At 42.7% G+C, this 144,179-nt stretch overlaps 1 protein-coding gene across 5 annotated transcripts; it reads left to right on the forward strand.

Annotated features, from left to right (window-relative positions):
• The first annotated feature begins 23,329 nt into the window (after window positions 1–23,329).
• Window positions 23,330–115,608, forward strand: dock4b (dedicator of cytokinesis 4b). Of its 5 annotated transcripts, none has more exons than XM_072377105.1 (53): window positions 23,331–23,593; window positions 49,920–50,003; window positions 52,851–52,891; window positions 53,545–53,600; window positions 53,708–53,804; window positions 54,262–54,410; window positions 56,025–56,109; window positions 60,407–60,558; window positions 65,271–65,352; window positions 65,508–65,568; window positions 65,683–65,815; window positions 66,515–66,603; window positions 72,493–72,618; window positions 75,040–75,164; window positions 75,574–75,736; window positions 76,855–76,961; window positions 78,113–78,266; window positions 79,698–79,795; window positions 79,948–80,031; window positions 80,654–80,754; window positions 81,558–81,639; window positions 82,164–82,334; window positions 83,500–83,692; window positions 84,095–84,231; window positions 85,254–85,388; window positions 85,969–86,067; window positions 86,458–86,552; window positions 86,864–86,939; window positions 87,147–87,247; window positions 87,389–87,447; window positions 88,089–88,237; window positions 89,066–89,151; window positions 90,317–90,343; window positions 90,754–90,849; window positions 90,952–91,012; window positions 92,281–92,374; window positions 92,532–92,680; window positions 93,975–94,061; window positions 94,214–94,318; window positions 94,584–94,725; window positions 95,937–96,103; window positions 98,309–98,395; window positions 100,435–100,611; window positions 103,117–103,200; window positions 103,330–103,449; window positions 103,681–103,802; window positions 104,643–104,763; window positions 105,508–105,589; window positions 106,716–106,825; window positions 108,748–108,820; window positions 110,552–110,668; window positions 111,296–111,357; window positions 113,452–115,608. In XM_072377105.1, the coding sequence occupies exons 1-53, from the start codon at window positions 23,557–23,559 to the stop codon at window positions 113,905–113,907; spliced, it is 5,946 nt and encodes a 1,981-aa protein (XP_072233206.1). In that variant the 5' UTR covers window positions 23,331–23,556; the 3' UTR covers window positions 113,908–115,608. The 5 variants fall into 5 exon arrangements, with proteins under 5 accessions (XP_072233209.1, XP_072233206.1, XP_072233210.1 ...); XM_072377106.1 differs by having other exon boundaries at window positions 23,332–23,593; window positions 104,652–104,763; XM_072377108.1 differs by lacking the exon at window positions 110,552–110,668 and having other exon boundaries at window positions 23,330–23,593; window positions 111,293–111,357.
• Window positions 115,609–144,179: the final 28,571 nt, after the last annotated feature.

The following is a 144,179-nucleotide window of genomic DNA, read 5'->3' on the forward strand; positions in this document are numbered from 1 at the left end:
AACAAAATGAAATAAATAAAATAGTAAGATATAAGATAAATAAGATATAAAAGAGTCATATATAGACGTACTATGTGAGGACAAACATACCTCTGTCTTAAAGGGGCATTACACAAAAACACAGATAACTGTTGTGAGACACATGCAAAAGTTTTCACCCATAGATTGTGCTATATCATCAAAAGGGTTCCGTGTATGGAGAATCACATTCGTGCAATGAATAAAGCCAAGTCATGGTGTTACTCATCAGCTTTTTTGAGCATCTGTGATGTAAACTTTATTACAGTCAACGAGTCCCTCCCCATTGTACGTGACGTCACTTTCCTCACCCTCAACAGTTTGTGAGGTTCCATAGAGTCCGTCTGCAGCTCTGCAGCCCAAATATTTGTAGCTGTGTGGGCTGAGCAACATGTTGCCTGTTATAAGGAAAGAAAATCACTGCTATCCACACTGCTTTAATATATTGTAGAGTCCTTATATGCCCACACTTGGGAAACGTCTGCACAGCTGACCCAAAAGGTAGTTTGTCCTGTAAAATGACTGATGTTGAATTGGCTTTGCATCAGTCAGTAAGGGAGCTCAGTCTGATCGGCTGTTCTGTGTAGAAAAGTAGTACAGCAGTGACAACAAAAAGCAAAAGGCTAACTGAACACATCCCACACAATCTTATCTTGTTTGTCAGTTGGAAGTTGTCTTCGCAGTGTGTCCATGTGCTGTTTTGATAACCCATAAGCAGGCCTGGCAGGGGACCTCTTCTCACCGCTGGTTTTAAATCAGTTTACTGTATAACTGACAGCATACGAACAGGAAGCACTAGGTCTGTGGTGCCCCAGTTGTCAGTGTGACCTGTGTGGAACATTAGAGACAAGCTTTGCCAGATTAGTCATTCACATTTGTATATTTCATCAGATATCCAGCCTCGTTGGGTAATAGAACCCACCTTGTGGTTGATAGAGATAAAAGTGGAGCATCCAGCTCCTGATTACAGACTGAAGCCCATATTATTCCCTCATTTTCTTGTTTTGAGAGGATTTAACACTTCATCAGACAGCTTGTCTCGACAGTAAGGCTACGCTTCTGTCATCGTAATTACCTCTTCTTCCTCACGTAAATTTGCCTTACTGGCTATGTTTTGCAACTTCATTCTCAATCCATTAACCTTTTAATGGGGCTCCAGTGAGACAGAAGCAAAGGGCTTTGTTGTGTTCTTTGCTGAGGTGCGCCGCACCCTTACTAGAATCCATAAATTGGATTTTAATTTATCAAAGAGACTAAAAGAGAATAGAGAATAGGATACGCTTCAGTGGAAGGTCAAGATTTTAAAAAAATCCTGAATGGCAAGCTGTGGCTTTTCATCTTAACTTCAAACCTTATCACACGCAGAGCAGAGAAAGCGTGTCACAGTCCATATTTGAATGTCTGTTTACGAGTCAGTCATTTAATGACAAACTGCTGAATCAAATTTAAAATGGCCCCGTCTGAATGGGTCTGCTGCAACTGTGAGTTAGCAGCAATATTTCTACCAGCCCCCAAACCCCAAAAAAGCTACAGTTTTAATACTGAACGTGAAGAGTAATCTGCATGAAAGCATTTAGTACTCCACACAAGGCTTATCTCAGTCCTGAAAAATTAAATCCATTTAGGAGTGCACGCACGCACACACTCACATAGATGATAAGGTAATGTCATTATCATGTGGCTATCTGATTTTGTAGATTAAAAACACATTAAGTGCCTGGCTGTAACATGGGGGTTAATGGTACCCTCACAACACTTTGTTCCGTCTCCATTATCTGCTACCAGCCATTTTCCACCTAAGGTTGTGATACACTGATGTCATAGTTTTGTGTTTTTGCTATGGGCTGCATTTAAAAAAGTGAGATACACCCAATCGTCCTGCTGTGTCTTACTTTTGTGCAACCTGTACCCAACCATCCAATCAGGCATCTCCATATATTCATTTATTGCTTGTCATTTCTAATTTGCCAGATTGTCTATGTAATTAGGCTTGCTTCCCATCCATACCGCTTGCTCCCTTGCCTGCCTTCACATGTGCAGCAAATCCACAAACATTTTGGTGAGACCGTTCCCTTCATTGTGATCATCCAGGCATATTTTCACCTGTTGTAAACACAACCAACCGTGTTTGATTGTTCCTTTGGCCAAGTTAAAGAAAAGAACAACTGGGTGAACGTGAGGTCCATTTTAGCAGGTTTCCATGTGCAGATAGCTCAAAAGCCTCAGGCAATGAATGCAATCAGCTACGAGACAGCTTGTTCAACTCCATTTCCTCAGAAAAAACCCTCTCCTATTATGGGAATTTCCTCTTTATTGTCCATTTCTTCAATGTGGGAGAGTGTGCGGAAAAGGTTGGCTGGTTATTGCCTGAAATAAGCTCAGACATCCTGCAATAAAGACTTAGTGCAACAATCCAAAGGTGCTAACTGACCCCATAGTTTGAACTTTGATGACTTTTAGCTTTACCATGTCAATCAGTTTCATGCCAGCTCTTACTTAAATTACGAGTGTTAACAATTCAGTGCAGACAATACGAGATGTAAAACGATTCTAAAACATGACCTTCTTCATTTACAATACACATTCTGTCGACAGTCGGGAATGATGCTGGATCCTGTGTGTCTGTACAGGCAGCTGCCTTTTACACAATTGAATCGCATCTAAAGGATGCCCAAAGGCTATTAAAATAGGCATATCTATTGGGAAATATATTTGGTTTGGCACACTGAAAGACTAAGCCTAATTGTTATGTATAATTCCCTCTGTACCTGTCTATCTTTTTCATCCTTTCTTTCCAATCACATGTGCATACACTCACAGATCCACAACTTTTTGACTGTGAGGAGCACTAATAGTCTAATATCTGTTGATCGACCCATGTGGTACTGCTGCTCCTTTAAAGGTGGGAAAAAAGACCCATCTAGATTTGTTTTTGGGGGGAAATAGCACGAAAAGGCAGGATTTTGTTTGAAATTTGCAATAAGGCACAGAACTCCTCTGTGCATCCTGTAAACCATCCCCACAGCTTTGGTTATGTAGAGATTATATTTCTTACAAGATATTCTGAAGAGAACATTTATTTCTCCGCGTTAGCATCAAAGACAATACAGAAATTTGGCCTATAAAGAGTGATAGTGGTGTTACATATCAGTTAGGAAGCCATCTGTAGGATTAGCAGTTAATCTGGAGTTGATTTAAAGTCAGTTGTTTTCACTCACAGGAATTATAATCGTGTGTAAGTGATGCCCTCTTGTGTTTCTAGAGGAGGAATCTATCAAAGTCTGATCTTCACACCACGTTTGTGTAAGCGCATCAGAGATTTTGGATGCCACTAATCAACCTTCAATCAGAGACAGGAGTGATTGACCAACAAAGACCACTTCACGAACAAGACAATTAATAGTTCACAGGGTCCCATTGTAACCCTGAGTAACTTAAAAGCCTCTCTTGCGCTGGCTAATGCTGATGTTCACAAGTCTGATCATGAAAATAATTAACCACAACAGTGGATATGTGACGGCCGTAAGGAGTAAGCTGCTGCTTTCTAACGAGCGTTGCTGCCTCTCTGCAGTTTCTTTGAGAAAACCGGAGGGCTTGAAAAGCGGTTTTAGGAATGGATGATACCTAAATCTTATGTATTTTTCCCAAAATAAGAATAAGAATAAGAATAAATATCCACTTAAGGTGGCGTAAGGCCTCCATATTTATATAGATGCAAAAATAAAATGCCAAAAAACATCATTTTAATTCATCAACTGCATTCTGTGCTTGTTGATACTGAGGGATTCACGATGGTTGACATTTATAAGATCAGACACTGGACGAGGCCTCAAAGCTTCATGCAAAGTCTGCACATTCAGCAACATGATATTGCACAATGTTTTAGTTTTGGTTTTTCCGGCCCATTGTCACTCATTTTCCCATCACAATTCATCAAAGTCTGCAGCAACTAAATACAAAATCTACGTAGACCACATGTGTTTTTAGAAGCTGACTTCTCAGACTCTGTCTACAGAAATGTTGGCAGAGACAAGAAAAGATGGCTTCAAAGAGACGACGCTTCGATATGGGTCCAAGTTCCACTGGCAGACCTTTGTCCAGGAAGTAAGTTGGGGAAACTCCACACTGTCATCTGGTGTCCAGAAAAGTTTCAGTTCTCATTTCAGACTTCTCCTTTTGGCATTGCCATTGACATATATAAAGACAGATAACAAAGCAGTGTAACCTCATCTACCTTTGGGGTGGAGACACCGAAGAGCAGGTGAGGATGGGATCATTTGATTGTGTGCACACACGTGTGAACGGATAAGTCGACCAAAAAAAGCTTGCAGGGATGCAGGCATACAGAGTTTTTTCGGGGTTGCCTGGCAGCCATCTATTCACAAAGAGAGGGGAAGTGTTGTGCTGGTTTTGCAGCCTTATGTAACCTGAGGGATGTTTGAGAAGGATGAACGAGACAGCCCTTTCTTCTCTTTATTACATCTTGGAAAACAAAATTGACACAGAGTGAGTATTAAGAGGTACCCATTCAAAATGGAGTGAACAACTAAGAACATAACATTCCCTGAAAACTCATAGAAAGTTTTCCTCTCCACAAACGCTTCTTTTTTACAATCCCATATAAAGACGCTGTCTTTCATCCGAGCTGATGTTCTCTTTTCTGTAGGTCAACACCCTCTGTGCACTGCAGGGTAGCATGCCGTGCATCCACGAGAAAATCCGGTGAACCTGCTGTGGGGAGATTCTTCTCTCCTCCACATGCCTGAAACCTCGAATAGACACAGCCCCTGGGTACGCTGATCTAGGTTTACCTGCAGCTTTATGGAAGCTTAGTATACAGATGTAGAATGGGAATAAAAGGGGGGAAATGGGGAAAGAGGAGGGACAAAACAAACAAGAGAAATGAGAAGAGAGCGGGCAGCAGCTGGAGAAGATTACCCTATGGCTCCCAGGTTACATCCACGCTCCAATTCCTCCACTTACTTGCTCTCTTGTTCAGTCCCTGCATAACCTCTGCAGATGTACACCAGCAGTGCACTGAGATAAACATTACTCACTCCATTAAAACAAACAGCATATTGGGAAAGTCTTTTTCACAAATAAATATAATGAAACAAAGTCCCAGCATGTTACTAAAATATGTCTGCATTTCTCAGTATAGTCTCAGATATTCCACAATATGTATATTCTGCCTCTTCTCCACTGTGATACAGCTCCTGGCACACTTCTGATGACGTTTCCACATGATCACGTCAGCAATATGATGATGTTGACAGTTGCTGCCCTTGACAAGGACAAAAAAAATCCCTTAAGTCTCTGACCTTCAAGCAAGAGACATTGCTCCCACTTGCTTATGGTTATAGATAGGAGTTAAAATACACGGTTAGCATTAGAATGAATGCACACGTTAAGGGTTGGAAAAAATACTTTTGCCTTAAAAACATTGTCATAGATTGTCACAGTTTTGAAGCCTGAATTATGAAACTACTCAATATTAAATGTGGTCATATGTTCATATTTTGCCATTTCTGGTGGGACAGGGCTGCCATGATCATCTCCAAGTCAACTTTAAGCCAATCAGCATCATTACCGAGGGGTGTACACTGTTGGCTAGCATGTTGGATGACTGCGCGCAAGATAACCTCTGCTGGTCAGGTTTCCATTGCCTGGATGGGGTGAAAGTTAACTGATATGACATTTCACCATCAGTCCAGCTTTACACACAGACTCTTTGTATGTTAGATGCACTAACAGCAAGTTTAACCATCATTTCAATGATAAAAATCTCACTGGGACTATCATAACCTGTTCTGCAAGCAAATGGCATCCTCAAAAAATTCTAGAAAGTACCTAAAGACACAAAAAACAGTGTTTCATTTGCACCACTATATCTTCAGTTGGAAACCAACATCACAGTGCAGTTTATTATGGGGGAGGACTGCCATACTCACACAGATTTCTTGATTTCTTTGGAGTGGTGTAAGAGTAAGAACCTGTGTTGCTGCATAGCTTTGCAGCAAGCCACAGATCCTCCTTTTTCCCTTTGTTATAAGACACGCAGTGAAGTCTGCCTTTTTGTGGGGAAATGATTAGTAGGAGTGGTCCACACATGCTGTAAATTCACAGTCTAAAGTAATCAAACTAAAGGGCACTTGCATCACACTATAGCACCCCACACCCGGCTTGCATGCTGAGACGTATATGTATATGTAAAGACTTTGAAACTTCAAGTACAGTATTGCTCCATACATACTGAAGGATGGTATGGAAACAGCAGAGCCCTGGAGGACTTGCAAAGTGTACAAAAGACACTAGACTACACCACCAGACATGTATTATACATGTCACTCTGCACGCGCTCATTCAGTATTCAGGCTGTATGCCGATCCAAGAATCTTAATGGCATAGCTGCTGATTTACACTGACACAGCCATTGCTGTGCTCTGTCTGAACTCTCACATCATTGCCAGCGGCGAGAAAGAAAGATAAGTAAATCACAGCTTCCCTGCATCCCGACCCCGAGCTCTGAGGATTGGACGAACTGATACTGTAAACAGTGTAAACGGGCATGAGGGCTGGGTGTGAGACATGAAAGAAGCGAGATCGATTTACTATTTGAAGATGAAGGAGTGATGTGATGAATACACAAATGAGAGACGGGGCAAGAAAAAATGTTGAAACAGACACGGGAGGAGGGATCGGGAGGTCAAGTGAGTCAAACGGGGGAGAGATAGGGATAATGATAGAGACAGAGAAATATAGTAATGGCTGTGGGCAGTATTCAAATGAGCCTGTGTGGCGGTCCAGTGCACAGATTGACTGAATTATTATCACTGTGGGCTCTCTGGAGCTGCCAGTCCAGTGGGTTCTCTGTAATTCAGGCAGACAGAAACAAAGAAAGAACAGCAGAGAATTAGAAAATCCCTGAAAGACAAGGATGTAACATGTTCAATTATATTTTCCCAGTTTTTCTTAAAGGTGATGAATTCCTTTGCAATTTGTACTTATCACTTTGCAGGCAGTCCCCTGTCATTACAAGTCACATTTAGCTGTATAGAAACATTCGGCCTGAATCAGCTACAGTTGCAGAAGGAGCAAAAGCGTAGAACTTAAACAGGACCCAACATAAATCATTTTATTAGTTTAATTAGTATAAAAACACAAACTACGTCCAGTGAAAATATCTAAAACATGATTATTCCACCCACATTATCTCTCCTTGCTGTACGTTGTTCTTTCCCCTTCCTCTGCAGTATTCTTACCCATAGTGGAAGATGGTATGCTGTGAGTCTGTGATTGAGGTTGTGAATGAGCATCTGGGGAAAAGGAATTTAGAGCTATTGTAGACCACATCAGATGCAGGACTTCCAAAACCATCCCCAACAACGCTGCAGCCCACAGCTACTGAAACACAACAATATGCACAAATAGTTTGAGTATCAACTCTGGTCTTTGCATTACAAATATGTTGATAAAGTTCCTTTTCATTGGGACATTATGGCACTGAGGTGGAGACAAGGGGCTGTATAGATGACTGCATACGCAAGATGTGGAATATGAGTATAAATATGTGCAGCAAAATCTGTTAATAATCGTGAAGTCGTGAAGACTCAGCGATGCCAAAATGGTGGCATAGAGCAAAGGATGTGTTTTAACCACGATGACCTTATAACCAACCTCAGTTTGGAATTCTAACCCTAACCAAGTGATGGCTAAATCCAACCAGGAAATGACAGAAGTGTCATTGTCAGTCGTAAAAAAAAAGCATTTGTCATATCCGAGGTTGCACTCTTGTTTCATGGTTGAAAGCGCTGTCATAATCCCCTCGTTTAGACTTGAGGAAGACCTTTCAGGTCGTATTGAAGAGGTTATTAGGTCTTTTTTCTTGTAGGACTTGTTGCCCGGTAACCACCACTTCATTGATTGCATCAAACATTTATTGTTTCCCTGCAGTGTGCTACTCAGATTTTCTGCCATATAATTTTCCAGAAGGGTTTCTATAATGTGTGGATCATCGAAATGTAAATTCCATTGTGTAGAATATCATGTAAAAAACATACACAGATATAGATACATACATGCATATTTAACAAACAATCATCAGCAGACTCTGAGCACATTTGCTGACAGGTGAGCTTAGTTAAAAGCTACTCAGGAGGGCCATCTTTTGCAATCTAAAGCATCTCAACCTCAAAGTCTTTCGGAGCAATTCAAATGAACGTTGTACTGTGGATTTTTGCACTATCCCAGCCATCTTGCCACATGGCCTTGCATCACAGAAGTTTTGAGGTAAAGCGGTTAATCTGCTGCAGAGGTGTTGAGGAAGTCCACAATATAGTTCTTCCTGAATATGAGCTGGTTCACACTTCTGAGTAAGGATTCTTGACTGCAGCTGACTCTTCACCCACCTCAGCAAAAAATCCCTTATCCCCACTATGTGTTGCCACTGAGTGATCAAAATACACTTCTGTATTTCTCATATTGTCTTCAGGATATATAACAGACGCTTATATTTTCGTTGGGAAGCAAATATCTTTCTCCGTTCCCACCTGAATACTTGGCTGGCTGTCTGGCTGCCATCACTTGAAGGAAACTCCATAAAGCAGTGCTGGCACTGAATCAGTGTGGCTGCCCTGCAAAAAGCTTAGTTATGTGTACATCTATTTTCACCCCTCCTTGTCTGCGTCTGTGTCGACATGCACAATCTGTTTCTGTCTTTATTTATATCCCTAAATCTGCTGTCTCTGTCTTGCTCTCACAGTTTTTGTCTCTCCTCGTTGTGTTTTTCCTCCCCCACTTATTGTATTGAGTGTGACTTCAACACTACAAGGGAGTGTTACCTCCAGCTCAAGCAGCTGCATGGTTGTTTTCCTGCATGTGTTTTATCCCATATGTGTTTGCATACTTGAAGACCCCCCCCCCATGTCCCTGCTTGATATAAGTGCTTGTGTTTTCTCGACACAGTACTGGAAAATCTGTCAGATTACGTATGTCAGCCCTTATAAAACATTTATTTAAAAAAATCTGTGGAATTATTTACATTTCTGTTTTTAATGTAGACTTTTTTTTTATTCATATCCAATCCAATCCAGCCCCCGAACTGCCTCATGTATAAAAAAGCCTTCCCTCTCTCCAGAGACTTACTGAAGAATTCATAATTTTCCAGCTTTCTCCGCCCCCAAGGTGGTTTTTACCACAATTCCACCCTGGTAATGTACGCAGCCAGCACAAAGATCAAAGATGTATAGATAATATTTATGTGTGTGTATTTGCACATGTATCTAAGCTGCTAACAGCCATGAACCTTCAAAAGCACCACGGCAATGCCTGAGGCTACAGGGGGAATGATACAGGCCCGGATGTCAGATACCTTCACAGAATCAGCAGCCTTCACCTTATACGGCCCCAGCATGAAGGAGAATCACCAAATTCGATGCCTCAAAGCTCTGTCAGTCTGTACTGACCTCCTACTACTGACCTTAGCTCACTTCAACCCTCCAGAGAAGGCTAAATGTCTTTCAAACACAACACTTACATCGTTTAGTGTAGAGTGTGTGTAAATAAGGGTTCTTCAGATTGAACCTCCGCTACCTCATGACATTTATTGCATTATGGTTTATTCTGTATATAGCACATGGCTAATATGTAGAGAATAAACCCAGCTAATTGTCCTCACAAATCATTATGCAACGTGTCTGACTCATATATATATATATATATATATAAAGTAATAATAATACAGTAATAACTACCTGTTTTCACACCGCAACTCGTCACATATTTGGCAATTGGTCAGGAGCTCACTGAGTTAGTTTAAACCTAATTTCAATCATGGACATGCAGGACTTGCAGAGCTACTCACGTTATTATATAATGTTCAAACACGATGATTTCTAAACCTTAACTGAGTACTTCTTGTTTGTAACAAGCTAATACAGTAACGAAAATATGAAGAGGCAGTATCAGAGTTGGACTCATGAGCACCTTGCTTGGTGCAGACCTCACTCCTTGGGTCAGATTTGAGATTTAAGATTTCCCCTTAACCTTTCTCTGAAACTCAGTTAGACTTGAGGGGAGAAGTAAGCAGTGGAGCCACTTCATTTTTGCTCATATTTGACCTATTTTTGACAGTGATTTCACTCCTTCCAAAGCTACTGGACTGAAAACAGTATTATATGTTCAAGTTTGATGGCAAAATATGATTATTCAAATGTATTCAAATTCAAATGAATAGAAACAGATAGCAGAGTGTTCTTCCAATACGCGTGTGACTCACTGGTGAGCAAACGTCCTGACCTGCTTCTTCCACGCCCCCGTCGCCTGATCTTTGAGGGGACTAACAGGGACATCATCATGACTTGAGAGAAAACTGAATTTCCTTCTTATCTAATGAGAGAAGTTGAGAGTTTTTGATGAAAAGTTAGAGATTTTTAGCACCAGAAGCAAGAGGCCATCAGTGGTCTTACAGTTTAAAGCACTTTGCTTTGCTACTGAGAGCAGATTACTGGTTACCCACTGCAACCAAAACCAGTCCACAGACTAGTTTTGGTTGCAGTGGGTTTTTTATTTGTTTTTTATTTTAAAAATGCAAGCATTGTACTTTAAATAGCTTATATTACCCACTGATCACAGGATTAAACATTGCATTAAAGTCTTATTCACATTAATCATTTTTACTAAACTATCATTCCCTGGCACTGGACAGCATCACTATTGATTTTGTGCGGCATTTTATCTTTGCTTCCTAATAAAGTGGACGGAGCATTGACTGACAAATTGCTGCAATCATGATAGCTGGATTGTTTGGAAGTACAGCAGACTGACTGTATGAAACCAAACCAAAGGGCTTCTTAAAGGTTATGCCATCATTTGTGGCAGTTAGAAGAGAAAGGAGCATCCTCTGGGAATCTGTTCCGTCTGTCAGGCCACAGATGAGGGAGGGAGATAGTGAGAGAAGGAGGCAATTGTGTTTGAGTGAAATATGAAGGTCTAATAATGGCAGTGATGGCAAGAGAAAGAATTTGATCTCCTCAATTAAAGGTTGGACTGTCATCCACATTTGCACAAACTGTGCAAACACCCATGCACAGAAATAAATCAAAGCCCTTCTTTTTAAACAAAGCTGTTGTACAGAATAAGGGCCACATCTGTTAACTTTCTTTATTATAGGATATGCGAAGGTGAGAACAAAAGGTTTGATCGGTTTGTGTGGATTTAACATGCACCACAGGAGGTGATAAATCATGATTATGGGAACAGAGCCACTGCTTCCTTCCCACTGTACACTTTTCCTGTATGTTCCCCAATCACTCATCCCCTCCAATACCTCAGTCAGACACTAACACTCTTCACCAGTACATATTTGTCTTGTTGCTGCAGACATATTGAAAATATGAAGCTTTAAAGACAGGCTGTGCATGCTCTGGTTGCCAAAGACAGCTGACAGTCGTGGTTTAAGGGCGTCAAATCAAATCAGGAGGGTGCACAGAAGCAGAGGCAGACCTCATATCCAGCTGCCCTGACATTTGTAGGGCAGGATGGAGCTGTATTTCTATATTTTCTTTATTTTCTATTGGTGACAACATCTCTCTCTTGCCGCTCCTCTCCATGAAGTCTTTTTTCCTGATTTTCCCTCTTCCTCATCCATCCTGTGTTATTACGTCTCTGTATGCTTGAGATAGTCCCTCGCTGGGTCTGTCTGTGTGTGTGTTGCAGTTGCATTTACGTTGATATCTCTGAACTGCACTGCTCTCTGCAGCGGTGAGTGGAGCCACAGTTCACAGAACCCTTCACCTCGCTGTCAGACTGTTATCAGAGCAAAGCCCAGTGCATCTCCTGCTGAGCCAGGAGGCACAAGCCTTCCCTCCTCCTGCTTTGATCTGCTGTTTAATGCATTTGCACTCAAACAGCCGAACACACCCGTTATTTGGGTTTTCAACCTCCTCCCCGTGCACCTCAGTTTTACAAGAGCATATGTTGCAAAGGAAAACCACGTGTACCAACTATTTTAGTGTTTATGAAGCTTAATAATCATAAGGCTCATTGATTAAATGAATTTACACTAATTGTTTTACTTGTTACTACATGGGAAGAATAAAGCCCTCTGAAACAAGAAAAACACATGCTGTATGGTGGGTTAAAGTCATAGTTTCTCTTTATGTCGCTTTATTATTTATGACTATCCAACACAAAGGCTTGCTAATGATATACGTTTGTGAGATGGCATGCTTTATTGTGCGCTGCTCTGCGGTAAATCTCTGCTGTTTTATATCCTGTTGTGATTGGTAATGCTGTTGCCTTATCTTTCCAGATCAGTCTTCCTGTCTCTGGTTTTGCTGACAAGCCAAAGCAGCTCTATTGTAATCAACTACACACTCTCTTTTACACAATATCTGTCACACAAGCCTTTGATTTTTGCAGTGTTTTCAAAGCTGTTTTGCTCTTAGTCACTAATCAAGTGTCTAAAAGTTGCTGTTGACCAGTTATACCATAAGGATATCGCCTCTGTTACAATTATTGACCAGTTATCTTTTATTTTCTTGATCTAAGAGACAGTCAGACTGCTCTGGTATATGAGCTCAGCATAATAACAATATTAGGATAATGACGGAAGTGTAAGATCTTGATTACCACCTAAATTTAATTAACTGAGCCACTGACCTCAGGTTATCTCTCCATCAAATTTCACTTCAATAAAATCAGAGATTAGAAATGTAAGAAAGCACAGTTTATTAATTCACTCAAGTAATACTTTTTAAATCCCTAAATGGAGATTATGAATGGATTGTGGTGTTGTTTTCGTAGCTCGACAACAACTTAGCTAATGATTTCACATGCATCATCGCATTTTGGTGGACAACATGGGGCAGCTTCCTGGATTCAGAGATGTCCCTTCTCTGTGACACATTCAGGATTCCTCCTTTATTTTCACTTCCCTGTCTGCAGTCTTTGTCTGTCCGTACAGTTGGCCCGGTTAGAACTGCAGCCCTGTCTCACTGAAACCAATAATATTGTCTTCCTGAAACTCCCCCTGCATCTTCGTCAGAGCTCTGAGCACATCCACAGTCCATGATCTCACATTTCTCTGTTTGACTTCCTCCTCTTTTCTCTCCATTTTTCCCCCTTACTCTGCATCTTAGTCTCCTTTTTAACTTGTGTGGAATTAAGGTCTAATCTCTGGCATAACTTGAACTTTGGCCAACTCAATCAGATACTTCCACAGTATAAAAAAAAAGCAGTGTTTAAAGGGGAACTCCGGTAGTTTTAAACCTAGACCTTATTTCTGGCATGAAATACGTTTGTCTACTCACCGAGAACATTTTGGCGAAAGTCGACGTCCTTCAGAAGCTGTTTAGATAACTCACGATCCATATAACGAAGTGAACGGGGCAAAAACGATGCAGCCTCTAAATAAGGCATTATGTGTCTTTATTTCACCAATACTGTAAGAAGAATGAATGAACAAACGTGTGCTATAGCTCTGTTAGCTCATAGCTGCTGTTATGTGGCTACTTGCAGCTATAGGAGAGCTAACAGAGGGAATTCTACACAGGCACTCTACTGGGATGTATTTCATGCCAGAAACAAGGTCTAGGTTTAAAAATACCGGAGTTCCCCTTTAAATTAGACAATCATTAGACAATCTGAAGAGGATACAAAGACAGACACCCATTGTCTAGAGCTAATGTAGCAGGTTGCTGCTTGTTCAGCACCAGCCTAGAACTACAAACATACAAAGTAAATTGAAAAAAGATAATCTTACAGGATCTGATAGCTGGTACTAACACTTTGGTTTTAAATCTGATTCTCATGCACGCATTTTCCCACATTGGGTTTTTCACACTACATACTGTACATATTTAATGTGATCGCACATGGCATAATCTCTCTAAGCAGTGACAGTGAGAGGTGAATATTTTATTATCTTTGTTTTAACTCTGCTTGATTTGCTTTTGGATAGAAAGTCTTTTTCCCCAAAGATAACCTAAGTGCTTATTTATAACTAAATGTTCACAATTACATAATGTTATCATGGCTCATCGTGCTGATACCACTGAATGTCAATGCACATGCCAGAGGCTGCAGTTAAACATGCTTCTCTGTTATTAGACCATGTAAGCATGCAGCCAGTGTAATCATACCTCTTGTGACATTTTTATGCGCTGTGGATCAAATGCATGAGAAAAGCAGAAATTATCAGCTCACCTCAGCTAGAGAATCTTATGCACCACCTCTTTATGAGGATTAGAAGATGTAGGTGTTGCAGCTACGCTCGGTACAGCACAGACTGCTCCTCACATCAACACCCACAGACCAACCGACTGTTAGAATAGTTTAACACCAACCAGAAAAGAGCAAACAGCACTTAGCCTGGAGCTGCTCAGGCCATTATCAGCCTGTGATTTCTGTGAGAGACAGATTAGTGTGCAGAGGAGCTCAAGATTATATGTGGGTGCACTGCTAAACGTGGAATATTGACATGTTATTTAATGTGATGAACACAGAGTTCTGCTTCTGTTGGTAAATATAAATGGTGGATTTGGGGCACTTTTGTTTTCACCTGGTCAAAAGGGACATTTCTGTGTTCTAAGTATTGTATTTCGGTGGAAGGCTTCAGTTGTGCCTCAAGTATGTTTCGTGTTTTTTGTCCATTCAGTCTCGCGACTTGTCATTGTTCGAAACTGATTATTTTAATTTTTTCATGCTACTGAACACAGGCGGGTGAGTGACGCCATTTGATTAACAGTCTGTTAACCATATTTGTTTTATTTAATTTAATCATTGTAGCTACATATTAGTCAGTGGTCAGTAGACACAAACTATCCCGGGTTTGCTTGTATTCTGCTTTCTGTTTGATTTTAGCTAAAATACATCAAACATCTGTTAAATTAAGACGCTCCAGTATCCATTTATTTAACTCTCTTTATTGTTTAAAACTGTTTAATTACTTAGTTTCATGTACTCATCATGTGTTTCCGGGTTAAAAGGACGAATCGCAGAATCACTGTGTTTATAGCGTTTGACTTAATTTTTGACATCACTGGAAGAGACCAAGTGTGAGGGAAGATATTTGGTTTCATTCAGTTATAAAAATTGTTTTTCTATTCTGTTTGTTTTAGGGCTGAAAGACTGTGCACACACCAGTTTACATAAGGTATATCGGAGATATTCATTGTACTGTGTAAACCTGCAGAGAACTGACTTACCTGTCTCGGTGGAAGAGTCCAAGGAAGCCAATTTATAATGAGGATCCTGAGGGTATTTAAGACCTGACCTTTTGTCTGAGCAAGGGAGAGGATCGTGACCATGTAACTGGGTGCATGTAGCTTATTTTTGGCTTGTTTGAGTTCATTTATGTTTAGTTGAACTAGTTGACTGTTAGTCATGTAGTTTTTGTTTGTACATTTTTGCACTCTGTGAATAAACAGGAGGGTTTGCTGGAAGCCATTCGCCATCTGCCACTTATTCAGCCACTCGGGCTTCGCAGCTATCTCACATATTAACAAAAGGACTGTTGCATCTCATTTTGGAGGCAATGCGGTCTATATTTAGAGGTCAGGTTGGTTGGGGAATCGTTTAATTCGCAGCCCAACTGCAAACCTTTTAAGTTACATTTAGCTTGCTGTAACAGTTTTACACAGTACAAACTACAAGGTTAAGGTTAGGCATTAAAAACTACTTGGTTATGGTTTGGAAAACCTGTAATGTGGCAGAACATGGACAGATGAACCCGATGTCCCACAAAGAGATGTTAAAAAAAAGTTCAAGATTTGTGTCCATCCCAAATGTTTCATCACTATTTCACTTGAAAGTCCTCCACCAAACCCCTCAAACCTCTGAAAGCAGATATTTTGCCTGGAGCACAAATCAGTAGATTTAAAGTCTAACAGTTGTGATATTTGATTTCACCGTGAATCATTCTAGTTTTTACCCAGCTGCTTCTGTCAAATAACACCAACCTACTTAGGAATGGGAACGTCTGTTACTTATTTCCTAAATGATTAAGCTGCTATCACTAAACCAGTTAAGGCTTCCATTCTTGCATGGTTCACTTTTCATTTCAAAGCAATTTTTAAAAAGATTAATAAAACAATGGCACTTCTGAGAGGAATAGCTCATTCTTGGTCTTACTTCAGGACACATTGACTTTAAAGTTCCTAACAGATGTTGTTAGCATCAAATCATTTTCTATTCAGGCTAAACCACTGTTTGTATGTGTGTGTAAATGAGATGACATGTGATGTATGCCGCATGTTGGTTGGTGGGTGTGTGAAAGGGACACATTGCCAAGCAGTGCTTTCAACCTGCTAACAGATACAGCCATTTATGACAGCCATCTGTCCAATATGAATGCGCGTGTATGCACATGTGTGCGTTCCCAGACACAGTAATACTGTCACTTGTGGGTGTTGGGGTCCAGGTGGCTGTATACTGTAATATTGCACCCTCGATGTGCAACAGCATGAGGGATGTGGGAGCCCCGCAGAACATGGTGGTCATAAAAACACAGCAATTAATGCCCTGCTGTTACCATGAACCAAGAACTGTAACCTGAGGAGATGTTGTGCCGTTTTTGGGGAGTGTTACAAGTTGTACCGATATCCATCACAGGACAGTCAAAGCCGTTGTAGCGCTCTTTATGTCTTTATTCTGAATTTGGGAATCAGATATTGGTAATAAAAACTGTCCAAGCCATAAACTACATTTCACATTCATTACTTTTTGGCACTACGGACACTCCTTTCAGGAGAACATATAAGAAAAAGATTAAGCTTTTCAAATAATAATCTTATTTTAAATATTCTAGTCGTAGTTAAATCACTTGTATAGTTTCTAGCGGCTTTTTCCAACATCTGGTCATGACTCAAACCACAATACCTGAATCATCATGGACTGCAGGTGCACTTACAGTCACTTACAGCTTCAGTTTGAAATAAAAATCATCGATGATTGTCATGGTGGCCAAGAATTGTTGGTTAGGACTCATCTGCTCTGTTGTACACAGCTTGTTCCTCTCTGGAAACAATATTAGAGTCCACGTGCCTCAAAGATTCTTCATTTCAAAGCTGAAAAGCTGCTGGGAAGAAATTATCCAATATGAGAAATAATTGGATCATGGTTGTCCGCTGGGCCTCATGAGCTTTTTGATTGTAAATGTTTTGAGAGAAGCAGTTAAAGTTGATTGGATGTGGAAAACGAGAGGAACATTTCATCACCACGGTGAACACTTGCAGGGAACAGGATCCTTTTCTGTGCAGAGTGGGATTCGTCAGCTGTGACTGTGGGCAATTTTTGCATTTCAAAACAACAACGACACATCATCTGTGGTGCATTCTGCTTTGATGGAAAGGAGAAAGACGAAGGTCTATTTTTAAATTCAGCCGAATCACAGTTTGAAGGAGCAGCTTTATCATTCATGCTGTTAAGATAAAGAATGTTATGTAACAGTGCACAACTTTATGCTGCAACAATGGTGTCGTTTAGGGGATGGCAACTGCTGGCCAGTCCAACACCCCAACTGAATATCTCAGAGGTGATGACGTTTTCTGAACTTAGTTGTGGTCCAAAGGACAGAAATCTACATCTGATACTTTAATCATAAAACATCCAACAACTGTCATTTCAAAATGGATGAGCATTCACACAGATGTCAACAAATAGGGGGAATCAAAAGTGATAGATAAATATATTTTGCTTGTCGTCCCAGTCTGGCAGAGAGGCAAAGGCGGTATTTAGTAAAAGACATGACATTTGCATCCATCCATCTTCTTAACCGCTTAGTCCACATGGGGTCATGGTGGCAATATGGAGAGTACAGAAGCCCAGACACCCCTGTGCCCCGCTACTTCCTTCAGCTCATCCTGGGTGACCCCGAGCCAGTCCCAGGCCAACCTCGGGGCCGTGTCCCAGTTGGTTGTTCCAGGTACACCTCCAAAGGAAGGCGACCAGGATTCATCCTGATCAGGTGACCGAACCGCCTCAACTGGCTCCTCTCAAGCCGCCTCTCCCGGACGGCTGAACTCCTCACCCTATCTTGAAGCGTGACCTCATTCTTTTAGTCACGATCCAGAGTTCATGACCATAGGTGAGGGTAGGGCTGTAAAGTGCCTGGAAAATCACCACAACAGTCCGGTACAACGACCGCATCACTGCTGCCGCTTGTCCCAGTCTGCGGCTGACCTCACCATCCCTCCTCCAAGACTCCAAGACATTTGAACTCCTCCACCTGGGGTAGTTTCTCTCCCCCTACCTGGAGAGGGCATGCCATCATTTTCCATGAAACGTGACGCACATTCCATTAAAATGCACATGTAGCCCACAATTTACAAAACAAAGCCTTAAATCTGCATCCCATCTGATGGCCAGGAAAAGGTCAGCGAGTTTCATGCGTACGAGAAGGACAGACACCAGGATGTCACCCATCCGCTTGTCAACTGCCGTTTTCAGGCCTTGAGTTTTGTATTCGGCGGATGACAGCTCAGTCTGTTTGGAGCCACAGGTGTCCATGTTCAAACAAGAGGGTTTGACAGTCAAATTTTATCACCAGCACACTGATAAGAAAGAGTAAATTCAGCAACAAATGCAACAATTATCGATTATTGTCCAGCTCTGTTGTGTCTGTCAGTGACCATCAGAACTCAGTCAGATCCACTGCTGACTCGTAGTTTCAGGTTTGACAGTGAGAGCCAAAAAAATGCTGAAATTGAGGATTGATGGCGCTGTAGTTGGTCCACAGAGATGTATCCTTCTATTAAGAGATGGTACCCAGCCTTTCCTGCTGTGTTTGAAATGAGGGGACAACGACCTGTCTGGAGTCTGTTGCTATGCATGCAGGTAATAAAAGTGCAATAATAAACGTATCTGAAATGAGGCATATTGTCAGTCTTGCTTTCTTATCCTCTGTTTAAAGCTCAAGGTTGGGTTTTTCATTTAATTGTTTCTAATGCTTCTATGGAAATAAAATAACTTCATTGGCTGTTACAGAAGATTTAAACATCTAACAATAGCTTTTTGTGTGATGTGTGTGAATAATTCACATGTTTATGTGATGCTTGGGCTTTTATGAGCAGATTATAACAGCACAAGATCAGCAAAGAGAACTAAACAGTGTAAATGGGAAGCAATTAAGGTCACCTCTTCTACATGAAGATTCTTCATCAGAGGTATTCAGGTGTAAAATCCAGTCTTCACATGGTAGAATGTACAGCGAGGGTTGTTTTTTCACGTAAGGCGCAGCCTATTTTCATGGCTATATTTAGAGGCCTGTTTCTACTAGAGGTGAGGATATGGCCTGCTGTGTGTGAGCTGAGGGAGGCATATGTTCACCCCCCCTCTCTCATCTGACCCACACTTCCTGGTGTGAATTAAATCAAAGCTGAGAAGTGCTGAGAGGAGCTGATAGGCAGTGGTCCCTCGAGATAAGCCGGTGTCATTTTTGCACCATTCGTCCAGCAAAGTAAATCAGCCTTACTGTATGCTGTTCCACTTTTGGATGTTACAAGTCAGCACGTCGTATTTGGATGACAAGCAAGAAATAAGAGCCAACCTGAAAGCTTTTACTCTTTACTCTCCTTTATGTGCTACAACTTGTTCCAAAAGCTATGAAGTCAAAAGCATTTCTTTTCTGTTTCCTCCCCTAACCATGATGCTTTACGTTTCACAGATGTTACTTATATTCATGGCCACGGGCCAAAGTGGAAAAGAGCCTGGTGACTGAGTGTAGGAAATGCTCAGCAATCTTAATGGCCCATCTGGACTAGCAGAACTTTCTGTGACAACGGCCGACTCCACCATCCCTTTGTTATCCTCCGATGCCCTGCAAGGAACATTTGGGTTTTCCTGATGAAATTCAGGGCAAAGATGATGAAATGTATGGTCGCTGGGAGGGAACAAAGCAAAAGAAGACGAAGGAAAGGAGAAAATACATATAGCACTTGAACAGAAAGCTGGGTGACTCAACATGCCCTCAGTCCGACAGGATAATCCTCTCACAGTGTGGCCAGTAAGCAGATATGCCACCTCTGATCCCTCTCACTCTTTTTCTTTTCCCAATCCTCAGCCTTGTATTTGTTACTTCATCACTCTTTGTCAGCATGTGGACTCACAGCTGGGTTACTGTGCGCCATCTCACCCAACCTCCTCAGTTCACGTGGTGAATTCATAAGAAAACTTTGATCAAGTTCTTTTGACTTTGCAAAATCCCAAAGATTCACTTTTTTTTTTGGCTTAATGCTAAATGTCATCACTCAGCTCTAAGCCTCACAGATCAAAAGTTTTTCATTGAACTTGGTTGGAATCATCAATATCTATGAATGCTGAAGGTGAATCTTATCTAAAAGTCACCTGGTTGAGTGTCATATTGCTCCTTTATTCAGTTATTTTACCTTACTGGCTGTGATGTTACAGATGTGATGTCACTTTATAAGATCGTCCAGGAAAACACACCAAAAAATCAATGGTTACGGGCTAAAAACAACCATAAAAACAACCTTACAGATATTACAATTTACAGTCGTGGATTGTGACACTTCTACGTTTTGGATAACTGGACAAAAGTACCCATTTCTAGTGAAACCGGGCGACTGTATCACACAGAATACAATCTGTTCCATTTATGAAAATCAGCTGTAAGACTGCAAGTCGACAGCAGGGTTTTTCTAGGTGTTCGGGGCAAATTTCAAGAAAATCCATTGAAAAATAGGCAGCTGGTGAGAAGTGAGGGGCAAACTTAAACTATTCAAAACAATGTTTTTGGAGTGCAGCTGTAGGATTGTGCATTATACAGTGAAAATCACAACTTTCACAACCAATTTTCATTAAAATCACTTGTGAAAACTGAACTGAGAGGAAATGATAAACTGGCAGGAAATAACCTGGCGCCCTATACGTTAACATTAGACACTAAAGGGATTGTATTTACATATAGGTAAGATTAACTCAGTGTTAAAACTAACACAATTTACCCAATGAGCTGTTTCAGTTACATTAAATGTACTTTAAGTGGACCAATGATTACTATGTGGTGGTGGAGAAATAAAGAATATCTCTTAAAAGTGGACTTGATGTATGATGTAAATGGAAAACAGGCAAGTAGAGCAGCCTACATAGTGACTACTCTCATTATAGTGGAAGTAAGGTTTTTTTTCCTTTATATCTGGATTTACCTGCCAGCAGGTCATATCATTATCTCGTCTCATCTCTAATGTTTTTAGGCTTTCTTTGGCACATTCTCATCTCCTCCCCTTTATCACGACATTAAATGTGAAGGCAGCTCAAGTTGACCCGGTGATGTAGGAGAAAGTCTTGCTTTCTCTATATAGAACAAAAGTGCAGACTGGCTCCAATCTCCTGTCCTCTCTGGGGTGTATCCATGGGGTTTCTGTCTTACTTTACGCTCTGGTTCATGATTTATTCATGTGTGGAGTGGAGCATTCCATCAGTCCTCCACACCTCAACTATACGTGCAATCCTGACCGCTCCGAGAAACATCACAGGATGAGGATGAAGCAGTGCAACCACGATACCCATTGTTGAACTAATATGAAGAAAAAGAATAAAAACTAGATGGTGAAGCATGGACGGTGGTGCCCTGAGAGTGTGTTACACACTTCAACCTGCAAAGCCAGCAGCATCCCTCGGGATGCTTGCTTTTTCATGGCACATCCATTCATAATTCACCATATAAACTACAAAGCTGGATGGGTAAGTGGACATGCAAGCTGGTGATGAGACAGAGAGAAAAGAGTCACCTTTGACACTTCAAAGCCTTCTAATGTGCCGTTTGCAGAATGAGAGGTGAACATGCATCAGAATGGGTCTTTGCAAAAATCCTTTGTACTCGAATACAACGCCGACTACACCAGCAAGGCAGGTGGTGGTAAGTGTGAGTACAGAGAGAAAAAATGATTTGTTGCATGAACATATGAAGAGCAGCCAGCTTATATGAGAAGTGTGATGTTTGCTGCATGTGCGCTCACTGAAAAACAGAGACGGGCATGCACAAACTCAGTCAGTGTCTTCCTGTGTGTTGAGGTCTTTAATTTTCACTGTGGATACCCCCCCCCAAGTTTTCTGCTTCCTCCTCCCAGAGTCTCATGTATTTTTCATACACTAGCTGTCCCACAAGAAGGCTTCTGCCCCAAAAGACTCTCCACTGTTCCAAGGTCATGTTCTGCAGCCGTATCCTGACAATAAAGGCCTGTAATAAGTCTCTGTAGCTTAATTTGGATGTTTGTTTTTTTAATATCGTCTTTGGTTTGTGGCTCTAGAATATATCTCAAATATAATTAAATAAAAATATTTGATTCTGGAGTTAACCAAAAAGACCCAAAAACGAACAATAAACACCCCAAATGTGCAAAGAGGACGGGATAAAGGGACCTACGTTGCGTACTACTACAAGTCCCATAATGCATTGCTCCAGTTTATCAGTGTGTTGTGTGATGACGCTGCGTTCAAGTACCACTCAGAGATTCCTAAGTTAAAGCGCCTCTTGCATATTCAATTAACCGTGATATTACATGATATAACTCGACATGTTGCTGAATCCTCGGTTTGAGAAAGGGCATTTTGGGTGTATAAGGATCCTTTTAAAGGGCGAATGACTAATTATAGTTCTCAATTAATAAAACATTAACTTTTTACATACATAGCTTTTCATTAGTTTGCCATTAGTTTAGGCAACTCAGGGTTGCATGTTAAATGGAAAAAAAGATTGCGGTTTCCTTCAAATTAATTATCTGCTAATCTTTTTCTCTCAGAAAAAGGCTAATACGGCTGTAGCTATTTATATGTTAGTGATATTTGTACATGTTTTTATTCTAACTCAAAAGCAAGAGAAGCAGGTGGCGGGACAAAGCTTGGCTTCGCAGACACAAATCTATGAATGTATGACTTTTTACTGTAGCCTACATTTGTGATAACTGTGAGATGTCTTCACACCTACAAGGTGCTATGAATAGACATTACGTAAGCATAAAGTTGTTAAAACGTTGTTGCTTTTGTCATACATCACTGGGCAGCCTATCGACCTGTGACACTGCGTTATGGCTTTATACCCAATAACTACTACTATGGTAATTTGTGACGTATAACTTTTGGCATTATACACGACTCGGGTTTTTTCCAAGGGATGACAACGGTTTTCCGCGATTAAACGAAGTTATTATTCAATATTTTGGACGGATTTTGGAATGAAAACTAAACGTTTAAATAGGCTAAACCAAATAAAAACATCGCTCAACTTTCATTCTCTTCAATCTCGTCACAAGTGAGCGATTTTAGGCATTTGAATCTGGGCTCTCCAAGTGAGCCGGCCCTCTTTGTTTTCGTATTTCCCACAGATCCTAAAGGCAGCACGTCTCCGTACCACTACCAGCAGCAGCAGCGGCGGCGGCGGCGGAGGCGACGCTTTCTCCTTCTTTAACCTAAACAATGACTCCTACTACGGACCGGAGGAAAGCACACCAATAGAATGCGTTACGCAGACCCCAGATCCTGCATTTCGCTGCTAATAACTTAAATGCGCCGATCGCAACCATGTGGATACCTACAGAAAAAGAAAAATACGGCGTCGGTAAGTTTATTACATTTTTGTTGTTGGAAAACTGCTGCGCTCCGCTTCCAGTTGCAGGGCATGTGCGTTATTGTGCGGATGGAGGTGTATGATTGATTGTTTTTATTTGTGGCAGCATCAACGCTCCTCCAAACAGCCCGTGATGGGAGCTTGGATCTCAGCTGAGTGCCACATTGCAAAGCACGGGGATCGTCGCTCTGACCTCCTCTAGTTTCCCAGTTGCCACAGCTACATTTTTATTATTTTTTCTATTCTCTTATTTGTGCGTGTGCGTGTGTTTTGCCCTTTCATCCCTTTGCATTGCCACGTTACAAACCAGAGAGCTGTATTTTCGCTCCTCTTACTGCTCTGCTTGTTTGAATGGGGGGGAAACAGCTTGGCACAGTCCGTCGCTGCATCTCAGCCTCTTTTTTGTTATTTTGGTATTTGTTTCTTGCCAAACAGCTGCCATTTATTCGAAATAGATGCATATCTACGAAAAAAGAAGACAATTAAAAAATAAAGTAATCCCCATTAACCCTGTTGTATCTGGGTCTGAGATCGCCTTGGACCTGCAGAGGTCCTGGAAATGTCTGCATCCTACAGCGCATTGTTCCAGACAGTCGGGGGTTCAGGATCAAACGCTCAAGTGAGACAAACAACGCAACCAGAGCCAAATGTTGCGAGAAACCTCACACAGACTCATGTCCTGTTGGCGTGGTTGGAATTTCCTCTCTGCCCGTCTTATAAAATGGGGCTCATTGAGATAGGGCCGCAGAGAGGAGGCTTAAATATCTCATAATATCATTCCCCTGAGATACCGTATGCTCTGTGTGACGCCGTGTACCCCTACACGCCTCAGCAGTTTCGATGAAAACCAATCGTGATTTTTAGATGTTAGGAAGTGCCTTTAAAAACTAATAAAAAACTAATAAACCTCCCATTTTATGGCCTCAGGATACCCCCTCCCTTCTATGTAAACTCTGTAGTTGCATTTTAAAAGCTATAAATGCTGCCAAATGTCCAACAATTCACCAGGCAAACCTTGCCACAGTGCTCTGAAATCAGTTCAACGAACCACACACTCGCCTTGTCATTTGACTGCTTTACACAATTTTCCCCTTGTGTTGTCTGTTTCCCTTCCTCATCCATATAAGTGCTCATCTTCTCACCAAAGTCACATTGCATTACAGTGTATTTAATCCTGTGCCGCACACAGTTCTCTAGAGCCTGTTGCGTCCATGTTTTAATAGGACCAAATAGCTTTATTTCACTTAGCTACTTAAACCCACACCCCGCTGTCAAAGTTCACTTGGCTGGATAAGAGAAGCACATTTATTTTGAAAGCTAAATACTCGCCATTGTCCCCACATTGCTAGAGGGAGCCCAGTTAATGGGATTTAGGTTCTTTATCCTTTTCCCCTCCACAATAACAACAATAAGACTCTTTTAATTGGCTGTGATTTATTCTTTAAGACATGTGTTGGCAGCGGCACACTTCTTCCTTGGTCCGTGTCTTTTTGAGGAAGGAGTCTGTGTTCCTGTTTTGAAATTCTGCTCACATTGTCCACGCATATGTGCACTCACATGCACAAATAGGAGACGCATGGAGAAAAAGATCGGATGGGGAGTTTTTCTGTGGCTCACGTTAGTTTCAGCTGTGATGACGGCAGCTTGAAGACTTGAGCTTCAGCAGGGTGATTGGCCTGGAGGATTTTATTCATTCTTTCGGATCAAACGAATCAGTGCAGACTTTCGAGGCGCTGTAGTGTGCTTTAAGGAGTGTCTTAAGGGTCTGGAAGTTTGTATGATGTTGCCTCGCCACATCAAAAGACAAAAACATTTTTGTTTGTGTCACATTTGAAGGCTGGGTGAACAGCCTGCTCTCATTGGGGATGGTTGGAGAGAAAATAAATTGAAGGTTTGCCTTTTTTTCACTTGGTCAGCTATGGCACGGACTAAATATGAATGTAGGACAGACAGTTTTTGCCTAATTCTTTGGTGAAACCTTGCTTCATTCTGATATTAGAAAGGTGTTTAAGGGTAAGTTTTCTAAAGTCTTCTGACTTGGTGTACAGCAGCCAGTGTCATCAGATTAGCTGGTTTTCAAATAGTTCGCTTGATTGGCACGGAAACACATCCTTGTGACATCATAGCCTCGTTCCAGCAGTGATCGTTGATCCCAACCCGGAATCAGAAGGAATAGCCATCTCTCTGCAACTTGAGCTAATTCAGTAATTTGCACCTGAGTTGGGTGTTTTCTCTTTCCACCCTTTTAAGATGATCCTTGCTGTAGAATCGGTTTGATATCTAAATATTGGAGCAAACAAGTCCCCGCCTTAGTCATTTTAAATGTAATCTCCTCCAGGTGCTTTCAGCAAACTATTTGTCCCCTTTTGACAGGGAGACTGGGTCATTAAGAGGGCTTGGAACTCCCTGAATCCTGGCAGAAGCATTTGATGTCTGGCTAAAATCGGGATGAGATGAGAACATCTTTCTCTCTAATTGGAAGGTTGCAGTGTTTGATGTAGATTCGCCTTAAGAGCGGAACGGGGGCTCAGGGACGACGGGAGCCACTGCCTCTCATGAAATATGAATGGACTCTCGGCGAGTTGGTATTACGACGCCCATTAGCCCACCAGTGGAATGATTACTGGTTTTTAAGCTCAAACAAGAACGTTGGAAGATTAATGAGATGATGGTGTCATCTGATTTAGAAACAAACGTGCTGGGATTCGGACAAAGAAGGAGCATCTTAGTGTGGAGATGGTCCGCGTTGCCAGTATGCAGGATGAAGGAGATAGGAAGAGACATGAGGTCATGATAATAATTTGAAATACTGAATCTCTGATGATGGACATACCCAAAGATGTCTGTTCAGTGCTCGATAGATACTCACAAATGCCAGGGAAGACAAACATGCTTTGACTCATTCACTGGCTACAGAAAACACTTGAGGCTGAATTGTGTCGTGTTTACGGAGGGTAGATGTTAGACAGGGCGAAGCCCTTCTCCTTATTAAGGCCCTTTGATACAACCAATCAAGCGTGTCATTGCTCCTCACGATTTAGACAAGTAATTAAACCATTTTAACGAGCTGCTTCGGATCTGTTTTGGTGCAAGTTGAATTCTTTGCTAGTGGTTGACTGGAAAAGCTCCTTCCCTCTTCCTCAGAGTGCTGTAGAAACAGAGGCTAGCAGCATGAGATAGAGGCAGAGTGGCGCAGCGGTCTGACTCAGTGCTTCTGCTCGGGGCCTTGAACGAGATGGAGGGCAAACATCAGGCCTGGGGCTTTCCTGTTCTCCCATGGCTGACATCGCCGGTCCCCTTGGAAGGATGTCGCTGTGGTTGATGGGATGCTGGGGGGGTGGTGATGGGTTGGTGAGGGTGCTGGCGCGTGTCAGGGGTGGACTCATTGTCGGGGCGGCCGCCTTGCCCTGTTACCCTTAAATTCAACACCCCCCACCCTTATCCCCTACTCCACGGGGGATTAGCAGGTTGTTTTGAAAGGGGCCCCGAGGCCCATTCCACCATTATACCCATGATTTCTTAATGCAGCAAGCCCCAGGGCGATGTAGGAGCGATGGTGGGGGGAGGGGGCGTGGCCAGGCGAAGCCTACCAGCTTGTAATTGCTTCGTCTCCATCAGAAGAGATAGAGCCCTTTTTCCTGTCTAGCTGCACACAAATCTACACATTGAGTAGTCGAAAACCATTACTCAGTACAGAAGGAGACTGTCAGAGGCTCACTTGTGCATAAAGAAACACACAATATAGCAAAGTAGAAAGATAGCCATGCAACCCTCTGCTATAGCCAAGCTGTTGTGTAAAGGTTAAATAAGTCCACATGGACATGTGACTTATGACGGGATCAGTGTGCGTTTACTCATCGCTGATTCACCGTGACAACAATAGCCACTGTCGTACAAACATGGATTGCATTGAAGAAATGCCCTTGCTGGTTTGTTTATTATTCAATTAAATCATGCTCCATTTATTACGGAGCCCTCATTTAGAAAAAAATAAAGCTTCAAAATCATTGTCTGTCTGTTCCTATTCAGCAGCACCCAACACAGGAAGTGGAGATGGCCGTGTGATATTGGTCATGTCTCTCTTTAATGCTTTGTGCACTTATCACACTGTGGGATATTCCAGTGAATCACAGACAAACCAGTATGCTGTAACTGCCTGTCCACATTGAGATGGGCAGCTTGGGGGGAGCTTTGCTGCATTTCCTCTGCTCTGGCAGTCATGCACGCTCACTGTAAGGGGCATTGAGCGTCTAACACAAATGCATATGGTATTTTTAATGGATATTTGAATACATGAATTATTGTTCTGCCTGGTGACAATAATATCCTGCGCAGGTACAGACAATGGATTAGTTTATCTACTGACCAGTTCACTGCTGGGTCTTTTAAGAAATGTGCTGTCATTTTTATTTATGAACAGATGCTGTGCTAATGGGGTGTAATGGCAGACATCTTGAAGTTATTTCAAATGCAAATACTTGCAATTATATTTAAGCTGTATGAAAGTAAAATGACGATTAAATATATTAGAGCTGTTTTCCTTTGGTTAGCATCACTGTTATGAAATACTTTGAGCTGTTGCAGAGCGGTTCTGTTTCCTTTCCTTGATATCAGTCCACGATTCCTGTGTGAGAGAGGTTGATGGAATATATCTTATTAGGAATTCAGCAGCTTAACTGATCAGCAGCGCAGCCTGCAGTGGAGGCAACGGATGGGTTTGCTGCATGTGTGTGTGTTTGGTGTTCGTCTGTGTGGGCTGATGGGGGAAAAATGACTGACATGCCATTTTCATAAACTAAGGGCGTCCGCTGCTGACAATAACTGTGACTGGCAGGTGAGAAGAGATGTTTATGCATCAAGAGACACTTGTCTTTATGGTCTTTCATGGCAGGAAACTGATTGCCTGGGCTGGCATCAGTTATCTGTGGCCTGCGGCTGTGATATGAGCTTGCGAGTATTGACCATAAAGGAAGTGATCATTGATTTGTGTGACCCACAGCATCAGAGTGACTCCAAAGCTTCCGTACACCCATAAACCTCCCTACCTCTGCCCACCCTCAAGTGTCGAAAACCAGTGTGCTCACTTAATTATAGATATGGCAATAAAGAGGAGATGTGATGGTCTGTTGAGTTTAAATCTTATTCCATTAATGTATTATTGATGGATAATAATGTGTCACGACTTGCTTAAGGAACATGTGCATAATTTAATAATGTGAAGAGCTAATCGTTGGGGTTGTCTTTGTCTTAAATTACCCTGGTGCTTCTTGAGTGTGGAGGTGACTTTTTCATACAATCACACTTGAGATGAGGAGCAGAAAAGCTTTGGTCCAGTTCTTGTTTTGATCTGGAATATCATTTATTCTTTTTCTTGTTTGAACTTCTGGCTTGCAGAAAACTTACCACACCCGTTCTTCTTTTGGTCTTTTATTTAATTTAGGATTTGGTAAAGGCAGTCTGGTTAAGCTGTTAGATGTTTTTGATACCTAACATAGCTCAGTCCTGTGCTTTTTATTGATAGCAAAGTATATAGGTGCTGTGACCAAGACACGCACAGCTTCATTCCTCACATGTGTAATAAACCAGTTTTGATATAAGTACATATATTGTGAGAGCATCTAAGCCTGATGGGAGCATCTAAGTTTTGCTGGTAGGTGAATATGTACAATCAACCCAAACAGTTCCTTGTGGCTCTTTGAGGCCCTTATAATGTAATGGTAGGTTCTGCTGTTGCATTTGTACATTAAACCAGTTACTGTGCACTGATGTCGCCTCACCAGACAGTTGCATTCAGTTACCATCCAGCAGCCTCATAGACTTTATCCTCATGCTAGGAAAGACCCTTAAAAAAGCAGCTCTATCTACTACAATCAGCCGCAGTTCCTGCAGTGTGGACACACAAATGAAGGGGTTTGCAGATGTTCCTGCCATGCAAAGGCACCGTATTTTGTTTTCGATGGAACTGTTTCACATATTAGACCCTTTTGACAGGCTTTTTGAATCTTTAAGTTGATGTGACACAAAATAACAGGCGAGAAACCTCCTTTTGACCAAAAGTGCAGATAAAACATCATTGAGTAAAAAGAGGTAGACCAAGCAACAGACCAATATTTCCTACTGCCACTATGACTAAAGAAAGCACTTACTGTACACCACAATGTGATTTCTAGTTGTATACTTTTTGTGGTTCAATGAGACATTTATTAACATGGCCTGAATTCACCCATGTTAAAGGGTTCAGGTCTCACGTGCAGCTCAAGTTTGTTCAGCTCTTCTTAAAAGCATCACCGTCCAGCTCAGGTCACTTAGCACGCTGTTAGGAGTTATCAGCAGAGCGAACGTCAGGATAAGTGCAGGCGAGAGAGACGGAGACAGAGGAAGGGAGGTGGAAGGTTCCTAGGCTGAAAGCTGGTGACGCCACTGCTCGACCTTGGCTGGGGCGTTCATCGAGCGGTGGTGCCCAAACTTTACTGCCTTCACCTAAGTCTCCATGTCTGCTCCTTTGTGCCTTAATTAAAACAAAATGCTTTTGTCTTTCTGTTGCGGTCATCGGCTTCCTGTTGTTTGCCCTCTTTTTTGTCCGTTTGCTCTCCACCTCCACTCACCTTCCATTCTAGTGAGATGATTCCACAGTCACACAGCGGTGACCCTTATCTTATTATCTGCTTTCTACTCGCTCATTTAGTTTCTGTCTGGCTTTTCTTTCTTTCTCTCGACAGCCCACTTCTTTCTGTCTGTCTGGAGCCTGTTTCAACGTTGTTTCTCTTCCACATGCATCATTTTCTCCCCCTCTCTCTGCTCTCAATCCATACTCACCTGTCCCCAATATGCCCACATACAGTGTGAGTCCCTCTGATGATACCTGTGTGCATGTTTGTGTGTTCACAGCAGCCTCTGTGGACTGCACATCTGAAGATGACTGAGCACCACAAACACTCCTCTGGCTTTGGGGTAGAGCCTCTCCTGCAGTAGACATTCTAGATCGCTTTGTTGTGCAACATACTCGGCTCCAAATCAATTGGCTTTGTTTGATCTAGATCGTTAAGTCATTCAGTTAGAGTGATAGTACAGAGCTTTAAGCACAGCAGCAGCCAGAAACATCATTGGACTGTTTGCTTAATCTCCTCGCAGAACAGTGATTGTCTCGCTTAGCAACTGAAACTAGTCAGCCGTGGACTTCTTAATATGTATCTAAAGAGTCTGGTGGGTGGCTTTTTCTTTTCAAATGGGGATGGATGAATAAAATGTCTTTATTCTCTCCAATGTAAGACACAGTCTTCAGGATATATGGTAAACTATCTTCGGTTGTAATGACAACATACTCATTTTGATGGTTAAATCTGCTGACACTGTGGCTGCCAAACCAAAGCATCCATGGATTGATTTGTTCATTCTCCAAATTTCACCATTCTACAAGATAATTGTGGGATTTATTCGCAGGGCAACATATTCACAATGTCAGGCCTACAACCCTGGAACGGTTTCATTCATTCAAAACAAGATTAGATAGTGGACCTAAGCTGTTTAGTTTAAGTGGATCCACCCAACCATGCAAGCTTTTTAGTGGGTGGCTGAGAGTAGGAAGTTTTCCATTATGTGCTTCTTACTGTCAGGTGATGAATGTTTTACTGGATAATCAGCACTTCAGCACATTTTCAAGCATGTTCCAACAATCAGTCTGTAATCTGGACCAGTCATGCTGGATCAGTCAGTTCATCTTTGAGCTTAATAATATAATAGAGCTTAGATATTTTGGGTTGAACCTTGGAATAAAGAATCTTGGGGCATGTGAGACTTACATTAAACTGTTAAAAGTTATTGTGAAATATCCCTTTGATACACTTTAGGCATGACAAGTCGACCAAACTTCATGTAAAAGCTGAACGTGTATCAATGTCGAAGCAAAGACTGAGAAATCCATCTCCTTTTTACTGGAATGTGTGAGCAGGTGGACAGATGGCGCACTCATGTTTCCCTGGGTTTGGTTCAGGTCCAGTTAAGTGTGTGTCCTTGGTGTCTGTTTTATCATTGAGGTATATGACACTGTTGCTTATATAACAGAGGAATGATTTATCTTCTTTGTTTTGTTCCGTCTTTTGCTTAGTGTACAGTTAATTAAATCAAAGCATGTTTGAATGTCAGCATTGACCATCAAAATCTTCTCTGCAAATACTGCTACGAGCACATCCACACCGCAGGCATGTCATATTAGTGTATATTGACTGTGGTGAAATTGATCGGTTCAGATCCTGAGCTTCAGCTGCTTTCCACACCTCCGTCACTCTCTCTGTGTCTCTTTGTTAAGATCACTGTGGGAGGATCAGCTGCAACTTGGCTGATTTCTCTCTGACCTTGGCTGCTGTGATCTGTCTTATTACCTGCTCGCTGTGTACATAAGTGTGCATGTGTGTACACCTCCGCTGCGGCTGAACCAGTGTGTGTATGGCCTCTACATTTGCACTTTATCCCCTTTGAGGTTTGTGTGTGCGAGCGATGTGTTTCCGGCTCTCACTTTGCCGTTGAAACGATGATTCTCAGTCTCCTCTGCATGTGATATGCTGGCTCGCTGCCTGTCATCCACCCCACTCCTCCGTCAGCTCCCCTTACTTCCTCTCTCTGCACACAGACAGGAAAGCCAGCTTAATGTCAGGTTAACTTTCTAAAGGGTGTTGCTCGCCCCTCGTGCTGACTGCTTTCCTCAGCCAGATTAGGAGACTCATGTATTCAGGCTGATTGCAATTGATTTTCCTTTCTCTAAATGCAGCTGATTGAAGCAACTTTATTCTAGAGAGGAGATAAATATTGTTTTGAATTGGGGTGTTTGTTGTCTTCATTTAGACGTAAATGCCAAGAGAACCAATGAGTTTCAACTTTGATATGAGATTCTTTCCAATATCGGTGACAGAGCTCCAAGTTCTGATTACTTGGAAACTGTCTGGCTCCCCCCAGTTGAGGGATTCTTATGAATTCCTAAATTAGTTGTGTGGGTGTTCTCAGTTTAGTTAATCAGATTGACTAAACGTCCAACTGCGACCCATTTCACTTCTTACATCTCCTTTTTTCAACCCACTCCAGGCAGCGTTGCTGTTTGAAATGTTTACTCTGTTAAGAGGAAAGCAGTATGTGTTTTCCTTGAATTAATAAAAATGGATACGAACGCATAACATCTGAGCCACGGGATAATTTGAAGACCAACTATCTTCCTCCTTCTTCCCTCTCATAGTTGATTGAATGGGGCCTTTTCACTATTCTTCCAGCAACTCCAAAGGTTGGCACTGTGGCGCATTGTAGGGCTGATTCGCTTTGTTTGTGTTCTTTTTTAGGAACTTGCACAGAGGATTTCTTCTGTTGATTCAGAAGGCTAGGGTTTTCTTCTCCTGGTATTTAACCCTTTAAGTCTCTTCCACAAGAAAAACATCCTCAAAATCAGCAATCGTTAACAACTGTGATGCCAAACCGAGGATCCGTTAGTTGCAACCGAAATAATGGGCAGCATTTTAAATCTGATTGTGTCAACCTGTGTAGTATGCATTTTGTTGCATTCTCATAATAGACACAAGCAGACTTAAGCAGAGTTAAGTGATTTTCAGGGAGGAAGTGGTTAAGAAGGAACCGCAGAGAGTTGCAGTTGGTATTCAGTGCGATTTCATGTTAAAGTAACAGCTTGACCTTTTATGAAATACTCACATCTGACTCTTCTGGAGAAAACAAGACAAGTAGACGAAACCTTAAAGCTTGGAAATGAGTAGTAGGTGGATGTTTAAACACCTGTACCCATATAGGAATATGGGGAATGCACTTAATTAATCTTTTATTGTGAATCAAATGAGAAGATTGATGTAATTCCAATGACAGTGGGCTGAAAATGGCATGGAACTTACCTGGCTCTGTCCAATGGTACAAAAATCTGCCAAAAAGAATATCTAAAGCTCACTAATTAGCAGGTTATGCAGTATCTTGTTTCCTCCTTCTTTCAGTCATTCTCCCTTTGGTTGATTAGGGGATTAGTGAGTAAGCTCAGCCACAGACATGGTTGTGTTGATTTTCTCAGAACAGAAGAGAGGCTTATTTTTGCTTATATGTTTTATGTTTACCACGATTAGCGTGCTGGCCCACAACTCACTGGAGCTAAACCAGGAATCGGGCACGCCCCAGGCACTGGTATCAGTTTCCTTACCTCCAGACAAGCTTCCAAAAAAAAAACCCATCCAGCTGTGGTGGGATTAACTTGAAGTGCCCCCTGTTTGCCACAAGCCTAACCTTTCTCCAAACATCCACCTGGTGCCTTTATTTTCCTCCCTCCTGTTAAACCCTCAGGGGAGGGAGTGTGAAGAACTATAAGCGGAAAGTGGTCCTGCTAAAAGCAGCTGAAATGGATCCCCTTTGTGTGGGTGCAGGAGGGGAAATGCAAAGGAAAACCCCCACTGTGGAAGCCTTTGTGCATGGAGCAAGAGCACTTGGACTGGGTGATGAGGGCGGATGGACACCTCAGGCAGCTGGTTCTGCACATCAGAGGAGTTGACAGGAGGCAAGAGTTATTGTTTGGTTCTATACTGGAAATGTGCACAAACTGTGATCCTATAGCAGCTTCCCTGCCAGTGGATGGTTTTGTACCTTTATGAGGCCCCTGGATATTTTTGTATAATAAAATATACAGATGCTGTATAAAATGGTACAAAAGCTGGGCTGCCTGTTAGAGACTGGCCACATTCATGCATGTGTGTTGCTAATTTCATAGTTTTGTCACTGTTTCACTCCCAAGGACATTTGGATTTAAAAATAGCATCCCAGGCATTCAAGAAGTATTTTCCTACAGTGTAATCTCTCCTGTTAACGGATCAATAGTGGAAATCTCCTCTTGGATCATGTTTCATCCTGTCTATTTATCTACAGCCTAATGACCTCCCAGTGGTCCCATTTTGTCTGCGATGGTCATCACAGAGCCCAGTATCATCTTCCTGTCTTGGAGCACTTTGAGCTTTTTGAAGAAAGATGCTTTCATGTTGTTTCATTAGTTTAACATGAAAGAATAGTGTGAAGGATATCTTAAGATCAGTGAGTTGTGTCTCCTGTTTCCGACCCTTAAAGAGCTTCTCTGCCCATCTACGGCAGAGAAACAGGTTGTGTATTTCAGTCCATCACCCTCAGATGTAAACTTAATTCAAGTATTGAGGAGCAAAGCACATTCCTCATGGCCAGGATCCACGTGAGTGGATTGCATGCCTGAGCGGATGCCCATGTTTCAGCAGAACTAAACATTGTCTTCCTTCCTGTCTTTTTCTCACTTCGCTCAGACCAACCCGGGCCGTCTGCTGTGCTGTGCTGACATAATGACTCTGGGAATGCTAAAAATACTGACGCACAAATGGAGCACGTGTGACTGCACACATCTATGATATATGTTCAGGATGGCTGTGGATGCTGCTGTTGTCTGCTGACACTTCAGCTCATATCCAGCATTTTTTAAATTACTTTTTAATTAATCCATTGATTAAAATATCTACAGGTAGAGGGATTTGACATTTTGCAACATGCAGCTGCTGCACCTCTGCAGCTTGTATTTAGGTCAGAGGTGATGGTGGTGATTGAATGGGCTTGTGCCATGCCATCGATTGGTAGGGGAATGTTTCCAGACATCATCAGTGCTGATGCGTCACCCGTAAGCTCCCCCTGGACCCCCATCTGGACGGCAGCCATAATCCTCTTTGCACAGGCTGTCCTAATGCACCAGTAACCTCCCCATCACCACCTAGGATCACTGACTGGGTAGCAGTGGCTGGCTGTGTTAGGAATAGAGCTGCGATGTGACACATTTAAACAAAAAAACACACAGACACATGAACTATATGCAGTTTGAAAGATGATATTCTTTACTCTGAAACTAACTTGTGTCATCATTTGGAGCCTTAGTGCATCCTGGACACAAATCCCTTCTGCATCACTGGGATTTGCATCCACCCCCCACCTCCCAACCTCCAGCCTAACCTTTAATCATATGTACATTAAGCGCAATCATTCAATTGGTAGTGGTTCTTTGTGGTGGGACAGCGTCTGGATAGAAGTGATCTCTGGCACACATTGGCTGCTGTCAGGGGCTGGAGAACGTTTGGCTTGAGTGGAATTTTTCTGTTATGTGATCCTACAGCATTTTTTACTCTTTTATCAGAGTCTGTTGTTCGTCTGAAACTCACAAGCAACAACAAGAGACAGAAGCCATGCTTAGAGCTCACTGTTAGATAACACAAAACAGGTGCTGTCAGGACTGTAGCAGGAAAACTTTTAGTTTGCAGCTTGTGCTAACAGCTCTTGTATTGATGACAGAACACTGTTCACACGATATGTCGATGTCTGATTCATTCAATGCATTCCCAAGGTCAGTGTGACAGGAACCCGGTAGCTATCGACAGTTGTCATCACAACCTGACTGATGCTCTTTGGCTGGGGTAATATGTAATATTTGTAGTCTGTTGCAATGGCCCTCATTTCTCCTGGCTCCTTTGCTGGACCAGGCAGCAGGAAGTGAGAAGATGATAAAGGGAGAGGGAAAGTTGTTGGTCTACATGGAGTTCCTCGTCAGAGCTGAGCTGCCAAGCTGGCAGCGCACCATCCCAGTGTGTCTCGATCTATTCTTTTGCGTTAAAGTCTCTTTGTAGCTCATTAGAATCTATATACTTTCTCCCCCTGTGGGAGCAGCAGGCATTGAAGGGGTACGTAAATGAGGCTACCTTTCTGCTTGTGTAATGGTGTTCCCCTGCAACCGTGGGAGGAGGAAAACAAAGATGAAATTAATCACTGCAGCTTCGTCCCTCCCTGTTCTCTCATCCCTCCTCTCCCTCTGAGTTCTGAGCTCCTGCTGACTTTTTAACTGGTTATGTTTAATTACACTCAGCTTTAGAGGGTGCACACATGTGCTGTTGACCTAAATCAGGAAACTGGGACACCCCCCCCAACTTTCTTACTCCACTTTATTGATTTTGTCTGTGTGGACGCGAGCGCAGGCAAATTAGCCGAGCCCGGCCATCCGTTTGACACGCTCACTCTCAAACTTCCTCTGTCCTCATGCTACATCTGAATTTGGCCACAGTTTCTCTTACTTTTTAAACTTGTTTGTGACAGTTGGGGATTGGTTAATTATTTTTACGGCATGGGGGAGTCTCTCAAACTATTCCCCCTCTCTGTCTTTCAAACAGTGCAGCTCTTGGCTTCCTACGTGGTTTGCTTTGACAGGCACGCTCCGATCTGCACCCCCTTTCGCCTGCGTTTCATTCCTGAAAGGCGCCCGTCCAAACCACGGTGGTTCTGTCCCTTTTTCTTCTCTTTTCTTTTCTTTTTTTTCCCCCTCCTGTCTATTCGAGCCCAGTAGTTCCACGACCCCGGGAGTAATCCTCCTTGATCCACCGATGGCATGCGGTGCACAGGAAAATAGTCCTGATGACAGCTGAACCTCTTAGTCCCGCTGGAATGTGCGACCACGTGCACACACAAACATACGTACACAGGCCATACATTCACAAACGCACATCACAGATCTGGACAGGGCAGTTCGTTCTAATGGTCCAGCAGTCAGTTGCAAGCAGCCCTCCACTTTTAGCAGCTAATTTTCTCATGTTTATGTCGACTCTGGATGCACATGAAAGCAAATATGAAGAGTCAGTAAACTGAGGCCCACATTTCCTGAAAACAAGCGCCATGCGAGGTGACTAAAGCACTTAAGAGGAAGGAAATGCATTTCCTACAAAAGCCCGTCTGACATTGTGACGCCAACGATTTGCTTTATACTGATGTTTAACCCTCTGTTTGTATGTGAGAGGGAAGTTTGAGCGTCAGGTTTAATAGATTTTGTCACAGGTTGTAGAGAATCTGTCTCATTCGTCCCACAGGATGTAACAACTTTCTGCTTTGCTGTGCCCCATCACATTTTTTTAAATTGGTGTCTATTTGTGTGAGTGAGGCATCCGTTATTGATCCATCTGTAATACAGCAGATGTCGGGATGACTGGCATGCCAACAAGCCGTGGAATCCAACCCTCATTTTTCAGTTTTCAGTGTGAGCCTCTCCTCATAGGAAAGAATGAGAAGCAGTGCCAATATAGAAGTGGGCGCTCTCATTCTTCTTGCTTATATTGTGGCTCATGGAAAACAGAATGCATATCACATGAAGATGTTTTATTTTTACTCTGAGGCTTGGGTTAGATGACAGATTCCGTACTCGCCGTATTTCTTGGTTCAGTCGTGCCTCACTGCTGCCGCTGTCTTGTCATTGTTAGTTCAGCTCCATTGTGGTCTTCACCTCAGATGGCTGCCTCTGCTCTTTCTGCCCTGCTGAACTCGGAGGGTCTCGTGGCAGAGCTTTCGAACTCGGTGTTGTTTACTGCCTGTGAAAGTCAGTGGTGCACACTGTCAGGATTTCAGGATTGGAAACTGTTCTTTGTTGTCCAAATCACACTGTAAGCCAAGACTCTGCCACTTAGGCTAATGAAAAACTTTATTCAGATTAACCTCCTGGTTGTTCCTCATAAAATCCCCTTTTTCATGCAGCATTATATGTTTTTGTGCAGCAGTGAATCACTGGAGGACTTGTTTCTCTGTCATTAAACCATCCATCTGTCACTCTTTCTTCATTTCCTGGGTCTATGTTTGATTGCTTGATGACCTGCTTCACAGGATTCCCTCTAAGCCTCTATCTGAGCTGCTCTTTTCACCACATTAAGACAATCTGACACATTCAGAGCCATAGAGTGGTTCTTATTGAGAAGCAGTGACAAGATGGCAGGCTTAGCTGATAATAAGGTACACTGCGGTGGCTTGTACTCGTGTAGCACCTGCCATCTGTGTGTCCTTGAGTGGGGCAGGAAATGTGCGTCACTTCTAGTGATGTGTCTTCAATCGCCCCGTCCTGTGCTGCGAGGCTATGACCGTCTGGCAGTGCGCATGTTACTTCTTTCCGCAAGTGCTTTATTCACGCATGAAAGTGTCGCTCATGCCACTTCTTCCTGTGTCTCGACCTCACACGGTGAGTCTGAGCACACATCTGATGTCCGAACCTGCGCCAGGTGGCCCCTTCAGCTCAGCACAGATATCCAACGCGGTAGTCTTGTGCTTTTTCTGCACTCCCCACTGACATGAACCACTCTCTGTTGCTTCACTTCACTCTTTTCTCTTATACAGTCTCTCTGTCTCTACTTGTCACTGAGCCCTTTGTTTCATTTTCTTGGGGAGAGGGTTGAATGAAGGCTGCTCGGCCCAGATTTGAAGTAACTATGCACCACTTTGGATTCTGGTCCAGTGGGCTTTTCTTTGTTTGCAGAGTTTCTTTTATTTTCTGTTTTGGACTAAAAAAGAATCTCAGCTGCTGGGTAGGCATTTGAACTAGTAACATAAATAGTTTCAATTGCCTCCAGCTCTATAATTAGCTTCTGCTCTGTTGTGAATATTGTCATATTTTTCACTTTGTCTTTCTCTTTTTGCTCTTCAGTCACTACATCCTCTAAGAAACTTAACATTTACTTGTCGCACTTTCGGGTTATTTGTCAGTGACTGAAATTGCGCCTTTAAAGGACTTTTTTGTTTCGCCTCATCACTAATGGAAGACTCATGATTGGTGCTGTAATGAGATCAAAGTGGCGGCTGAGGTTGAAGTCAATATTAACCCATTTATCCCAGCCCTCCCTCGGTCAGTCTAACCCCTGATGCTATCTTTGAGTTTTACCTTTGCATGGGAGTTTAACCATTGAGTTGAAGCGTTGCTGAAACCGTCCTGCCTTTGGGCATTTTGGTTAGAGCAGCCGTTTGAGCGAATACGCTTTGTAGGCACATGTAGGTGCCATGTAGGTTGTGGTTTTTCACAGAAATTATGCCATTACTCTTGTTTTCATTTCATCACTGTCCTCACTACCATAGCTCAAGCTCATTGAGAGTTAGAAAGCATTACGGAACCATCCTTTTGGTGCATCATCTGTCCACTGCATCGATGTGAGTGGGACTTTTTGTACCTGGAAAGATGGGAATATCTCCCTCTGCAGTGAGGAATTGTGCTTGCGTGCACTATCAATCTGCTGGAAGTTCATTCGACATCTGTGGACATTCCTACCCTACAATTTAGAGCGCTGGTGGTGATGTTGTGGCGGCATGTTGCCTTAACAACCAATCAGCGTTCAAAACAGGCTGAGCCTGCACGGAATAATTAAAGTGTGCTCCTGGACTACCAGTTGTGCAACAGTCCAGCAACTTTAACAGAGAAAGCAAAAGAAAATCTTCGCTTACAACACTAATATGCACATGGATTGGATTGTTTCTGCCAACATGGCCTCCTTTTGTTGTAGAGTTTCATAAACGTGTGCATGCTGAGATAATGCATGTATGTGGAACAACATGATTTTCATCAAAGTGTGGCGGGGAAATGTTTTCTAATGAACAGATAAGCACCATCTGTCCAGTATGACACGAGACAATCAAACGGTGTGATAGCAGCACATTAATGCTCTATTGCATGCTGAGTGTACAAATGATAACCATTACGTGCACTGAGCTTCACAGAGTGGGCACTTTTCCAGCGAAATCTCACTTTAAGGATGATTCAAGGCCCAATTATCAATTAAAGGAGGCATGAAAGTTGGTGTTTTTGTGCACTCGTCTGTACGATATGACTAACGAAGAGGAACATTACATGATCTCAGATGCTTGTTTGTAAGTAATTTCTGAACTCAAAACACCCAGAAAGGGAACAATAGAATTTGCTGAAGTCACAACCTTGATGCACCAACATTTTAAAGCAGAAGTCACGTATGTATGAGTTCCAGGCATCAAAAATCCTCCTATTCTTTGACTTTGAATGGAGGAGTCGTGCGTTGATTATGCATTAGATGAATTTGACTTCTGCCTAAAGCTAAGTTTATGACCACCATTTGCTACAAAGATATCAAACATCCATTTTAGATGGATGCTTCTGTGGAGTTAATGCGGACAAAGACAACCCACTGCTTCTCTATTAGTTGCTTGATCTGGAGTCCTCTCAAACGCTGATCGTCATATTCAGGAAATGAGATCATTAGATCGCCCACACCTGCCTGGAGGTTAGACTGAAGGCGGTGAAAGTTTATTAGAACACACTGAATCTGAATCTTACCCATCTGTATGTGAAACTTGGCTTTGAGAATCCTTTTACAGCCAAACAATGTTCCTCATATGTAACTGCTCTCCACTGTTATCTTAAAATTACAAACTTTGTTCCCTTTATGTGATACTTTAGCAATTTGTGCCTTTTATTATCATCAAGTTCCCTGTGTGATTACATTTAGTCTACATCGTGTGACTGAGGCTGTCAACACGATAAACATTTTTATCACAAAGAAGCTGTGTCTCTACCTCCAGCAGGTTGAGGCACATTGGAACTGATAGTAAGTACGATGCTGCCCGAGAAATACATGAGATTTTTCTTTTATTTTCATTTCTTAAACACCGTATTTTTTCTCTGCATCACACAGTCTTGTCTCATTCTCTCTCCTCTCTGTGATTGATTGGAACGTGCTTTAGTCCCCAGCTCTTCTCACTGGCCCCACGGTCAGCATGCACAAGGACTCTTCTTTCCCCTCAAGCTGACACACAGCTACTTATCGTTTCTTGTAGTTGTAGTTGAGTTTCTACCCATTCCCACATCTCTCCTGTCTTTTTTCCCCTATACAGCGCTTTATTTGTCACTCTTACCTTTATGCATCCACTCCTTCTGTCTTTGTCTCCGTCTGTTTTCACCCAATCTGCCTCCTCTTCCTTCCCGCTCAACACAAATCCCACCAGTGTCTTCATCACCTGGCCTGAGGCTGCAGGCTACATTGCACCTTCTGGGGGATTGCACCGGTTCTGCTCACAAAATAAAATTGATTTTGCTTCGCCATCAGGGCAGCACCTCTCTTTCTTTAATAAATGCCACACCTACAGTTGCATTTATGTTTGGCCCAGCAGCAAAGCTGGTTGCAACCACTGATGCTGGATTTGTTTCATCACTTTTTCATGGTAGTTTCATCATCCTCAATAGTTGACAGACTGCTGTTTTCATTGTGATACCCTTATGCAATAAAAACATGTTAGTGTGTTGTTTTTTTCTGTTTTGGAGAGGTAGTCGAGGCCCTTTCGCTGATGCCATGTTAGTTAGAGGTGATGGCGAACCCTGTTTGATAGTGCTGCTGACAGCAAGGCACACAATGCATTATATTAATCTATTTGGGCTGAAATAGATGAACAGGTTCACAAAGGTCACACTCTGCTGTGTGTTTTGTTGAGGCTGCATACTTTTTTGTTCCCTCTGCTGATTTCCTGCCAGCCTTGTATGTGCACGTGTGTGCGCGCATGTGTACCGCTGCAGCACAAGTGAATAATTTGTTGTAATTAGATTCAAGAGTGCCTGAAATGCAGATAGAGGTCGGTCACACCTCCTCTTCCCTGAAAGACGGTGGGGATGGTAGAGAAAGGAAGTCGAGAGGTTTCAGTTGAGTCAGAAAGAGGCGGACTGAGGTGGTAGGTTTCGTGTGCCACTCCCGCTTTTAACGGTTACACCTGAGGGAGCAAAAGCAGATGTTTCTCAGCTCATCTCTCTCATTCTTCCATCTGTTAGGTGGAGCTGCAGCAGACACTTCCCATATCCAAATCTGCCCCTTGGACGACCCTCCTCCGTCATTCTTCTTCTTCTTAAACATTTTGCTTCCATTTCTTCCCCATTAACAACACCCACAGCCCTCATTCCCATGGTCTCTGCTAATTTATTTGAGCATTTTCTTTGTCCTCGCTATCTTTTCTATCCGCAAGGTAGGAGGATGTGTGCAGTGGGCTGTGGTGTTGGTTTGAGCTGCAAATTGACTCTATCTGAAGCTGCAGCTTCATGGATTCACATGTAGGATGTTAAGGGAACCAGACAGAATAGATCATGTGCTCATGTTCACTTTTACCTCCTGTTCTCAGTACAGCTTTGGGCTCATTATCTCAGCTGTACTGACAATCCTTCAGACATCTACCTCCAGTTCCTGTGACCTTTGGGAGAGTTTTGTGCGTTATTGAACTTTACTTGCTGACTACACTCTCCCTGCTCACGTCAGCCTCTGTCAGCTTCTTACTCAGAAGCGGTTTTCTGTGGAAAAGCTCTGCACTAATGGTGTGTTCAATGACAAACGGGAAGTCATAAATTCTAACTTCCAGCTGCTAAAAGAGTAAAGCTGATTAGAAGTAAGGTTCAATTGTCAGGAAGAGCATTATTTGCAAATGTTTAATTTTTATTTTCACTTACCGGAACTATACAACTAACGATGAGATCCAATTGCAATATCAAAGCAAAAAGCTGGAGGAAAAGAGTTTCAACTTCCCACTTTTGAGATACAGCAGCTGCAAAAGAGGCAATACTGTACAGTGTCTTCATTGTAAAACCTAGATAGCTTACCACAATTGCACCACGTTAATGCTACAGCATCTCAGCAGAAAGCAGCCGGTTCACATATCGAGTCCACTGAGCGGAACAAACTCAAGGGAACATTTCACGTAATGGAAATCAGTCGGCTTGTTAGCTGAGAAGGATGCTAGATAGATAGATAGATAGATAGATAGATAGATAGATAGATAGATAGATGGGAGGAATGATTTCCTGTATCGTTCCTTAGAGCAGCGGGGTGGAATGAGTCTGTTGCTGAAGCTGCTCCTCAGTTTGTCCAGTGTTTTGTGGGGGGGTGTGAAAGGGATTGTCCATGATCGCCATCAGTTTTGCCAGCATCCTGTCCTCCACCAACTCCTCCAGGGTGACGAGCTTAGAGCCAACAACAGACTCTACTTTCCTGATCAGTTTATTCAGTCTGTTGGCGTCCTTTGCCTTGATGCCTGCACCCCAGGATGACAGACTGATAAAACATCGGCAGCATCTTGTTGCAGATGTTAAAGGACCTGAGCCTCCTCAGGAAGTAAATCCGGCTCAGGCTTTACTTCACGCCATCACGGTGTCAGTGTATGGGTTAGGGTACCATCTCCACATCCGTTCCACCCAACGCGGTTTTATTGTGTTGGAGAAAAAGTGGCTAATTTACGTTGAAATGTCATCAGGAGTGTTTTTATCGGCACTTAGATGCACTTCTTGGTTTTATTCTGTTACTTAAATGCAGGTCAATACTTAAATTTGTTGCATTTTCCGAACATTAAACCAATGAACGGTTCATATTAAGACACTTGTCTTTTTTTCTTTTCTTTAAATAGTAATAATTGCAAAAGTATTTCTCATCCTACGACTCGATTAATCGATGGATTAATCAATACATTACTCAGTTACTTAAATAATCATTTGCTGCAGCCCTATTTCAGACCAAATATATGTTCGCAAGTACAGAACAAATGATTTTTTCCCTAATATCTCCCCTTTAAATCATACACTGCACAATAATTCACACTTTGCACATCATGTCGTATTATAGAAGATCTGCAATTAGAGACTGAGACCCTAACTCCAAAAGGAGAATGTTTAGACGCTCAAATACGGAGCCATTAGGATGACAACAGGAGCAAATGTTGTGCGTACATGAGTAACAAAGGCTTAAATACGACTCTCAATTAGTCCTGATGTTGCTCAACGTCTGCTTAATGTTACCTGATGAAGATGATGTATTTGCTCTTGTTCGCATCCTGAAGCATGTTTGTTTGCAGACATTAAAAAGTTCAGATCTGTGGCCGCACCACGGGATACACGTGTGCTGGCAGCAGCTCTTCTCCCAGTAGAATCCAACCTGGTTTGTTTTTGGCGTAACTGCCATTCAACGCAGTCACAGGAAGGACGCCTTATGTTACGGTGCACCTCACCGGCTGTGATCCCAAGGTACAGAAGAGACCAGCTAAAATATTCACTAACATCACACTGATTTAAAAAAAAGACCCATAATATGTCGCAATCTGATGATAAATCGTACAGAAGACAGTAAAAGCTACAGATTCATTCAGATGCTGTACATAAGAACTCTCAGGAGGATTATAATAAGCACTTCATCTCTTCATATCCAATGCATGCACTTAGCTAGCTCCAAAGCAACCAACACACACACACCTACACACATAAACACAGTCAGATTAATGTCTGGGTACAAGGTGAGGGCTTTAGTGCACTGACCTATATTTCTGCCTAATCTGAGTTATTTATGATTTTCCCTGCTCAGGCCAACAGGACAGACTCTTTAGTTGTTCTCCTGCTCCTAATGACCTGGGGTGGAGGGGGGAGCTGGCGTCACCTTAGCTGGCGATGCCGTTTCTCCCTTTTCTATTTGGAGCCAATTCTATGAGTTTTTTGCATCCTCCGTGCTAATTATCCTTGAGAACAACAAGGATTTCCTTCAGGTTTGCACTCACCTTCTCTCTTTCATAAAATGCTGCCTGTTTCACCCACTTGACTTGTGTTTACTTTGAAGCACTTGAATATCGGAGGATTTTCTATTTGCAGTCCGACACGGTAACAGTCTTGAAATGTTATCGAGCCCGGAGCTGCACTTTTTGTCATGCAGCCATTTCAGAAAGCGTAATAACGTTCCTCAGACGGCTCGGCTTTGAAAGCCTCTGCTCTTGCGGTGTGATTGAGCGACGAGTTATTGTTGCTCGTGAGCAGTTTTGTGATTGTGGTTGGGTCGCTATCTCTCGGCATACAATGGCAGCAGGAGGAAACTGGCGGCTGGCTATGGAGAGGGCTAAATAAGAGCCGTTCCTCCTGGGTGATTCTGCTACCCTGGTTTTTGTCTGGGCCACCTATCAGACCTCTGCGTCTGTGCATGTGTGTTTTTGTCTGTTTGTGTGTGAGCATCTGCCAAGTTGAGTCCTGTTCAAGGCCCCCTTGCTGCTTTCAAACGCCTGCCTGCTCTCTTGTCCTCTCCCGCCAACCTCCACAGGTTGCGCCTTCTTTGAAATGCATAATGCCGCTTTCCAGCACTCCTCAGGCTCAACCGGAGAAATCACTTCTTTTTGCTGATGCACACATACCGACTTAATCTGCCTCCCGCTCATGCAGAAGCTGTCAGATACTTCTTTAGCTCTTTCACACTGATGTGGGTTTGTGCAAGTGTGCTTCTTATACAGAAGGCATGAATTCTTCTTTTCTTTTTAAAATCCCTGAGTAAGTCCCTGTGTGCTGTTAACCACAGTCACTCTTTTGCTCCCCGTATGTCATGCATATGCGGAGCTTTTTGGTTTGAAGGAGACACATTAGTAGCCTCTTGACTGCTTGACCGCATAAAGAGAGATGCCTGAAGCCTCTAAGCAGGAACACAATGTGCACTGGACTTGGCTTCAACAAAACATAACTGAGCTAGTTTTGGTCTGAGTTGGAATTTTTCGTCACATTGCTGGAATAAAAGACACTTTTGGTTTGGCAGATGGAGTTTTGACCGTGTTGTGCTTTTGGATAGTGGATGTGCTTGCCTACCGCAGAATCTTCCGCATGAGGAAGGAAAGATGTTTATTGCTGTAGTTAATTTTCAGTTCTGTATTCGAGACATTTTTATTTTAAGCCTTCGCCTCTTAAATGTCTCAGGACTGGAAGAGGAAGAGCATCGCTTCTTCATTTGTGCTTTTACTCCCATTTCCTTGATCAGAATCAACCCACTAACCTTATCTGTTGTATCACTGCACATTCCGACAGGTGTGCACGTGTGTTTTGTAATACTCGCAGATATAGTCCAATCATGCACCTTGTATTTGGTAGCAGTGAAGGACGGTTGAGTGCCACCAGTTTTTGCTCTGTCAAAAGAGCATATTAATGATATAAATGCTCTGTAATTAACATGTGGGAGTGGATCGTGTGTGTTAATCATTGTCGGATCAGTCAGAGAGAAGAAAGGGTCAGGCTAATTGGATTAAAAAGCACATTAAGGAGTGCTCTGAGTGAAATTTGCCATGTGATTTTTTTTTTTGCATAATGCTGGTAAACACTTTGAAATCAAGGTTTCCTCATGTTTTTCTCTGCATAGAAAAGCATGGAGCCTTGACCACTGAGGGTCCACCTTTATTTCAGTTGTCCTGCTTCTTTTTAAGAAGCTCTGTTGCTCAGAGCTTGTGGCGGTGTTTGTTCTTCTAAGCAGCTTAGACGAGGCGACGGGCAAATCGAATGTAAAGCGGTTTGACAGGCCTCGACTCCAAGTGGCAGCCTAAAACACATGTAAACTTAATCTGAGCCAGCAGGCTTTTATGCAGGGATCTCGACTTGCTAAGCAGACTGCACGTGCAAACCGGCAAACAGATACTTATAATCCTGCTGGATTAACACCAGTATTAAAGTGATCGAAATGCGACCTCTGACTTCACAGCCACGCGCGTCACGGCCCCAGTCAGTTAATGAAGAGATTATTTGCAATCAGTGCGGCTTTGTCTGTCCGATTTCTGGGTCAAGGCTGCAAGGAGTGATTATGTATCGCAATGACTGATACAGCTGCCAGTGACTCTTAATAATTAATTATCAAATAATTATCTTGTCTGTAAATGTGCCCCCCTTCAGCTTATTGCACTCCCTCTGTATGGGCGCTAGATTGATTACTGGACATTCAAATGGGCTGATGCAAACCTCTACTTTTACATTAAGGGATCTGATACTAAACTGCGTTTCAGGGTAATCTGTAGGTGGGTCTGACTCTCTTCAGAGGTGCCATTAACCAGTAGCAGAACATGGGGTCACATCAACGTGACGGTATTAAATGGCCTAACCTTAAAATAACTTAGAATAAAATAGAATAAAAAAATAAAATAATAAGATGAAATACAGTATTTACAGTTGGGGTGAATTCTAAATAAACCCTCAAATCATTTTTATAGATGTGTAAAGCACTGGTGTGTGTGATTTCACATTGAAGTTATAATTCAGAATGATGTATGGACTCTCTAAGAAGCTTTTTAGCATTCGAAGATTATCATTTCCACATGAGCTAAGATTTCTAAAGCCATGTTCTCGCTCTGTGAGATTTGATTTCAGTTTCTATATCTGGTGCCATTTCCCGTGTTTCTAATTCGTGACTCCAACCCCTCTCTTATTTTCGTTTGAGATGACCGGCAGCGTGTTACAGTTTGTTTATCCCTGTGCACATGGCTCCTCTGGGCTGCCATTTTTATTCAGTGTTTAGGTCTGGCCAAGAATAGCCCTGTCCTCACCATTGCCCAGTGGACCAGTGTCACACAGAATTAAATTGTGTTTGAGCGTGTGTCAGAGAGCACCAGAGTTTGCCTTTTCGTGGCCGAAATACTGGTCAGACTGGGCCATCTGGAGACTGGTTCTAACAGGTTCAATGGATGGACAGTGTTTATGTGTTCCTAACATATATCGGCATCAGCAGGTCTGCTTCTGCCCAGTTTCTGCATCATGCTTCAGTGGCATCCACTCGGACGTGCTTTGTTTGTGTGTGTTTGTCAGTTTAGAGGAATTTTTTTTTCCGCCGCTGTGCCTGTTTTTGTGCTCTGCGGCAGCTGTGTGGTTAAACAGCCATGAATGGTATCCTTCTCCCCGTTTGAACTCACTGTGCTCATTTTTCTGGCAAGATAGTGCACATCTCACGATTCCAGCAAATGGGACAAAACAACAACAAATCCATTCTCTCGAGAGTCAACACCTTTCCCGTGTCCTCGGTGCATCAGTTGTTGGTCAGCCAGCCCACACGGCCCACAGACAGACAGTTAGATGGATGACAGGCGGCTGGAGATAATCGGACAGACAGCAGCTGGCTCATGGATCGACAGGCGCTAAGCTTCCATTTCACAGCAGGAAAAAGAAAGCACAGACTTGAAACTGAATAATTTAGCTCAATGCAGTTGAGGCAATAAGTTGGGTAATTCATGCATTGGGCACACTGAGTGTGAATGTGTTTGCTGTGATTAGTTTCTTTGTGAATGTGTGAGTGACTTGACTGTCAGTGAATTACAAAGTATCGAACTTCTCTGGATGTTGGCGTGTGCACTCGGCTGCTCTCTGACCGAATTACAAAGTCAGATGTGTACGTGTGCCAAATCCCTTGTAAAGATAGCGTTTTACAGATCGAGGGATAACGCGGAGCTTCGCTGTCAAATGCAAAGGACACAGACGCTCAGGCACATCCACGAGTTAGAGACGGCGCAGAGTGGTGATTTCATCCTTGCAGCAACATGAGAAAGACAAAAAATGTGTCATTTTGCTGAATCCTTAAAGTGAAAATGCCAGAGAGAGAGGGAGTGAAACTACAAACTAGTGATATATTTAGGCTATATGTAATTTGAAATATCAAGAAGTCTTACAAAAATAAAATTCTACTGCTACAATACTTCTGGAAAACACTCGATATGGTTTAAAACCCCACTAAGAACCTCTCTGAATACCCTCAAATTAGGCATCTGAAAATGCAGTTTGTAAAGGTGTTAACTGGTAATGGGTTCACTGAAGTTGTGACCAGACATCCATGACACTTCACTACTGTGTCTCTGCCCTGCAGGTCTCTGGGTACGCCCATTTTTTTCTTTTAAATTGTCCCGGATTACGGTAGCTATAATCCCCCCTCCAGCGAGACACATTCTGTCTTGGACGTTGCATTCAGGTAAAGTGGATCACTTCTGGCCGTAGCAGGATCCCTTCTCCATAGCGGGGACTCTTGTTGTATGTTTCCACCCCAAATCCCACTTCCTTTGCATGTGTGTGTCCATGTGTGAATGGGTATCTGTGTGAGCCCGCGTTTGAATGGGGGTCTTGTATGAATTCGCTGCCTGTGTAGTTGCAGTGAGAGCATTTGTGGACATTTGTCCAGCTTATGCATTGATGGATTTGTATTTGCATTTCTGTATTTTCACGAACATCGGTGTCCTGTGGTATCTGTTTGGACATGCAGGCTTGAAAGCATGGGTAAATTCATCTTGTGGTTGCAGCAAGCAAGTCAGCAGTACATAGCTCTGTTTTTAAGAGAGCCGATGGCTTCCTGCCACCCTACCTGGTTTGGTTACGTTTCTGTGAAAGAGAATAAAAATCACCTATGTCCTGTATTAGTTCTACATACACTTACTGCCTCTTCAAATAATAGAAACGCATGACCAGAAAGGATATTGCATTCTTACTCCAAGCTGTCAGTATATTAAGGTTTAATGGGTTTAAGCAAGAAGCCATGTGTTAGTAGAGATTTTGTTTCACAGCCTATATAGGTAAGGTCCAGTACAGGCTTCTCTCATCATGCAAAATGCTCCATATGCTTTCATCCTCATTTTATGTTTTCTTTCATATAACTCTGTTGCTGCTTGGACCTCTTTCCAACTCTGCGCAACCAATCTCAAACATAAAATAATCTCATGTGAATGGCTTGTGCCTCTTTCGTTGCAGTTCTGGCCAGTTTCCGGGGGACCGTCCAGCATGGCCTCCCACTCGAAATTGGAGACACGGTGCAGATTCTGGAGAAATGTGAAGGTACGGTGCACACAACGCAGTGCACGTTAGCGTACAATTAGCTGCTGTCTCTGAGGAAATGAAAATAGAAATGAAACAGACTAGTACATGTGAGGAAATAATTTGCTTTCGCTTGAGTAGTGGAGTGAGGGCATGCAGATCACATATGCTTTTCATAAGGTAGACATATTAATAGGTGCAATGGCGTATATTCTGTTAAAAAAATAAATATTTGGTAGAATGTGTTAATGCACTCTTTCAAAAAGGCAGGTGTAGACACAGATAAATGATTTAGCTTCCACAAACACATGCAAATGTTTCCCTGACCGTGTGTTTCTTGAACTGAAAGTTCACCTCAGGTACGTCACCTGGCTGTAACTTCACCTCTCTCATATCTGCACGAGAGATATCGATACAGTGCAATGTGTGCACAAAATGAGCAGCATCTTGTTTGTGTTGAGTGCCTGAGGAAAGTATTATTTGATGCTTTTTCCTGCAGCACAGGCTGCTCCCAGCCTCCTGCCCACACTCAGTCTGTTTTTCTCCTCCACTTGCTTGTTGTTACCCTCTTCTTCTTGGTTTTAATCGCTTTCTTTCTCGCTGCCTTCTCTCTCTGTCCAAGGGCTGTTTTTAAGTTTCAGAACAGTGTGAGACTATTTCACAGCGGAGCCACGCTCTTTTTTGCACCTCAACATAAACAAGCAAGCAGGCACAAATACACACAAAGTTCAGTTTTCCGGACTTCTTGCCTCACTTCCTTTTGGGAGAAACAGACACACACATTCTCAGAGACAGGCAGCGAGCAAGTGATTGCCAGTCAGAGGGATGTGATATTGTGGTTAAAGACCCAGAGGAAGTAGACAATAGCATAGCCAGCTGAATGCAAGACTCAGAAGGGAAGAACTGAATCAAATCCTGCCAGCAGTGAAAGGGCTGACAGTCAGGCTGCTGACAGCAGAGGAGACAGACTAATGGCTTTGCTTTGTGTTGATACTATTGACACTTCAAAACACAGGAGCTCAGAGAGTGAACTTCTCTTTGCTGTCATGTGGCTCCTGCCTTAAAATGCACTGCCCCAGCAATTGATTTTTCACCAGACCCTCAACTTGCTCTTCCGTTAACTTTTGTTCTCGTAAGTTACTGCAGGCAGTGACTGCATTAGGCTGTCTCTACGATATATAAACTGTGGTTTTAAATAGCTCCTCAGTCTAGGAATTCATAGGAATTCATTTAGACAGAACATGCGACCGAACAGGCAACAGTAGGTCAGTTAATTCACGTTTGCTACTTTCCGATCTTTGAATATCTCCCGGAAATGTAGTCGTGGTTTGGAATCATAGATGCAAAAACGCTGGTCAGATTTCACTCCCTATTGTCCTTTTGCAGATGTATTTCTAACTTTGTGGAGAGCCATCAGCGTTGCATACGTGCCACTGAAAAAATGACTCATCTGTGGAAACACTGAGCATGTGTTCCACTGTGCAGACCAAGACAAATCACTCAATGCTATTCTGACCGTGCATGCCCAAAACAGATCACAGAGAAAATACTACCTAAGTCATCAATGCTATGGTGAAACCCAACAGTGATTAGAATAATCCAATACATTTACATTTGAGCTATTTAGCTAATGCTCTTATCTGGAGGGACTTAACGGTGGCTGCAACAGTAGAATGAGCTTAAATACTCAGTTTGGGAACGAGTGTCAGCTCAAAGCTTCAGCAAATGTAAATGCTTTTGTTTCTGTCAGTGTCTGAATTTGCAAAAGTGTTGTGTATATCTGGCCAAAGGACAGGTTGGAACGCAGTACGATGTGTTATTGCACCTCTTTTGTTTCGTTACTGCCTGAGCCACATGTGTTCGGACGAGTCACAATCATTCTTACAGGGTTGCTTTGTGGCCTTGTTTGTGGCAGGTTGCTTCCCCTCTCTCTGCTGTGCGTTCACAGATTGTTAAAAGCAAGCTCAGTGCTAATGAGAACTGCTATGTGATACAAATTCAAACTAACCCTTAGCAAAAAGTAGTTTATTCAAGTGTACTACGAGAGTACTTATTTTATACTAAAACTGAGGCAGTATACTTGAAGTTTACTTTTTATGTACTATATTTTATGTTCTTAGAATAGTATACTGACATTTGACTTATCCTGAAAAGTATAAAGAAAAGTCTGAGACTAAGAACTTTAATACTAAACCTTATACTTGTACCCCCCCCCCATTACCGTATCTGCCTGCCAGTATAAGTCACTTTGGATCAAAGCATCTCCCAAATGCCTAAACATAAATAGCATGCTAAGCAAACTTACAAGTATACTTCAGTTATAAAGTAGTATTGTTTTAGTAATTCATAAAAGTGTTCTTAAATAAACTAAAATGGGGCCAGGATGAATATACCTAGAACACTAGCAGTAGATGAGTGTACGTGTTGTATACTTTTATAAACTTAAAAATGTTCCAATTTAGTCTAAAGAAGTATTGAATTAGTACTTTCTAGTATACCACAAGTACATGGTTCGTAGTATACTTGTACTCAAGCATTCTTAATAGAATGAACTTCAAGTATACTACTTTTTGCTAACAGCAGTGAAGGTTACCCAGTCGGCTGTAAGATGCTTACAGATCAGATGGAAGTGTTCAAGTCAGCTTTTCACATGAGGCCAAGCTGGAATAAATCTGAAATTCTGGTGGATTTCTCATGAAACTCTTTGTAGATGCTGCTGTTAACAGATTGGGTGCATTTTCAAACACAAAGACTCACACTCGTGCATCTCCTTCCCGATTCTTCTTTTGCTTTCTGTCTCCCAAAAAATGATAAATGCCTAGTGAAATGTGAAATGCAGGAAACTGAAATGGTGCTGTGTCTCTGCAGGATGGTTCCGGGGATTCATCCTAAAGAATCCGAATGTTAAGGTGAGCAAACTTCTCTTCTTACAGTATATACACCTGTGCCTCTTCTCCTGCAATATGTCGAAATGTCTGCTGCTTGAAAAGGTTAACTTATACTCGCATTGTCTTAAAAACTCGCCCTAGTAAAACTGAGGCTCATGGAAGCTGTTACAAACGTGACACATTTCGCTCCAAACCAACCAATTAAATCAGATTAAATCATTGCTTGGAATTAAGCTCCACATCTCACATGAAAAACACACTGCGCAGCGGAGAAAAAGAGCACGAGCTGAGCTAATGCATGTGGATTTTATAAGCTGTTGAATGACATATATAATCCAACTGAAGAGTTAAGTGCTCTGTGTTGCATTCATCCGCACATACTTCGACATACGTTCTGCTTTGATGTTTCCTGTTAAATGGGGAGCAACTTTCAGGTTATTAGCGCCAAACAGTGCACACAAGCACACTTTTTTTATATCTTAATTTGCCGGCTGAAACCCACGGCTGATTGCTTTTATCTTTTCCTGTCCCCCTTTCCTTCCAATCTGCCTCTTTTAACCCACAAGTACCATTAGCTCTGTATTGATTAGTTGCATCATTTTCACACTGAAAAGCAGTGAAATGCTGATGACTTAGGAAGCGTTCTCATTAACCTGTTTATCTTCTATCCAAAGGGGATTTTCCCATCCAGCTATATCCACGTGAAGAATGCCCATGTCAAGAACAAAGGGTAAGTACTGTCACTTTGTTTTCTGTTTCCATTCCTGCTTGTGTGCGGCTTGTGGTTTAGGCTTAAGTTATGTTTTTGTTCTCAAGCGTGTGTGCGTGTGTTTGTAGGCAATTTGAGACGGTCATACCCGTTGAAGACTCGGTCATCACAGAGATGACGTCAACGCTGAGAGAATGGGGCGCCATGTGGAAGCAGCTTTATGTGGTGAGAAGCGCACACTTTGCATTGATTTAAATTTCACTGCTGCTCGGGTGAAGCTGCCTTTTATGTTTCTCATGCAGGGAGTTTATTTAGCGCCTGGTAATTGAAACGCAGTCTAACCTCTTTTGTAGTCATTCAGTTTGTTGTATTGGCTCTGTTTGTGGCCCATTAAGCTACCTGCGGTGCTGATTAAGTTGAACTGATGAATATCAGCAGATCGAAGACTATACATTTTTAGCAAGAAACAGCAGGATCCTGAAGCTAATTTGTGCCAATCCATTTGAAGAACTTCTGTCTGCTTCTCTCTCTGGGTCACCCTCTTCCTTCCGAGTGTCACTAACACTTATCATTTCGATATTGTGACAGTGTTGATGCATCTTTGCATTTACATCGTCTTGTACTCATCATCCACTTTGCCTACTTACTACTTTTTCCTCCTCATCATTTTCACCTCCTGCAGAAGAACGAGGGGGATTTGTTCCACCGGCTTTGGCACGTGATGAATGAAATCCTGGACCTGAGGAGGCAGGTGCTGGTCGGCCACCTCACTCATGACCGTATGAAGGATGTCAAGCAGCACATCACAGCCCGACTGGACTGGGGCAATGAGTGAGTAGAAGAAGTGCAGATGTTGGATATGTCTTCCCAGGCGTTTGTTGTTAAGTACACTGGTTTTGTTTCCCCATGTAAGCTGTTCCACTGACTGATCATTCATCACTTTCCTTCTACCTCTAACAACGTTTTGGGATTGATTGTCTCCCTGGTGGTCAACCGCAAAGATGAAGTTGCAGTGACTTGAAACTCGCTTCAGACAATTCATCAAAAGAACGTTCTTTCAGCATATTTTCTGTGTAATGCTGTTGTGAACTAGCAGCTTTCTCAGGCTTTGCTTCTGGTGCAGTCATTACAAATCCAAAATCGCAGAAACAAAATGCAGGGCTCGTGTTTCCATGTCGTCTGCTTTTAGCCAGTTTATAAGGAGCCCAGCAGTGTGGTGAAACAAGACACTGAGAATTAAATTTGCATGGTTACTTGTGTTGTGAATCTCTGAGGGTACCGTGACTTTCTCCTGTGGAGCACATACCAGAACAACATACCTTCCGTGGCTTTATATCTACGTGTATTTGCACCATCGTTATACCGGCCGACAGAGGTTACTCCTGGGACTTCACTGCCTGACCATTTCTCCATCAGAGCTTATATGAAAAGCTAGTTTTAACACAGCTCATCTTCACTGAGTTATCAAAAGGCTGTGTGAGGATGGCGTGCATGAAACACAACTATCGCGTGCAAAGGTGTCATCTGATATGATGCGGTGCAGGAAAAAGTGTCACTAAAGAAAAAGTCATATATGACTTTCCTTCTTTTGGTAAAAATTAGTTTATTTGAATGTTTTCAGAGTCTGTTCACAGATTTAAAACCACGTTCATGGTACGTCTCCCACAAAGTAGATAGATTAGATTCAACCTGATGTTGATTAACCAGCAGAGAGTTTTGAGTTATATTTTCCTGACAGGAAGTTGGTAAATTGCCTTCAGTAACGAAACCAACCAAAATGTCCCTGTTCTTTCAGCACGATAGTGTGACTCATTGATTATCTAACATTAGCGATTCAGTTCAACTTATCTTTAAAGCAAAGAAAAGAAAAGGTCTCATCTCAGATTTCTGGCTCAGTTTCTTCCGTAAAAATTTTTTGCAGCTCTCTAACTTCCCCCTGATTGCTTCTTCTCTCCTTGCTTTTCTGCCTTTTGTTGTCACCTACTTCCTCTCTGCAGACAAATCAAGCCTCTCTCCCTCTCACACTTGCAGCACCCTCCACTTCTCCTGCTACTTTCACACCTTTTACCACTCCACGCCGCTGGGTTGAAATGAAAAGAAAAATACTTGTCACATTCTCACCCTCCTTACCCTTCACTCTCTTTTGTTTTCCTGTTGTGGTGAGCCATCCTCAAACAGGCGTACATCTCTTTCCAGTGAGGAGCTGGTTTGAGAAGAGACTCTTTCACTTGATGACACTTTCTAGTGGATCATTTCAGTGGAGCCCTGTGGTTGAAAGATGGAGAAGAAAATAAATGGATGGGAGTATCTGCTGGACAAAAGATAAAGAGGGCAGCAGTACAGTTTGCTCTCTTTGTTGCTCAGTCCTACCACAGACTAGGACAGGAATTATCTCAGTATTCTGTAATTTGTGGATCATTTGTCTTATGTGGTTTTGTGTTTCAGACAACTTGGCTTGGACCTGGTACCCAGGCGAGAGTTTAGCATGGTGGACCCCGATGAGATCAGCGCCACAGAGCTGTACAAACTGGTGAGCTGCCTAACAATTCTTTGCTCTTCACCGCATTTATGGTGCAGGTAATGAGATGGGCTCATGTCTGAGTTTAGCAAGTACCTGCTCCTCTTTAAGATGCTAAATCCAGCACAGCTCGTAAAGAAGCTACGCTTGGCTGGGAATGCATTTCAGAGTAAACAGGTGGCTTTACAGGTGCCAGCCTTTCTGTTTCAGTGTGTATATTTAATTATTTAGGCCTGGAAAAGTTACTGCTCATGCTTTCTGCCATTTATATTAATTGATGCTAAAGCCATGCTTATGAAAAATATATATAAACCCACATTTTAAAGTGGATTCATATAGAATAGAGATAGCAGTGCTCTGCATATTTTAGCATTGGATATGTGGCTGCATATGATACAGCGATATAATGGAATATTTCTTACATTTACCATCTCATTCTGATAAAAGTTAATGGCTGTAAGTCACACTGAAAGCTGCTTCGGGGAAGTTTTTATGCTCAGAGGAGGGGAAAAAATGTGTGTATTGATATAAAGAACATGTGACTAAGTGCAATGTAAACAGATTGAGTTAACAAATAAGGAAAAAACCTGAATGCTTGGAGCCTTTTAGCACTTCTGGAACAATCTGCACATTTCTCGGACAAGACCAGCTTCCTGTGTACAACGCATTCCTCCCCCGGTTACATGTAACAGGAAGATCTAGTGATTCACTTTTCACTTGATTATGTGGAAAGCTGTTCTTCATTGTCAACAGTCTTTGAAGGGTCTGTCAGAGTTGATTCTATGAAGCGATGCACCACAGCATTCCTCGATAACTGATTTATCCACAGTATGATCAGGAGCTGAGTGGAAAGTGGTGAATGAATTGTAAGAGTCCCAGGCTATTGCAGCAAAGTTTACTCTCTATCTTTTGAGCTCTTTGACACGTGACAGCCACAGTTGACTGAATTGTAATACATTTCAGCTGTAACTGAGAACTTTAAAGACGTCCCCTCATTTGCTTTCTGTTAGGACTGAGATCTTGACCAATCTTGACCTTGGCAGCATCAGTTATATAAATAAACGAGGTGTCTGGCGCTGACCTCAGTCTTTGTCTTCACATACAGTATCACTGATGGACTGAAGTGACCCCCCCCTTCCATCTGTTTCCATGTTTGCCTCCATTTCTTTCCCTACTGTTTCCTCCCTGATCGTCCTTCCCGCTTTCCCCAACTCCCAGCCGCTGTTACCCTGGCAACCACTTCTCTGCCCTGATAAAGAAGGGGGGTGGGGGGATTATATCGCGCACACTCACATGCAGTGTCTGCTTTCCCTTCAGAGGGGTAATTGAAGCTCTTAATCCATGTGTTTCTGTTTTTGTTTGTCAAAACAAAAGCAGGCGTAGCAGGATGAAAGCCCACCTCTATTAAATGGCGTACAAAATGAGAAAATGACGGCCGCTCTCCTATAGTAGGGCAACACGGAGAGACAGGCATTCCTCGCGGCTTTCCAGTCACAACAACACACAGTGACGCACTATGTAAATGAGCCTGGATGACATGAATATTATCCAGTGATATCTTTAGTTATGAGAGGAGCTTCTTTGTCTGTTTTGTCCTGCACTGCTGCTGTGGTGTAATTAAATTGAGATGGGGATTACCTAGTGACTGTGTGTGTGTTTGTGCCTGTGTGCGGTGAATAATGGGAAAATGTGGCCTTGCTGCTGCATTGTGCCAGCAAATTATGTCATCTGTCAAGTGAGAAGACAGCGAATGATACAGTGCACCTATGCTTTTCCACTTGAACGGCATCTAATCCTGCATTTGTGCGTTAACCTGTTTGAAAAACAGACATTTTTCTTATGTTTGCTTTATTGAAAATCCAAAGATGATTATTTGGTAACGAGTTTTATGTCTTAGTGGGTTTTAGGTGCTTAGATTAATATGCTTTGACCTCTTAAAGAAGACAGTCATTGAGTATAGTTGTAGTAGCAATTTAAGTTTACATATCAAATCCTTAATTGGTTCCCCAGTCTCATGCCAAGTCTGCTCAGATGGGGCAGGATTTTGTATCATCAAAGCAGGTGAACTTTAAACTTCCTGTTTTTTTTTCCTTGGAGACTGAGATCAGTCCGGATCTCGAGCAGAGCAGACCGGATTTCAGATCCCTCTGCGATTAATTCATTAACTGAGGTGGATCGCACGACTGTGATGGATGACCCATTCTTGGCCCTGGACATGTGGTTGTGAAATTTCCTCTTCAGCTTTGCAGAAGAGATACACTCATGTTACCAAATTTCACATGCATCTTCTGCTTTCTGCAAATCTCCATCTCCCACAAGCTTAAAGGGGGGATGAAAAGAGGCTTAAATAGTAATGTAGAAGTGAGCAACAGTCGATCTACTTGGTGCACCACATGCTGTTTAGAAAAATATTCCTCAATAAACCAGAGGACAGACACGTTCCCTCAGTGTTCAGCGATCCCTCGGCCTCCTCTGGTTGTCTATAGCATCACGTGCTGCCAGTAGGGATGCCAAGCCGTCATACAACCCTTTGTGTCGAGTCATGCTGAAGCTGCCATATAACCACACACTGTTCCCGGCGGGCAGCTTAACTGATACGCTGAAAATAACCTCATCATAAAATCCCACAGCATAAATTAGGCCTTCCCCAGACCTAGTCATTTTACGTCAAAACCAGGAGCTCAGCCCTGTTTTCAGTCGAGTCACTGATCTGTTAAAGACGCTGTGCCTTGTTGTTGGATCATCCCAACAATGCTCGTTTATTTCTGGGTTCTGAGTCAGACAGAGAAATCACGACAAAACAAAAACAAAGACAGCTTATTGTCACTGTAAAATGACTGGCATTTTTGGGCATGCTAATGTGCATGTCAGTGGTTCTTTCGCTTTATATTTATAGCACATCAATCGATTTTCTAAAGCATGTAATTTCTGCTTTGTTGATTTCTGACCAATGAACTATGTTGCCTTTGATTTTTCATTAAAGCAAAATTGCCTATTGTTTAACAGAGCATTCTAAAGTGGGTTCAAGCACAACATCAGTGCCTTTATTGCCTGCTTCTAGACTTTTCCAGATAATTTTTAGTTCAATTTAAAATTAATTATTTAACTGCTAGTTTGAATCTAAATGTTTTAGCCACAAAAAGTGGAAAATCCGAGTTCAATATTTTAGAAAGGCGCAGTTGGGTTAGATTTCCTCTTTGAAATTACCAAGAATTGGAGTTTAAAAACAAGGAATGTTGATTTTCACTACTTGTTTATTGTTGCCAAAAGCATCTGTCCATCCATAAATCATCTATACCCACTTTTTGAAATTCAGGGTCCCTATCTGTGGCCTATCCCTACTGCCACGGGCTGAGATTCGAACCAAGAACCTTCTCGCCATAAGACAACAGCGCTTTACGATAACAATATTAATGCAATATCAAAAGCAACTGAATCACACTCAGAATCAAAGGCAAGGGACATTTATTAGCTTAGACCATTTGGTAGCAACATGCTACTTAGCTTAGCTTAGCATAAAGTGAAGGCTAGAAAATGGCTTTTGAGCAGCTAAATATAGAGTCTGTGATATATTGCTGTTATGGTTAAATTGTCATTTTAAATGACAAAAACAACACAAGGTGTGGCATGTTCATTATTTTTGCTTTAGAGATGTTGGGTGAGTCCTTGTCATTATGCTATGCTAAGCTAAGCTAAGCTAACCGGCTGCTGAATTATATTCACGTTTCAATGCAGAATTCATCCTCTCATTCAACTTTCACCTTCATCCCCCATCTCTTGCCCCCACCCCCTGGTAATGGGTTTTACCATGGCTGCTAATACAAGGCAAAATTTGGCAATGGGTTTCCCGACCATCTGTCGCTATTTCTGTGTGTTTTGTATTTTTGGATGTTCACAGCCGAGTAGAATGACCTCTCACGCTGTAAACAGAGCTGTAACGTACATGTTGATCTGGTTGGTATTTACAATGCTGTGCAATGCTCTGTGAGGCCTCAATGACCTTTTTCATTTACGCTGACCTAATATAGCTTCGCCAGTGGACGACCACCCTGATATGTGACAGTTGTATTTGGTGTGAATCTGCTTGTGTTCCTGTTTCAAAGCTTATGCAGCCAAAAAAGGCTTTATTGAAGCAAAGTGGTTAACAAGCTTGTTGCTTCTATCAGAATTGAGATAATATGTTAAATGTGTTTCTGTGAGTAAAGAGACAATAATACCCACTTCTTCATACTTCAAACACAGCTGTATTTGTTTGATCATTTAAAGTCACATAAATCTGTTATTGCTGATATCCCCCTCTGTGCTGCAGATGGAGCATCGGCATCGTAAGAAGGAGACTAATGCACCTGCTAGCACCCATCACTTGTTTGTGCATGTGAAAAGTCTGATGAGTGCCAACCTGGGGGAGGAGCTGGAAGTCTTCTTTCACATTTATGATGGACGGGAGAACCGGCCACTCAGGTAGAAATCTCAGAGGAAATAACCTCCTCCTGATTTAACAGGTTATAATGAAATCTGCATTTTTTTTATTATTGGGCATGTTTTCATGACTGTGGGCAAGTTTTTAAACCACACAACAGTATTTAAAGATTACGAGTGTATCCTGTTTACTATTATTTAGTAAAATGCGTTTATATTTGCATGCCATATCCTTTGAGTGTAATTCACAGACTGCTGTAATCACTTCCCTTCTGATGTCAAAAAGACTGCTCCACTGACGATGCATTAGATAAAGCATGATGGTAAAGTGTATTTATAAAAAAGAGGGCAATGCCATGTTATTTCCTCATAAAAACTGTCCACATGCAAGAGTGTCGCACCCACTGGGTCTGCACATGCATCTTGAACGTCCACTCACACACCAAACACCACATCCTCCTGACACCCAAATAGGAGACTGTGTTTAAGCTCTCTGGCTTCATAGTTCAAAGGAAATAAATTCCTTTTCATGTCACAAACAAGAGCCTTTGTCATGAAAAGGAAAACGAGTGGGTTGAAACTTCTTTTAATAAGTCATGTTGTAGTGACAATTCTCTTCCGCTGTGCAGTATCTCAGCAGAATAATGTATGTGTCATTGATGGAACCTGGTGTTTTATTAATTTATGGAGCTTACTGTAACTCCAATTCTGTTTAAATTGTAATCAAATCGGCTGGGAAGTGGATATGATTCTCATGACTATTGTTTAAAGTTCTGTGCTGTACAAAAGTCTTGGGCCACCCTTAATTTCTTTTTGCATTGCCAGGAAAATGGGAATGATCACCTTATTTTAGTAGTCTTCAGGAATAGTTCTCCAGGCTTCTTGAAGGACATCCCAAAGCTCTTCTTTGGATGTTGGCTGCCTTTTGTTCCGTTCTCTGTCAGATGATCCCACACTGCTTCAATAATGTTGAGGTCCAGGCTCTGGGGAGGATTCATCCCTCCATAAGACCTGTTGCCACTGATTTTCAGTCCACTTCTTGTGTCATTTGGCATAGCTCAGCCTTTTCTTCCTGTTTCCCTTCCTTAAGAATGGCTTCTTGACAGCCACCCTTCCATGGAGACCACTTCTGATGAGGCTTGGGCCAACAGTAGATGGATCAACTGAAGGTCCAGATGCATCTTTTAGTTCCTGTGTCAGGTCTTTGCTGGATTTATTTTCCCTATTTTCACTTTCAGATGCTTTTCATCTGCTGTAGATAGTTTTTTGGGTGAAAAATGACTTTTTTTTCTGTCTGTCAGACGCGTTAAATTTGGTATTTTTCATCGGTAGTGGATGTGTAATTGTGACATGCTGCTGACAAAGTGCTGAAAGATCCCATTTAAAATTGGTTCTAGTTACAACACTAGCTCAACTCTTGACTTTGTGCCTTTTCATGCTTAAATAACTCCTTGGTCGGTGTTAAGCAGCTTATATTTCACACATTTTTTGAAAATGTTCAGGTACAAGGGCTGGACTAAAAGTAAATTAAAAAGCAGCCAGTGTCCAAAGAAAATCTTTGAAAGACCATCTGAAAGCCTGGAGAACTATTGCTCAAGACAACTTTAAAAGATTATAAGGCTCTTGGAAGCAAAATGGGATGAAATGAGGGAAGGCTCAAGACTCTTGCACAGTACTCAGCTCTCAAGAAACTAATTTGTCATTGTGTTATATAAAGCTGCAGTATTTAAATAAGTAATTTATCTTTGTCTTTCTCCACCTTGTCATTATGTCATTATCCTTTTTTCTCTTAATCTGCCAGTTTCTTTAGTTCTCTTTCCATCTCCTCGCTACTTTGAAAAATTGAGTATCTTAGCCAGGAATGGGTAATAGCGCTTTCTTGAGCTCTGTTATGCAATTGCAGTGGAACGACATGCTTGCTGCCACAGAATGAAGTCCACTCTGGTTCTGCTAAAATACGTGACACTGAACAGCAGAAAATTGAGAAATTCAGCGTAAAACTAAAACAGATATAGCTGTTTTTCTGTCAATTTTTGGAGGAAAGGCAGTCAAAAGGCTCTAAGAACTGTGCTTTAATGATTCGGTTTTCTGTGTGTGTGTGTGTTTGCATCAGTTGTCTTTGTGGAAAATCTCACAATGGCAGCTCGCCAATGTTGTCTCTCACTGTCTGGTCACATACATAAACACAGGGACACACACATTTACACGATCTGCCTGGCAGAAAGCCATGTCGCTGCTTCACTCTGTGCTGCTAGTTTTGGTGGATGTGTGTGTGTGTGTGTGAGACCAGATGGGGGTCTGACCCGTTGTCTCAGTACCATGCCAACACGAGCAGCCTCTGTGCACCATGGCAGCTTCTTTGTGTTCAATACAGAGTCCTTGTCAAGCTCTTCAGCAGGAGCCACAGCCACACACACAGTGTCTTACTGTACAACGCTTACATCGACACAACCATTGACACGCTTACATTGCCCTCCGAAAAGGACACCATGGCTAACAGCATGCATGTCTTCTGATTGTGCTTCTGTTTATTTGTTATCATTCCGTGTGGGCTTTAGGTAGCATTAAGTGTTGGTTAGGGTGGCAGGAAGCATCAGTGGTAGTTAATTTATCCAACATTTAACATGTCACTCGCTCGCCATCCCACTGCCGCTCATCAGGGAGCTTATGGTTCCTAATGCAATCATCGATATCAGGAGTGGGAATAGCAAGCACCGTGGGGGCCCAGAGGGGAGGGAAATTCGGCCATTCATGTTATGTTAATACGAGCAGTGATAGAAGCTGATAAGGTCCCGCTTGGGGACATTGGTCTCCTTCGCTGTGGTGATCAACACGCTGCAGCTGTGCGGCGGAGGAGTCGGCGGCAGGGGAGGGCGCGTTAAAGCAGGAGAGACTAGTGTGCCTGGGCATGCAGGAGTGGCTGTTAATTAGCAGTTGGGGTTTCAACAATAGAGCGCTAATTAGGGTTCGAGAAAGGCATGTGCAAAGTCTCATGTCTGATGCAGAGGAATCTGTCTAAATATGGTTGGATAAATGGTGGGGAAAGTTAGAGGGAGCCGCTAATGAGGAACAGCAGCCTTTAAATCAAGCTGGTTCGTTCCTCTACAGTTTATAAAAGGAAACCTCCACTGGAGGAATACATGGATGAAAAATCATAAGCATTTGTTTAATTAATAATTAAGAACCTAATTAATTCAGACATGGGCACCCACTGCCCTACATATACAAAACACTAGATTACGGTGCACTTAGCCTCCTCTTATTTACATCAACTAAAAGCTTTTGAGTTTGTATTTGGAGTTTTTAATAGCTCAGACCATTATAAAACATCCTATTTTTTGTGGATGCGTGCAGCGTTCAACAGTGTTATACCAGATCTGTTAGAGTTCATTCTGCTCCTGTAAAGTGGGCCGAATGTAGCTCACACAGCTACTAGCGCTTGGAACTTGGCTCATTGTTAGGCGCTGCCGCATTACAAGGTTTTCTCTCTGCCTATCTGTCGACTGTGAAAGTCACCTAACTGGATTAGCCCTCAGCTCGCCAGCCAGGACGAGAAGGGCCCAGCAGGACGCCTCTGCTGCCTCGCTTAGGACATGCGATAGACAGAGAGAGGACGAAGTACAAAGAGAATGGAATTCTGTTTTTCTGCTAATTTGACTTTCTGCGAAAGGGAGTGGAAGGCAAACCATTGATTTTACTTTATTTAGCCACTATGTATCAGTATGTCCACCATGTACAGAATTCAGGCCAATACAAGAAAGACGAGACGTCAGTCCTGGATTTAAATTCAAAGTATTCCAACCACATTTTATGACTCTCACAGTTTCGCTTCGGTTCATCCTGCTTCTGTTAGCTGTCCATGAGATGCCTCTGCCATTGAAATGAAATTTATCAGATGTAATTAGGAAAGGTAAGCACCTGTCGGGGTGAAAGCTGAGCCGTTGGCAGAGAGGCGTGGATCTGGAGAAAGACACAGAAAAACATTGAAAGTGTCAAAAGCACATCTACCAAACGCCTGAATGACTCTCACACCATGAGAAAGTGAAAAATCACCTCGATATTTCCCTTCCTGCAGCCAAACATGGTGATGGCAGCATCATGCTGTGGGGATTTTCTTTGCTTTAGATATCCAGCTTATCTGGGCTTTAACATTTCTACCTAGAAAAAGGAGAGTTGCTTCCAAATTAAAAGGTATGGCAAGCCTCTAGGATCATTCCCAAACGTTTGCCAAGACAGAACAGCTCATTAGTGACTGAATTGCTCTTTTTCATGTTCACCAACAAAGCAGTTCACACACAGTTGCTCTTTCCTTGCATTTTATTTTATTTATCACAAACCTAGCACAGTATTTGCCAACACTTTGTGATTTTTCTTCTCAATCCAGCTCAGTATCTTCAATCAAACACTTTTAGTCGGCAGAAGTCCCCCGAACGCAGCTGTTTTCAGATGTGGGGATTTGGTTCAAGCTTTGCACATCTTCTTTCCCTCGATTCGTCGCTGCTCCCTCTCTGCCTGCCTTATATTCTGTTTCAAGCTTTCAGACTGCTTAAGTGTGCAGTTTGAACTTTGAAGTGATTCCACCAACGCCCACTGACAGCACTTGACATCTCTGACATTGCTTCTAATCTCGGACTCTTCTGTCCTGTTAGCAGTGACTTGGACACAGTTGTTTACTTTTGTCTGACACCGAGCCATCACTCCCGACCTCATTCATCTCTGTATGTGCTCCCTCTCCCTGTGTCTCTCTTGTACAGTGAAAGGTTCTTTGTCAGGCTGAATAAGAGCGGATTGCCCAAGTCGCCGGAGAAGACAGAAAGACAATGCACGCTCTTTGTTGTGAGTAGTGAACATGACTTTGCATTTAAATAGACTGACAAGGAACAACTTAAAGCTTTTTAAAAGCTGCCTAAACCATCATGCTGTAAACTAAAAGCTGCATCAGTAATAATTAGAGCTGATGCTGAAGTAATTTCTCCTGTATTGTGCGCCAGGATTTGGGAAGCAGTGATCTACGGAAAGACGTCTACATTGTTGTGCACATCATAAGAATAGGTGGGGGTTAAGATTATTCTTGCTGATTCTCTCAAGCATCACATGTTTTTTTTAATCTTCTGGGCTTTAATGATAGCACTGTTCTTACTGGGAGTACGTTTTGTGTGTGTGCAGGGAGGATGGGAGCAGGAGAGAAGAAGAATCTGTGCAGCGTGCAGTACAGGCGGCCGTTTGGCTGTGCTGTTGTCAGCATTGCTGATCTCCTCACTGCTGACTCCAAGGATGACCACCTGCTCAAGGTTTATGCGTAAGTCCCTGCAAAGAATCATTATTTCATAGCTGAATCCTTCTTTAAAATACCAAACCAATGCTATCCTGCTCTCAAATGTTAAGTTAAAACAATACCATCACATCTAAACTTACATTAAGATAAGCCAGTGCTAAGTGTTTCGTGAAATAAGCAGCGAGCTCAATTTTAATATATTCATGCCAGAATTTCTCAGCAAAGTTGCACCTTTCCTGCTGTGCTTCAGAGGCTTGGTGCCTTATTGACTGCAGCAAATGCAGTGACATTTTCTTATGATCCCCTGAAGGTTAGAAAAGGCTTTTGTTGAGTAGTAGTGGTACTTTGTCCAAAATTATTGCTAGATCAGATCTTCTGGACAAATGGAACTCACAAATAAAGGTAGCCACATTATTTTTTTATACACATAAAGGTAAAAAAAAAAGGTTTGGATTGGATTAGTGCTGAGTGTTTTCCAAATTTTAAGCTTAGATTTAATCTAGCAAATCCTGAATATGCTTCAGCTGTCAATAAATGCTAATTCTTGTTTTTAATGAGGTTCAGTCCATCATGTGCATTAGATTTGAACAATAAAGCCACTCTGGGAGATGGAGGGTTCAGCAGTTTTGGTTTAAATGTTTGCAGAGGCAGCATTAACCTTGACTGTCCTCTCATCCATAATTCTATATCTGTATAGCTGCAATCTCTTTCTTTCTGCCTAAGGTGTAACACAGAGAGCGAATGGTACCAAATCCATGAGAACATCATCAAAAAGGCCAATTCCAGGTACAACTTGTCTGGATCCAACACTGGTAAGAACGACTTCTTCTTATTTTAACTGTCCTGTTTCCTCATGCTTGTTTTAGACACTGAACATGATGCCGTCGTGCATTTGGTCTCATTCATTTTAATTGGATCGTTGGTTCTCCTTTTTTGCTTTGTTTTACACAGTTGATATTAGAAAAAAACTTTCAAAGCGGTCATAAAGTGTAGTCTGAAGAAATCTTGGGTACATTTCACAACTCATATGCGCCGCTGACAAACTCAGCAGCTCAGTTCCATCATCAACGTCTTGCCATGTGACGGTCAGTTTCCGGTCAGTACCGTTTCTGCAGCATTCCTCTTATGGGGAAGTGGTCGGTTTTCTCATGTTTATGTCTGCAGGAAATGTGCTATTGCATATGTATTCACAGGGCTTGTATAAATAGCTGCATCCACATCATTCTGAACAACAGCATCAGCAGTTTCCCCTGGCAACAGGTTGGTGGTAGATCAGAACATTCAGTTCCTCAGATGTCAAAGAAAAATCCAATGTTGTATGAAGAGGTTCACTCTGCACTCAGATCCATGTTTCTCTGCACTAAAGAATGATATATATGATTGATTCAATGTGGTTCAGCTCTCAGTACTGAATTTAGAAAGAACATATAGAAAATAGAGACTTGTAAGCAGAAAGTTTGAGCGGCAGAAGTCATCCAAGTCATTTTAGAATAATATTTCTGTATGATTCATCATCCATGTGAAAAAGAAGAGCTTGTGGGATTTAAAAATTAGATTGTGAACATGAAACAGTGGGATAGGAGGTCACTTAAACAGTGGAAACACAGTTAGAGAAGTAAGCAGAAGTCACAGAGTGGACAGTGTGCCTCTTGTGCAATTGTTCCCAAGAAAACAGACAAACCAGTGCTTCACACGAAGCAGAAAGATTTTAATTAGAAATGTGACTTTCTGATACAACGGCAGCTAGAAGCACAGTGCATTAGAGCAGATTCTAAGAACATAATCCAAGGAGGGGGAAAAATAGCTTGCCCATCAGAGAATGTGAAAAAGAAAAGACCCAGATGAGGTCCAGTGTGTTTTAAACTGACCAGGACAGCGACAATTAATGCAGCTTCTATCGTGACGCACTTCAGTAGGAGTGTGATTGAGTGTGAAAGCTGCTGTGTTGAGGACGTGACATTTACAGATGGCACCGCGAATGCCTATTAATATATGAAAATACTGTCTCCCAGATGACTGCCACTCTACTGAAGCCCACAGCCAAAATCATGCAAAAGTAAAACCTATAACCTGCCTCAACGTTGAGTCTGATTTAATGAGAAGAGCGGTGCAACACAACCCCTCCTGCAAAGAAAAGCACATCCTCTTTACTTTACAAGGTTTTACTTATGAGGACAAACGAAAAGAAGAGAAGAAAAGCTCAGATGTTCTGATACATTAAAAAGAAATGAATCAGGGTGTCATTTTGATGTCACAGCTGTCTAAAAGTTGCCCCTGTGGGGCTTTTATTCTAATATATTAAATACATAGTGTTATTTATTAGTTCTACATCAAAAGTAACGCAATGAAGCCTTTCTAAATACTTAGCAAGTTGGAAGCACTGCAGTCGAGAAGTGATGCAGTTTTTACTCGCTTTACATTTAAAATGCATTGGCCTCTCTCCTGTTGTATGATTTAGATGCAGTTGAGTCCATTTCTTGGAACTCATGCGGCAGTGGGCACATTTTGTGAAGTGAGAGGTCATTCATTTATCAGTGTTGACTGTTGTGCATCAGGGGTAAAATGCTTAAAGCTTGTTTACATAGATGTTTCTGCAGAAATGGAGCCGCAAACTTTGTTTTCTTAGCAGAAACACTCATGTTGCATTTTAGCCCAGTTCACGTACACAGGCGTAAACAGGGAAAAGCAGCATAGCTTGCTCTTTAAAGGAGGACGAGCTGGGGAATTGGGGGGGGGGGGGGGGGATTACAAGAATGTCGAGAATCTCTGAGAATGATCCACTGAGTCAGCTCCTCTTTACACCTGGCCTCAGAGGACCAATAATTACTTGAGGAGAAGTCATGCGTGTCTGGGATCTTAAATTATCGAGAACGAGCACAAGCATGGAGCGATGCTGTGATTAAGCTGTACAACATGAGGCCATGAAACGCAGTCTGCATTATCTGAGCAGCGCCTTCTGCGCCATGTCGGTTCATAACATTCCCATATAATGGGTGGAGAAGCAAGGAGCTTTGCATTTTCAGATAAGCACGACAAAAGCATGAATTAATCTCAGATAAAGCCGAGGATTGTAAGAAAAATAGGTTTATTAGGCGACCACTTTCTCATTTTCTCTCTTATCTCACGTGGAACTCCAGCTAACTCTTAATCGGGTCGGGAAGCAGCTTTATGTGCTACTGTCCATATCATGGTAGATAACACACAGCTCGACTCGTGGGATCAGATTTATGAGAGATAACGCACACAGACAATGCGCCGTGTTGTTGCTGTTGAACTTCCGAAACGTTTGGCAGATGACAGCACAGATACCGTCTATGCTTCTTAGCCGTGTTTGATGCCCGCTGGCTAACAGTGACGTTCTCATCTTTTAAGATTTTGCAGTCAAAAGCAATTATCCACACTGATTGTTAAAAAAACGGCATTAGTGGCAGAAGGCAGCGTGTCGCCAAAGTATTTTCTGAAAATGCATCCGTCATGTAAGCGCTTCTGGCAGGCTTTTTGTTCCATGGCATTGTGGGCACTCTCACATAATAAACACATGATAAGTGAATTATTGTAAGAGGTTTACTCCCCTCTTTGGCTGCAGTTTGCAGTTTATCACAAACACTTGGATGTTCGCTATTGAGTAGCTGTCAGCTGAAGACATTGATCCAGCCGGTGCTTTCAAAGTCCATTAGAGGGGAGCTACGGGTCTTTGGTCACTATGTGCTGGCTCGCATCATTCGACTGCGTTTGGTTTAAATTCACATCTTATGCCACTTAATTGAATTTGACATTTACCTCATAAAGTCAAAGTAAATCAAAAGTTTAGGTATTTCTCTCACTCTGGATATTAAGTTTCAATCACACAGATTAATCAGTTACGCATTTATTAGCTTCAACGGTTTCACTTTGCAGGGATTTAATGTCTGTCTCCTTATAATTACATGTGTCTCATTTACTCACATCCCTGCTGTTACACTAAAAGCTCTGGAGACATTATCACCACAGCCTGATATCGATTCCTTATAAATGAAGACTGCTGTAGCATTTTTGCTATGTTAGTGTAAGTTCACATCTCTTCTTAGATATTCTTTATTTGTTCCATGCTCATTTTTACATCTAGAGGAGCTGCACTCAACATCACTGGCGGCGTATTTTTAGTGCGTATGTGCTCATCTCAAATAGTCAGTTCCTCCCAAAAGGCAATTATTCTACTGGAGAGCAGCTCTACAGAATAGATAACACTTAAGTTACCTGCCAAACTGCAACAAAAGTGTTTACCAGCTGTGATAGCAAAGCTTGTGTTTGTGTGTGTCTCATCATGGCAAAGTGGGCTCTGTGTGACACCTCCTGTAACAGGAACAACCACAACAATGGTGCTGAGTGCTTGGGTTGGTGTTTAGCTGTGGAATTATTTGAACTTATCTCAGCTTTCACTCTAGCTGTGAATCAAAATGTGTCCGACTTACAGTAAAAGGCTGTGATTTGAACTCTTTAATAGGTAGATGCATCTTTTTCAAGAAGGAAAAAAATGGAATCTATGTAAAAAATGGCATCAGTACGATTACATTTGAAGATTAATTAGATTTGTAAAATAAATGCAAACTTGTTAGTTTGTCTGAAATTTTACTTTATCCAGTTTCAAACACTGACACGGATGTTGCAACTGGTCACGAAGCTTCTCCTGCATGTACAGAGTACATTTAATTGGTCCCGGAGTAGCTTGGATGCTCTGAGCGTGCTCCACACCAAGCTTTGACCCAGAAGAAACAGAAGAGGCTGGTACACGGAGTAGAACTAAAGCCATGTAAAGTGTACAGAGCTATAAAGATGTCCGATTGTTACTGATTTGTTGCCATCTTAATTGTTTCTTTAGTCCAACTGGAAAACAAGCCCAAGGAGTGTTTGCAGGAGAACTTGTTACCCCAGTGACTGCATGATCCCACCACAAAGTGGTCTGCAGCTCTTCATTAGCAAACAGCTCGGTGTCTACTTTGTAGTTTGTCCCTGTGAAACGCCCACGTTATGGAGCACGATGCATCATTTAGGGGCCACAGTTTATTACACTTAGCGTGTGCCTAAAGTATCTGAAGCCGTCTCACTGTGCGGTTCTTCTAACTGACTTGACTGTGAGCCAGCAGTTGCAGAACTAATTAGCAGGGGAGAGATGACTACTCTGCCCTAAATATACACAACTCACAGGCTGCGTTTTATAATGAAGCAGAAGAGAGACAGCATAGAGAGTTCTTTTATGCCCATGTAGCCCAGTGAGAGTCTTGACACCTGTTCATGTCAGGGTAGCTGCTGCTTTTTGGGGTTAATTGAATTTAACTGACGAAAGAAAGTGTTGATGAGTTGACATGGTAACTCTGTTTACATGTAAGGGATTTCATAAGAATCGTGCTTCTGTATGAGCCAGCTCAGGTAATTCAGCTCCCACCTCCAGATGCAGGCGTAGGCAGCGACAGAGGAGGCTGCGACAGCTCACTCTGTTTTGTTATTGAGTTTATTCTTTTTTAAGTTTGTGAAGAGGCTGTTTGGGTGGGCTGAGAACATTCTTCTTATCAACTTTACCTACGTCCACAAAGCACAATAGTAACAAAACTGGTTGTGTAATTACTGCCAAAGGCTTCGTCCACATTCAGGGTCTCACTTCAACATAAAGGAACTATGGAACTCCCCCATTCAGTGTTTAGTTGTTGCAACCAAAAATGCATGTGAGCACGGAGCCGATTAGAGACCACAGGATAAGATGCACATTTATCAGGAAACTGAGCTGTCATTAAAAGCATCTGTTCCCACGATCGTGCAGCATTTTGATATAATCCAATTTCAATGTGAAAACAACCTCAAGAGGCCTGTTTATGTCATGGTAACTACTTGTCAGTTGTGCAGCTACTGCCTTTTAGCTTCATATTGCTCCGAGGTATCTACTAATTACCACTATCGACATGAAAGCTGCTCAGATGGTTTTCATGCAACAGACTGATCAGTTAAATTGAACTCTTTTTACCTCGGCTTCTCTACTTCGGACTGCTCTGTGTCTTCGTGCTGTAGTCTGTTTGAGCAGATTGCAGGTCTGCAACCGAGTCACATCTCCGTGTTGACTCTCAGTGACTGAAACCTCTCACAGCTAATGAAACATTTCACTCCTGCCTCTCAACTTCTCCAAAAACAGATCCACAGCAATGATTATTATCGACAGTTATAATCTTATTTCTCACACATGGCTTTGCTGTTTATATAACTGCCCCATCTCACCCTTAACACGGATGGGGCACACACTCACACACACACAGAGACATCAAGGAGATACATTTTGAGCTCTTATCACGAGCCGGTGCTTTAATTTAGCTCCGCTGACATTTGAAGTTATTGCATAAGGATATTGATTCGAGATGGCTGCCTTCATGTAGGTTTTCCTCCCAATAAAAAGAGCTGGTGATGACTCACAGCCTGCTTGCATTCCTTTTTTTTTTCTCCCATGTATGTGTCAGCTTCCTTTCCATACAGTAAATGCTCCTTTTGGCATATAACAACTGTCTGGTTTTCCAGCCCGAGCAGCTGTAATAAAACCTGAAATGTGCCCTTGTGAGTGCACAAAAAGTGCTTGTTTATCAAGTTGGTATGCTGTAATGAAGAAAAATCAAAGCCATGGTGTAGCTGTGTATGAAAATCACATTTCAGGTTGTGAAAGTTAGTGTTATCTTATATTCTAGGCCTTGCAGTAGCTCTCCAGCTCCTCCACGGGGACATAGAGCAGCTAAGGCGGGAGTACATGGTCCTCTTCACCCGGGGCGTGTCCATCACCAGGAAACTGGGCTTCTCCGATGTCATCATGCCAGGTAGGACGCCACATCCGATTTCTTTCCACCACTCTGCCCTTAAATTAGCTTCTACAAGTCTTTATTTAATCATCCAGCAGTTTTATACGCAAAAGCAAACAGATAATGAGCTACTTTGATTTGTAGGTTAAAAAAATTATTACAAGGTCCCATTATCTATCAAATTACTTATTTTCTTCTCTAACCAATGGTCCATTTGTTTACAGTTAAAATTGCTCCCTCCCTGTGAAATATACTGCCCCAAGATCCTGGTTCAACAGGAAATTACACATTATGGAAGATGTCATTACATAGTACATTTAACAAGACACTCTTGTAGCACCACGGCTTATTTATCACTCAATTAATCCTCTAAGCAGTTCAGCATTTTCAACATATTTTTCAACAAGGGGTTTTTTTTTTTTTGGATCACATTGTACTTCCAGGGATCACTTGCAGAATTGTTACATTTGCATGTTTTCATGCTGGTTTTGCTTTTTCGGATCAAAAATGAGTGCCTGGTTTATAATTTTCTTCCTTGTATCCATCCATACTTGTTATGTTGTGGCTCCAAAGGCCAGCAAACATGGAGGTAGGTGTCTTGCACGCCCTTTTCCAGGTCAGGACACCGTCGGGGAGCAAAAACAGAGAGATAGATAAAAACAGTCACAATCATCATATTTTGGAATGTGAGAGAAAATGAGACCATCTGCAAAGAGGCAGCTCCCAGCAGGGAAGTCAGGCTTGACATAGAAACGCAAGAAAAAGACAAATTAGGACCTTATTTTAATGCTGCTACTGCTGATGAGAACTTACCACTTTTATTCATTACATCGGGTTCTTTAAGGATTGGGCAGGCAGCAGGTGTGAGAGGAGGGATCATAAAATGAGCCGGGAAGCACAGTAAAACGATCAATGTCAGTATTTATAGTTTGACATTTCAGATGACAACTTTTGAGGCCATAAAGTCGCTGATGTCTGTTCTGTTCTATTTTCTGCCGTACAAGTTGGTCTGCCCTTTAAAGTCATCATGTTGGCACCTTTCATATCTGCCTCATGCATAAGTTGAGAAGGATTTTAATTCCACCTTAAAGCCCTTCTGAAAGATGTAATATTTAGGCGGCCCTCTGATAGCTGCCTATCTAAATGATGCAAACCCCTGCGGAGCGCCTCAGGCTCAGCTGGATGGAGCCTTGTTGTCAAGGAAACAAATGCACAACTGCTTGAATGTAAGATGAAGCAGGGGACTAAACATGTACATGCTCATACTTACATATGCAGGAGAAAAGGCAGTGAGGGAAAGTACTGTTTTAATAAGCTTTCTCACTCATTTATGAGATCAGGACATGATGGGTGCTTTCATTCATATAGAGAGCTGGTCTTCTACATGAGACAGGAATGCTGGCTGGCCACAGATAAAGAAGAACCACAGCCTGCCTCCCCCCCCATTCCCCCCAGCGCCTCACTAACACAGATTTATGTTCACCGTCTCTTTCTTTGTCTTTGTCTGGCTGCAAACCCTTAACGCTGAGTGCTCTCACTCTTTCTGCTTTTGTAATTCTCCCCTTGGGCAAAGGAAACTGCCTCTCCTCCTTCCTCACGGACTCCAGATTCGTATTTGAGTGTGCACGGTTGCACGTTTTTCTCCCTGTCCAGCTTCGTAAATGTGCTGTACATTAAATAGCTGCTCCTGTGTGTTTCAGCCTCTTTTTATACGTTTGTGTGTAAAACATGCATACAGTAGCGGTTTCTGTTGTTAGCTGCAGAAAATAGATGCTGACAGATATATGATGTGTACACACTTTGAGGTTTTATAGGCCCCAAGTTTCAGAATGTGGTAAAGAGAGAAAAAGCTATTCCTGTTCTTTACCAAGCATGCTTTGCACTGATTTTACTTCACCTACAGATATATAAATATATGTATATATATGTGTACATTCAGCTGCAAGCATGAAGAAGCTAAAAATTACATCAAAATATGATGTTATCAGGATATGAACAGAAAAATGACAAAATTGACTGCTATTCTGCTTTATTCTTGTTTTTTTGGCTTTAATCTGTGATAGTATGTATGCTTTCAGTCTTTTAAACATTTCTTTTGCGGATAACGAACAAAAAAGGTCCTCAGTATTTCTTTCCATTGTGGTTTCTTTTGACCTTTTTCCCTCCTTGACAGAGCCTCATTCGAGGCCTGAGGTGACATGAGCAAATGTCCTCGCTGTGACTTTTTCTTGTTTATTAAAACTGACTTTGGTCTCGCTAAAGCTGCTCGCAGCTACTCTCAAATGTCGGTTTCGTGCCGGCACAAAGTAAAATCATTCAATATCTCATGCAAATTATGTCCACACCTGCAGAGAAAAAATCTGCAGAGTGCTCATTAATAATGCTTGCTCATGTGCATAATCAATGTGTTGTTGCCTCTTTCCTTTGCTGTTCCTGCAGGAGAGATGAGGAATGACCTTTACATCACACTGGAGAAGGGAGAGTTTGAGAAGGGTGGGAAGAGCGTGGCTCGGAACGTAGAGATCACAGTCTATGTGCTGGATATTGACGGACAGATCCTCAAGGTAAACTCAAATTGATCTCTTTTTGAATCACAGGTTTAATAACACCTAATAAGTTACATTATTCGTGATTCTTGTGTTAAAGCGCTTCATTTAAACATGGCTGACCCAGATGAGAGCTAAGCGTCTCTCCTGTGTGTTGCCCATTTCTGGTTCAGCAATGTGACAGTCTGCCTCTGTGGTTTCCTGCTCTGCCGTGGCCTTGGAGAGAAAATAGAGTCAAATATAACCCTGCTGCCACTACTGCTGCCACCACATGGCACACAACCCCCTGACACACATAAGCTCACACGGAAACCTCGTCTTCCTCACTTTGTTGGGTGCAGATGTTTACGCTCCTTTCAGGTCCTTTCTCTCTGACATATTTCCTCTCTTTATGTGTTGTTCTTTATTTTCTCCGTCGGTCTTTCAGAGTCACGTGGCTGCTGGCTCGGGTGAGCCCGGTGGGGATGAGTACCACTCCTTGGTGCTGTACCACAACAACAGTCCTCGCTGGGCAGAGCAGATCAAGCTGCCCATCCCAGTTGACATGTTTCGAGGATCTCACGTCCGCTTTGAGTTTCGACATTGCTCCAGTGAGTGAGAATGGGATTTGGGAAAACCTTTGTGTCTTGGAACAGCTAAGTGAACACATTTTCCACACATAAGATGGGATGGCTCAGAGACGCGCTGCATTTTATATGCGGTTGATAAACCGGGGAAGTCTTTCTGCACATAACAGATAACCCCTGGAGTTGCACTGAATGACATGAATTTTATTAGCTGGTTTTGTCCCTTCCACACATCACAGTGGTCTGCCTGGAAGCCACTCCTCCAGCATTAGTCCCTCAGATTGATTTCTCCACTGAATATGTCCAAATGTAGTGTGAGCTTGTACAGGAATTTTCATAATTACTCTAGTTTGTCCGGTTTCGAATTTCCAAATGAAACAGAACTTTAATGGTGACCAAAATGTCGCTCTCACTCTGAGCCTTTTTATCTGGGCTACAGGGAGAAAGCAGTGTCTCTCCGCTAATAACGAGCTGATATTATTATTGCCAAGCCAGGACATTGTGCAGCTGTGTGCAGTAGGTATAGTAGCCTTATTACTGCTGGCAGTGCTGGTATTGCCACCCAGGGGGTGCCTGTTAAGGGTCCAATTTAGACCTGTGGTGACACCAAACTGAAGAGACGATATAACAAGCACTAAAGCTCCAACCCTCTTGGGCAAACTTCCTGTTGAAACATGATTAGCGTGAACTCGTTTTCAATTAAGACAAAGTTCATATTTCTCTGAATTAGTTTTTAAATGTTTGGACCCATTAGGCATTCATTTGTTATGGGAACTATTGTGTTGTTCTAAACGCTACTAAAGGGAATGTCAGGATGTGTCAACATTAGCAGTGGAATGCTTCCTTTTCTCTGGTTGTTTGTTGGGAGGTTTTGTAATTTCAGGCCTCCTCGGGGGTCAGTGCGTGCACACCCCATACACCCCGTGATTGAGGAGCTTCTAAACGACCTTTAGCCGCAACAAGTTAAAGTGATTGTATTTATGTATTTTTTAACATCCAGCCAGAAGAAGTCAGTCTAACGTAGAGCTGTTCTTCATTAAAAAGGATTCATTTCTGCTGTTTTGCTGTTTGTTTACTTGCAGCCTGTGTTTTTTCTTTAAATTTTGGACTCAGTATCAGGTCTGTGTGTTGTTGTTTGACAGCTAAAGACAAAGGAGAGAGGAAACTGTTTGGCTACTCCTTTGTTCCTCTGATGCAGGAGGATGGCAGGACTCTGCCAGATGGCACCCATGAGCTCATTATCCATAAGGTAAGAACTGAATGCCCCTCGCCAGCAAGACTTTGCACGAGCAACATGAAATCAAATGGATTGTGTCCTTGGCAGGATATTTGTTTGCACATGTAGTGTTCTGACTTTGTACTGCAGAGATCAGCTCCAGGTTTATTCCGTTAATTCGTAAACTGCAGCTTTGAGATTCTCTAAACTGAACCCACTCGCTGTTTTGAATTGCACAGGTGTTGTCATGGATACTTTAAAGGGGATTACACCCGCTATATGATTATGTGACTGTTTAGTGCCACTGGCTGACAAACAGTTCGCATCACTCTATTATAAGCTGACGGGCCAATGACTAATGCCCTCTTATGCAACCTTCTGAGGTTGAATTTGACCATGAGAGAGAGCCAGTCTGGTTGTCGCCAGCTCCATCTTGACTAAAATGTCCAGGATCTGCATTTCTCGCATTTCAAAAGACCCATCTTCCCCAAATTTAGGGTTTGATACATTAAGAAAGTCAGTAAATAAAGTGACCATTATCCTCAGTTAAATGCTACTGCAGCACAGGCCAGCGTGCAATTCAGAATAATTGCAGACTTGCTTTTCCTCAGCTGCAGGCAAAGGGTGTGTACACGAACCTCCAGTTTTGTGGAAAACGGAAAAACGGGCAATCATACATGTCATTGGCTGGGAGTGATTTCAGCAGTGTATGAAAACAAAAACTCCAGTTTTAATTGTTTGTCTATCAGTGGCAAACCTGTGCCTGCCTCTTTTAGAGGATAACTTTCTTAGATTAGTCTGTTCCCATCGTTAAGGGGGTGAACGCCCGTTGTAATGCCAGATGGAGAGTTGCTGACAAGCTCAATGAAGCTGGCATGGCCTAGTTTCTCCCCAGACCCGAAATAGACTCTCAAGAATCAGTCCAAACTGTGTGGTAGTTTTGGATCTCAGGCAGCCTCAGCTGTGCAGGATATCAAGGCTGTTAAATCCCCACAAACATTTCATAATTGGCTTCTGTACTTTAACCAAATATTCTTCTAAGAACAAGGTTTTAAGCTGAAGTTGGTTCAGGTTTCTCACATGAAATCCACTCAAATCCATAATATTTGCCATTTTCACAGCCTGGCATTCAAAAACATACAAACCGTGGTTTTATTCATTCTTCTTCTTTCTGTGCTCTTTAGTGTGAGGAGAATACCAACTTGGCTGACTGTTTGCGTTATCTGAAGCTGCCGTTCTCCAAGTCCAATCTCCCGTCCAACAATCAGACGCTGAAAGGCACGAAGGAGTCTTTCTGGATCACCAGCTTCCTCTGCTCCACCAAGCTCACGCAAAATGGTAAACCAGACCCAGGCATTAACAGCCTGGCCTCTTGCCCGTTGAGGTGTTTTGGTGGCCACACAGAAAGCATCATCCAGGTCATGGTAATCCTAAGAGCTTAAGACGTTTCACCTCTCATCCAAAAGGCTTCTTCACTCCTAAACTATCTAAATACGTTATAAGCCGATACTCCCCACCAGCGAGCTTAGAACCGAAAAGCCTTTTGCATGAGAGTTAAAATGTCTTCAAGAACCAAGACAAAGAAGTTCAGTTGGCCTTATTCCACCCCCTAGGATCAATCTTGCCTAAAATGGTTCAGAATCATTAAAACAAATGCTAAAATGCCCTATGTCCATGCAGGAGAAAGTAGAAGCTTCAAACCTGCATTGAAGGCCCATTCTCTCTGGGCAAAAACCCATTAAAAACGTAGTAATATGAGGCTTTTATTCTCTTTGGGAAAAGGGACAATCTGCACTCAGTCCCAGATCAAATGACTCAGCCGTCAGTTTTTAATCTAAGGTTCTAATCAGCCGCAGCTCAGATGATGATGGTGGGAGTGCCGCATAATAATTAAGTCCGTAAGTAAAGAATAAGAAAATGAAGAAGCTGAGATAGAGAAGAACTGATAAAATAGTAGATATGAGAAAATATAAACAAGGGAAACTGTTGCTTTTGTGCTATCCTTACAGCTTGTAGTACTCCTGAATAATTAAGATGTAATTCCCAGATATTGGTCTTAAACCTGCATACTTTAATTATCAAATCAGTGTGGCTATCCACCAGATTATGTCTGCCTCGTTTGCTCATTTGGCTCAGGTTGTAATATTGTGTTGCATCTATTTGTCGGTGCTTCTAAACTCTTGCCAGAGGAAATAAGTATTTGTGTGCACAGGGATTTAACGCGCTTGTTTTGGCCTGTTGACCAAGGGGCAGGTATGACTTAGTGTTTAGCTTCAGTGAGGTTCAAGAACAGGGGATGACACCTGCACTTCGCTCCTTCCTGTTGTCACAATAAACCAACAAATCAATGGGATTCGTTTGGCACTGTTAAAGCAGTGTGTTGAGCAGGTGCTTTATAATGTGCATTGCAGTCTTAAATTGATTATGGATATTATTCTGAGCTTTTAACAGAAAATAGATGTATTAGAGACATGCTTTTAGACAAACAAACACAGTAATGTCTCCGCACAAACAAATTGAAGAGACTTTTTACTTGCGGCTTATGTTTTATTCATGTGTTTGTCTGGGGATTCAGGCTTAGGAAAATGGCTTTCTATCTCTCTTATCCCACAGCACTTGAAAATGTCGTTATTTGTTTGGATTCAGTGGCATTCTGGGGCTGTAATTGAGTTTGCTTTGTGATGCGGGCTGCATTTTCTTCTCTGTTGAGATGTGTGGCAGTTTTCCTTCCCTTTTTTTAAGCTTCTTCTTCTCGCTGTCTTCCTCCAGGTGATATGTTGGACCTGCTGAAGTGGCGAGCACACCCTGAAAGGATCAACGACAGTCTCTCAAAGCTGAAAGAGATCGATGGCTCAGAGATTGTGAAAGTAGGCCCGCAATCAGATTCTCTGCCTTGATTTGCTTGTGCTTATCTGAGAATTTAGTGTTGCTCATTTGATTTCAGTCCTTGAGTATTTTGACTTTGTCCAAATACGGAAGCTCTGCAGCTAACTCCCTTTTGTTCTGCTCCTTTTATAAGTTTCTCCAAGACACCTTGGACACCCTCTTTGGTATTTTGGATGAAAGCTCCCAGAGATATGGGCTCAAAGTGTTTGATTCACTGGTAAGAACTTCTCCATGGATCTTTTTTCTATTCTCTTTTTTCCGCACATATGGCGAGTGCTGTCTGATTGTGTCGGAGGATCAAGTGATGTAACGCTTCACAGCTTGCTGAACCAGTCCCGTCCTGGTCATGCTGCACTGAGCCGAGGCCCGAGATCGATCTTTTTCCCTCTCTCCTCTTTCTTTGTGTCTCCACTTGTGTCTGTCTCTACATCGGCCTCACGCTGATACACAAGCACACTTTCTCCTCTGTTGAGCACACGCTCTTATCAAGTTTGGTTTTGTGGCTGCGAGATCACTAGAAAGTAACTGGACAAGTGGACTTTTCTTCTGTGGTTTGAACTAATTCAGTTCTCTGTGCAACGGTTTGCAGACCAGGGAGACTCCCCAGTCCCCCCATCCAAAAAAAACCACCTCAGATAAGCTTAAAAACCATGTGTACATGGTGCTGATTACCTAATATGGATGTCACTCAGCATTCAGATCACTGAGCATTAATGAAAGCTGGGTGTCACACAGTGGGGAAGAGATTATTTTTACAGCTAAATGTATTTTAAGGAACTGATCTCTTTCATGTTGAGAAACACTCTTTTTTTAAATACATCTTTTCTGTTTAATTCCAGGTTCATATCATCAACCTCCTCCAGGACAGTAAATTCCAACACTTCAAACCAGTCATGGACACATACATTGAGAGCCACTTTGCTGGAGCTTTGTCCTACAGGTGTGTAAAGTTTCACCCTTTATTTCTCACACAAGCGGCTGTTCAAGGCTACACGAGCGTCATGGCCTTGCCCACATATTGTGTTTTGATAAGGTATGGCATGAGCAGGCTTGTTAAAGGAGGTTAGTCAAAGGAGTCAATGAAATGCTTATGGCTCCCCCTGGTGGATGAAAAGAGAACACAAAATTGTCTCAAACTGTCTAATTTTTCCTCCGATCCTTAACATATTCACACTTATACACATATTCACAACATGCTGCTCTTACTGGCTGTCTTCTTCACACTTCTACACCTGTGAAGATAAAAGTGCTCTTCTTCTTCTTGTTCTTTTTTTCTCTCTCTACTGCCACCTCCATCTGTTGTATTTTAATTAGTTGTCTCATTTTAATTAGATGGCACACAAATTGCACTGATTAGAATTTGAAAATCTCCTAATTTATTACCACTGTCTTCATCATGTGTCATCGTGGAGATATCTTTAACCTCTCACTTCAATTTAAAATGTGGCGAAAAACCAAAAGCAGTAAAAAGGTGAAACAAGCGGCAAGACTTTATATTGCGCTCATCATTCATCAATGTTGGAATTCCCGAGATCTTTGCTCTCACCTGCAGCATTTAGTTCAGCTCTGTTGATGAAATAAGTGCAATAGTGTCATCTGAACTTGATGTGCACATGCTGGGAAGGAGGGTTGCATTTTAAAACACAGTATTGCCTCATCGACTGTATTTTTGTCCGCTATAGCTAGAGAGGTGATGCAGCTAGAGGTGTTGATACTATGTATGTGTGTCTGTGTCTGCTCTAGGGACCTGATCAAAGTACTGAAGTGGTACGTGGACCGCATTGTTGATGCAGAGCATCAGGATCACATACAGCAGGTGCTCAAGGTGAGGCCCCCACACGAAGACGGTCGTGCACGCCCTCGCACAAACTCAGCTGCATTTACACTCATACGCAGATATACCGTCCAGAAATATAAGATTATTTCTCCCCACCAGAAGTGAGTGCCACCGTTCTATATTCCCCTCCTCCATCTATAATACCACATGCAGTTTTAATCAGTGGAAACACACTGCCTCTGGTGATGGGAATCCTCATCACTTTATTCGAGTAATAAATGCAGAAACATTCTGCAGCAGAATTAAATGCTAGTCTGTCAGAGATTAATAAATAATGCATACTCTGCGGACATGTTTGCAGTTTCCATTTATAAGTCATTTAAAGAGCGGCCAATTCTTTAACATTTAAGGTTCTGGCTTTAGACGAGCAGGTCACGGTGAAAATTCTACGCTGTGACAGTTAAGCTCAAGTATATTTCAATCTAACTGTCTCCTGTAGTGCTTTTTATTCAGAACAGACAAGCTTTGCCATTAACTCATGCACTAATAAATCATTGATCTTTATCCTCCAGGCAAGCGAGTACATCTTCAAGTACATTATCCAGTCTCGCCGGCTCTTCTCATTGGCCACAGGAGGCCAGAATGAGGAGGAGTTCAGAGTCTGCATCCACGAGCTCTTCATGTCCATCCGTTTCTTCCTCTCGCAGGAGAACAAAGGCATCAGTCCCGTCGCACAGACGCAGGTGTGTGTAGGCGTGTCTGCGTTTGTGTGGAGAAATCTGCGCCGAGCGCAAACACGTCCTGGAACCTCTCATCATGAGCGTTCGTCTCTGTCTGGGCGTAAATGTGTGAATCTGGTGTGCCTCTTGGTGGTTGTGTACCACAGCGTGTTTTCTTTCTGGAGGAACTGTTAATGCAGTTGTGATGGGGGAGAAATTGGCTGTAATTGAATTTCACGCTGCCAGAGGCCCTGGAGTCGGAGTAGGAGTTTCTGTGACAGCTTTTCCTTTTCCGGTGGGAGGTCTGCACGGCGGGGCGGCCGCCTTCACTGATTTCAAACAAGACCAAAACAAACAAGCTAAAGATGCCAAAGATAATCCTAATTACACACCAGGAACAGATGCTTGTGCGGTTGTGTCGTAGCGTACTCTTGTCAGCAAACACCGTCTGTGTTTGGCTGTCCATGTTTTTTTGTTTTTTTTTATCTTTTTGAACTCGTATAACACTCGGCAGCAGTTAACAGCCTGTCAGAAAGAGTTATTGAAACAGTTGAAGTAATCCTGTTAGAATCACAGCGAGGCTGCTGGAGTCACTATCATTAGATATTCCAGCTGTGCCCTGTCCATGCTGGTCTGAAAAGCTCCATTTCATTCCTCCACTGACTTCTGATCTGGATTAATCTGTATCCTCAACACAACAATAACTGTGGGAGGATGCAGGGCAGGCTACTGTTAATCCCAGTTAAGACCTTACATGCAGCACATGAACAGCAAAGCTATATAATTACACAATTCATCAACACAGGGAATTTGGCCTGACGGTCATATAATTAACATGCCAGAGTTGTTTTGTGCTGTACTATATAGAGCAATAAGTATACTGTGTCTGTTAGTACAAACAACCTTTAATATCTGCACCAGTTCTTCACCATTTTTTGTTCTTTCTGTGTTGCTGCGAAACATGATCAAATCTGGGTTAAAGGGATGAAAAACACGACTCTGGATTTCCATCATCTTCATTTTGCCTCCATGTGTCACTGCTCAGGTTTGCCCGTTTGAGCTTGACATTGAGTTTCCGTTATAGGATTAGATATACATTACACAAAAGACCTACAAGGCTTTGACTGTAATCGATGGTATCTGTTAGATTTAGCCACCATATGGCTAAATATGCCCTCTCTCTGTCCAGGCGGTGTTCCTGCGGACATTCCCGGCAATCTATGGCGAGTTGCTGAAGATCTTCACGGTGCGAGAGGTGGCCGGTTTCATCAGGGAGACGCTTGCCAGCCTTCCCACAGCTGTCCACCCTGACAGTCCCCTCGAGGCCGTCAAGCTGCAGTGCATTGCCAAGACAGTGGAGAGCCAGCTGTACATTAACCCAGGTAAAGACTTGGATTGGTATGTGTACAAAAACACAGAACCAGTAACTTCATGCACAAAATGCAGAAGATCAGGCTTTCTCTGTCCTGCAGTTTGCAAACACATGCTGTTTGATTGTGTGCTCCCCATGTGCAGACATTTAATGGCACATGTTAGCTAACTGGTACCCTTCAGTGAATGCAAATCCATAAAATTGCTCTTAATAATGGCTTTGCAATTATTCAGATTACTATGTCAGTGTTTCATTTCCCACATGCTCCCAGAGGCTACAAGTAGCAAGAAAAACATCCCTCATGCCAGCCACATTAACGTTACACAAGAGTTACATTAGTGATGTTAATTAAGCGTGACAGCGAAGCCAAAAAAGCACTTCTGTAATGTCTGATGACTCTTTTGCGTTGCAGAGTCACGATGCATCCTGCTGCCCGTGGTGCTCCGGGTCCTCCAGACCCACATGCAGGAGCAGAGAGACCTGGTCATGTGTGCCCGCATCCTCACCAGCATGCTCTCCCTCGTAAAGAAGGAGGAAAACAGCCCTGTGGTGAGTATTTCACTGGTAACTGGGAGCCATTACACTGTGCGAGCTCCCCATCCTTCAAGAAATAGTTCATTGTTTTGACTGAATAACACGAGTTGCTGATGTGTGTCCTGTGCAGCTGCAGTGGATTCAGTCTTCTATTTCCCAGGCTGTATGTTATAATTCCTACCATTATAACTTTGAAGAGTGTCAAAGATGCAGAAATGAGTCTCACTGGTTTTCTTGGCAAAACATTGCACCAGCAGATTGCTTTCTTTTCTGCATACAGTCAATTAGTCTTGGTAACAAGGACACAGGCAGGTGTGCAGTTCACTAATGAGACCCATCAATTTAGCAGTGGGAATGGTCCAAGTGACTTTGAGTCGTGCGTCTGTCTGATTTATGCGTGTGTGTTGCAGCTGACGTTGTCTGGCTTGTTTGCTGCCAGACGGGCTGCTTGTGGAAAAGGCTTTTGGAAAGACACAAACACACAGCAAGCACAGAGTGGCACCGTATTTAAAGGGAGGTGACAGCAGTGGTAGCCAATGTGCCAGTGAGACTCCTTCTTATTATCACTCCTTCCAAGAACTGTCTGTTTTGCCAGTGGTAGAGACTACAGGGAGATGGACACACATTTGCACGCACACGGTTTTCCCGTCACCCTCTTTGAGTTACTATTCATCTTTAGCCGTCCCTTTCGCCTTTGTATTCCGTCTTCTTTTATTCTTTTCCATTCTCAGTTCCTTCGTAGTCTCAGAACGTACCGCAAAGACCTGAAACGTAGTTCCCTCTCCTGTTCAAGACTATTTAAAACTAGATAAAAAATGAATGACAAGGAGGCAGTTTCAGACTTGGATCTTAGGTTGAATGAAATTGACCCTTAACTGTGGTTCAAGCTTGTGCTGGCAGTATGCACAACTGCCATTTAACATTGTGAAATATTAAAGTATTGAAGGGTTTCTGTTTATCTTGTTGACTGAATGTTAAAGCTTTTATTGCTGCCGCTTGTAATTCAGTTCCAAGTTTGTGTTTTCTCTGTTGCGTAGGAGCCTGCTGTTTCTGAGGAAGTGGAGCTAATTGTTGAAAGCCTGCTGGTAGTTTTACTGAGGACCATCCTGGAAATTAGCAACCGACCCCAGCCCGCTGGACCTGCCATGAGACTGCAGTTCCAGGATGTCACTGTATGTAGTCCTGTGCATCGGTCTGTATCTGTGTGTGTATGTATGTGTGTGCTACACAAACTAGGGAATTTACGAAATGTACAAGACTAATTAGGGACTTTAAGTTGTGGCAGTGGCAGCTATGATTCCACTAACATTATTGATATTAATGGCAATGATTATGATTTAGGATACAGCACAGCAGTAGTGGTAAGATGGTTAATAATGAGATCATGATGATGGAAACACAAAGATAATTGGAAGTTTTTTTCCATCTGTAATAGACTTCCGAGCTGCAGCTCTGTCTGGTTACCATGTGCGTGTTTATGTTTTGCACATTAAAAGAAGCAGGAGATACAATGAGTTCTCTTTAACAAATGAAGCATGAGGAAAACAAAAGCAGACAGATGTTTTTAATCGTTCAAATCAAGCTGTAGTGAGAGGAAGAGGCAAGTGAATAATCCTCTTTCTATGTAAGTGGTTAAAAACTCAGAAGTGCATTTATTTAGCTAATTTAGTGCACCTCCTGAAGATAATCCTCCATAAGCTACAACATTCAAACGGCCTTCTCTTCCTCTCCTATTGTGTTTTGTCCCATCAGGGAGAGTTTGTGGCATGTCTGTTGGCACTCCTGCGGCAGATGAGTGACAGACACTACCAGCAGCTGCTGCAGGCTTTCAGCAGCAAAGACGACCTGAGGGTGAGACCGCTAAATCCATCGCAAATCCATATCTGTTTAGCATTCGCAAAGCTTCCCTGACTTTCTATCGTTGATTGTGTCTGCAAAAAAAATTTAATTGAATAGTGCTGAAAGGTTTTCCGACGTAGAAATGCATCAATTAAGGTACAAAAATGTGAAAACAAGGCAACGTGCTAATTAATTAGATTAAAATGAACATTTTATGAGGTATTACAGATATTAACAAAGCTTGGGTCCAATATTTCAGCACCATGGAGAGAGACACTCATCCAAACAGACTGAACATGGAACGAGTGCTTAAAGCTAGAAAACATGTGATACGCGTAATAACATTATCAGATGGTACACATTTCGTCTTAAGTGCCTATTGTTCGTGTGTTTCTGTTGCAGGACTTCCTCCTTCATATCTTCACAGTCTTCAGGATCCTAATAAGACCAGAGATGTTTCCTAAAGACTGGGCTGTCATGCGACTGGTGACAAACAAGTATGACAACTCGCCATACAGATACACAAAGAAATCAGTTGAAAATAAGAAGGAAATCAAATGCGTGCCCTTGCAAGCACGTCGTCAGCATCAGTTTGACATTCAAACAGTAAATAAGCTGCAGTTGTACAGTGTTTTCTAGTCAAGCTGACCCCTCAAAGTGATCTTTCACTCATCCACACACTCATAAAGCACTTCTTAGACTGTACAGTACTACAGGCTACCTAGTGTTTGTATTGGGTCCTTGAAACAGGATATGAATAACTCATGGTGATGCATTTATCTCCTCTGTCTCCTTCTTGTTCTGTCAGTGTCATTATCACAACCGTCCTCTACCTTTCCGATGCATTGAGGAAGAACTTCCTCGGTGACAAGTTTGACTACAAGGTGGGGATTGAGAATCAAAGCGGCCTCGGTTTTTACAGCCTTATTTTTCCACTTGTAGTTATAAAGACATTTATCAGTGATTTGTTCAGATGCCAACATGCTACTAAAGCACATATGTTAAGCATCCAAGAAATAATCCAAGAATGCCATCCTGAAAGGACAGGAGGTTCCTGCACATTGACAAGGTGCTGTTGTTTTCATTTTCAGGTGTGGGATTCGTATTTCTATCTGTCTGTAATATTTATCAACCAGCCTTGTCTTCAGCTGGAGTCCTTCTCTCCCTCTAAGAGGAAGAAGATACTGGAAAAGTAAGTGTTGCTTGTCTGCACCGTGCACCCGTACACAAGAGCTCAGTGTGACGGCTATTCAACAAGCTGCTCCACTCAGTGACTCTCAGTATTTGCCTTGCGGTGGGCATCCATTCATAACTGTGATATTATTTCATGCAGGTATGGAGACATGAGGGTGATGATGGGCTGTGAGATCTTCAGCATGTGGCAGAATTTAGGTGAGGTGATAGCCTCAGTGTGTGTGGTTCAGATGGACTGTTGTGGGCGAGTACAAAGGGAATAACTTTGTTCTATCTGGCTTCTTGCAGTGGTTCTGCACAGATATCTTTAAAAAATTACCTACATTCACTTGTCTGTTGATAATCATTGCTTCTCAGATTCAACGACGGAGTTCTTGAAGTTTGTGTGGAAACAAAAAGCAAACAAGGAACTCTTTTTTTTTTTTTTCCTCTTTGAACTTGAGCTTTTTTATCACCAAAACTATTTGTCTCCATGGCAACTAGATGTACACTTCAAGTCTGCTTGGTGTGATTGCCTTTGTTCTTTCTTGAGCCTTTGATGGTTCCATGTCGGTGGTTTTTAATAACATCAGCTGCATTTAAGTGTATTTTTGGGTGATTTGATGTACCCCTTGAAGTCTCTTCATTTAGTTTTTTTGATGCTGATACGACTACAAAAGTACACTGTTCTTCAACCAGACTGAAGAAAGGTTTGAGTTCAGCTGAATTAGCCCGGCCGATTTCACTAAAGGAGATCTGCTTCGGAGAGTTGTCCAAATTGCCTCTGACATGAACATTCTGCCGTGTTCAGGAATAAGATGAGAGTCTGACCTCTGTGTCAAACTGTGTCTCACCTCCAGGGGAACATAAGCTCAACTTCATTCCAGCCATGATTGGGCCCTTCCTGGAGGTGACCCTGGTGCCTCAACCTGATTTAAGGAATGTCATGATCCCTATCTTCCATGACATGATGGACTGGGAGCAGAGACGCAGCGGCAATTTTAAGCAGGTGAGCTGCTGTTAGATACATTCATTCACCTCCTAAATCTCTTGTTTATCAGTTAAATAACCCAAATTGGCATAAACGGAGAGGGTATGTCTAAGCTCTGCTAGTAAGCGAGCAAAGCTGCTAAGCTAATTAGTGACGGTTCAGCTACTTGTCACATGTTTTGAGTTATAAAAATTTCTGAAATCTGAACTGTATTGTATGCAGATGACAAAAGACACCTCTGGATGTTCAGCACGTTTAACCCACTCAGACCAAAGGTGTTGTTATGAGAACCAACACGTCGCCAAAGGTCTTAATGGGTAAAAATCTGAAATGAAATGAGAGGAATACAAGACGTGCTGAAATTATGTCCTGAAATATGTGGACACTGACTCAGTTTCCTGTTATTTTATTAGTTAAACACAGACATTAAGTGAAATTTCAGGGTTAATTCAAGAGAATCAAAATCAAAAGAAGGATTGAGAACTCACTGCTCTTTATCATATATAATCCTTTTTTTCAGGGGCAAAACGGGGAAAATGAATAAGACCATGAATGAAATATCAATCATCCTTGACCCCATGGACAAACCCAGAGAATGGGAATCCTCCTGAACAACCCTTTGCTGTGCTTGTATGAATGTTTCTGCCTTTAGTTCTGCATAAAGCGAGTGAAATTCAGCTCGATCGGATTTCGGTTAAGTGGGGTTAATCCACCCCAGACCTTTTACCCGCTCAACCGATGGAGATGGAAAATAGGAGTCCCCACCTGTTCAAAACACAGCTTTTGACCGTCTGCATCACTTTTATTAAGAAGCCTCCTTCAGTTTTAAATGCTTTTTCCTTGCAGGTCGAGGCCAAGCTGATTGACAAGCTGGACAGCCTGATGTCTGATGGCAAGGGAGATGAGACATACAGGGAACTCTTCAACAGCATGTGAGTTATGGAAAGAATCAGTAAACACAGTTGGGTTTCAGCTCTCAAAAGTATGTTAAATAATTTAGCCCTCGAAGCCCGGGCCCTCCTGTAATTGCTTTACAGAGGTCAGTTCAGGATACCAGCAGAGCCAGACAGTTGCAGTGGCTGTTTATCGAGTCTTCTGACCTAAATGATGCGACCCACGCAAGGTTTCACAGGGTAATTACTGTGTGGGCTGAGATTCACAGGTCGCTTGCCTCTGTAAACGGTTTATTATACCTACGAGTGTTACAAAAGAGTTGTGCTTTTACCTTAATTTTGCATCAACAAAGAGGATAGATAGATCAGGTGCCTTTCAGAGCAAGCAGTTAATGAGGAAAAATGTACAAACTTTTTTTATTGGTGTTGGAAATGTAAAATAGGGAGTTTTGCATTTAGAAATTATTCATATTGAGTAGATTGGTAACATAATGAGAGGTAAGTGGTTAATATTCAGTCACTTTCATCATCCTCACTCACACCTGCTCATTCTGTCCTCATGTTTCTACAGTTGTGTTACTGCATGTGCGCGCGCATGTGTGTGTGTGTGTGTGTGTGAATCCCTGATTTTCTTTCTTTTATTTTGTATGCCCTTGTTCATTTCTTTAACGTTGCCTTTCATTGTGGGCTGCCAATGTTTGGACTTTAAAACTCCTACATTCGAACTTAAATTAAATCATATTTCAGAGTCATTTGTTCGTTTTCATAGTGCGTCTCTCTTCTACACACAGACGCAAATCAAAGTGTGATCTTGATGATACTTTTATCTATACGCGTCTGCTTTAATTGTCCACTTGTCTTTACATAGTGAATCATTCTTTTTCCCACCATTTTTATATGTGAGACATTACAGAGTAGCTCATCATCGCTGCATTCAATTAAAATAAGATTATACCTAATCTGTATTGTGCTGTGTAACGTAATTATGCATTGGAGACGATTATTATTAAGTCATCTAGTCTGCACTGTAAGTGTCTGCTGTTTTATATATGAACAGTTTATTTAATTTCCCTTTATTTTTGCATACTTTTCTTTAGTTTCCTGCTGACTAACTCCACTAACCCCTAGACTAACGTGTGAGTGTGTGCTGATTTTAATCATGTTAATATTAATTTATTCCGCCTATGCTTCCCGCCTGGAGTAGAATTCCTCTGTTTGGTCCGTACCCTAGGTAAGATGCTCTCCTGTTTGTTCTCTGTGTCGTCTGTTGTGAGGGGAAACTGGGAACAATTTGTTTCACCTCGAAAAAGAGCCACGATATTTTGGCAACCGTGTGTTTGTCCGCTTTACGTTAACTTAACCAATCAGCTCTAAAAATCTAAGTAGGTGGCAAATCAGTGCCACTGTAATTGTGAATCTTTTTGCCACTTTGGTATTTTTCTTGAACTCCAGCAGGCAGGCCAAAAAGCATAGGTGACAGTGGCATGACTGAGATTGATTTCCTCTTTGTTTTGCCTCCTTTTCTGTTCCAAGTAGTCTCCTCCATTACCGTTTCTTTTCTCATTCTCTATCTCACCTCTTGTCTCCTCTGGCCTTCACATCTCTCTGTCTTGTTCTGTCTCTATTCATTTATCTTTGCAGCCTGCTGAAGAAGATTGAGAGAGAGACGTGGAGGGAGAGTGGGATCTCTCTGATTGCGACTGTCACTCGCCTTATGGAGAGGTTGCTGGACTACAGGTGAGAATACTCGCACGTGTTTCAGAGAGGTCTATCCCTCCATTTTTTAATCCCCTCCTTATCGCTTTATCTGTTTCTCTATGTTTGATGTATCTTTTTTAGGGATTGTATGAAGCTGGGGGAGGTGGATGGCAAAAAGATTGGATGTACTGTCAGCTTACTGGTGAGTAACAGTTGCTCTGTGTGTGTTTTTAGGGGATTTTACAAAGCCAGGTCTTTGAAACTTGCAAGAATTTATTTTATTTTATGTCCTCTCAATGTCTCCAAAGCAAACTAAAACAGATTAATGCTTCACATTTTGAGCACATATTGTGTCAAGTTGCTAAAAACTCCAGTGGAAAGTCACCTTTTATCATTCAATTGCAATGACCACCAAGTTTAGAGTGAATTGGATAAAGAAAAACAAAAAGCGCATTGTCAGACAACCATACAGATTATTTGTTTGCTCGAGACTCTTTTTCTCTCAAAGCACAAAAAAATATTTGTCTTGCAAGGCGTCTGGATTCTCAAAAAATCTCAAGCAAGAGAGACGCCATCATGGAGACTCACAGCTTGCTGCCAACAAGGCTTGTTTTCACTCACTAGCTTTTTGGGGCGCACTCTTGATGCGAGTGGTTTGGACTGAAAAAAGTAATTAATAGAAAATACAAACACTTTTGCCACTTTTGCCTTTTGCTATTGAAAATTTGATGAGATGGGTACTGCTCTCATATCCATTGAACGTGTAAACATGTCACCAGAAACTGCTAGCTTAGCCGCTAAATGCATAAACATAGCTTAGCCTAGCTTTGCTTAGCTTAGCTTAAATGAGTTAACAGGGCACAAAGACTTGAAATGGTGCCTTGTAAGTTGTAGGCAGAGGAAGACATCAAGTATTCACCCCAAAATGTCAAACTATTCCTTTGAATATCTACTATACTGGACTATATTAGATTAATGATTACCAAAAAACACTAACACAGTCAACTATTGTGAGAAAAAATGTGACCTTTCAAAATAATCAATAGTTCTCTTTTGACTCAAACAGTTCTCTGAAAAGCCTATGTACTTTTTTTGTTTTTGAAAATAGTGTCTTTATTGATTTCTTTCATCAGCTGAGTGCTCTGTGTATTTCTAAAACGTGATAGTTTTAATGGTAGAGGTTTATTTCGTGGGATATGATTATTCCTGCTCATTGGAACGGAAAAATAAATGTGTGCTAAGAGCTTTAACTTATGTAACTGCAGGCATCTGCACTTGAATACGTGGGCAGCTGGAAGAGAAGTCCCTGCAAATCTGCAGTTGAAATGTGTTGTTATGTCACGGCTAAAGAACACTTTTAACTTCTGTGCTCATCGACATTGCTAAACTCAAAAGTAATTGCTGTAATCTCCCTGCCTCCTTTCTCCTGTGATTTTCTCACTTGGCCGAAACACCCGCTGCTACTGCCAGAACTTCTACAAAACAGAATTGAACAAAGAGGAAATGTACATCCGCTACATTCACAAACTGTATGATCTGCACTTGAAAGCTCAAAACTACACAGGTACGCCCACAGGACAGTATTGTTGTTGACTTGCTGTGTGTGGTTATTGTCCATATTTTGAAATGCTGCTTTTTTTTCTTTAAAACGTACCAACTGCTGTTTCTAGATAAGAACGACCTCTTTAATGTTTTCCTGTGTGTGTTTATGTGTGTCACAGAGGCTTCTTACACCCTGCTGCTCTATGATGAGTTATTGGAGTGGTCAGATAGGCCGCTCAGGGAGTTCCTCAACTATCCCATGCAGAGCGAGTGGCAAAGGAAAGAGTATTTGCATCTCACTATCATCCAGAACTTTGATAGGGGCAAGGTGAGCTGGAATATGCCGCTGTTTTCTCTCCACAGTCTTCCTTTCGCCACATTTGCATTTTTATTGTTGACTTGCATAACAGCAAAAACATAAAAGCCTTTTTTTCTTCTGCGTTTTTGTTGCACTCAGCTGGGTCAAAATAATCCAATTAAATAAACTCTGTCTAGAGAAACGCAGCCTTAACACTACTAAACGCCTGTTAATGCACAAGTGTGAAGCCACGATATGTTCTGTTTTATTACTATTAATATTTTACAAGCTAACCAGGCCCTTCTATGCACCGCCATATTTCAGCAGCTCATTCAGGATAAATACCTTTTAGCCATGAAAACGAAGATTTGAACACATTTAACACATAAAGCATTCATGTCCATGCCAGCTGAAATGCAGATGCTCCAGGATGGAAGATGACTGACAGAGCAGGAGTTTCCCTGCTTGTTCCCGTTGAGCTACAGGTTGACCTCATTCACATGCAGTGAAATCCCTTCTGACGAGCCGAGCTTTAAGCTGTATAGAGTTAATTTCTACCTGCTGTGAGTGGCGGCTGATGGCACGAAAGTCTCCTCGGTTTATTTAGACAATTTGGCAGTGGATGCAACTCATTTAGGGTTTACATTAGTCAGTATTCCCCGCTATTCCTGACAGAAATCTTGTGAGAGATGAGCATCATGTCAGGACTGGCAGCTGAAGCGTGACATGCGTCGATTAGTGCCGCTTTTGGCAAGCAGTCAGCACTGAGACCAGAAGCTTGAACGGAGCTCCGTTGATTCAGGATGCAGCGTAATATGAGATCTAGGTTCAAGCCCGTGCAGTACTTTTGAAGTTTCACCTCTTTATCTTGACTATCTTTGGCTTTGTTCTGGACTCTTGAGGCTGCGGCATTATAGAAACTGTATAAACTTGCACTCAGCCAAAAAAAAAAAAATAGATTAAAAACACCATCCCAGATGAAATAATGTTGCTCTGCGGAATCATTAGAATCGCTCCCCTCGTTACTCATTGTCCAATTTTCCTTCACGTTCACCGGCTATGCCATCTGCCAGCGCTGCCGCAAGGGGATAAGAAGGCAGCGGGAAAGGAAAGCTTCTCCTTTAATTAGTGAGACGGGTTGGATGCTGCGTGTGCAGTACCTGCGTAAAGAGAGGCTGTGTTTGACTTCTGAAATTGTTGACTCACTATTGCCATCGAGTGGAAGCCATGTGGTGTAGCAGGAGTCCTGCACAACAACAGACTTGAATTTCCAGGAGGTTCTTTTGCTGATATGATGTTTATTTTTATTTGTCTGTGTCCTCAGTGTTGGGAGAATGGCATCATCCTTTGCAGGGAGCTCGCAGACCAGTATGAGTCTTACTACGACTACAGGAACTTAAGCAAAATGAGGGTAAGCTCCTGGAGAAGATGTCAGCCTACATCCTGTGGGACTGTTTAATGACCTGCTCAATCAGGAGAAACACAAGAACAATCATTTTTTGTACCTTTTGTTTCCACACTGTGAGTTGATTTTGCAGCATTGAATGTGATTTTCTTTGCCAGATGATGGAAGCTTCTCTTTATGACAAGATTATGGATCAGCAAAGATTAGAACCCGAATTCTTCAGAGTCGGATTCTACGGAAAAAAGTTTCCTTTCTTCTTACGGGTAAAGAGATCTCCACATTCCCTCTTTAATGAATAGGCTAGTACCATCTTCAAGAAAGAAATAGACCTGCAGGAAGAATTGACTTCACTTACATAAGACTCCTCCAGTGTAAGGTGACATTCAGCATCTCCCTTATTCAGTGCTATTTAATGATGTAACACGCACTGTCCTTGGTGGAGTTTGCAAACGGGGCTGCAGTTGCACTCTGCGACCACTAGATGTCAAACTAACCCCACACTGCTCCCTTTGCTCCCATCCACTGCAGAATAAGGAGTTTGTGTGCCGCGGCCATGACTATGAGAGGCTGGAAGCTTTCCAGCAGCGGATGCTCAACGAGTTCCCCCATGCCATCGCCATGCAGCACGTCAACCAGCCGGATCAGACCATATACCAGGCAGATGCACAATGTATCCTTCCTACATAGAATTCATCCACACAAATGACAGCTGACACATGCGTATATGCACTTGCACTCAGCATGCTTATAAAATACATGACTGTCTGTAATGAGGCACAAGCTGTCACACACTGTTTTTCTTTTGCAATCTCGCCATAATCAAAGGTTAATTTACACAGAAGCGCACTGCACTGTGTGTTGCTTGCAGGATACAGTATCATTCAGACTGCAGTCATAGCTCCACATGTGCTTTAACACAAGGGCTAAGGGCCAGTTTCTCAGTGGGGACGATTACTTTTAAACACACTGACTGTGTGCAAATTATGTCTGGCTTCATGTTTTTGTTGGCGACAGGAAAATAGCAGGCATACTTGGGGATTTTCATCTGCAGCTGCAGCTAATATTCTCCCAATTTAGACAGTGGAAATGAACATCAAAGACATTATTCTCATTTAATTCTACTAAACAAGGCTTTAAGTAGGTTAATGATGCAATAATTTGTCTTGTGATATATAGTACGAGTATACGGAATGTGTGGCTATAGAAATTACTTCTGTGCCGAGTGTTTTTTTATTTGTGTGTTCTGAAACCAAGTCTCCCCCAAGTCTCACTGTATATAAATCAAATCACTGCCTCGCACTATGAAGCCTCTCTTCCTTCCTGTGCTGTGTTCAAATTAATTCATACAATATGCGGGCTGTTGATTATTCACACGTAGTATTCACATGTATGGGACAACTGTTTGCCTACACAGAGGTGCAATAAGTGACTCAAAATATGATGTATATGCCCAGGTGGTGTTGAATTAGGTGCATATTTGGGTGTTATTCTCTCATAACACAAATTGATAAGGTCTCTGATTGCTCACCCATTCGTGTATCCTCGTCACAAACACTCATGCACACGTATTCATCTGTGAGAGCTGTCCTCTCTCTGATGAGGCTGAGAAATGTAGAGACACCGAATCACACCCTGCTCCTCTGTCTTCCTCCACCGCTCACACACCGACAGTCTTATGTGACACAGTCAGAGTTGTCTCCATGTGGATGTAAATTACACTCAGCCATCCTGTACAAACTGCAGCTGGCGTGCGCCTTCGTCATCTGCATGTCAACACGTCCTCCACATTCTTCCAGGTCATTGAAACGTTGCTGGCCGTTGCAGGCTCCAGTTTTTCCCTCGAGGCTCTCTTGCACTTTCCTTCACCTGCGGTGCTTGCAGACCTGCAGATCTACGCTGTGACTCCCATCCCGGAGAGTCAGGACGTGCTGCAGCGAGACGGGGTGCCCGACAACATCAAAAGCTTCTACAAGTTTAATCACATCTGGAGGTTCAGATACGACCGGCCCTTTCACAAGGGCACCAAAGACAAGGAGAACGAGTTCAAGGTCAGACCAATAAGAGAAAAAAAAAAGAAATTTAACTTTGTAATTCAGGATTGAGATGTTACCAAACTGTCATGTGTTAGGTAAAAAAAAGAATGAGAATATGCAAAAAGTTACCATTTGACATTATTTTTATTAGCATTTTTCACTGAAGATTGATGTGAAACAGCCTCATTTACCTCCTTTCTGTCTTCTTCATCCATCATGAGCTGTGCTGGTAGCGATAGTTTGCAACGCAGCTCAGGTATTAGTGTGTGTATAGTGCATGTTTTATTCATCATGACTCCAGTATCAGTAATTATACACAGAAACCCAGGCGCTAGTCAGAGCCACGTAAAGCTTAGCACAAATGAAGTCTTTACAGCCTGATTCAGTCACACAGCTGAGCACGCTCACCCAGTACACAGAGCCCAATATTATTCTCATAAATATTCCATTTTATTACACCCACACTTCTCATCACTCTTCCATCAAGGTTATTTGGCCAAATTTAATCATCATATCGCATTTCCAGCATGCCGGGATATCTCTGGTTGTCAGTTGGGAATATTATGCAGGATAAACTTTTGCACGGTGTGCAGCAGTCAGTATGTTTTGTTATCCTTCATAATAAAGCAGTAAAGAGGGTCTTCCCAAAACTCAGCGAAGTTTCTATCCACAGAAAATAAATAAAAAGGTTGTTAGAAAGGTCAAGACTTGGTTTCAACTTCCTGGTCTTGATACATGTTTTTTTTCAAGTTGTGTTCAGGTGCGTTTCTCGGCTTTTAAAAGCATAAAATCAATAAAGGGCAGCAGGGTTGTGTAGTGAGTCGGAAGACCCTTCTTCAGCGTGAGGACACTGGATCGATGCTGCATATCAGCTCTCATCTGCTCTGTTGGAGTGTCCTAGAGCAAGACACTGGGCTCTAAACTAGGCTTAAATTGAATTGAGCTGTCCTGTATCTGCTCCTTGATCCTCACGTGTGATTGTAGAGACCCCAGCAAAAACGTCCTGATGAATATCTGGTTGATGTCAGATTATAGGGGAGAAAAAAGGCTGGATTTAGAATAAAATAAGGATGTGATAAGATAATTTACACATTTAGACTCAGAAGTAAATGCATACTAATAGCACCGTTAAGTAAAGTCCCATCACCTTTATTTATGATGTCTGTTGAATTCTAATTAGCTTAAGATAGATCAACCTTTGTTTTTAAAAGATTCAGAGTCAGGTTCGGTTAGGAGTCTGTTGCAAGTGTTAAGCTCAAACCATTGAAATGTTTGGAAATTGTAGAGACCATCGGTCTCAAGATCAGCCGGGTGATTTGATTGGCTAGCGTCTAAGCAGCCGCTCAGATAGCCGAACAATTCTCAGCTTCCAGCTGCTAGCTGGGCTAGCAAAACATAGCAACGTCATTCACTCCATTCAAAGAAAAAGCCTCAACGAACAGAAACAGTTCCCCGGTTCTCCTACTTGGTGTTATAGAGCTAAAGATAAAGCCATCAATAGACTTTTTTGTTATCAGTCTTCAAAAACACAGCTGTAACACAGATAATACGAAGCTATTTACCTTTAACATACAGATCAAGCTGGAGAAGCTCATCTCTTCCCCAAACCACCCAGTCTGCTCTGATTGGTCAGCTCAAAAAAACTAATTCCATTTAATGCAAAACTTGACTGGACGTGACTGCAAAGTGTGGGCGTAAAAGAGACAAAATATAACATCAGATTCTCAAAGTTTAGAAGTTAAAGTGACTTTCTGTCAATAGTTGCAGTGCAAAACAAACATCTGTAACAACTTTGAATCCCTCCTGCTTCCTGACATGTTTACAGCGTTGTGTAAACTATGTTATATGGGCTCCACTATAGGGTGACTCTATTATGGTAATAGCCTCCAGTAAATGTTAGAGTTTCCATAGTTTACGCCCTGTCAGAGTGACCTTGTGAGATGTTGGTGTATTGACAAGCATGCTGGCTGACAGCATAAGTGGTGGAACATGAATGATGATAGAAGATATAAGGCCTGACACCTGACCTACACCTAAAAGTGGGTGTTTGGGAGGATGTGTGCTTATATCGCATTTCCTTTAAACTATGTGTCAGTAATGAAATTGTGTGCATTCTGCCAGAGATAGAGTGCATGTGTGCATTAGGCATAAGGAGCTATCGATTTTCAAGTGTCTTGTGCGATTGGCTAATTCTCATGGAAGGATTGTGGGTTTCTGCAGAGCCTGTGGGTGGAGAGGACAACCCTTACTCTGGTCCAGAGTCTCCCGGGCATCTCCCGCTGGTTTGAAGTGGAAAAAAGAGAGTTGGTGAGTGTGAGCAGCTCTGATGAACCACAGAAACATGAAAACAACACACAGTCATCACAGTACTGCCAGCCCGTACCTTAGTATTGATCCGAGTCTGCCTTCAGTTTGGGGCTATATAATTCCTTCCATTGAATAGACTGAGTGTCGTGCTAAAAAAATCAAATTGTTTTGCTTTGACTGTCAACGTCTCCAATTGTTTGAGTGGATTTTTGAATTTGGATTTGTTTGTGGCCTGGAATCACCATTATATTTCATAAGAGTCACACACTGAGTTAAACGTAAATCCTCTAAAAGGCTTATTGTCTCCGATCGTCTAATTCAGATCTCTTAAGAAGTGGGTGGATTTTGAATGCAAAGCATAGCGCCGTGTTTCTCTTCTGAGTTCCAAACACATATTCCTCCATTCACAGCTGCCGAGCCTGGTGTGAAATTGTGGAATGCAAAGGCGCTGTAACCATTCGGCGCTTATGCGGTGCAATGGCGTATAAAATGTAAAAAAACAGGCAAAAGAATAAAGCTTTGTGTCAGGAAGAAAATGAGGAAAGAAGAAATGCAGGATGAAAGAAAGAACATGCACCCAGGAGTATGTGCAAAAGTTGATCAAATGCTTGTTTTATTCACTTACTGAGTCAGACTAAAAGGTAAATGATCACCCACCATTGGAGCTCGAAGAACCACAGACGTGAGTTGCTCATGGTTCAGAGTCTGTTGTTTTGATGCTCAATAGTTGTCTAAACATCCACCAACATCACTCTAATCTCTTCTGTTTTAGACATGTTTGAAGCTTTATATCACCATTAGTTTTATGTGGTAACAGGCTTTGGTTCTTCTCTGTCCAAACACATGTAGAATTGAAATCTTAAGGCAACAAAGTTTCCAACCACCTGCCTAACACAGTGGAGCAAATTAGTAGCTAAAGAGAAGGATTTTCAGCTTGTTTAGTAGGGCTGCAACTCACGACTACTTTGAGTAATCGATTATTGAAATGATTAATTAATCGACTAATCGGTTAATCACTAATTAAAACAATCTAAAACTGAAAAAGGATACATTCAAGCCATATTATAGCTTGACATTTAACATTAACTGAAAATGCTAAGAAGAGTGCGGTTGTAATGCACCAACAGTCAAATCAATACCAAAAAGTGAACAAGTGAAAAAGAATACAGCCTGATTGTGACTGTGGACTGAAGTTGAATGATACAATTTTGATGTTGCACTTTAATGTTAAAATCCAAGACAACTCCACTTATTTATAGCTAGCAGGCTACCTAACAAGCTAAATATCTTACCACGGTCAGTCCCCAGAGCGCCAACCTACTTCCTCTTCAAATGTTCATGCATGACAGACATGTTCCCGTGATGCGTGAGGTCAGCTTTACAAAACCTGTAGGTAATCTATTTTTTCTGGGTGTTGAGGGTGAAATGCTCCCAGACCCTGGACACTTTCGGACGAGAGGACGATAATTCAGCCGCAGCCATTTCACTGTTTCTACAGGTCATCTCCAGCTGTTATTTACCGTAATGCGTATGCATCTCTAAGCAGAGATAGGTATGAAGTGTGATGACTCACTCCGTACGAAAAATGATGTTCAGCTCGACAGCTTGAAAAAGACGTGTGATGACGTAACCGACAATTATCGATAATTAAATACGTCTCTGACTAATTATCTACGTCGACTAATCGTTGCACCCTTATTATTTAGTGAAAAAACGCGGTGGAGAATGTCTGATGTATGTGTAAAGAAGCTGATGCCCAAAGATTCACCACAGCTGCTTAAAAGGTGACCCGTTGTTTGCCCTCTGACCAGGTCTGAAAACCTATCAGGGATAATCATGAGGTGAAATATCCTACTCAGGTCCAAACTGGTGCTTTCTTCACTTTGCACCGTAATGTACCCCAGAAATATTTCTTATCGTAGTACTTTTGACACAGTCTCTTTCTTAATGTGTAACCTTCAAGCTAAAACTGATCGTTCTAACTGCGGAGAAAAGCCATAAAGTCCAAAAAAATGTTTTTACGACCTCCCTGTTCACAGGTGGAGGTGAGCCCGCTGGAGAACGCCATCGAGGTGATCGAAAACAAGAACTTGCAATTACGCACATTGATCACCCAGTGTCAGAGCCGGCAGATGCAGAACATCAACCCCCTCACCATGTGCCTCAACGGGGTCATCGACGCCGCCGTCAACGGGGGGCTGGCCCGCTACCAAGAGGTATGACTGGCCTGATGGAGGATGAGGTTGGAGGGGTTTTAGAGACAGATGCCGCAGTAAGAAGCAGTGATATATGGATCGCCTAATGATGTATGAAGGTGGGATGTATGGAAAGGGAGTATTTTGTCGAGGGGGGGAGCAGATGAACAGCTGGATGGATGAATGGATGCATGAACGGCCGGGCGCAGGGTTGATCGGGTTTATAGAGGAGTGGAGAGCAAAAGCAGGGAAAAGAAAGAAGATAGATTGGTGACGTAGGAATGGGTGGATGGAAGGGAGCTCTCGGTCAGTGGATAGAGTGATGGATGTGAAGAGAAAGCAGGGCCATGTCAAAAACATGACAAAAAGAGGAATGAGAAAGGAGTGTAGAGAAATGGATGGCAACAAATAGCGAGTTGAATGAGGTGGGAGTGTTCAGGCAGCCGCTGTGTTATACACTGAAGTGGAAAAAGACTGACGCAGGTTGGTGGGGAAAACTAAAACATGGCCAATCTCACTCACACTGGCATTTGCATCTGCTTTAGCTTCCTCAAATGCAGCCTTAGATTACTGAAAAAAGGTGTGCTCCAATTCCAGTGTGGAGCACAGCAACGAAAAAAAGCTAAACAACTCGAAATCTACTCAAGAAAATAGTTTTTTACCCTCCACAAACTGACTGGACTCCACTCTGTGTCGCATAGCAACTGCTGTGAGTGTGCATGTCCTCGTTGTGGATTCAGGTGCTTGTGTTTTGGTGCATATGTTGTACGTGTGTGCTTGTGTGAGACGAGCACACCTCAGTGTAGAAGGGGCCTATTAAGGTTTATAGGATACTGATATAGCTCCAAAGGCAAGGGTCACTGAAGTGCTTCCCACCCTTGCTGCTCTTGCACTGTTAGAGAAGAGGTAGCATATGGAAGGAGTCTCAGCTTCCTGAGCACAGAGAGCTCTGTCCTTGCAGCCCTGCATATATTTCTATGCATATAAATGACATTTCTCCGGGTAAAAGAGACCACCAACTGATCTTTATTACTTGTAATTTGGATTCTCATATCATACACAATGGAAAGTGACATGTATTTTGATTATTTCTGCAACAGCTGGACACATGTGGGTCTTTTTTATGCGGCAGACACACAGCCACTGACATCAACACTTATTTTTCTTTGCAGGATGTGTCAAGCAGTCCCCCTCCAGCCGCGCCTATAAATCTATTAATTTTCCTCTGTAATGCCGATTGACAGCTGTGTAGGCTCGGCTACAAATGGGGGAGAAATTGTCATTATTAATATTCAGATTTATCGCTCCAGTTTGAGTTGAAACCCTTGAGGGGGGAATGCTGTCTGATTTATTTTCCCCTCCCATCAGCATTCCCTCTCTAATTGGACTTTGCTAATGATTAACCGAGCCACTCCACGGCGGAGTCTCGCTCGCTCGCCGCAGTCTGACGAGAAATTTCCATCATGTGTAGAAGATTATTGATCATTTTTGCTGCCTTTTTCCTGGGGCTCTCGAACGGAGTTTCCAGCTGAAATGAAGAATTACAACCTTCGCACTCTTATATTTGTCTATAAAGAGCGTGATAATGTTTATGCAGTAAAATATTTTGAAATTTATTACCCATCTGTGTTGCACAGTTTAATAGGAGAGGAACACGCTATCTTGTACAGCGCATACTAATTTGCTACCTTGATAAAGATTGCCATCTGTGGATGTTTGGAATAACAGAGCACCTTGAGTATTCATCGTCTTAAAGCCATAGTTGCATTCGATGAGGGATTTCTGTGCGTGTGCCTGTGAGTGCACTTGCTATAAGCAGCCTTGAGCGTCATTTCTTTCTGTCTGTCTCTTTGGAGATAGACAGCTGTGTCCTTGAGAGAGGAACTGTGTTCTCAGTCCCTTTTTTTTAGGTAGATCTGAGAGCAGATTGCAAGCTGTGCTTTTCATCCGTTCATCCTCTCTCCTGTTTTGTGTACTCTAATGCAGACTGAAAAGGATTTACCCCAATCTGTTGATGCCACCGTAAACAGCAAGCACCAGGCGTTTAATGTATGGACGTCATGGAAAACGGTTACAGTCACTCAAAGCATCTTGTGCTTGTCTTTTGAGTCGCTTCTTTGGTGCTGATGTCTAAGAGAGTGAGTGCAAGGCCCAGTCTGCGAGCTATAATCAATAAATAGAATTTTCCAGAGAGACACAGTCTTTAACACGAGGCAGAAACCTGATTGAAAGTGATGCAAAAAGATTTTGATGTCTGATCAAAGCAAAATCAGTCTTTTTGATCCATTTGTCAGAGTTTCTCGGCTCCCATTTTTAGTGAATTGTGCTTTTACTCTGCTTCCTGAACAACTCAAAAGCCTTGACAGGAGTTTTATATCCCAGTTGAATCTTAGTTTGTTCACTTGGTGTATTTGCTCACTTTTCCTGAATGTTTGAGTCGAGCCGCCTGGGTTTCAGGTAAAAATGCAGCTTCCCTGCGTCCGCTCTCTGTGCTTAACGTAGGTTCTGAATTTTGTCCCCACGCAGGCCTTTTTCGCGAAGGACTACATTATGAATCACCCTGAGGATGGCGACAAGATCGGACGACTCAGAGAACTCATGTTTGAGCAGGTTAGAAATGAGAGATAAAACGGTGCACTTCTTTTAGCCAAAGAAGGCAGGAACCAGTGAGCAAATATGCGCCAATTTGCACAGATGAAAAAAGGAATCGAACAATAAGATGGCTTTAAAATCTTGCAGGCACACATACTGGAGTATGGCCTTACTGTGCACGAGAAGTTTGTTCCCCAAGACATGAGACCTCTCCACAAGAAGTTGGTGGACCAGTTTCATCTGATGAAATCCAGTCTTGGCATACAGGTAGGCCACAGGCTCAGATAAAGATCTTTATGGAGACGTACACTGAATTTGAGAACAGAAAGCAACCGCTGTGTTTAGACTTCAGATAAAATTACCTCTAAATGGGAAAGCTACCCTTCATTAAGCAAATTTCCTTCATCTGCATACTCTGTATTTTATTTACTTACCTCATGCTGGTTCAAAGAAGCATTTAATAATGTGCACTTTCCCTTCCTTAATTTAAAACCCCAGGAGTTTCCGGCTTACGTGCGAGCGAGCCCGGTGCACTTCACCAACGGAAGCCCGCGAACGTGCCGGAACTCGGTGCCCAGCATCATCAGCCCAGACGGCGGCAGAGGGGTTGCTAGGCGGAGGTGATAACATTTTTGTCCCTTTTATTAAATTTTTGTCCATTATTTATGTGTGAGCCTCTGTCTTTCTTTAGCTTTAATGAAATGTCAAGTTCTTCTGTATTTATCACCAGGCAGATGTATAAATCACCCAAAAAAGGAATGTTTGAGATTTCTCCCTCATATTGTCTCATCCTCCTTTACTTTCTTTTGATAGGCTGCCCTTAGGCGGACCTTTGAATCCCTCCTATCTATTCTTTTTTGTTTTAGTTCTTGTGTCTCCGCTGCACGTCAGACGCCACCCACTGTGCCCTTTCTATCTTTCTTCTTTAGTCCTTTATCGATGCGGCTCAGTGTCGGCATATAATAGGTGGAGATGTCTGGCTGGCTGGCACCCACAGGGATGCCTCTGTGTGGCTGCTGTCGTGCCAGCAGGTAGACGGTGTGCACGTGTTTTGATGTGTTCAGTGACCCTTCCACCCCATCTACCTGCGACATTCTGCTTCCGCAGTCTGATCCCACGGGGCACACAAAGTTGGGGACACGCACATCACTTCAATCTCTCAGCGACATTTCACGTTTTGATTTTTTTTGCTCTGTAATTTGAAAAGCAAAGCCGTAGGAGATCTGCTTTTCCCTTTCGGGAGCTTGATGAGATGCTGAGGTTGGTGCATCAACGACTCTCTTCTAATCTGACATCTCCTGTCTCTGTTTGTTTTTTGTTTCCTGCTTATCTGCCTTTTCATTGCTGCTGCTCGCGCTGAACGTTCGGTGAGTGGAAATCTTTCAAAGCTGACGAAACATTGCAAAACAGCTTCAACGGAAAAGGCCTTAACCGTCTCTCTGTCTCTCTAACACCCTCAGCTCCCACAGCTACCCTGCAGTGAACCGTTACTCCTCGTCCTCTCTGTCATCTCAAGCCTCAAACGAAGTCAGTAACATCACCGGGCAGTCGGAGAGCTCGGATGAAGTCTTCAACATGCAGGTAATCCCTCTCTGTAATACACACATGCAAGCATCCTCTTACACCCACTCACACGCTCTCGTAAAGGCTCTTAAGTTAGTAGATTGAGTCCACATCCTAACATTTGCCCTCCTGCTCCCCACAGATTTGACTCGCAATACTTTTTAATCCACCCTCACTCTGTTCCGCTCTCGTTTCTCCCCTCCTTTGACCCCATTCCCTCTATCTTCCTCTCTTTCTTGTTCAGAGCTTTGTATGGCCAAGCAAATTGTCATGATTATATCAAATAAGGACACGGTGCTTTGCGTGGGCCGACCAGGGAGCCCATCTGAATCTAATCTAAACTAGATTTGGCCAACTCAGAGAGCTGCCGACAACCCCTGGCAAGCGGTCTGCCGCACCTGGCAGGCCAGGAGTTTTAGTAAAAGGAGGGAAACGGGAGAGGAAAAGGCTGCTGTCAGGAATCTTACTGAGCTTGTTATTAAATTAGTTCTGAACATCAAAGGGTTTGATCCTTCAGATTATGCACAGTTTACTGACCACCAGATCGGTGCATCCACTGAGGGATGTGTTTTCATCGCTCGTATCCTGTTTTATCCAAAGTTGTATAAGAACATTTGTAGCATCAGTACCAGCAGTTCACTGGGAATACATTTACAGATTCAGACGAAATGTTTTTAGTAAACTAAAAGCAAGAGTTTGTTGGATGTTTAGAATTGAACCTGAACTGGTTATTTGTTCTAAATGCTTTCCTTCTACCTACAGCCCAGTCCGTCTACCTCAAGCCTCAGCTCCAACCACTCTGCCTCGCCCAACGTCACCAGCTCAGCTCCCTCCAGTGCCAGAGGTGAGGCGACTTCTTTTACAGAATTATACACGGCGGGCCGATATTTCTATCGCACGTGACTCGTACCGAGGCAGCAGACAGAGGTCCAGCTGGACAGGCTGAACTTTCAACCTTTCGAGGACACAGTTTTCTCTCAAACCACCGCAGCGTCCTGTCTGCTGAGGTTGGCGAGGTTAGACGACTGCTACGGGATACACCTGCGAGGGTGTAGACGGGGTGAAAGAGAACAAGGAGGCGGGAGGGTTGACGTGCAGATAGAAAATAAACAAATAAATCGGCTGTTGAAAGAAACATGGAGCCGGTGAAAATGCACAGCAGAGCAAGAGAGAGTAAGAAGTTATTACAACTGGGCCAAGCATCCCTTAATACCATCCCCTGTCCAGGCTGCTCATTCAAGCTTCGTCGACAGATCGGTTTGAATGTATAATGCCTTCTTATCTCTATGTCTTCAAATGTCTAAATGTGTCTCTGCCTGATCCCCATCATAAAAAGTCTGTAATATATGAAGACGTTTATGGAAGCATATATACTCCCCTCTGGCAAGCTGCTGACAGCGGGCGGCGCCCTTATAAAAGTGCCCTCTGTCTACCCATAAAGCGTGTAAAGAATTATTACCACTGTGGTGTTATCTGAGCGAGAGCCAGCGATTGGTATCTCATATTCATATGATAGCCTTCCAAGTGTTATCACATTTGCTAATGGATCGAGATCCATACAATAGCTGCAGAGGCTGAAGGGAAGTGCTGTGAAAATAAAGACCGGCTGTTTATTTCTCTCCTTGTGTTACATATGTAACCGTGTCGAGCTGTAGCTCATGTCCCTGTTGTGATTGTCCAGTGTAACAACGGAGGTGCGGGAGCGAGGTTAGAGGGAGGGCGGAGGATGTGTGTGTGTGTGTGTGTGTGTGTGTGTGTGAAGGAGGGGCCAGGACATTTATCATGTTGTGGAGCTAGTGAGGCTGAAAGGATGGAGGAGAGGCTTGAAGGGAGAAAGAGAGATTGGCCTTTCCTTGATTGCCAGTATTTGTGGGTAATAGCCTTACACCTTGCTCCTGTTTGGTCCTTTATGTGTTTGCGCATGCTCTTGTGTGTGCCCCAGCTCCAACTTCTCATGCTGTTCATTGCAGGCTCGCCTCAAATGGCAGAGAAACACAAGCATTCCAGAGAAAACACCTGTCTGTCTCCACGTGAGAGACCCGTCAGTGCCATCTTCCCCAACCCTCTTGACCCTGCACAGGTGAGCCCACGTGTCCTCATTCATCCACGTGCACACGTGCACGTAAGACCTCTGTAAATGGCACAGCAGCAGATATTGCTCATAGTTCACGATGCCTTGTTTTCTAGCGTGGAATGGATTTTGATATTCATGTTAATGTGTTGAGGGAAGCAAGCATGAAAGCAAATGTATAATTATATACAAAGAGAGAGTGGTGGATGAACACACCTCTGGTCAAATCTTATCCTCTGGATGAAACAAGTGGAGTGCCCTGTTTTGGTTTTAGAGCATTATTAAAGGGACTTTATTAAGGTCTCACACCTTAACTAGTTAGTAAGGACTATGAGCTGCAGAGTTATGTTAATAAACCATAGGCTAAACTAAGGCACACATTTAAACCGAGCTGAAGGTTTTTACTTGGCCTTCACAGCTCTTTGACCAAAACATAATCACCATATGGTGGAGCAGTGCAAGCTGAATATCCCAGCGATCACACAGAAAGCACTGACAGTTTAGCCCTCAAACTTTTTCTTTCTGCTATTTTGAAACTGCAAATAAAAATTGACCTTGCCATTAAGACTGAATAAATGTTTAATATTTAGCCTCATAAGTATTCAGAGTAACTGTAATTTTGACCAGTGGTTTCCAAGCTTTTACACACCACTGTACCCTGACGGATGGTAATAGAGTTGCGGGAAAACGGTCTAAGCACCATTGGCTCAGGAAGTAAAAGGCCCATTCATTTTATCCATAGATAATGTGAGGTGACTCAAAGCTGGAACGTTTCCATGGCTTCAATAGACATAAAAACCCAGAGGGTTAAATATGTGCTCCATACGCTACTATCCCACATGAATTATGGGAAGAATAAGCTTTTTCTTTCTTCTTTTTAAATTAAAAGACTATACAGACAAAGATATAAGGTGAGAGATCCGCCATAAAGCACATGGTGTGTTTCGGGCAAGAGGCATCCAGTCACCAGGGTTGAAATCCTGTTTCATGCGCCAATAACAGCGGGCAAAAGCTAAGGATTACACTGTTGAGAAACCAGATCTAATAAGCTGCAGCTTGACTCACTTCACTTCTGAATTCGGGGTCAGTTTTGGATTAAATAGGAGAGCTTTTTCTTCCTCTGTATAGCGTCAACCCAGTGCTGAAACTGTTGGATTGTTGCATTGTCATCTCCACAGCATTATAACTTTATATATTATTAAAGGATGGAGTCTTCTGGCTACATCACACTATTTTTTAACCTTAAAGAGGATAACGAATGAGTAACAGCCTATTTTTCTCACATTTGCTGCCCAAGCAGATGGTTATTTTAGCTTTGGTGCAGCTCTAGTTGTTATCCAGGTGACTGGTTGTGTGACAAAAAAAGGAAGGGGGTCTATAAGACGCATAGCGGGGCAGAAAACAGGGTCACCTCTGAAATGGTCAATGCACATCAACGGGTGACTTCTGCTTAAGAAACAAAAGAGCCGCTGGACGGGGGCTCATAGCTGGAAGTCCTTCTGCTGTAGCTGAGCAGCGCCGTCTTTATTTTAAAGAACAGCATTGCAGGTTTTTTTCTAGCTGAAGGGCAGTATGTAGCATAATCTCATGCTCCGTCCACAGCGACAGAGCTGCACCAACACAAAGGTGATGTTTGCTTTTCATGATCGTTTTTCTCTGGCTGCTGCCACTTCAGGGGGCTTAACAACAGCAAAACGCTGTAATCTCTTTATTATTAGAAACACTGAACTTATCGCTTTCTGTAATCAGGACGCATTAATGCAGCTGTTGCTGCTCTCTCTGAATATGTTGCTCTGTGGTGTTTATTTTTATCATCTCATTTGCATAAGCGTTCTGTATGTTTAAGGCTACTTACTTATGTTGCATTTCAAATGAAAGTTTCCTTGCAGAGTGTACTGAGGAGTAATTTGCTCCATTTCCTCTTTGTGCAGAGAGCTCCTGCTCATCAGATAGGTGACACCACTTTACCGAGGAGCGACCCCAACCTCTCAGCACCAGATAAAGGTAAGAACTGTCCACTCAGCTCAGCCAGAAACACGAGAAATAGTGTGTGCATTGATCATAGTCCCCAAAGACAGACAACATATTTGACTTTCTCAAATGCTTACACTGCAGACCAGGGTGTAGATCATCAGTACGGTTGTGCAGTTTGTGACAGTTTGACCACATATTGACTGGCGGCACCTGTTCTCACGCAGGGAGCTCCTGGGGATTCAAATCAAAAATGCATACAGGCTAGATGGCAGCTCTTTTCAAATCCCCTCCTCTGTTATGGGTAATAAAAGAGCAGCACGCTCTCCCTGTGTTACGGTCGGACCTCTTAAGTTTCATAGCATCTCCTGGAACTTTTGGAAAATAAAGAACGTGTGGTTTTCTGCCTGTTACTGCTGTTGTGTGGAACAGCTTTCAGATCAGAGCATGGATCTCCTCCCAGCCCAAAGTCAGTCCCTGCTTTTGCAATTTAAATGAAAATCATCCCGACCGAGCTCACGCTTTACCCCACCATCAAGTTTCATCTGCAGTTTCCACGCCAGCAAAGAGCCAAACAACCATCAAAGAACACACGCTTTTGCTTCAGGAATGATTAGGGAGGATAACAGAATAAACACCTTTAAATAAAGAGTGATGACAATGGATGCGATAGCTTCCTCGTGAGTCACACGTAAACACACACCTTTCCATGTGCTTCAGGTGTGATCTGTAAATAATGCAGTGAGAGATGCATCCTGTAGGCTGCCACAATATGGTGGCGTGGCCCAAAAGGTGCTAGAATTTACGCCAAATCTGTTATCATAAAAGTGTTATTTTCTGAACCTCTAATTATAGCGTCAAGTGTTGTTAGGATATGACACTCACTTTAAAACAATAAAAAAGTTGCTGCTCAAGCCTGTTGAATCCAGAGGCTGTCAGGGGTTTAGAAATAAAGACCAGAGCAATCACGCAGCCACTGTGGCTGATTCCTTTTATTCTTACAGAAATGTCTGTACCTGAAGTTGCTGCAGGACTACAAGTAGCTGCTTGAGAGCTAAACACCTGATTGAGTAAGAACTATGCATCTCCAGCCAAAAAAAAGAAGAGAAGACTCTATACTTTTATACCTTTGTGCCAAAGATTATCTGCATAAAGCATAAAAACATAAGCTTTAAAATGTGAGGATGGCATGAAAATGAACAAATCGATGTTTCATTAGACTAAAACATGAGGTTTGCTGGATTAAAATGGGACTTGTGATTGAAATTGAAAAATTGAAGGTGCTGTGTGAGCCACAGACCCAACCACTACCTGGATTTGCCACATTTTGTCGTCTAAATGAAACAAAACGGCACCGTAACTCATGTAAGATGACCTCACCCCTCAAGCTGCCACTGGAGTCGTGCAACCCTGAAAAAATTAAACGAATAGCTATTTTGAACCTGCCTTGAAGAATGTACAATGCTTTAAACTCCTGAAAACTTCTAAAATGTATATATTTTTCTCTTATTAATTATGACCCTTCTAAATAAGCTGCAAAAAGTGAAAGAAATTAATTGATTTTTCTCTCTGTTCTACCTCAAAAAGGGTTTTTTATGAGATCAGTTTTGTCTTTGTTTGCTATCTAATAACTGAACGTGGTTATGCTCATTACATCATCAGCCATGACATCATCCATTTAAAATGTGCCTGTTTCCACTGTGTTTGCATGTCGTCCCGTGCAAACTCGTGATGTGACCTGTGGTGTTTCTGTGTGCTGTAAAGTGAGACCCACTCCCAGTAGCTGGAGCCTAGACAGCGTCAAAGAGGGCGCGCCATACTTCTCTGACTCTGTTGGCAAATTTCTAGGCCCACCTGTACCTCCTAGGCCACCGTACTCAGGTAAACTGGCCGATCGCAGCGAATCCTCCGCTGAAGAATGGTACTAATTTTCCAGTCTGACTTTTGACACCTGGTGCTCTCACCAACTCTTCCTGCTGAGGCTTCCTGCCTTTTCCTTTGCCTATACTAACTGACTTATAACTGAAATATTGATACTCTTGCTATGAAATCTCTGTGGACTTTTATTTTTCCCCCCTTTCAGTTGAGCCCCCTTGAGAAAAGCGCTGCCATTACATCTCAACATGTTTGCAGCATCATCAACTCAAACTGTGTGTAATTTGCTCACTTATTTACAGACGTGACATAATCCCCAATGCTTTCAGACCTAGCGCGCTGCCCAGCAGCACCGTCAGCAGATGGAGTGTTTTGTTTCTCTTTTTCTATCATCGGTGCACAGTGCAGTAACAGCTGTTGGGTGTAGAAACAGCTTAAAGCAGACTCAGGACCTGCAGAACATCAGCGCTCCTTTGATTCATTGATGCTTCAAGCAACTGCCCCTCTCTGCTTTGTGTGTTTATGTTAGCCTGACTCATGCTGTGTCATCCTGGTGAGCGGAGGAAAACACTCCTTTGATTTTAATTTGTCCTCTTTCCCGTTCTCTCTCTCTGTCTCTCTCTCCGTCAGCAGGCTCCGCAGCTAAAAACATGAGGTCTCAGTCTCCAGCCCCCACGTCCAGATCGCCACAAAAGGTATGTTCTGAGTTCTGAGAGTTTTCCCATCTTGTTTCCTTGCTGCATCCTCATCTCACCCGTCCTGTACTGCTAACATCTCCTATTCTCTGTCATCCACAAGACTGAGGAGCTTTGCATTACTGTTCAGTGAAGCTCTTTACAGCTCCACCGCCGCTGATTTAGTGCTTTTTATGCCACAGCCGTCCCAAGGAGGCTCCGAAATGGGACTGGCTGGAGGGCATCCATCGTATTAGCTAAATATGCACCAGGCTCTGGGAGGATGACACCTGTTTGCTGAAAATCTGCAAAAGCAGATGGATTTTTTAAGGCTTCTCTAATTGTTTATGTCAGCGCATTTAAATTACAAAGACGGAGCTTCTTATGTTTTTTTTTCCTTTACTATTAATATGATGAGACCAACATGTGCTGCACTTCAGCATCTATCAACTGAAGTGCTGAATTAAGTGTTTAATATCTCTGACCTCAAAATGTTTTCCTGCGTCCGTCTGCAGATAAACTGATTATTCTCACTTTGTCTCCAAGCTCTGATTTATCGTTAATGAGCCTCTTATTAGTTAATACCAGTCAGCGAAAGTAGAGGAGGCCCAGGAAAGGTTAAGTAGGCGCTGAGAGAGCTCTTAATGAGGGTGAAAAGTTGTTTTGAAGCGCGTCTGAAGCAGGCTCGTCTCGTGCAAGCTGCGATCTTCTTTGTGAGCTTTTTGTAAACAACGAGGAGCTTTGCTGCAGGTGTGATTTCATCTCACGTGTGACAGCCACCAGGAGCGTGGCTGTGTGGGAACGGAAAGAGAGATGCCGAAGTGTGATTGACAGCTTGGGACTCAGCGTGCTCTGTCAGTCAGATTTGCGTGTGATGAGGTGTGTGCAAGTGGCCGCATTCGTGTGTGTTGCTGTGGCGATAGAGGAGGCCTGGAGCGAAGCACCGAGCTGCCCATCACTGCACAGCCAGAGACTAGCCTCCGCGGACTTCCAGCAGGGCCCCATTATCTGGCACATGAACGCACACATGCCAAACACTCAGTCAGTGCAGCTTGGGGCCTATTACAAGACCACAAACCCCAGAGCAGCAGCGAACCTGCAGAAAAGAGAAAAACATGCAGCCAGTCTGGCAGGGCTGGCGTACCCAGAGGTAGAGATGATACTTAGCTTCCCCTTTTTGAAAAGTCAGGAGTCTAAATTACTCATCAGCATCCTGTTAAACCTATAGATTTCCAACGTGTTCAGCCCTGACGTGAAAAGGTTTCTCCAATTGTGCTTGTCAGATGATTACCTCTCCTTGTGCACGCTCCCTGTAGCGTGAGCGATACAGCCTCGCTGATCAACCCCATACTCCACTAGATCCAATTAAGTTTTAGCAGATACAATGACAGCGCGGTGTAATTGCTTAGAAAAACATTTTGAGCAGGGGTCAGACTTTTGTGGTCGGGGGGAGCGCAGCATATTGTATTCTTTCATCTCGGTGCACAGGGCCCATTAATGGGGAGGAGAAACCTGGTCATCTCCGTCTTTTCACAGACTCTATTTCCTTTAAAGTTGTTCATTACTGCTGCAAACAGCAGATAGTAGATGGATACAATATGGTCACATTTTTATCATAAGTGGCTAACTAATATGCCTTTTTGTTATGTAGAGTGTAGCAGCAAATGAAGGTAAATTGTGCTTCTAAAGAAATAAAATCCAGCGTGTGTCACACCTTAAAGAGAGGAAGGGCCACCCCACCTTCATGCTGTTGTAGTTTAGATCTGAATGTCTGGACTGCTTCTCTGAAAGGTTGCAGAGAAAATCTCTTTCCACCTTTATTCGGTTTTTACAGTCATTTATCTCTTGGGAATTATTGTTTTTAAAGCTGTCGCCTCGGGCCTCTAAAATGCTTCCATTTGAGCAATCTGAAAAAATTAGACACAAAGTAGAAAGCACTCGAGGGGACGCTGTTTTAATTAATGATAAATCTATCTGTTGATTTCCCAGTACGTGCAGCCAGTAAAAGGAAGAAGCCTGAATATCCTGTTAGAGTTTAAAACCTCCCAAGGATACATCTTCAGTTGCATTTTTTGTTCATGAACAGCTAAAAACCCCGTTGTTCTCTGTCCACAGACCACAGTGCCACCCTTCACCCCTTCACCCACCGAGTGCCAGTCTACCAGCCTGGTCTCCAACTCTCCCGTCCTGTCTGGCAGCTACAGCAGTGGCATCTCCTCCCTCAGTCGCTGCAGCGTGTCGGAAGCTTCGGGCACCGAGCTGCCCGCCGGTGACCATCCTCCCCACACTCTGCCCCCGCCCGCCACCTTGCCAAACTCCATCTCCAGCAGCTCGGATGAGCCGATCCGTCGAGAGAACAAGACTCCGCCTCCCTATAGCGTGTACGAGAGAAACAACCCGCGCAGGCCTGTGCCGCTGCCCCACAGCCTCTCCATTCCCCCCCAGACGGACCCCCCAGCCCTGCCGCCCAAGCCTCACCAGCTCCGCACAGGCAGCATGAAGCTGGATGGCACCGCCGACCCTCGAGTTCCCAGACCGAGGCCTCTGCCCAGGAAGGTGTCGCAGCTATAGGTGCCGCTTTCAGGGGCCGCGGAAGGAGGCGGAGTAAAAACACACTGGCGTATTTTGCACTTTTCTACTCGGCACTCACTTTTTTTGTGATCTTGAGTTTGGCATTCCTGTTTTACACTCCAATGAAAGACACAGGCCTATAAAATTATCAGACAGTCAAAAAGATAAAACTACATGATAAAGAAAGCTCCTTTTTGTATTGACTCTGACTTGGTCATTCCGCACTTTTAGCTCTAGCAGATACAATAAGTCACCGTGGTCAGTCATAGCATATGTTTACCAGAACGCTCTAGGAAAAAAGAACAAAAAAAACTTTTGATAGAAGTAATATTCTCAAATATATGTATATTGGTATATATAAGAATTGTTTTTTGCCTTAAGTATTGGAAACAGAGTCTTTTATCTGTGAGTCTTGCACGTTTTTTTTGTTTTTTTTAAAACAACTCAGTATATTTGTATACTGCACGGCTAAAAAAAAGGTGCTAGAGGCCTCAAGTATGCATTTCAGTGAAGTGTAGAGAATAGGGGTGTGTTCTCATTGTTGTCCTCACGAGCAATGGTACAAAAAAGAGCAAAATCAGAATTAAAACTCATACTGACATGATACAATTCAATTAAATGTTGCTTTAATACCTGCATTTGTGCCTGATACGTGATCACATTTGGTCAGTTTTATGTCGGGACTGATAAAAGACGTTAGTTAGTAAATTATACGACAGCAAACAAATCAGCCGAATTTGCCCCCTTTGACAGTGAAGTCACGAGTTTGGACCAAAACTGAACGTTGGCTTTGGCCATCGCTGTTTATGTGAACACACCCTGCTCCACCTGCATGACATGTACGTGACAACAGATTTTTAGGGGGGTTAGCAATCATTGTGCCAAAGGAAAGCGAACAGTGTCCTGTTTCTTCTCGTTTTAAACAGGAATCCAAATGAATCTCAACTCTGCCGATCAGTTGTAACTTCAGACAAGCACAAACAAGATCCTCTCATTTGCATTTTGACCAGAACTGTCATCACGAACCTCTCATTTGACAAAAAAAGACAGTAATTGGAGCCGAGTTTCACTGTCAGCAGTGACCTTAAAAACATGTGGACTGATATTCCGCCGGAGAGATCCTCACAAACAAATCCTCGTCAAATATTTGAGCAGTTGAGATTTGCTTTTCTGTTTAATTAAAAAGATGGACGTGAGACGACTGCACTTTAAGTAGCTGCTCAGTTCAGCCGCGTCGCGTTGCATCGCTGCAGCTCTGCGGCAGACAGATTTCACACTGATTTGAGGAATCTTTCAGCAGAAAATACGCAACATTTCAACTCTGCAGCATCTTTCGGGTCGGGTGGGGGAGGGGTAGCTTTAGTATTGTTTGTATGTTTCATTTCCTTTTTTTTTGGGATTTGTTGTGAATTTTTGAGATTAAATATTCACATTAATCAGTACTTGAGAACTCTGTAAATTATATGATGAGATCCATGTAAGTATGCCAAATATGAAATTTGTGTATTACAATTAATGTAAATACTGTGTTTTTAACAAATGTAGCTATAACAATTTACAGCTTTGAATGTAATGTTGAAGCAGCAAATTATTATTATAAATGTTCCAACTTTTATTGTTTTGTGAGTGTAGAAAAGACTAAAAGTCATGCATAATGACGTCTAACTGATTTACAAGTTCAATAAATTGCCCTATAAAACACAGCCTGATTCACTGATTCACACTCATGTAGGTTCTGTGTGGTTATTGCCGTATTAATCAGTTCTTCTGGTGGGACTAGTTTGGGTTTGGGAGGATAAACCGTGCACTTTTAGCACCACGCCGATTCTAACCCGATTAAGACCTTACTCTGAACAAACACTGCCATGGAAACAGCATTTTCTGCTCACCTTTTCCAAAGCAAGCAACAATGGAATGAAGCTGTGTGGAGAAGTTCAGATTGAATGTACGTATCCTAGATCCTGCCAGAGTTTTCAGAGCCTCGTGCGACACACTGTGCCACAAGCTCCAGCAGAGTCAGTGAAGACGGTGACTGGGTATGAAAATAAAAAAGGAGCTTCTAAGCTGAGGAAGAATCTCAAGTACCGCGCTGTGATCTGAGAGATGTGGATGTTAGGAAGAGTTTGGACTGGCACAGAGATCACGAGTCAATCCGACCCGGTTCTGTAACACTTAAACTGGAATGTGTGCGGTGTAAGCAGCTGGTTTAAACATCAGAAACAGAACATATTCCTATTTAATGATGAGGTAAACGTTGAGAATAAAAATCCAGGGAGGATTTATGGTAAAAGTTTGCTGTGGTGCACAACAACACTTCTGCTTTTCTTTTTTATCGTCAGCTGTAATGTAACTGAGCAGTTTGAAGTAGCTGAAAAGAATAAGCACAAACAATATGAAACCACAGACAGAGGTAACTTATCTGAAGAGGTTGTCCTTCTGCTGAGAGGAGCAGCACAGGTGCTGCTGATCACATTAATGACCTGAGCAGAACAAACAGCTCTGTGACCCTGAAGCCAACACAACTACACCTACTTCAGACCCACTTAATCGCTTTCTTTTGCATCTATGAATACGTTTCAGTGACATTATTATATTGCCATACTTCTGCTCGAGTTTTTAAAAAGGACTATTGTAAGACTTTCTCCTCTGCTCTGGTGGACTTTCTTGTGTGTTGGAATTTCCTTGATACTGTAAAGACTGAGCTATTGATCAGGTAAGATCAATTATTTACTCTGTTGCAAAAATCATAACGACACTTTGCCTTTAGCTCTGTGAAAGTACTTCATTGACCTTTAGGGAAAGTCAAATGGGGAGTTCACCCTTAATGTTAATGCTTTATGTCCTGAGGATATCTTCCAGCACGGATATCATCGTGAGTGCAGCCAGATTTGCTAACACGGTGGTGAATGATTATTTTGGTCTGCATATACAACGGCATCATGTACAGTAAGACCACATATCAATGTATGTGGGGTAAGACGTTGGTTAAACCAGCCTCTAAAACCATATTTCAGTCCATCTCTACTCCACATAACCAAACGTTAAACGTGTTTACAGCAAGTTGTTGAAAAATCTCCTCGTTTTAAGATGGAAACGCTTCTTTATTAAGGTACTGCATGTAACTCCATAATGTTACGAACACACTGTGGAATGTATAGAGTAGTAGAGTGTTGCCAAGTGCACTAAGCAGGATAATTCCTATTTCTCTGGTAAGGTCCATCTCTTCTTTTCTTCATTTTCCTCTTTATGTTTATCCAAATATCAGCTAATAACCCAACAAACTAACATCACTTGTGTATGTCCACTGTCATCGTTGTCTTGTTTACCTCCTTTAAGGTTTGTTTCTGACTAGGACAACTACTTCTTTAACTGAATTACAACCACTAGAAACGCAACCCGTACAGTCACCCGCTGGCAACACTACGCAGCCCAGTTTACTCATTTGGAAGAAGTCTTTTGAGACTGAATGGAAACCAGGCCAGTGATGTTTATGAGTTGCAAGGAAAGATGTGCTTTTGGGTTAAAAAAAAAACTTAAAATGACAAGTTTGCCCTGAATTAACTTACTGAAATCTACACCTTTTATGTAGAAACGCCTGTGGCTCGTTGAGTTAAATGAATCCTTGAAACTTCAGTCATGTAATTGGTGCTTTTTCATTTAACAAAGTCTTGGAATCTCGAAATCGATTAGTTTTCCTTTCGCGCATCAGCTGCCACACAAAGCGTTAAAGCCAGGAGAGAACTATACTTGGCACTCGAGGTTCAGAGGCCGCAGAGGAATTACACAAGGCAGCGAGTGCCGTGTTCATTACAAAACATCAAATTATCCACCACCACAGTTGAACTGGCTCTCGCTGTATAATCAGCACAACAGTTGTTTGTTGATGGAATTGTGCTGCTTGACCGAGGGACCTTGAACAATTGCAAATCTGACTGAAATCAACACACTTCACCTATCAGCACTTGTCATAATTGTTTGTGGTCGGCTGTAATTTGACAGCAATTATCATGTCAGGAATGATGTCTCCTTGCAACAGAGGGCACCTGCTGCAGCAACGGGCAGACTTACCTCTGTTATTCAGAAAAGCTGCTGCAACTGCTGCTGGTACCAAACCTCCACGGATATGTCACTCTGCCATTATTAAGGGAGGAGCTGCTTTGGGTTTGTTGAGGTGGCAGACAAATCTCTTCTTGGTTAAAGGACAGTTTTGCATTGGCACAGATGAAACTGGAATGCTTAGGGCTGTTATAGCATGCAAATATCAAGACCTGCCACGTTCCCTGTAATTTTAAAGATGTTCAGCACATCTCTAAAAGATGCAGCTTTCATTACATCCAGCATTTTTTTTTTCTTACCACAGTTCATTACACAGACACTAAACATTTTCCCATTTACAGCATTCATGGTTGACGATGTATAATTATCAAGGGAAAGGCAGTGCAAGGTATCAATTTAAAGTTGCCTGCAGCAAATTTAGGAGAACACACAGCCGCAGAGAAACCCAAGGTGTTTGTCTCGCTCTGCAAATCTCTCCAGGGAGACGGGAAGCTGGAGTAGCTCTGCAGGGAGCAAAGAGCCTCCATCTCAGAGGCACAATGAAGGGGAGTTTCAAAGAGAATCGCACAAGAATAGATGGCGTGTTTTATCTCTGTGCACCACTCCTGCATCTGCTGTGTTGTGTTCTGCTGCAGCTTATGGGGGATTTTCACCTGGCAGCTTCAAATACTCCAGGATGTTTTTAATGGCAAGATGTGCGAAGTTAAATTTTTTTTGATTTGCGATGTCCTCACAGGGGGACTGTTGCCTCAGCTGAATGGGAAGTTGATTGCGGGTTTTGAGCTCTTTGAATACTGAAGAAGAGTACAAGCCAAAAAAGATAAGAAAAGTTTGTGTGAAATTGTTTTCTTGGAAGACATGAGCTTATTTGTGCAACGTTTTTCTGAATATGCAGAGTTCACTCTTTTGAGTTGATATACAGGACGATGACCTGACGTGTAAAACATTCCAGCTATAACACTTTGGATAGTTACTGGGACTGGATAGTGTAGTGGTATGATTGCCACCTTCCATGTGGGAGACCAGAGTTCATTCCCTGCATGAAAGGTACTACCTCCAGTAGGGGTCCTTAGGCAAGACCCCCTTGCCTACCTGTAAGTCACTTTGGATAAAAGCGTCTGCTAAATGCATAAACATAAACTTTGCTAATTCAGTTGCCCTGAATTTTCCACTTTTCCACCAGGAGATTCAAACCCAGTGTTTCCATAGAAAGTAGCTCACTAAAGCGATGTTTCGGGCCAAAGCACGATCCTTCCTCAAACCTAAAGGACACGAGGACGTCTCACTGCTCCTGCATGCAGATTCATGTTGTTTATCATTCATCAGGAGTTGGTGCTCATTCATTTTTTTTTTTTTTTTTTTTTTTTTTAAATGAATTGCTGTCATCAACTTCTAGATTTGTTTATTTTTCTAAATGCAATGAAGCTGGTCGATGAAGACAATGTATTTCATTTTACACTCAGTGTTCTACTTAAACTGGAAATAAAACGTTTAAATGAGTTAATAAATTACAGGTGTTTGTTTTCAGCTGGTCCACTACTCTTTGGTGCATATTCCCCGTTTCTTTGGAACACGATGGAGCAGATTAACCATTTCTCCTCTCAATCTAGTCTTGATTCTTCTCTCTGAGTGATAGTCACTCTCACCAGATATGTTAGCAGAGGAGACAGGAGTGAGGAGGCAAGGTAATTGGCATTCAGTAAAGTGAGACATCCTCGCTCCAGAGACATAATGGTCGGCGAGATTGGAAAAATCTGTGTAAGATGCAGCATTCACAGTTGCTGACCTGTGTAACAGATACATCTATACATCCATGCTCATAGCTGCTGTTTCCTGCAGGTTAATTCGAGGAAATGTAACGTCCCCCCAGAAGTGTGGTTGAAGTTATAAGCAGGAAAGGCGAAGTGGTGACGCAAAATGGAAAAATAAAAGCTGCTGGAGAGGTGCTTACGCCTTATGCCTCAATGTAAAACCTCATCATTCTTTGCTGTGAGATTGCTATGTTGCACATTAGATTAGCAAAGGCCTATTTTAGTTGAAATTACAGCAATAAAGCATTGTTTTATTATTCTCTTTTATGGATTGTAGCACTTTCCTCTCAGGCAGCTTCTCTCCTCCCATCTTTCTCACAGTCTTGCAACGCTTTTATTTCTTTCTTCTTTTTTCTTCTCTCTTACTGATGGATTAAAGTCTTCAAATTTACTGTATTTGATCTGTCGAATAAACTGGAATAATCAGCATGCCTGAAATAAGACAAAGCCCCAAAGAGTTTAAGCTTGTGACCTTTGAGGTATATCAACTCAGAGGTTAAGTTGCTTGAACTAGGATTTCTAAAAGCCAGTAATTGATCAATCTGAAAGCCTTTGTAGCAGCTCCTCATAAATTGAAATTCAAAGCCACAGACAGAAATATATATATATATATATATATATATATATATATATATATATAGCTCTACAGAATATCTTACTAGCTTCAATCTGTTTTTCAACCTGGTTTCCAAGTTGGGATCAGGTGGTTTGCAAATTCTTTAAACCCTGCTTTCAATTGAAATGACTCCAGAAACACCGTATCGTAATGAGAAATGTTTAATTTGAAAATATGATTAATGTGATGGCAGCAATACATCTTATAAAACCTTTGGAAGGGTCTAAACATCAAGCGTGAGCTGATAGTTGAGTGTGGGATAGAAGAAGTGGGCTCTGCATAAAAAACAAGTCATAAATATGCTGAGGAACTCGGCTGAGAACCATGTTGGAGTAAATTCACAGGAAAATTCTAACTCTGTTGAGTTTTAACTTAAAGTTGGGGAAAAAAAAACGTATGTATATTTCTATGAAAAAGATCTAGAAATGCTGCTACTTTCTCTGGGATCTAACTCAGACGCAGGGTCTTGGCGGTATCATCAGATGTTTTAAGTGCACGGATCAAAAGTCAGCATTGATGATGGTTTGGGGTTGTGTTGGAGCACTTGGCACAGATAACTGAACAGTTGTCTTTACAGTTTAATTTGGCAAAAAAATTTTAAATGCAGTACAGTTGTGTGGGTGTATAAATTCAGTGATGGTGTGGACCAAAAATATAAAGACATAGTCACATTAACATTTATTCTTTAAAGCATAGAGCCTTTATTGGAAGCTGAGCCATTTTGGTTCGTCTGTAGAGTCTAAAAAAGCATTTCAAAGCTTTTTAAAATGATTTTCAACTACTTGTAAAACTTTAAACCCACGCTTTGTGCCTTCTAAGAGCCTTTTTTCCAAAGCAAAAACCACGCAACCCCATATCTCTCATAATCATATGCCGCTTTCTTTTCCAGTGACTCATCCTCCAAAGGTCAGCACAAGGCGACCCTTTTTACTGAGGCTCTCAATCCTCGCCTCCACTTCAGCCTTTGCGGTTCTTCAGTCAACCCAGCAGGACCGCAGGGCAGCTGCATCAAGACATGCATCAGGCCAGCAATGTTAAAAGGTACTCTTCTGGCCTTATCTAACCTCTGGCTGTCACCCGTTCTCATTCTCCTTGGGGTGTGTATTAAATTAAATGTTAGGCGCTCTGTCTCCCGTCTCTTGGGTGATCGCCTTAGTTCTGCCTGGCTAGTTCAGCTGTAAAGAGGTCTCTCCTGCTTCTCCTACACACATGAATAAACATAAGGTCAGGTGAGATTTTGAAGCTCTGTCCCTATAAAGGTCTGCTGTGGAGTTAAAAACCATCACTGGGTTTAGAAGTAGTGAAGGTGAGAGGCAGCTAAGTTAAGCCACAATAACAGTAAGAGACTAGTTTCTGCAGCTTTCTGCAAACTTTTAATTTGACGCTTTGTTTTCAGCTTTCCTCAAATTGTAAATTCTGGATGCAGTGCTTGTGGGATTAAATGGGAGGAGGGGATGGAGCATGCCATGAGAAGGATGATACACTGCTGGAACATGCATGGTTTGATTCCTCCAGGAGAAGGACTTGACTGGGCTATTACCGCTTCAGCTCGACAGCACCGAATTGTTCTTTTGTTCTGCCAGCGAAGCTCTGAGGGGGTTTCTCACAGTGAATTCCTATTGATTTTTCTGGTCATGTCATCAAATTGTATGTGGCTTGAATTGTGACTACTGTTTTCTCATCTGCTCCCTGAGGTTTCTCTCCTCTATTAACTTCTTATCCTACTTGGATGGAGCAAAACTAAAAAAAGGCAGAGTGAAAATGCAAGCGAACATAATTTGTAGACTCATTTGTTCTGTGTAGTTCCAGGAGGTGCGAATGTTCATTCGCTGCCATTTTTTATTTAATTTCCACCACTGTAAGCAGAAGACGACACATTTCATGTTGTCAGTTAGATGTTGCAATTTGGAAGGTGCAGTTCTGTGTATAAAGACGGGTAGCTGACTCAGGGGCAGCTTAAGTACATCCAGGGTTTGATCTTATGTGCATACTTGCTGTCGTTAGCTAGTTTCAGTTAACAGCATTTGTTCCAAATGATTTCTACTGATTTCACTGTTCACGTCTACTTTGGGTTTTGTGATATTCTGTTTTAGCTCTTCATGATTGAGCCCTTATTATGTTTAAAATGCATACATACAGCCAAGTGTCCCAGAAACTGTCTGAAAGGAGCATGATCTAAAACTGTGCTTACAATCTCACATCTCCACCAAACACAGCAACAAGCTTCTCCTTCTGTTTTGGTTGCTAGGGAGATGAGTCCCAGATGGTGATGATAGAAAAAGAATTAAAGAATTTAGTTGCAAAGGAAAAGTATCAGTGGATTAAGAAGCACAGATTACTTAAGCAAGCAAACAAGATTTGTTGTTTATGTAATTTTCATTGTAACCCATACCATCAGGCACTCGTTCTCTAAATGAGGACTTTATACCGTTATGTTTCAATTCTCAGATTTTCAAATATCGGAACATAACAAATGATCTGCTCCTTCATAGGTTGTAAACTTTGGCAATACGACCTCAGATAAACGGCAAATGACTATTCATGGCATTACTATTAGTCTGAAAACGAAAAGAATGGAGGTGTTGCTGTAGGCGCAGTAAACCTCAGTGCACTAGAGCAACACTGTAAAGGAGAGTGGGCCCAAGTTTCTCCACAACGATGCTGGATTGATCAAATGTTTTGCTAAAAAACAATGACTTCAAGCTCTAGAAGTGATTTAATCATGAAGTGTTATTGGTTTTAACCACACTGCTTCTGTAATTGGGCTCAGTTTTTTGTATCAGCAGGGATGCTGCCTGGTGTGTGTTTTGTTTACCAACTTTTTAGATCATAACTTAATGTTAAACAACCTCATCTCGCATCGGTAACGACTTTACACCTCGGTAGGTCTGTTATCCAGTATATAATATGCACATAACACGTCAAATCTCTCTCTCGCTCTGTGTGATAGAGCCATCTGTTAATGTGCCGCCGTCTTAATTATCCTCTCATCACCCTAAATCATTCAGAGGTGTGCGAAAGCCAACTTTAGCTCACAGAGCATCAGCAAGCTATCCTCCCTGGACCGGTGTCACTCTGTTTATTCTCAGTACGCCTTTTTGGGAATCTCTTCAATTTCAGTGCTTCCAAAGATGTCTATGCAGTTCTTATTCTTAGTTAATATCGTAGTTTTTATACATTTCACTTGGTTTAGCCATCTAATGGTTCGCTGGCATCTACATAGCGTGCCATACTCAAAGAATGAAGAATGCTCGATGTGCAGTAAGTTAGTGAAATGATTCCTTTTTTTTGTATGGATGCATGTCACCTTTGCAAGATGTTTTACTCCGACAAACTGCTTCATCAGCAGGCCGTGCATAGTTGTTGACAGAACGGTGGTAGCAGTGAAGCAGCTGTAATTAAGAGTGTTTAATGTACTGGGTCTGGGACTCGCTGTCCTCTGGCCTGCTTGTGCTGCTCCCGATGGGGGGCGGCGGCGTTGCCTCTCCCCGCAGCTTCACCCACCTGTGGGCACGTCTTGACTCCCGGGGCACTGGGGCATGTGCTGACCCACTGTGTGGCTGTCTGGGGCGCTTGGCCCTCTCAGGTATTGGATGGGGCCTCTGCCGGGGGGGTTTGGGGGCGCTCGGGCTCCTGAGGCCCAGGTCCGGTGCACGGCCCATGTCTGGGTGGCTGGGGCCTGGTGGGTCGGTGGGCTGTTGCCTCTGGTTCCCGGGGGGCCTCTGCCCTATGCTTATGGGGGCTCTGTCCGGGGGCTTCCTCTGCAGTCTTCTGGGTGGATGCGTGGTTGCCCCTGCGGTGGGCTTCCTGGGTTCTGTGCTCCGTCGGAGCTGCTGGTGGCCTGGGTCTTGTGGCCCTCTCTGCCTGCTTCTGATTGCTGGGGGGGGGTGTGGATTGTGGCTCTGTACACTTACACACTCATTAGTAAGCATGGTTATCATGTAGGACCTGTGCCATGGTTATTGCATGTTTATGCGCACACACACACACACACACACACACACACACACACACAATCATTAGCCCAGTAGCATGCGATTGCCGCTACTTGTGCTTGTTTGTGTTTGTTTGTGTGTGTGTTTTTTCTCTGCTTGTCTGCTTTCAGGTGCTCCTGGTGGCGCTAAGGCTGGATTCCCCACAGAGGCCGTGGATTGTCGTCTTGTTTTGTTTTTAGAGGTGTAGCAGCTGGTTGTCTGGTTTTTCTTTCTTTCCCGGTCCGGTTCAACACTATTACGTGTGAAATATTGTAACAAAAATACATAAATAGGCAGTTGGTGGGCATCAAGGGGAGCTTTGCATTCATAAAGCTTCCCTTGGCAAAGCAAATCTGTTTGGCATAAAAGGTATTCAGATTACCATTCTGCTGCCATAATACTGGACAGGACAAGGGGGGGGGGAGTGTTTAATGTAAAAGAGTCGGAGGCAGTTCCAGCAAAACAAGTTGCTTATATCATGAACTTTGTCACACATCAGCTCAACAAAGAAAATGTTTTGACAGAACAAATTGTATTTTTCCTGAGCATACATCTAATCATTAAGTATGGGAGTTGCATTCTTGTCGGCGATGGTATGGTTTTTACCTTACATGACCATACAGTAGAGAGCCATTTTTGTGGCTTTGTGAGTCCACCAATTGGTAATTGTGGCACGTCACGCATGACATAGGTTTGAGTTGAATCATACTACACTGGGAAGGACAAATGTCCATGTTCCAGTGCCTCAACATTCAGTACTGGGACCCCCTCTCTTTGCATTGTAATGGCTCCCCATATTGCTGCTATGCAGATGATGCACAACTGTTTTTCTCATTCACACCAGATGACCTCAGTTTTAGCCTGAATTCAGCTCATCTTTGTGAAATAATTAAATGGAAAACTTAAATGAAGGAAAACTTCCTTTCAGCTGAACCGCTGAAACACTAATTTATTGGTCTTCCCAGCCAATGAGTGCATCCAACACAATACCCACAAAGATCACCTCTACAACTGTCTCAAACGATGCAAGAAACCAGAATGCCATGACTAGTGGGCAGTTGTTCATGTCATGCATTAGTCTTTTAGTCATGTCTCTTTGCACTTCACTAAATAAGAAAAAAATCCAACCATGCCTGACTCGGTGTGTCACACATCCTCTGGTGCACGCCATGTTTCTCTTGGCTCATCTGCTGCAATGCTGTTCCAGCATTACTGGTGAAATCCCTTCAGACTATCCAGAACGCAGTGGTACGTCTGATGGTTGATCAACCAGAAAAGACATGTCACTCTATGACTCGTTGAATTCCACTTGCTAGTCATGGCCAAATAAAATTCAGGTCTCTGATGCTTGCCTGCAGAGTTGCCACATGATCAGTGCCCAGTTGTTTAAACTCAAACAAGCTTATGCAACCTTTCAGCAACCTCGTGCACAGTCTCAGTTCAGACTACTCCGTCCTCGGTTAGAAGTCACTCTGAATAAAGGCTAAATGACTAAGTTTAATGCAGTGAATAGTGGCTTAAACACATTATGGTTGATATTATTTACCAACTGCATGCATTTCATGGAGAGCCTAATTATCTCCTTGAAAGGGGCATGTGCATAATCCTCTTTGCATATCCTACAGGCATAAAAAAAACTGGAGAAACAAATCATAAAAGAAAATGTCCCTTGTTTCTTTCCTTCATAAAGCCAAAAGATCTATGGAGAAATGTCGGCTGTGACATCAGAACTGGATAAGCTCTGGCTCACAAATAGATGCCTACTCTTAAATTCTAAACGAGCAGCTGCCTCACACTCCACCACTGCGGCTATCACAGCGTCCACCATGTCCACTAAGCTCTACTAGTGTTTAAAATATTCACTACATTGTAGTGTTACTTGCAGGTGGGAGCCATCACACACTTGGAGCATCTCAGGCCCTCCTCAGACCTGGTGTTAATATGCATCCGGGGTGAGCTGATCCCAAGCGGACTGTCTGAAATGCGTCACTTTACACCTTGTATTGCAAATGCGTCCTCGCATGCATCTTAAGTAAACATTTGTAATCGGTTCTTAGTTTCTTGCTCTTTGTGGGAATAAAAGTGCGACCTACTTCACAGTCGGCTGAGCAGCAAATGGGACATTAAGTCTGCTGATTCTGTAGAATCACAAAAGCATTCAGTGACCTCAGCATTTATGAGATTTTTTACACTTTTCTATAAACTTATCGATTTAACTGATGATATGAGAGAAGAAAGCTCAACACACTTCAACACCAACTGAAGCTTTGAAACTCTTTAGTTTTCATTCTGAGCAACTTTGAGGAAAAAAAGCGAATTGCTTTACAGCCTCTATCATATCCATGGGTTGTGTTTACCTTGTTAAACACAATGTATTCCTCCCACGACCTCTAAGTTCTATGATGCATAGAAATGCCAGCTTTGAGGAGAAGAATTATGTGTGGCAAGGCCCTAAACATTTGGGCCAAAGCCCCCTATACGGCGTCTCCTTTTTACATCTTTAATTCTAAACAAAACAAGCAAGGAAACTTTTTGATAATAACAATAATAACTTGAATTTATATAGTGGCTTTCAAGGAACTAAAGGTCACTTTGCAAGGGTTGAGTGAACAGCTAATTGATTAAAGGCCACAGTGAAAAGGTTAGTCTTAAGGGCAGATTTAAAAGCGTCTAGAGTTGGGGTGTGACGGATAGCTGGAGGTAGAGAGTTCCAGAAGGTGGGGGGCCGCCACACTGAAGGCTCTGTCCCCGAAGGTGTGCAGTCTGGTGCTGCAGGGAATGGAGAGCAAACCAACGGATGGCGTGCGTTGACGGATAAGAAGTGGACACTCCTCCACACAAGCAGCTGAGTTTCAACTTGTTGGAGAAGCATGAGATTGGTAATGATTTACTCAAACTGGCTCAGGACGTGTTGAAAATGTGATCCCAAGTATCTCAAACCCCCTGCTGACATGGCTTCAGCACTGAGATCTGAATATCAAGAGTGCATGCACACCTCGGCGTATAATATCATGTGTGATATGGGACCGAAGAACTAAAGACGCACTTAATTACTTTGAATTTAAGGGTGCTGTCTTCTCTACACTTAACAGATAAATCTTATATATTGAGCTGTTGCATGGTGTCTGGCTGATATTCAAATATCTTTGCTTTGCTCCTCTGTGCTCACATGAACTAACGCAGTTCTCAATAAAGTGCTCTCAGTTGCATATCTTCGTCACATATAACACACATCCATCTGATTGTGACTCTTATTTTCTTTTGCTTCCCAGTCAGTTTTGCTTCTTGCCATTACTTTTCCCAGCTGTGTCCTTTCAGTTGATGACTTCACACCTGTGCTCTATGAATATACCCTCCTTTATATAGTCCTGTTTCCTTTGTGCCTTTTCACATTGTCTTTGTACTATGTTGCCAAGCTCTCTTGCGCTTCTTTTGTTGCACTGAATCCATAGTTTTCTGCGTTTGTTTGTAGCTATCAGGGTGCTTCCTGGTTTGTTTCAGGGCTTTGGACGGTTCTATTCAACTCCTAACCTTTCAAAAAGTGCTTACTTTAATTTAAAGCTACAGGAACCAACAAAACTGAGGGTTAGAATCGGCCGTATTGTAGATGAGGTGAAATTAACAATCTGTGGGATTTTGAGCTGTGAAAAAAAGGGCATGATATCACCTTTCCACCGATAGGTCATCTGTTATTTTACTGTGTAAATATCATGGGTTTGTGCTTATTTGCCTACCACACTCATAATCTTTTTGTTTAGTCTCTGCCCTTTGCCATTCCTCAGTGCACCGTTTCACTCAGCCGTTAACATTCAGATGACCTTATTCCATATCGTTCCTTGGTTCAAAAGTTCATGTGAAGAGGTGCCTGCGTACCGAGCATTCGTTCTCTTCCCAGTCTGCTGTCTCTCCCTCTGTGGGCTATCGGGGCTTCATTGGAAGCTTGGCTCTAATCTGCCGACTCGGGGGTGTGTTTCCTGCGTTGGGGCTGTGGCCCAATCCATCTGTCTTCATCAGTGAGCCGGGGCGGCTGTTGGCTTGGGCCAGCAGGACCCCGCTAAGCACCAGCTGCTAGCTGCCTTTTACACTGATTCCCACCAAGAGGGACATATTTACAGTACAGCGAGCTTCCCAGTAAGACTGGAGGACCTTTCAGCTCTTCATGCCTTCTCTTGTGGTTTCATTCTGTTTGCGTATACTTCTGTATGATTCTTCACACCTCTACAGCCTGCATTCTGGCACTCTTTATCTGCCTGTCATTCCATCCTCGTCACATTTACACGCAGAAATAGCAGTGTGGATGAACACGAGCACATTGTTTGCCGAGGCATATGAAAAGGCTTTGACAGTTTATGATGGATAGTGTAGTTTTGAGTTTATTAATGTCATTTATTTGCTTAGACTGCCGAGGATTTCTCCGTCTCTCTCAATTCTTTTGCCTCCGCTATTCCATCGACACAAAATAATTGCAGTTTTCATACCAGCCATTATCACTGTTGCCATGGCTTCCCTGTAAGACAGAGAAGCTTATTCAGTTCTTTCTTCCTCCTGTGCCTGCCTATCGTAGTCTTAGCGTGCACTTTTTTTTTTTTTTTTGTCACTTTTTTCCCTCCAAAAGCCTTCACAACAATATGAGGTATTAGTTGTTGCTACTTTAGTAATGTCTTCCTGGGATTAAGTTGTTTTCTTTCTCTGTCAGGTAAAATGGAAAAGCCTGAACTTTCTGTAGTTTTGCAAACATTCAGTGACAAGTGGATACAGTAAAATGTGAAAAAATGGCATAATGCTCACTGATTTTAATCTAACAAAATCTTTTGTTTACGGATATGAATGAAGAAGTGTTTCTCGAGTTAAATTAAAACTTTAGCTTCCTGTGCTCAGTGTCAGTAATGGAGATCGGTGAGCCCTTGGAATGGATCAGAGTAACTGAATTGATTTGAAGGGATGCTACTTAGCATCACACTAAGCCAATTACCCTCCATATAAACACCAGCATGGCCTTTAGCTGCCATCCAATAAGGCCAGAGGCTACGAGGACTGGTTTGAAGAAGCTCTGTGGCCATGAGGCCTTCCTATGGAAATCAATTTTATCTAAATGGCAACAAGATTAGCGCACCACTGATCTGATACTTTATGGTTAGGTGGAAAAGATGGTCAAACCTTTTTCTATATCAGCTTCCCAGAGGGATAGTCATGTCTCAGAATGATCATTTAGTGGAAATGTAACTAGACAACGCGCTGGCAGACTCTCAGAGCTGTGTATAGCATTATGATGTATGCTGCAAATGAATGTGCTAACAAAAACTGTATCTTTTGTATAATTGCACTGATACTTTACTCTCCCTTTACCTGACACACATGGAGGTTGTGTGTGTGTGTAGCATCGGCCATCGTCTGCACGCCTCCCCTTGACAAATTAAATGTTCTTTTATGTACCGCTCTGCTCTTGATGTTTTCAACAACAAGGGATGGAGGTAATGCACTCAAACATTGGCAGTCGTGCTACAATAAAACATAATGCGAGACAGTATGAGGGGTCCAATTGTTACTGATAGCACAATGACATCTCTTGGCAGGCCCATAAAAGAAAACGTCCCGTCTTCCATCTCGAGCCCTGCTCGTGCTATGCTGAAGTAAAATGATCCCCTGGAGCTGGGTGTACTGGCAGCTCAGGTGTGTATGTGGAGCAGCAGGATATGATTGAAGCATTCTCATGATTGTTTGCATGTGTGCGCGCATGCTTGGGCTTCTCTGACAAAAGGAAGTGGGAGTGTATGTCTGTATTTGTGTGTGACAACTAACTGCTGCTTTATAGTGCCCATGAGGCACTTCTGGTATTTCATGGCCAAGTCTCTATTTATGCTTCAGAGACATTAATTGTACTCCAGTGCATGTGACAAATCTTGTGAATATATGCATGGCTCAGTGAAGAGCCTATTTATCTATGATTTATTTTGACCTCTGGACAAGTTGAGTGCTTTTTTTTTTCTTTTTTTTTATTTTCGGTCTCATGTGTTAACGCAGACTTGTAGGTGCATCAAAGGGAATTCCATCCATCATCCATCCATCATCTGCCGCTTATCCGGGGGTCGGGTCGCGGGGGCAGCAGCTTGAGCAGAGAAACCCAGACGTCTCTGTCCCCGGCCACTTCCTCCAGCTCTTCCGGGGGGACCCCGAGGCGTTCCCAGGCCAGCCGAGAGACATAGTCTCTCCAGCGTGTCCTGGGTCTTCCCCGGGGTCTCCTCCCAGTGGGACGTGCCCGGAACACCTCCCCAGGGAGGCGCCCAGGGGGCATCCTAACCAGATGCCCGAGCCACCTCATCTGACTCCTCTCAATGCGGAGGAGCAGCGGTTCTACTCCGAGCCCCTCCCGGATGACTGAGCTTCTCACCCTATCTCTAAGGGAGAGCCCAGACACCCTGCGGAGGAAACCCATTTCGGCCGCTTGTATTCGCGATCTTGTTCTTTCGGTCACTACCCACAACTCGTGACCATAGGTGAGGATGGGAACGTAGATTGACCAGTAAGTAGAGAGCTTCGCCTTCTGGCTCAGCTCCCTCTTCACAACGACGGGTCGGTGCAGAGCCCGCAACACTGCAGACGCCGCACCGATCCGCCCGTCAATCTCCCGCTCCATTCGTCCCTCACTCGTGAACAAGACCCCGAGATACTTGAACTCCTCCACTTGGGGAAGGATCTCATTCCCGACCCGGAGAGAGCATTCCACCCTTTTCCGGCTGAGAACCATAGTCTCGGATTTGGAGGTGCTGATTCTCATCCCAGCCGCTTCACACTCGGCTGCGAATCGCTCCAGTGAGAGCTGAAGGTCACGGCCTGACGACGCTAACAGAACCACATCATCTGCAAAAAGCAGAGACCCGATTCTGAGGTCGCCAAATCGGACACCCTCAACGCCCTGGCTGCGCCTAGAAATTCTGTCCATAAAAGTTAGGAACAGAATCGGTGACAAAGGGCAGCCCTGACGGAGTCCAACTCTCACCGGAAACGTATCCGACTTACTGCCGGCAATGCGGACCAAACTCTGGCACCGGTCATACAGAGACCGAACGGACCCTATCAAGGGGTCCGGCACTCCATATTCCCGGAGCACCCCCCACAGGACTCCACGAGGGACACGGTCGAACGCTTTCTCCAAGTCCACAAAACACATGTAGACTGGTTGGGCGAACTCCCATGCACCCTCCAGGATCCTGCCGAGGGTATAGAGCTGGTCCACTGTTCCACGGCCAGGACGAAAGCCACACTGCATCTCCTGAATCCGAGGCTCGATTATCCGACGGATCCTCCTCTCCAATACCCCCGAATAGACCTTACCAGGGAGGCTGAGGAGTGTGATACCCCTATAGTTGGAACACACCCTCCGGTCCCCCTTTTTAAAGAGGGGGACCACCACCCCAATCTGCCAGTCCAGAGGCACTGTCCCCGATGTCCACGCGATGCTGCAGAGGCGTGTCAGCCAAGACAGCCCTACAACATCCAGAGCCTTGAGAAACTCAGGACGGACCTCATCCACCCCCGGGGCCTTGCCACCGAGGAGCTTTTTGACCACCTCGGCAACCTCAGCCCCAGAAATGGGAGGCCCCGTCTCCGAGCTCTCCGACTCTGCCTCTTCCGAGCACGTGTTGGTAGGATTGAGGAGTTCCTCGAAGTACTCCCCCCACCGACTCACAACATCCCTAGTTGAGGTCAGCAAAGCCCCGTCCCCACTGTAAACAGTGTTGACTGTGAGCCGCTTCCCCCCCCTGAGACGCCGGATGGTGGACCAGAATCTCTTCGAGGCCGTCCGGAAATCGTTCTCCATGGTCTCACCGAACTCCTCCCAGGCCCGAGTTTTTGCCTCAGCAACCGCCGAAGCTGCAGCCCGTCTGGCCTGTCGGTACCTATCAGCTGCTTCCAGGGTCCCACTGGCCAAAAAGGCCCGATAGGACTCCTTCTTCAGCTTGACGGCTTCCCTCACCACTGGTGTCCACCAGCAGGTTCGAGGGTTGCCGCCACGACAGGCACCGACCACCTTACGGCCACAACTCCGATCAGCTGCCTCGGCAATGGAGTCACGGAACATGGCCCATTCGGACTCAATGTCCCCCACCTCCCCCGGGATATGGTTGAAGCTCTGCCGGAGGTGGGAGTTAAAGCTCCTTCTGACGGGGGATTCTGACAAACGCTCCCAGCAGACCCTCACAATACGTTTGGGCCTGCCAGGTCTGATCGGCATCCTCCCCCACCAGCGGAGCCAACTCACCACCAGGTGGTGATCAGTTGACAGCTCCGCCCCTCTCTTCACCCGAGTGTCCAGGACATACGGCCGCAAGTCCGATGATACAACCACAAAGTCGATCATCGAACTGCGGCCAAGGGTGTCCTGGTGCCAAGTGCACATATGGACACCCTTATGTCTGAACATGGTGTTCGTTATGGACAGTCCATGACCAGCACAGAAGTCCAACAACATAACACCACTCTGGTTCAGATCGGGGGGGCCGTTCCTCCCAATCACACCCCTCCAGGTCTCACTGTCATTGCCCACGTGAGCATTGAAGTCCCCCAGCAGAACGAGGGAGTCTCCGGTAGGAGCATTCTCCAGTGCCTCCCCCAGAGACTCCAAAAAGGGTGGGTACTCTGAACTGCTGTTTGGCGCATAGGCACAAACAACAGTCAGGACTCGTCCCCCCACCCGAAGGCGGAGGGAGGCTACCCTCTCGTTCACTGGGGTAAACCCCAATGTACTGGCACACAGCCGGGGGGCAATAAGTATGCCCACACCTGCTCTGCGCCTCTCACCACGGGCAACTCCAGAGTGGAAGAGAGTCCAACCCCTCTCAAGAGGACTGGTTCCAGAGCCCAAGCCGTGCGTCGAGGTGAGTCCGACTATATCTAGCCGGAACCGCTCAGCCTCGCGCACCAGCTCCGGCTCCTTCCCCAACAGAGAGGTGACATTCCACGTCCCAAGAGCTAGCTTCAGTAGCCGAGGATCAGACCGCCAAGGCCTCTGCCTTCGGCCGCTACCCAGCTCACATCGCACCCGACCCCCTTGGCCCCTCCCACGGGTGGTGAGCCCGTCGGAAGGGGGACCCACGTCATCATTTCGGGCTATGCCCGACCGAGCCCCATGGGCACAGACCCGGCCACCAGGCGCCCGCTGCCGGGCCCCACCCCCGGGCCTGGCTCCGGGGGGAGGCCCCGGTGTCCCATATCCGGGCAAGGGATCACGAGGTCCAAATTTTTTGTTCATCATAAGGGGTCTTTTGAGCTGTTCTTTGTCTGGTCCCTCATCTAGGATCTGTTTGCCTTGGGTGACCCTACCAGGGGCTTAAAGCCCCGGGCAACATAGCTCCCAGACTCATTGGGGCACGCAAACTCCCCCACCACGATAAGGTGACAGCTCAGGAGGGCAAAGGGAATTCGCAGGGGAAAAGTAGTCTCTGCAACCGTCTGAGCAGGTTCTGCAATATGTGCAGCAGGGAGAGGTGGTGTCATATGGGAATAGTCTGCCTTGAAGAGAACAAAAGATGCTTTCTACCCCAGGTCTCTTTTTCACATGCACGTGAGAAGGCACATCAGCTTCTGGCTGACACAGTCCACCTGTGTTACTCAGGGGTGGTGTGACAGTAATCAGCAGAGGCTAATTGTGTTGCATCTAACCTGACAAAGAATTTGCATGAGCCTCAACACGCTGCATAATTGGCAGAGCTCTTGCTTTGTATTTTCTTGTATTTCTTTTGTTGTTTTGGGGCAATTGCATGCAATTGGAGTCAAATCTGTCACTTTGCCTGCTTTTTTGTTTTCATTATTAGACCCATTTCAGACATTTCTTGATTGAAGTTGGCTTTTATTTTCTATTTTTTGCTCCCGACCTAAGTTGAAACACAGCAGTAATACTGCCATCCTGTAGCATGTTACTCAGTTTTTCATCATTTTCTCATAATCTTACTTTTTTCTCTCTTAGGGATTATGCCTGAACCATAAGCATGTGTTCCATCCTAACTGTGTCAAACTCCTAAGATATGCAGTAAACACTGGCATCAGAATACAGAATAGAAAACTGTGCCATATGTGCTGTGCAAGGGACAAACACGCATGTTTTTCTACAGAGATGCTAACCTTTAAAATGTTAATTGCTGTGCTCAGTGCATAATCATGGGAGCAAACCGACCTGCGCTTGTTCAGATAGAACAAAGCTGATTTATATTACATGGGGATGACATTAAAGACAGCTTCTCACAGCTTTCTTACACAAATATATTGCCAAGGCAATGAGCTAAAAGCTGTTCTAGAGGGAGTATGTTGCATGCAAAGTATGGGGAGACAAAGAAAGAAAGAACCAAAGCAAGAATTTGTGACCTTTTTTAGGCGCTCCTTTTAACGCCCTTTTTTCTTTCTCTCTGACTTTCTACATTTTTTTACTCCTCCACTTCTCAATCCCAACTCAATCCTGCTTAAAAAGCTCACATCAGTGCCCACCCACCAACCCCTTTCTCCCCATCGCTCTTCCGGCAGTTGATTTATTATGCCCGTTAGTCAGCGACGGCATCATAGTGCCGCTAAGAGCAACATGCTGTTTGCAGGGCCCCAGCAGTGCCTTTGTCTACGAGCCATGTTGCTACCAGCAGGCATTTAGATGCTCATTGCCATTTCCGCTCTCAAATTTAATTGCGGAAGAGAAATGAAAACCATATCATATAACTCCCCATGCGGAGTGCAAAAATTAAGATTTCCCTTCTTTTATTCACAACCTGTCTCATCTCTAACTCTCTCGTTTTTTATAACGCCTGTGAGCAATTTAGAGGTAAAAATAGGATGGAATTTGTCTTTGTATCCAGGTCATGTGGTGAGCAGTTAGCATCGCAGTATGCCAGATATCACTGTGGGCAGAGTGATTTTCAGGTACAGTGCATGTATTTAAACACCACTTGTGTGATGATTTGTGATGCTTTGTTGGATTTGATGCAAATGAAGGACAAAATGACAAGGCAGGTTTTTCTGATTCTGATGTTTTGGAGGATTTTTGCTGCATGTTAAACCAGTAGTGTTTTCTGAGGAGCAGAAATCTTTAAAGAATGAAACGGTTATTTAGCGCCGCGGTAGCATCAAAAGGCCCTGATTACTTTGAAATGAAGCGTCCTGTAATGTTTCCCTCTCTTTGCTGGCAAAGGGACAGATAAACTGTACTCACAATAAAATCCAAAAATGAGTCATTCCATTCTTCTGTGCCCTATTCACTGCACAAAATCAGCCATCAAGTTGATTTTAGTCTGTAATTAGGTCTTAAATGCCTTATTAAAAGCTCCCAGTGGTGCATGATTATTTCAGCCTGTGTCAAACTGATATCTCGGTGCTCGTGTTTTGAGAAATTGTTGCAGATAAGTGGCTGTATTCAGGCTCTAGGCAGGGCCCCAGCACACTATCAAAAGCAGCTTTTTTTTGGTGTTTTCAAGACAAAGAATGAGGTTCTCAAAAAACAGATCAATTGAGCCCACTGGACTAAACTGTAAGTCAGATTTTTGAAAAGATAAAAATTTTCAGATCATTTGATGGAAATTTTGAAAAAGTCATTAGAACTGAGAGCGGTAGAAAACCATCATAGACTTTAAATTGGTTTCTGGTGATGGATGACCATTTTAATGTAGTTTCTGGGCAAATATGCTGTCAGTGCAGCTGCTGTGGAGCTAGTTACCATCAATGTCATAAGTAAAGTCTGCAGCAATTGGTTTACCTCTAGGACACCATTTCTTTAACGTCAACAATAAATTAATACATTAAAGCACAAAAACATTGATATGCTTGCGGCAAAGGCTGATGGTGCAGATCCATTAAAATGGAGTTCAGAAAGTGTGAATGGTTTTATAAATGATGTGGCTCCACGGGTTTTTTCAGCATGAAGTAATGCATACAGAGAATTAGTTGACACTCAGTGTTATTTGCACCATGTGGCACTTTGATGCATATTCAATATGGGTGAGATTTCTCCAGTTTTGTATGTGTCAGGTCGAATTCACACACCCCGTCTCTCGCCTACAGGTGTTGTTTCCCTTCAGGGAGCTGAAAACATTGCTGTTAATTAACTCGCTGCCAATCCCACCCTTGTAGCTCTTTGTCAACACTTCCGTTACGAGAAAAATCTAAATGGTCTGGGAAGTCACAAGTTCACACATCTGTGTGTACGTGAGCAGTTGTGCACATGTTTGTGAGTGAAACTAAATAGCAGTTTGTCACTTTCACACCTTCGCAGCTACTTGAGGAGCAGCTGGGTATGAATGCAGTGAACTTGTTCCACAGACACAAGTCACCAATTTCCTCCAAGACATTTTCACAAAAAGCATCAATTTTGGCCTTTACATTATGCACAGGTTTAGTTGCTGAAGTACGGTTTTCAGGTGTCTTATTGCTAAGATTGAATTTTCATCTAGAAACTTGAAAGCCAATACCAGAATGCAATTAGATTTGCTTTTATCTCAGACTTTCCTTTGAAAATAACGTCTGTGTAGCAGCTCTTTTGGAGTAAAACATTCTAATCTCATAATTAGCTTCAGAAGATAACTGATACATATGACCAAAATGTTTATGCATCAATAGGCGTCTGCATTCATACAGTATTGGTCTTCCTGACTGCACATTATTGCCCAATTCTGTTAAGTTTCTTGAACTCCTGAGATGTTTTATTCTCCATATAATTTGTCTGTATTGTTGCACACAGACCGTCTGCTTTGTTACTATTTTTGAGTTCTTGTTATACTACATCCTGCACTTCAAAATCCTTAATTGGGCTTTTAGAGATTCAAATGATCATAAAATGTAAAGTGGTGCGCTGTACAGCTAGCAATAATTTTTACATTTGTTCACAAACCTGTGTGATAGGGAATTCTGGTTCTACAAAAGCTGGTTTGAAATGCCTGCATCATTGTTTAAAAAGCTTCCATCTGTGTAAGGCAGATTTTGATCTATTGTGCCTAATATTTGAGGATGTCGTTGTCTTTCTTTGTGTGTAATCTTAAGGGGAACCTATTTGACTGTGGATATTTGATTGCAGTTTTCTTTTATCACCTCAGTTCATGCTTTACTGATGCTGTGTGATTGGTGAGGATCTGCAGAGCTTCAGTGCAGGTTTGCATCTTGGGACTGTACCTTACAGAAACGTAGCCCTCGGGTATTCGTCATGGTCATCACTGTTAGGAAGCATTGTGCTACCTCTTTAACCATCTTTAAACTTTTGTGTAGAAGGATGGATATCGAAAACACTCACACATTCAGTTTTCCTCCTTTGCCAGTTGGATAATGAGTGTGATTTAATTAAGATATAATACAAATGCTTGGAAAGATAGAAATGAGTAGTTCTGAATGTTTTAATTGTGGAATGTATGAGCTGAGGAAATGCAGCTGAAAATGTACCAAAGTAATGTATTTTATAATAATATTGTCAGTCCATTTTTCTAGAGCTTTAACCTGATTGGCCGGTTTGAAATTGGAGGCGGAGTCTCATGCTATATATATATATATATATATATATATATATATATGTGTGTGTACTGCTTAGTTCTGGTTAGGCTACTTTAAAAATTTAAATAATTGCAGAATATGACGCACTTTTGAAGTGTTATCAATGAATTAACCCACCCAAAAGAAATGTATTTGATTGAAAATTGATTGAATCATTTTTTAGTTTGAATGTTGCTTCTATTAAACAAACATTGACTGTTTCACAACGATTATACATTTTATTTGTTTCTAATTTGGGCTCTAGTTTGTGGAAGTGCTGAAAAGCACATTTAGCTTGTTAAATAGAGAAAATAATCGCATCATTTCTGAATTAAAATCACCTTCGTTGCAGTCTTTGATTAACAACTATATTTCTGCTATTACATTATATTAAAAAAGATATGGTACGTAAGTTGATACATGGAAACAATTACAGAATAATTATCAATCACTGCTTTTACAGATTAGTTATACTGTTATTATGATTATCAAGCATACATTTTCCTGCCTGCATCAGTGTCTTTGGACTCATTTGATTTCACAAAAAGCGAGCCTTCTGCCCAGTCTTGTTCCGAGTCAGATAATTTGGCTCCCACTTGTAAGAGGGTGATTTGGCTCTAGTCCTAAGTAGCATTGTTTGAAATGTGTGTTTGCGTGGAGCTTTAACAGCAGCAGTCCGGTGAGAATTGCTGTTCAGTCATCAGAACGGATGGATGTGGAGAGACAGCTGGAGTGACGCTAGTGCACACGCATACTGTCACACACAAACATCCTCAGGGATCGTATGCACTGTGCCAGGTAGGACAAACGTCCAATTCGCGCATGCGCTCTTACTTCCACTCATCCACAAACAGGGTCCTGAGGCTGACATACTTAGAGCCAGGGCTGGTTCAGCTGGGACTGCATTCAAAGTGAGCAGAGCCAAGAAATGAAAGGACAGACAGATGACAGACAGACAGAATGCAGTCATTTTCATATGCTGTTTGGATTCACATGGGTGTGTTACACTTTGAAGTGGCATAAAATCGAAGCTCATATTTTTATTTCTTTTTCATTGATATTAGGATTGTGTTTTATATTTAGCCTGCCCAGGTGACCTGTGGGTCTGTTATCATTATCCAAACAAGACCATGCCTGTGTTTCTTCCTGTCTTTGTAGTTCAAATGAATGATATCCATCCGAGTTGATCTGATCCCAGGAGCATGCATCCAGTGAACCCTTTTCTTCTCATTCCAAAAAGAGAATGTCCACACAGCCCTCTGCACTGCAAAATCCAATATTTATAGATGAGGTTAAGTCAGGACGTGCTCATGTAGGACGGATATCTTAACACCCATTTGGAACATACGGTGAACTCTTTTAGGCTGTCCGAAATTCTTCATGCTCGAGTGGAAAGGGCGAGTGATGATTTGACCAAAAAAACAAACCTGCCACGCTTCCAGCCTTTGACTCCCACACCAGTTGAGATTAAAAGGATTCAAAGAGGGTGTGAAAGCTTTTGGAAAATAATGCTGCTAAACTGCTCCGTACTCTGTTGTCCTCATGAGATTAAAAACCTTCCACGGCTGGAGAATTTAAGAGAGGGTGAAAATTAAGTCTGACAATCCTGAGGCAAAAATGTAATCAAGCAAACATTACTGAATCAGTCTGGTTTACACCATATAGGTGATATTGCACCTGAGACGCAATAAACCACGATCAAAACATAACGATCATCGTTTGAAAGCAGATTATCAGAGATGCTCTAATTTCTGCAGTGAAAACAATGTTTGAACCTTTGTTCTGAATCCACTACAGTACGTTTTCTGCTGTGGACCAATGTAGCCATTACAAAGTCTGATTTTTAAAGCTATGTGCAGCACTTGGATTCATCTTCCCTCCCGTCTCACACTCATGCTACATCTGTCCCTCTTTACCTAATGCAATCAAGACACAGTCGGAGTAGGAACACTAGTCACTGTTGCAAACTAGGTTTTTACAACTTCTATGCCAATTTTCAGAAAATTTCAGCACCTTTTTAAGCAAAAAAGCCTTCAGCGAAAAAATGTAGCAACCTTTGAACAAACTCTAATTACTTTCTGCGCGAGCCGGTGCGTCCCTCGTGCTGCTCCTCTCTGCTGACTGCTGAGGCGGCGGACTACTCGACCGCAATCTGTTCAGTAAGTGGCAGTATGACCAAGCAGAATGAGTGGAAGAGAGAGTGTGTTTGGAACAATCAGCAAGGGTATAAGGGTGTCTGCTTTTGAGGTTTTTTTTTTTTTTTATGGCACCCACATTTGCAGGAGGCATCGTGGCATGCTGATCCCACACTTTAAAATTAATTCAAAAGTAAATTTCTACTTAGTCACAAACAGATTTAAAGCTCCACTGAACTGTCAGACGGTTAGATGATGCAGTTGTCATATTTAGTGGAGGTCTGTCTAAATTTGACGCTCTGAAGCAAGGATGTGTCATGTTGGAGAACACCTGTCACCTTGCCTCTCGTGGGAGGGATTAAGACGCAAATGGAGATCGAGAGGAGGAATTGCCGGTATGTAAATTTGGAAATGAGATGAGGAGCAGGTGCAAACATTACTTCAGGGAATAATGACGAAAGCAAAGCAGGTGTGGCAATGTATTAAACAAGGACCTGGTGTTTTTATCTCAAAAGGCGGAACGCATTAAAAAAATCTGTCATATTGTTTTCTTCCATCCATCCATCATCTTCTGCTTATCCACGGTCGGGTCGCAGAGGCAACAGGTCCCGCAGCGACAATCTCCAGCTCTGAGGTTTGGGTCTGTTTCTTTGTTCTGGGCCCAAATAATCACCACATGGAGGCTGATTTAGGCGGCATCCTCCTCAAATCCCCGAACCACCTCAGCGGACTCATTTCTATGCAGAGGAGCAGTAACTTTCCCCCAAGCTCCCTTCAGATGGCTGATGGTTGAGTTCCATACCCTGTCCATAAGGCTGAGCCCAGCATCCCTCTGAAGGAAACTTGTATCCTTTATCTTCTCACCATAGGACAGGGTTGGAACAAAGATGGAGCTTCGATAGATTCCTAAATCTAACCAGGTGATGTCATCGTATGTCATGTATATCAACATTGCCTTGTGTTGACGTACTGGAGCCACACAGAGGACCCCCCCTCCCCCTCACATGGCTGGAACCATAACTCAGCATTTATATAACTTGTTATTTTCATGTTTTGAGACATCTCTTCCACTTCTTAATATTCACGACCTTGTGAATCACTAAGTGGCAAAGAAACCTCAACTTCTGAGAGCACTTTATGAATAAATTTCACGTCATTTAACACACATTTTCTAACTATGCTAACCTTTTGTGGGGGGTTTTCTCCCCCCATACACTCATTATTTGTTAGAACAGCTGTGACAAGAGTTCCAGAAGTAATACAAGTAATCTCCTCAGTTACCCTTTTCACTGATCCTCCTCTGCAGCATTTTTCCTCTTTATTACGTTAAAGAGGGAATCCCCAGACTCTGACAGTTGCAGTAGCTTGTTAACATTTTGACCTTTGGTAGGCAGTATGCATGCAGATGTGGTGTGTGTGTGTGTTTTCCCCAGGTCTTAATGCTTAGAGGTGATTTCCGAACACTTGAATGCCACTATTGATTGATGCCGGATGAGTTCGATAAGGATGTAATGTCAGGGAAGAAATCACAGGTTAAAGTAAAAAGCCCTTAATGACACGTTAATGAAAAATCAAGATACTGGTAAAAGGTGACGGGCACTGTTCATCTGATCATGTGTGGTGGGAAAGGTTTTATACTAAGTTTTTATGAACACTAAAAGGTATCTGTATCCATTAGTTATTTTACAAATATTAAGATATTTTGTTTTTAAAGTCGCCGCTGAGCGGCTACTATACGTCCCGATATGTTAATTAGTTACATTTGAAGCAGAATTTAGGTCGGCCAGCCCCTCCAGAAAAGCCCAGTCTGCTCTGATTGGTCGGCTGTGGCGTGCATCCATATTCTGCATCGGTTCATATCCTGCATAACATAATCTACTTTACTTTGATATGTACCGATATGCAATGGGTATTTTAGCCATTTGATTTTCTTTGAACTGAAATAACTGCCATGAAGATAACATCTCAAACCTGGGAATCAAATGCTCTAGTTTCTTTAAAGGCAGAATAAAGCATAAAAACTGATTCCAGAATATCCTCAATTCACTTGTAAATCCTAACTGCACTTAGAATCACTGCCTTATTGCTTTTTCCCCCCACCTCAGCTGAGATCCAGGCTTCATTTAGATCAGATTAATTATTCATACAGAACCAGACTGAATTGGTTTGTCATGGGAAGATCACACACCTCGCTATAAAATGAACTTTTCCATAAAGAACTGGGTTTGCTCGGCTCCCCGATCATTGCAGTCAAGATAAATCACTTTGGGGAAAGAAAATGCTTCATGGCAGTGCCAACCCAGAGGGGGCAGTGTGTCGCTGTGTGGGGGAAGCTGAGCCCCAGGTCAGGCAGAGGCTGCAATATTTATTCCTTCTTACATCACCTCTTCTGACAAAGTGCACTGAGCACTTCAGGGGCATACTAATTCAGCTGATGTGTAATAGCCCCCCATATCTGCCATTCAACACAATGACCGTAATTTGGCCGAATGGTGAAAATAAGTCTTGTCTGGATTGTTGACATCCACAGATATTCTGCTCAAAACTGTACGCAAGCTTTTCCAACTGCGAGACAGTCATAACTGCAAATATGGATTACCTCACACAAGCTGAAATTTAGAAATCTGTTCGAATAAAGGAAGGTTAAACATTTACATTTTCTAAATCGTATTTCTGTCACAAAAACAGTTTCAACAAACAAAGGTGATGTTTGTTTTCCTTTAATCCTTTTTTTTTATTCAGCATTTCAATTTCAAACATGTTTGTTTCTAGTGCAGAGTCTAATTCCCAGACATCATTCATATTCACACATGAAAGCAAATAGTTCAAGGAAACGTTTGGTTCCACAGAGAAATGCCTCACTTTTTGAACACACTTCGTTTCAAGAAAACGCAGCTGACTCCAAAAGAAAGGGAGGGGGGGCAAAACAAACACACCCTGTCACAGGTCACTCCATCAGTTCATATGGGATTCAGCACCTCTCTTAGACTCTTTGTCATGCCTGCAGTTGGGACCATTACAAACCTGATTTATTCGGCATGCTGCTGTGAGCACATTCATCTGTGAGCTGCTTGTAAAACGGATTCATGCGAAGGATCAATTTCCTTCTGATGGTTCTATTTTGTCTGTATTCCTGCAAGCTAAAAATAAGTGTTGCAAGAAATGTGAAGTGAGATCTCATTTTCCATGTAGATCCATCATACGCCGCGTGCGTTGGTGTGATATACTATCCTTACTGTACATCCGCTGTCTAATTTTAGGTACAGGAATTACATTTTTCTCTGCTTTTCTCTGCTTTACTGCACTTTCCAACCACAGGCATCATTTCAAGGTTTGTTTGATGCCATCTTTTGAGATGAATCATTGCTTGTGCATGTTTGTTTTCAACTTTTTAAGAGCCAATCCAGGAGAAATACACATAAGTTAGTTCAGTACATCCAACTCCTACCCAATATGTTATACCATGGAGAGGGGGAGGGAAGCCAAAACCAAGCTGCCTGGTTTATTTTCACTCTCAGGAAAATGACAGATGAAAAATAGAGGGAGAGACGGAAAGCTTTCCAGGCAGCAGCGACAGCTTTGGAACCTTGAACAGCCCAATGCAGCCAATCTCGGCTTCACAGGCGTGTGGTGTGGCGCACTGTGGGAAGTCGCTGTGGCGCACTGCGTTTCTGGAGGAGTGAGACAGGGAATGAGAGGAAATGGCAGCAAATGAAGTTGGCGAGCTGTGGAGTATTGTTCCCTCCCGCTCGTCGTAATGAACAAGCCCTCGGAACAGACTGGGGAAATTGGTCCCCGATGGGCCCCGGGCCTTTCTCATCTGTCAGGTGTGTTTGCCACACATGAAGAAACGCACACAGACACGTACCTATGAACACACATGCATCAAGATTGCCTGCAGATACAGCACCGCCATACAAGTTAAGAGGCGTCACACTGTACTTGGCGTAAGTGTGGTATTTGTGTAGTGAGCGACACCCAGTGCACCACCGCATTCAATTTTAACCTTATACTAGTTTTGTCACTTACTGCACATTGAGATGGATGATGGTGCAGAAGATCAGCCATTAAAGCTTCCAGTCAAACTTTCTATGATACGCCTGCCTCTTACCACTTACCACTTTCAGTTGTTTACCGTCCTCTGTTACCTGCTGTACTTGCTGTGGTTTTAGTTTGCACCCATGAGAAA

Source organism: Leuresthes tenuis, unplaced genomic scaffold (assembly GCF_036924035.1).
Source record: "Leuresthes tenuis unplaced genomic scaffold, fLeuTen1.0.hap1 SCAF_23, whole genome shotgun sequence".
NCBI lineage: Eukaryota > Metazoa > Chordata > Actinopteri > Atheriniformes > Atherinopsidae > Leuresthes > Leuresthes tenuis.

Bases quoted from the DNA above. Each gene is read 5' to 3' on its own strand.
- dock4b (XM_072377105.1), top strand. From the start codon at position 23,557: ATGTGGATACCTACAGAAAAAGAAAAATACGGCGTCG. The intron at 83,693-84,094 runs GTAAAGACTTGG...TTTGCGTTGCAG, and splicing joins CCAGCTGTACATTAACCCAG to AGTCACGATGCATCCTGCTG. The intron at 90,344-90,753 runs GTAAGATGCTCT...TTATCTTTGCAG, and splicing joins CTGTTTGGTCCGTACCCTAG to CCTGCTGAAGAAGATTGAGA.